The following is a 140513-nucleotide window of genomic DNA, read 5'->3' as shown; positions in this document are numbered from 1 at the left end:
CTACATTTCAAACTCAAGTCTAAAGCCAACAATAAACTTCGTTTAAATAAAACACCCACTGTGATCTTGAGAAATACATGGTTCTATTTTCTGAAAATTGATCTAAATTTACCTAGCTGTTGAATGAACTTTTCTGGGGGAGACATGAACAAAGTGTACTCAGCCCAAATGGGGCGTCAGTGACAGGCCAAAGTAATGATTCCACCAAGAGAGTAACTTGGTGAGCCGATGAGTTTGCTGGGCTTACATGGGTGAGGTGTTACTTAGAGGAGCATGAATAACCCCAGAGCAGTGGCAACACCTGTAGGCAGGCGTTTCTTTTCTGCCCACCAGTTCCCAAATAACCAACACAGAGACTTAATATGAATCATGAATGCTTGGTCAATAACTCAGCCTTGTTAGTAGTTAACTCTTACATTTTAAATTAACCTATGTTCCTTATCTGTGCTTTGCCATGTGGCTTGGTCCCTTTTCTCAGCATGGCATACCTCTCTCTGCATCTGCTTGTGACTCTTCTGGCTCCCCCCTTCTTCTTCCCAGCATCCTCTGTATCTGCTCTCCCACTTATATCTCCTGCCTAGCTACCGGATAGACAGCTGTTTTATTAGAGCAATCATAGGGCACAGTTTCCTGTGGTAGCCGCCCCCCCCAGGAATGGACTTTTGAGGTGTGCTTGAGATGCAAGGACCCTGAGACAGCTGAGCCCTCATCACTTAGCCCTTCTGGGTGTTAAAGCTACAGAAACAATACTTCCAGCTCCCCAGTAAGTGAGAGAAGCTGATGGACAAACAAAATCAAGAGCCTTCTATGTGGCTGAAGATACCAGATCTGGTCTCACCATGTGCACAGCACCTGTAATGGCAGGTGCCTGGTGCCTGAGAGCGGGAAGGCAAGGAGCAGGGAGACAGCAGGGAGGAAGGGAGAGCAGGCTGAGGGAAGAAAAGGAACCTCGAGAATAAAGGATCCAAGTTGTGAGAAGAGAATTTGTTTTCTTTTCTTTTTTATTGGTGTGTGTGTGCGCGCGTGCGCGCGCATCTGTGTGTGTGTGTGCGCGCGCGCGCGTGCGTGCATAAGTGCCAAAATAAGCATACAAGGTGTGCCTGTGGCAATCAAGTGGGAGAACAGCTTCTGGGAGTTGGTTCTCTCCTTCTCTTGTGGGTCCTGGGAATCAAACTCAGGTTACCAGGCTTTCACAGCGACTCACCTATTTCCACTTACCATTTAAGACTCAAGGGAGAAAGGAACCCACTAATGCTAAAGCATCATGCATCAGCAAAAGAGATCAGGTTTGGGGTCTTCACCTGACAAAGATCATGTGCTTCAGTTGGTTCACGGGTGTAAGTAGATTGTTCTTCAGGACTGTCAGCTCCCCAGTAATGATTCGGGAACTTCTTATTAATTATGAATGGTTGTCCTATAGCTCAGGCTTGTTTCTAGCTAGCTCTTATAACTTAAATTAACCCATTTCTTTTCATCTGTGAGCTGCCACATGACTCGTGGCTTATTACCTCCTACATATCATGCTTGTTCTCCATCTCTTGGCATCTCCCTTCTTCCCAGTGTCCTCTCTGCTCCCCAAATCCTGCCTAGCTATTGGCCGTTCAGCTTTTAGTTAAACCAAGCCAAGTGACACATCTACGCATCTCCTCCCAACCCCTTCCTCCATATACACATCCAAGCATGGCATTTAATCACCCTGTTGCCCATAGCAGGGGCACAGTGCTCTGGCTAGGTGTGGCTCCACTCTGACTCCTCCTTGCCACAAGCTGCCTCAGAGACACCTCTAGATGTTGCTTTCTACTGAAACTGAGCAGGAAACAAAATCAGAGGTGGTGATGACGGGCCACCAGCAGCCAGAGGTATGGTGGAAGCCATGTTCTCACGATGATCTTTCTTCACCCTGGGGCCATGTGCCATAAAGCCTTCACACTGGAGACGCTTGCATCGGAGCTGAATTTTGCCTCCTTAAGAAGCCTCTGGAATGTGTTTGGGGCCATCGGGTGATTAGAGTGTGAAGAGGCCCTTCTCTTCCTGTTGACCAGCTGGCATCCCTGTTATTTAGGTTTCTGTTGCATGACTGGGCCTCCGAGGCAATGGGAGGAGGACCGCTCTCACAGATTTGCAGGGGCTCCGGAATGTCACCGTCCAGGTGCGCCTGGAAGATTAGCTGAAATGAGCGGTTGGCAAATTACAGCCTGCAGGCCGATGCAGCTCTCCACCTGTCTCTCTGTGTGCAGTAAACTGCCATTCGCCTTTGTACTTCTAGGGGATTGTGAGACAGACAAGCCTGCGCTAGGGAGAGATCCATGAGCACGCAGCCTAAAATATTTAGCCTCCAGCCTTTTCCACAGCACGTCTTTCAGTCTTTGGTAGATAGTCTCTGTGGATCAGAGACTGTCCCAAGTTTGGCTATCGGAAAAAAATAAAGGATTAAAAACCCAGAATCTCTATTGAGAACAAAGGTCTGTCCCTGTTGAGGGGGAAACCCCCACACAGGCTCAGGGCTTGGCCCACAGCCCAACCCTGCCTGCTTACCAGAGGGTATGTTAAGGTCTTGGGGATGGAAGCTTCCATTGATGGAGGTAACCTGAAGGTTGTACACAGTCACTGTCACGTCTGCTTGGCTGATTCTCGTATCCAGGTCCCCTGTCAAATACACTTGTCTGTTGTCAGGTTGCCCTTTTGCTATGGTCTGAGTGTTTCCCCCAGGCCACTGTATCAACGTTTAATAATGCTGTAAGTTATTAATGAGATGGGACGTTACTCTGGGTACTGTGTTCAGACATGAGGCCTTTGCAGGAAGTAGGGTTAGAGGAGTTTCTGATGGTACAGTTTCTGGGATTGGTGGCTTTGTAAGAATAGGGAGAGCAACCAGACAGACAGACAGACAGACACCTGTGTTCTCCTTGACTCCTAATAGACAAACCCTTATTTTTAGGACCCTGCCTGCAAGGAGACCATCACCAGACAGGGCCTCTTTCTTTGCACCTTTAGAACTATGAATTAAATATTTTCTTTATAAGATTAGTCTACTTTGGGTATCTCATTATAGCCATATAAGATGGGCTAATATGCTTCCGTAATATGAGTGAGTCTCATCCAATAGGTGAAAGACCTCACTAGAACAAAGACTAAGCTACCCTGAGAAAGAGGGGACCTTGCCAGTTGGCTGCCTTAAAACTCTGTAGTCCAGCTTCTTCCGGGGGCCCATCTTATCGGCCTACTCTACAGACTTTAGACTTTCTAGCAGCTGCTATGATCTTCCGAACCAATTCCTTTATATAAATTCCTGGTCTTTCCAGTGTCCTATTGACTCTGTTTCTCTGGGGAGCCTTGATTATCACCAAGGGCTGGGACTATATGCAGATCTTTTGTTCTGTTTCCTTTTGTTTTGTTGTTTATCGAAACACCTGGCTGCCTTGGACCAGGCTGTAGACCAGGCTGGCCTCAAACCCAGAGGTCTGTCTGCCTCTGCCTCCCAGGTGCTGGCATTAAAGGCGTGCGCCACCTCTGCCTGACTGCAGATCTCCCCACTCTCTGTCTGGCTGGGAGACCAGGAGGGACTTGTCCCCGTGACTCTGTTTTGTCAGCTTTTCCTCAGGCTTCCCCTAGGTGTGGAGCGTCATACAGGAGAGCAACTCCCAGGCCCACAGTGCTTCTTCTCCACTGACTTACAAATCTCCACATTTCCAAAGCCCTTGTGGACTGCTTGGGCAAGGTCCTACCTGAGGCCCAGATGGACAGCAGGGTCTCCAGCTTTGGTCACTGTGGTGCTTCCCACACGGGGTGGGGGATGGGAAATCCCTGGAGGCAGAGGCCTTAGCCTGCCAGTATCCTACCTAGTTAGGGTCCCTGGGCAGCTGATATAGTGTAGAGGAGAAATAGAAGTTGCTCATGACAGGAGAGTCGCTGCACAGTGTTCTTGTTCCACCCCTGGGTAGGTCAGGGAAGCGAGTAGAGCAGGGTGGAGAAATGACAGTGACCACGGCCCTGGCCATACCATCAGTATGGTCTGAGACCCTGGCGGAGTGGGCTAGGACTCAACCCTTCTCTTTTTGCCTATGTGCTTACCCTAGCTGGCCTTGACTTGCTTGTCTGTGAAATGGAGACACACTGACCAGTATGAACTTGGATTTGGACTGTAGCAATGCTGAGAAGAGGTTGTGCACTAGAAACAATAGCAGCCAAGGGTCTGTTTTCTGGGCCCTGATCCAACAGCTACAGCTGTGTAGCACACTGTCATCCTGTGTCTCTCGGCCTTGGCCTGTGCCTCCCCGACAGAGACAAGGTCATACTTGGGAATCTCCAGGGCATCTGTCTGTGCATGCACCCCCAGATGAGACTCTGAAATACCACAGCAGGGGTGGAGGGCAAATTTGAGTTTTTAAAAGAGTTTCCTATACAGGCCTGTCATGTACATTTCCCTCAAGGCTCAGTTCTCCCTTTCCCCCAAAGGAAGGCAAAGAGATTCAAAAGTCTAGAAGTTTCTATCAGCTTTAACCAGAGCTTTGACTGTACCCAGAGAGCGTGCATTACGCGGTCCTGAGCAGTAAATGTCATGCCAAGCACAGGCCTTCCTCCCTAAGTGACATCACGTCCATTTCTCACACACAGACTCCTGATAAAAGGCTGAATGCCCATCTGGAGCCGGCCACTGCTGGAGAGTCCTGTGGTGCGGCAAATGGCTTCTAAAGGTCCCTTCCAGACCCGAGAGTTAACGAAGTGCATCTTTCCCGAAGCTGTTCTGCAAAGTGAGAGCAACTTCCAGTAGGAGGTAAAAAAACTCCCTGGAAGACATTAACCTTTCTAGATTGTGTGGGGTGCGGAGGAAGCAGCTTGGAAAGAGGCCAAAGTCAAATTGGGAGCCCAGTGAGCTTTGGAGTAAGCTGGGAGCTCACATTCCAAGACAGACACCTTAGCTGGGCTGTATTTTTTCTCCTTGTCACTTTTCTCCTTGTAACAAAATATCTAGCAAAAGTCAGTTAAGGAAGGGTGTAAATTGAGACTGCTCTTTCACTTCCCGGCTGCCCAGACTCAAATAATCACACAGAAACTATAGAATTGCAATACTGCTTGATCAATAGCTTGGGTGTATTCCTAGCTAGTTCTTATAACTTAAATTAACCCATTTATAGCCATCAGAGAAATACAAATCAAAACAACTCTGAGATTTCATCTTACACCTGTCAGAATGACCAAGATCAAAAACACTGATGATAACTTATGCTGGAGAGGTTGTGGGGTAAAAGGAACACTCCTGCATTGATGGTGGGAGTGCAAGCTGGTACAACCCCTCTGGATGTCAGTGTGGCGATTTCTCAGAAAATTAGGAAACAACCTACCTCAAGACCCAGCAATACCACTTTTGGGTATATACCCAAAGGATGCTCAATCTTTGTTCATAGCAGCATTGTTTGTCATAGCCAGAGCCTGGAAACAACATAAATGCCCCTCAACCGAAGAATGGATAAGGAAAATGTGGTACATGTACCACAACAACACTTGTAAAGGAAAAGGTTTAGCTGGGGCTGGCTTACAGGTCAAAGGATTAGTCTATTATCATCATGGCAGGTGGCATGTAAGTCAGCACAGTGCTGGAGAAGGAGTTGAGAGTTCTACATCTTGACCTGCAGACAGCAGAAGGGATCTTTGTCCTGCACTGGGCATAGCTTGAACATAAGAGACCTCAAAGCCTGCCCCCCACAGTGACACACTTCCTCCATCAGGCCACATCTACTCCAACAAGGCCACACTTCCAAATTGTGCCACTTCCTACGAGGGATTTTTCTCTTTCAAATTACCATATTCCACTCCCTGACCCCCATAGACTTGTTGTACCATAATGCAAAATACATTCAGTCCAACTTCAAAAGTCCCCGTAGTCTATAACAGTCTTAAACTTATTTAAAAGTCTGAAGTTCAATGTCTCTTCTGAGATTCAAGCAATCTGTCAACTGTAATTCCCTATGAAATCGAAATCAAAAAATAGATCACATACTTCCAATATATCAATGGCACAGGATATACATTACCATTCCAAAATGGAGGAAAGGGAGGAAATGCTGGACCAAAACAAGACAGAAAACCAACCATCTGGGCAAACGCCAAACTCTGCATCTCCATGTCTGATGTCAAAATGCTCCTCAGATTTCCAACTCTGTTCAGCCATGTTGACTGCAAAACGTTTCTTTCTCTTGGGCTGGTTCTATCCCTGTTATCAGCTCTCCTTGGCAGGTATCCCATGGCTCTGGCATCTTCAACATCTTGAGTTCTCCAAAGCAACCCAGGCTTCGCCTTCACAGCTTCACACAATGTCCCCTCTAGGCCTCCATGCAAGAACAACACCTGACACATGTGTGACCTGAGTAGCTTAGTCATAGAGGAAGACTCCACAATGCTTTCCTTCTATCCTCGACTCTAAAGCCAGAACCACACGACCAAAGCTGCCAAATTCTGCTGCTTGCTGGGGCTGGAACATGGCCCCTCCTTCAATTACATCTTCACCAGTTTTCTGTTTTCCATGATTTCTTTCCCTGCCTAAACTTGGCTGTCCTGGAACTTACTCTGTAGCCTGGACTGGCCTCAAACTCAGAGATCCACCTGCCTCTGCCTCTGAAGTGCTAGGATTAAAGATGTGCACCAATACACCAGGTTCTGAGTTTTTCTTTAATCTCGTTTCACAAGTTGGAAGCTTAGCTGGGTGGGATCTTGCCCTGAGGTCACCATTGCCTTTATTCCATTTCTTAATCCATTTATCTCCTTGAACACAGGACTTAGCTCCATTCCACTTCCTGGTGCCACCTTTCTCCTCAAATATTTTTCCTTCCTCAGTTTGCTCCTTTTCTTTATAAATCTTTATTAGAGTTAACACTAGCAACCACATGGCAGAGTCTATACTAGGCTGTTTTGAGATCTCCTCTGCCAATAGAATTAATCCAAGTCTCTTTATTTTAGCCTCAGGCAAACTTTTCAAACAAGGGCAAAATGCAGCCACATTCTTCACCAAAATATTATAATAACAGTCTCTAGGCCACATACTAACATTCTTCTGCCCTGACCGCCCCTGAGCCAGGCCCCCACAGTTCAAATCACTCTCAGTCTTCCATGCTCCTGTTAGACTTTTCACATCGATTGTTCTAACCTAGAAACTCCTTTATTGATGTGCCCAGACTGTTGTCTCCATCACATTGACTGTCAATCTTTGCTATCACAGACACCATCTCTGGTACCCACTCTGGGCAGAAAGCCTGAAGCACAGAAGGGAGGAAGAGAAAGAAGAGTGGCTGACAGGCGTGTCTCATCTACCCCAGCACCACGTCAGGAAGCAGTCTCCCACTGTACAGCAGAGGAGGCTGAAGATTGGGGCCGTCAGGTTGTTAAAGCTGACGCCCAGCAAGTGTCAGGACTCATCCCTGGCTACCAAGTTTGTGTCACACTCCGAGAAAATACTGACGGGGAACGTGGAAGTGTGGTAGTTGTGATTCCAGGGATAAAACTATAGTCACACAAGTCGAGTAACTCACAGAGATCTTCTGTGCCAGATAGTATCCCACCTTGGCAGTAAGCTGCATGTGCTTGATGTATTGAGAAGGCCAATCTGTAGATGGAGTTTTTCATCATGACCATGTACTCCTCAATAATGACACAGAGACTTATTATTTATTATAAAACTTGGCCAATAGCTTAGGCTTTTCACCAGCTAGCTCTTACAACTTAAATTTTATCAATCTACCTTTTGTCTCATGGCTTTATTGTCTTTACCCTCTACTGCCCATGCTGCTTCCTCTCTGGCTAGCTGGCCACTCCCCACTTCTTCCCAGCATCCTGTGTGCCTGAAATTCCTGCCTAAGTATTGGCCATTCAGCTTCTTATTAAACCAATCAGAATGGCACATCTTCATAGTGTATAAAAAGATTATTCCACAACCCCAACTGCTATGGTTTAAAAAAACGGCGGGTGTCTTAAGCAGGACAGCGGTGGGTAGGAGACCACGGTGGGCCACTGCAGGTGTCCCGAGCAGGGAACATGATAGCAGCAGGTGACCAATGCCAAGGCTGAGCCCCTGTGGCCTCAGCGAAGGCCCTTAGAAGTTAGGAGACAGATACACCATGCAGAGAGAGTTTGAGTATAGAGTTTATTTAGTGGGTTACGAAAGGGAAGAAGAAGGGCGGGGGGGGGGGGAGAGGCAGCAGCTACCTCTTCTGAAGAGGGAGAGAGAGAGAGAGAGAGAGAGAGAGAGAGAGAGAGCCCCCCCACAGGCTGGAGAAAGATTTACTTGCCCCTGGAGAAGGGGTGAGTGGGTGGGACTTGTCTCTTAAAGGGACAGGATACCCAGGTAACAGGACAGACCATCACACCAATCTCATGATCTCATGTTCTTAATACACATAGAAAGGAGGCTAAAGGAATGTTTGTAGGATATATATATATATATATATATTATATTGCATTATATATATTACATACATATTTCTCAATTGTGAATCATTAAATCATTAAATTGCACACACACGTTGTATGCTGTCGTTTTCATATCAATTATAACTCCATATGGAACAATCAGAGTCCAGCCACCAAGCTGTGAGAAACTCGTGTCACACGGAGAGAGCTGAGTTGATGGTGCCAGTCTCCCAGACACCAGGAAGCCATGTGGGTAAACCCCTGGGAGGTCCCACCTAGAAAAAGCTTGAGTCACTAAATATGCAGCTGACATCCAGCATACTCTAAGGAGGGCCCTCTGCAGAAAACAGCCAAGTGCAGTCAGTTCCAGAGCCAGGAGAATAAGCAAACTCTGTCGGAAACTGGTGATGCTGGAGACGGAAGTTGGTACAAAGCAATGCTTGGCCAGGAGTGACATTGCTGCTGAGTCACTGGGCCTTAGAGTGGCTTTGTTGTCAGAAACAGATAACCAGAGCCCTGGTCTATTACACAGTAAACATCTGTGCGTTTCACTGTTTGCACGCTTTACCTTAACACAAGATTCTTTTTTTTTTGGTTTTTCGAGACAGGCTTTCTCTGTAGCTTTGGAGCCTGTCCTTGAACTCCCTTTGTAGACCAGGCTGGCCTCTAACTCACAGAGATCCGCCTGCCTGCTGGGATTAAAGGCGTGCACCACCACCGCCCAGCATAACACAGGATTCTAAGGCACTACTTTGCCTTGGGCTTAAGGGCTTATAACAGAATTTAAAATGGTTTGGAGAGAGCACCTCCACAGGGCCCGGGACAGCTGAATGGCCTAGCAGACAGATGCTAGAACGGGCCTTTCTTTGAGCCTTGGCACCAGACGTGGCTTCATGATTGGTACACAGAAGGAGGGGCACATCTTCCGGGTAGGCAAATCTTTGCATCAGACCAGACTTTCATTGAGTGGTAAAATCTCCTCCTCTTTGGTATAACTCATGCCCACTTTTGTCCTCAGGGGAGCAGCCTGGGCTACTGTTTCTGACAGCAGAGTTGTCTGTCCTGTCTTGCTGAGAATTCAGGAGTTGAACGTTTTCATGTGAGCAGGAAGCAGCTTGGCTATCTGTGCTGTTCAGGCGTCTTCTGCAGGCCTGGTCTCTGAGCTGAGGCCTGCTGTGTGATGGTGGGTGCATAGCCTAGCCCTGCCATTCCTCCACTTACTGGCCTGTTTGGGATAAGCAGTGTTTTCTCAACCACTTATGGTCCATAATAGCTGCCTTTCCTGAGTGTTTACTCTTGTTGTTTGAAGGCCTTAGCGGTTCTTGTAGCTCACAGGAAGAAGCTCTGCAGATCTATGCAAACAGATACTTCCCAAAGGCAGCGGAAGGTACAACCCAAGGGAACATAAAGGCAAGACGTCTGCAAAGCCAGAGCCTTGGTTGAGCCCGGGACAGTTCTCCACACGCCAGAAGCCACTGATTCCTGAGCTGACAAGCTATGATGGTCCACAAAGGCTATGGAGGGTACTAGAGGAAGACAGTGTCACCTCCCTTCCGTAAAGACCTGAGATCGGTCTGCAGCAGCAGCACAGATCAAATTGTGCATGGTTCAGGGAGGCTTTAGCAGCCCAGAAGGTTCTTGGAGAGAACGGAGGACAGAGCTAATGGGGAGGACAGATCTGATGGCTTAGAAATTGCTATGGGGCTGGTTAGCTGGCTGGCCCCTCCTATGACTCCTCTTTCGGGAAGTAACTCCCTCTGTAGTCTGTGCTTTTCAGACACTCACACAGGTTTCCTTTGAGGGGCACACTCCTCTGGCAGAAAGAAGGCGGGTGGTGGCATCTTGAAGGTGAGCAAAGAGAAGGGCTGTAAACTTGGTGGCTCACCTAAAAACAGTTACTTGAGTACAGAGAGCTGTTGAGAGTGGAAGACAGACCTGTCTGTGCACACATGGTCTACTAAAGCGCTGCACAGCCCCCAGACCTGTTTGTGCACACATGGTCTTCCAAAGCACTGCACAGCCCCAGAATCCAGAACCAAGCTTCTCTCTATAAAGGGCCCCATTCTCCAGTTTCCATGAGCCCGGAGGCCTGTAGGATACTGGTCCTACCTCGTCATCTTGTCACTGTTACCACTAATTAAATCTCACATGACCCAAAAGAGGTACCTAGTGAGTCAGTTCTCATATATTTGGAGATTTGAATATGCAGTATAGAAAGGTGGAGGCAGGCAGACAGAAGAACGCACACATGGCCAAAAGTAAGAACTTGTGGCCTTCAGCTACGTCTGGCAGAGCTTTGTGGAGGTGAGTACTCCTTGACGAGGAATGAAGGGAGCAAAAGCCTCACATCTAAGCAAGACAGCTCTTATGTCAATCACCCTGCTTCCCGGGGGGGGGGGGGGGCAGGAGGGAAGGATTAAGAGGAAAGAAAGCCCTGCTCAGCCTCCTGCCCTGCCCTTCCCCACTTCTCTCAGTGATGCTAAGGCTCCTGTTGCTTTCACTCAGTTAGCCCTTTGTAGAAAGATTGCTCTGGGTCTGCTTCCAGCAAACCTGAGACACTGTTGTGACTCAGAGGGGATTCAGCATGCAGAACAGTGCCTGGTATATGTTAGGTGTGTGGTTCGAGCAAGCCTGTGTGATCACCATTCCTGCAAGAGCCAGTGCCTTGCTGAATCTGCTGTGGATGGACGTGTAAAATGCTCACACATTTACCCACTATGCCTGGCCCTGAGTAGTTCTCTCAAGCAGGTAAGCCCCATCCATGGTAGCTCTGCTGTGAGGCCACTGCCCTGATGGCCGTGAGGAACCTGTCTTTATGGTCAATGCTGGGCCTGAAACCATGTGTCTGCAAACAAAATTGATCACAAGAGTAAGCAATCAAACATGACTGAGGGATTCCCAAACTGCCAACTCTCCCAACCTCTCACTGCCCCTGTCCCTTACCTCACAAAGCTGCTGAGATGGCCCCATTTAAGTTTCATTCCTCAGCCCCTGATGGAGGAGTTAATTTTATTTAATAAAGAAACTGTCTTGGCCCATTTATAGGCCAGCCCTTAGGTGGGTGGAGTAAACAGACAAAATGCTGGGAGAGAGAAGCTGAGTCAGGAGTCGCCATGATTCTCCCACTCCAGACAGACACAGGTTAAGATCTTTCCTGGTAAGCCAGCTCGTGGAACTACACAGAATATTAGAAATGGGTTAGATCAATATGTAAGAGCTAGCCAATAAGAGGCTGGAACTAATGGGCCAGACAGTGTTTAAAAGAATACAGTTTCCATGTAATTATTTCAGGGCATAAGCTAGCCATGCGGGCAGCTGGGTGCCGGGGACGCAGCCCCGCCCCTCCTATTACAACAAGCCCCTAGAGCGCAGACTGAGAGTCTGGTGGGCTTGAATTCAGCTTTTGGTTCTACCATCCCCGACAGCAGAAACATCCACGGCAGATCTGTTGCACCAGTGGGAGCCTGGGGTTGTCCTACTTTCTGTCGCTGTGGCAAAACACTTCTAGCAACTCGGAGAGGAGGAGAGCGTTTGTTTTGTTTACAGGTTTTGGTCCCTAATCAGGGGAAGCCAGGGCGGAAACCTGGAGGTAGGAACTGAAGCAGAAGCTGTGGTGTAGCTCTGTTTCCTGGGTGGCTCACCATGGCTTACTCAGCCTGCTTCCCTTATACAACCCAGGACCACCACAGTAGGCATTATTCATTATTCATTATTTGAGAAAATGCTCCCCCAGGCCTACCCACAGGCCAATCTAAAGGAGGCATTTTCTCAAGTGAGGTTCTGTTTTCCCAGCTGACACCAGTTTGGATCAAGTTTCAAAAAAAAAAAAAAAAGTAGCCAGCAAGGGGTGGTACAAGGGTTCTCTGTGTACCCTGAGCTTGGCTCGTTCTGTGTCTAAGTGCTTTTGTGCCATTGATATAGTTGGCTATACACTGGGCTGAGCTCCTGGAGTTTAGCTGAAGAGAGAGTGGAGAAATCATATGGACAAGAGGGTTGAGAGCTTGACCAGGAAAACCACAGAGACAGCTGACCCGAGCTAGTGGGAGTTCACAGACTATGGGCTGACCGCTGGGGAACCTGCATGGGACTGAACTGGACCCTCTAAATGTGGGTGACAGTTATGTGGCTTGATCTATTGGGGGTGGGGGTCCCTGGAAGTGGCACCAGAACCTATCCCAGGTGCATGAAATAGTTTTTGGAGTTCATTCCCTATGGTAGGATACCTCACCCAGACTTGATGGCAGGAGGGCCTTGGTTCTGCCTCAAGTTGGTATGCCAGACCTTGTTGACTCCCCAAGGAAGGCCTTACCCCCTCTGGGGAGTGAATGTGGGATGGGAAGAAGTGAGGTGGGGACGGGAGAAGGGGAGGGAATGGGAACTGGGGTTGATATGTAAAATGAAAAGTAAATTTTTTAATAAAAAATAAAACAAAATGAACAACCAAAAAAAAAAAAAAGAAATAACTGGCTATACAGAACGCAGGGTACTGGTGGTTGGGGTGGAGAATGATGGAGGAAGGTCATTTGTCAATAAACAAACTGCCTTGGCCCATTTGATAGGCTACCCCTTAGGTGGGTGGAGTAAAAAGAATAGAATGCTGGGAGGAAGAGGAAGTGAGCTCAGACTCGACAGCTGTGCTCTCAGGAGCAGACGCCATGCTCCCCTCTCCCCGGCAGATGCGATAAAGCTCCGACCCAGGATGGACGTAGGCTAGAATCTTCCCGGTAAGCGCTCCTTGGGGTGCTACATACATGAACAGAAATGGGCCAAGCAGTGTTTAAAAGAATACAATGCTTGTGTTGTTATTTTGGGTATAAAGCTAACCATGCGGGAGCCGGGCTGTGGGAAGAGGCCCGCGGCCCCCACTACAGATGGCGCCCAGACATGGGGCACTGAATCTACAGAAAGCTTGAGAAAGCTTGGGAAAGAATAAAGCATGTTTTCTTGGTAGCAGCAATTTCTCGGGTCTGCTCTGCTTACTAGAGGCAAGCAAGCGCTCTCATCTAAGAGAGGCTTCCTGACTCAGCTTTAGCTGCAAAATCCTGCAGCTCATTAAGAGTTCCTGCCATGAAACACTTAAATGGTATTGATAAAAGCTGACTGCATGCTTGTTTGTTTTCAGCTGTAGCAGGAAAAAGGTTGTGCTGTTTTAAAATGTGGCTTTGTGGGCCATCCTGCCAGGGCAAACTCTGATTCTGAGGCAGGAGATCAGCTACAGAGAGAGCATTTGAGTGTTGTAGCTTGTTTGCTGGCAAGGACCTTGAAACGCCACAGAGTTGTGGTGATAAACATGGCTACAGCTGGTACCTCAGCCATGAGGCTGGAAAGCTAAGGAATGTGCTGGATCCAGCCGTCAAAGCCACGGCTTTCGTCCTACTGATATTGCTTGGTAAATTAAAGACTCATGTGGTCAGAAAAAGAGAGATATACAGTAAAGAGAGATTCAAAGACAAAGAAAATTTCTAAATTGTGTGTTAAAAGTATATGCAGGCTAAAAGTTCTTAAAAAAAATAAGGAAGAAAGCAGTTGGGTGTGGTAGTACACACCTTTAATCCCAACACTTAGGAGACAGAGGGAGATTGACCTCTGTGACTTCAAGGTGTGGTAGCACACGCCTTTAATCCCAATGCCTGGGAGGCAGAGACAGACAGATCTCTGAGAGTTCAAGGACAGCCTGGTCTAAAGAGTTATTCCAGGACAAAGATATACAGAAAATATAAAACAAAAGTAAAAATAAACAAAATAGAGTTAAAATAAAGCCGCACAAAGATGGAAAGTACACAGAAAATCTTGATACTGTATGTTATTATGCTCTCTTTGAATTGTTTGAATGCTGAGGAAAGAGCAACATCTGCTAAAAGATATTTGTTTATAAATGTTGCTGAACTAATCCAAGATAGATATTTTCAAAATACCTTGACTTCAGAATTTGGATCTAAGGATATGATACTTTGGAAAAGAGTTTCTTCTTTTGTTTTCACAGAGGATGAGACTCTTTGGATTGCTTCTTCGATCCCAATATGGTATGATAGACCACGTCCTCCTGAAGGGTTGCTGTGAACACCTTCAAAAAATTACTTTGCTCAACTGCCGACTGAGAGGAACCTAGCACACAGGTTATACCATGAAAGACTTGATTAACAGCGCCCCCATTCAGCAGGAAGCAGTTTGGAGAGAAAAAACTGCGCCCATGTTCCCATATATTGTTTATAAATGTTCTTTTACATTTAAAGGGGGAGATAATATAGATGTGAATAATTTGCATTGATATGAATCTTGGTTTACTGATATTAATTTAAGGTCAATTTTATTATATGTATATGTATTTCTGATATTGATTAAGGTATTGTGATTGTGTAGTTCACTTAAAAATGTAATGTCTATAGGTTGTTAATGGATAATTATCAATAATAGTCAAGTTTGTAGTCATGTTAGTTAGATTTTCTAGATGTGCATGCATATATTTCAGATAGGCATTCATCATATCTTTCAAAGGCTAGAGAATATGGTATTTTAAATGTTTTAATAACTTAGGGTTTTTCATGACAATGAGACACTCTGCTCCTGGCAGCACCAATCTACTTCAAGAAGAAGATGGGCATCGAAGAGGATCCTTATGGAGTTTGATAGCCATTTGGGCAAGAAACTGCTCTTGCCTGGACTATTTTATAAACTGGACACAAAGAACCCGCAGAGAGAGGACTGCTGAACTTGCCTAAAGGTGAGATGATCTTTCGGGGTTCCTGATTTATGAAAGAGTCTGCGAGACATTCTGCAGGACACAGCAGATAGTGACTGAACTGACTTTGAAATTTCCTGCTTCATGGAAACGTCTCTGGATACTATGGACCTTTAGGCCAAAGATGGATGCCCCAACGGTACAGAGGAACTTTGGGTGACTGTCCAGGCAGTGAGATGTCTCTGTCATTTCTAGAGTTTAGAAGTTGCTTACTTTTTGTTTGCTTAGGTAATATTGTATTCTTCTCGAGTCTTTGATGGAGTTGAATAATAGATAGATAGTTATAGTTATAGTTTTCCTTAGTTATGATAAAGATAAAATAGATGTAAATATTGTAATTTTTACTTGATAACTGTTTTGTTATATGTAATTTTGCTATGTTAAAGTTAAAGCCTTCCTTTTTTTTTGTTTAAACAGAAAAAAGGGAAATGATGGAGGAAGGTCATTTGTCAATAAACAAACTGCCTTGGCCCATTTGATAGGCTACCCCTTAGGTGGGTGGAGTAAAAAGAATAGAATGCTGGGAGGAAGAGGAAGTGAGCTCAGACTCAACAGCTGTGCTCTCAGGAGCAGACGCCATGCTCCCCTCTCCCCGGCAGATGCGATAAAGCTCCGACCCAGGATGGACGTAGGCTAGAATCTTCCCGGTAAGCGCTCCTTGGGGTGCTACATACATGAACAGAAATGGGCCAAGCAGTGTTTAAAAGAATACAATGCTTGTGTTGTTATTTTGGGTATAAAGCTAACCATGCGGGAGCCGGGCTGTGGGAAGAGGCCCGCGGCCCCCACTACAACAGACTATGGGCTGACCGCTGGGGAACCTGCATGGGACTGAACTGGACCCTCTAAATGTGGGTGACAGTTATGTGGCTTGATCTATTGGGGGTGGGGGTCCCTGGAAGTGGCACCAGAACCTATCCCAGGTGCATGAAATAGTTTTTGGAGTTCATTCCCTATGGTAGGATACCTCACCCAGACTTGATGGCAGGAGGGCCTTGGTTCTGCCTCAAGTTGGTATGCCAGACCTTGTTGACTCCCCAAGGAAGGCCTTACCCCCTCTGGGGAGTGAATGTGGGATGGGAAGAAGTGAGGTGGGGACGGGAGAAGGGGAGGGAATGGGAACTGGGGTTGATATGTAAAATGAAAAGTAAATTTTTTAATAAAAAATAAAACAAAATGAACAACCAAAAAAAAAAAAAAAAAGAAATAACTGGCTATACAGAACGCAGGGTACTGGTGGTTGGGGTGGAGAATTAGTGTGTCATGGGATAAGATGTGAGAAGGTGCTGGACAAATATGGTGATATGGGGTGGGCAGTGAGGACAGCACATTAATGTCACAGAACTTGACACTCTCAAATGGATAATAGACAATAAGAAGGGAAAGAAAAACAGTAATAAGACAATGACAGGGTTACTTTGACATCACAGGCCTGGTCAAAAGATTCCCAGCATCCTACCCCAGTGCCCAAAAGGCAGCATCAGAAACAGGTACCAATATCTGGTCTGCTCACTTCCATAGCAGGGAGGGGAGACACAGTGAGTGGGAAGGACCAGCCTTTAGTATCGGGGGATTCTACCACTCCCTTCCCACACCCCACATTCCAGAGGAAATGAAACTTCCCATAGGAAGCTCTGGGGGGAGGGTGGAAAGGGAAAAATCTAGGGCTCTGTTTCCTGCTTTTCTCAAGGGCTATTGAATACGCATGCCTGCGGGCTTGGCCTGGATCTGCCTGGCTTCTGCAGTCCCCAAGCAGGATCACACATTCCCAACAGATGCTGGAGGTACAAAGACGACACACTAGGGAGGTATTATGGGCAGGCTGACAGAGTTTCCAGGGAAAGCTGCGTGGAGGGGGCAACCTCCTCTCAGTGTCCAGGTGGGAGGTAAAATTCTTGGTGAGCAGACTGAAGAGCAGTGGGTACTTGGTCAGCAGAAGGCTACAAAGACCTCTCCCAGTCTGTCAATAAAGTCCCTTTCCCTCTCTTTTTGGGAGTCCGGCTGACAGCTGGACATATGGCAAGAAAAGACCCCTCCCACAAGACCTACCCACTTAAGAAATCACCAAAGATGTGGTCATAAGACCTGTAACATAAGGGCCTGCTTGTTGGGGTTTCTGTTCTGCCTAGTTTCCACAGCCAGTTAGCCCCCCCAAAAAATCACACAGAGGTCTCCATAAGTTATAAACTGATTGGCCCATTAGCTCAGGCTTCATATTATATTAGCCCATTATTCTTATATATGTTAGCCACATGGCTCAGTACCTTTTTCAGTGGGGCAGGCCACATCCCGCTTCTTCAGTGTCTGGACAGGACTGCGGGAAGAGCTTCCTTCTTTCCAGAATACTCCTGTTCTCATTACCCTGCCTCTACTTCCTGTCTGGTTGTCCTGCCCATACTTCCTGCCTGGCTACTGGCCAATCAACATTTATTTAAAACATAATTGACAGAATATAGACAATTGTCCTGCACCAAAGACCAATTGAGAGAAAATGAGCTGTCTCCTGGGGAAAAGCCAAGCCATTTGTGCAGTGGAGATTGTGCCCTTCACCTCCTCTGTGAGCAGAGCCACTGATGCAGAAACGCACAAGAACACACAGTGGCCATGACCAACCATGGGCACCTTTGTTACTCAGACAAGTAGGTTCTAGAGAGACCAGGACATGCTGCCTTCAGTAAACAGTAACCCTCAACCCCATGATGTCACCACTGTTACTCCCTCAAGTGATGCAGGTAGTACTGTTGCCAAGTCATCCAGGGTATATGGCCAGAGGGAGGGCCGTGTTCCACGTTAGAAGCTGGCTTCTTGATGGATGAATTTGGGCAAGGAAGCCCAGCGTGTCTCCTCCCATTCCCCGCTCCCATTCATTGGCATTGATTTAGTTTCTCCAGGAGTAGGTTTTATAGTCAGAAGCTAACCAGTTCAAAAGCAACCACTCAGAGGGCACAGTCCAAAACCCAAACAAGAGAATCCAAAATCAGACTGGGGGATGCAGGGAGGGCAAACAGACAGATGCTCGGGGGCAGGGAGAGGGGGAACAGAGAAAAGGCTAGGTGATACCAGATAGACCTCCTCTTGGCAGCAATTAATAGGGAAATTCATATGTTCCCCCCACCACACTTTTTTTTTTCTAGTTTTTCAAGAAAAGGTTTCTCTGTGTAGCTTTGGAACCTGTTCTGGAACTCACTCTGTAGACCAAGCTGTCCTTGAACTCACAGAGATCCACCTGTCTCTACCTCCTGAGTGTTGGTATGAAAACCGTGCACAATCACCGCCCCATCATGTCCCTTCTCTTTTGCAAAGAAAATCTACTATGGTTTCTTTTTTGGTGGAAAGCAAGTTCCCCTCTTCTCAGGACCTCAGAGTGTTTGAAAGCATCAAACCTGACAAGGAACTGATGAATAAATAAGTGAACAAGACTTAGACTCCTCTCCTCCCCTTTTCCCAGAAGAGGTGGCTGTCATGTCTGGCCTCATAGCATCAGGGCTGGGTAAGGCAGGTGTCTGACGTTTTTTTATAGTGAGCAACAGGGCAATGGTCATAGTTACCCTTGACTGGAGACTAAAGGAAATGAAATGGCTCTGCCCTGGGCTGTGGCTTCCTTGTTGACAGTGTGGTAGTGGTGATGTCTTCTGGTAAAAGTCAAGTTGACAATGGATGAGAGAAAGACCTGCAAATTGAAGGGCACACCTCGCATTGGGAGGACAATTAATCATGATCTTGACTGGTACAGGACCCTGTCGGCTTTTTTTTAGGATTTAAAAGAGAATTCTACAGATGCATCATCATTTGTCCTTTGCTTTAGGATGCAATGCATGCCTCAGCCTAGCTCCAGCCAGCCCAGATCGCTAAGGGCAGACTCCGAGCCTTTCATCTGGGTCCCTAGGGTTCTGCACACACATTAAACAGTCCTCACTGCTAGGCAAATGCTCCATTCACCTTAGGTGTCTCATTTAGATTGTCCTCAAGCACCTGTGTGCTCATCCACAGCTGATAGCTGAGGAAGAACAGGTTCAGTGGGATTGACAGCAGCACCGATGTCAACCATGGCTGGGCCAGGTGCTACCTAAATAGTATAAACACTTCCCTCTTAACCCCTGGCTAACTGGGAGGTAGTGCTGGTAGGATTCCCATTTAAAGACGAACAGACTGAGAAATAGGTAAGCCATGCGCCAAGTCCACCCAGTAGAAGAGGATGAATGGACATAACAAAAGGACATGGAAGTGGCTGAGCACAGGGGTGGAGTTCTGCCCCACCTCCCAGAAGGAATCTTGATTGTGTACCGTGCCACATCCCCTGCTGTGAGCACACCCACCCTCCCACGGAGAACTGCAGCTCTCTAGACAATGAAGGGCTCCAGGAAGGGGAGGAGAATTAATTAGTTCCCAGCAAATAGAACAGGGGCCTGATTCCTCCCACTGCAGGGAGCTGGTGGCTTGTGGTAGAGACTAAGCTGGCCCCAGAAAGTTACATCCTCCATATCTCTACAGACAGGGATTGGAAGGGGTCCCCAAGGTGCTCCTAGCCAATCCTATCCTCCTAGTAGCTGAATTACAAGGTGACCCATAGGCGTTCATGAAGGTCCAGGCTTCACTGTCGCTAGCGTGGAGAGGACAGAGGCTGGGCTATCAGTCAAAGCACTGAACTTCTGAGACCTGTGCCACTGACCACACCCAGAGGACTCAGCTGACATTTCTTGGGTCTCGGGGCTGCCATCCTTAGAAACTGGGAAGAAATGCCAAGTCCAGCAGACACCAGTTCAGATTTAGTCTTTCTCTTTTTATTCACTAGCTGTGTGTGACCTTGGCTGCACTTCCTAACCTCTCTTAGCACCTGTTTTCTTTACGTTATATTTATTTATTTTCATGTATGTGTGTATCTGTATATATGTGAGAAGGCACCTATGTACCATGGCGTGTGTGTGGTTGTCATAGGACAACTTATGAGAGTTGTTTCTCTCTTTCTATCCTGTGAATCCCAGAATTGAACCCAAGGCAGCTTCCAGATGCCATGGTGGTAACACGAGCTGTGATCACTCAGCCCTACAACAGATCCCTGGGTATGAGGACAGGGCCACGCTTGGAGTTATTGACAAGGTAGGGGATGGGAAGGAGGTCAGTCTCCAAGCACAGGAGAAGCCAGGGCAGACGGCTGCCAATGCAGCTCTCACAGCGCCTCTCACACAGCCTGCACTATGACCTTGGGCAAAGGCATTCACCCGTCTCTCCCTCTGCCACATCCTCATTAGAAAGCCTGAGAAAAATAGTAATTATCTGCTTCAGTCTCAGAAAGTCTTTAAATAATTAACATTTATAGGACAGCTTTGAATTTCTCAGATATGAACTGTGGTGAAAATATTATTATTGTTTTAAAAAATAATATGTCTCCGATCCCAGGCTACTGTGGAAGGGCCTGTTATCTTCTCCCTGGGGGAGCTGTTTGCAAGCCGATTAATTAAAACTCACTTTTTCTGACTTTTTAATTTAGATGTTAATAAATTCAATAATTTGATCCATTTGTTGTTCTAGATAAGGTCCTTTGGGAATAACTTCTCATTTATGATAGTGACCCAATGAGGAGTCTCTTAACTGTATTACAGATGTTTTAGATATGAAATAGCAAAGACGGCAGTCTGAAGTTGGCAGACTCAGGCCCCCAAGCATCCAGACTCTACCCAGCCCAAACATTACCGACGAGATTCCCATAAGAGACGTTATGCGTGTTTCGTCTGATTTTTCTGTTCAGCTTCTCAACCTGGCCATTCATATTCATTAACGTAGGCTTAATCTTTCTTATCCAAAGGAGAGAAGATGAAGAAAGAAGCAGCTTCTATTCTGTCGCTTCCCCTTTCTCTGGTCTCTCTCATCTGCCAGGAGCAAAAGGCAGCTGCCGGAAAGAAGAGCCAGCACGAGCCAGTCGAGGCCTGGACACCTGCACGGGTGACAGGGAAAAGTCACTGTTGCGTGGTGATGATGTCTGGGTGCCAGGAGAGGCTGGAGACTCGACACAGGGGTGGGCTTCTGCTGTTTCCAGGAAACCTAGCATCTGTAGCCTCCAGCGCAGCAGCCAACTGAAGACTAGCTCAGTCTTGAGACCTGGCAGTCACTCAGATCCACACAGGACATTTTATTATGGCACATAAATTTTCTCAAAGATCTCAATTGCTAAGACCTTCAGAAAAGACTCGACAGAGAAGACTCGACTCTCCTCTAGCTGTGCCTGTTGTTATAGGTTTTAATCTTAGTTTTTCCCCAAAAGTCCATGTATTAAAGCTTGGTCCCCCACTGGTGTTGACCAAAGGCTGTTGAGGCAGGTCTCATTGGGAGGTTTTTTCAGTCATTAATGTGTACTTGAAGGGGAGTGGAGGACTCTGGTCTCTTGTTCTTCCTCTGCTCTCAACAGTGAGGTTACCGGCTTGGTTCCCACTGTAGCATAACATACTACTACTCCACAGGTCCAAAGCAGTTAATGTTGCACCAAAGCCTCCAAAACTCAAGGGCCAAAATAAACTGTTCTCTGCTTCAAAATCATGTCAGAAGTTGAGAGAGCTAGCTTCTTCTCCAGAGGACCCAGGTTCGATTCACATAACCCACATGGCAGCTCACTACTGTCTATTACTCCAGTCTCAAGGGATTTGGTGACCTCTTTTAGCCCTTGAGGGCACCAGGCGTGAATGTGGTGTGTAGACACGGGAGCAGGAAAAACACCCATACGCAAACAAATAAACAAAACCTTCCATAAGAAACCTTAGTCTAGACCTCATCCCCTTGCTTCAGCCTTTCTTTCTCCACAACAGCCTGCCTTTCCCTTCTTGGAGGCTGGATGTGGGTTCCTTTTCCTTAGCTCTCACTGACCTGCCGGCTCTCCTCAGTCAGGCTAACTTCACGTTTCCATGGTTGCATAACTGGTTGTATGGATTTGGCTCTAGCTCTCCTCTACCTGCATAGAGATGCCAATGGCATTACAAAGTTGTTAGAAGCAATTGTTAGTTGAATGCCAATTATGAATGCCAAGAGACTACCTCAGAAGCTTTTGGGGAAATCTCAAAATCTCCACACACTGTTTCTATGACTGTCTTCCTTTTGTACAATAAGACTGAGTTGTAAATTTTGGGTAAGGCATGGCTGTTGAATTCTCTCCAGGGGCCTGACAGGAGCATCTCCTGTCTTCATTGGATGCTGAATTCCATGGAAGATTCTGTTTCCTACGTGTATTGCTTTTCTCTGAGTATGGACTATCCTGACTGAATAGTCTTGAACAGTAGAGATATTGATCATCTGTTCCATCGAGAAGTCTGCAGACAGGAAATGCTCAGTGCTCAGCTTGCTGAACACCACGTGATGAAGTCACCAAGGCCTGGTTGCTTTCTTCTCTTCTCTGCTCTCTGCAGTGTGAGCGTGGATCCTGCGAAGCGGAAGATGACTGCGAACCCCCAGATGACTGCGAACCCCCAGGCCCATCATGATTGCATCAGAAGGATAGACAACGTCTTTGCACCCCTCTTTTCATCAGGAAATTTTTCCCTGAAGGTCCACAGAAGGTTCTCCTTGCCAGTTCTTTAATCAAGACTGGATCACATGCTCACTCAGCTGCAGGGAAGTCCGCTAGCATGTCAGGCTATCACGTGCACACATTCAACCAGAGTTGAGGGAGCCTGGGACAGACTCCAGGCTCAACTGTATGTCTCCTACCACAGTTGTCTGTCTTCACACAGCATGATCAGTGGTCTGCACACAGTGGGGACGCAGCAAATGACAAGCTAAGAAATAAGGCACCTGAGCGCCAGCAGAGGCCAGTGCTGACTCAGCCCCATGCATCTTGGTTTCCTGGGGAAGGGGTCTGACTTTGTCATAGAAGCTTCCTCAGACGGAGAACCAGGCCTTATTTTCCTACCTCTCACCCAGAAAGTAACTGGGGATGATGAACCAGAAGTATTTCTGCATCTGCCATATAAAGGAAGGCAGCCCCCTAGGAGCTGGCACAGGACACACCAGATACCAAATTCTCACTACAAAAGGGGTTTATTACCCCGGAGGGGCAGCAAGAGCAGCAGGGGTGGGAGGGAGGCGGGAGAACAGGACTCCAAAATCAGACAGCAAACAGCAAGAACACAAGCAAGAAATCAAGTAAACAGCAGCAGATGTGTTTTTGTTATTGTTTTTGTTTGTTTGTTTTGCTGAAGTGGGTTTTAAGGAGATAAGGAGCAGTTTGTGCTAGGGTGAGTTGGAAGTAAGTCCCAATTGGATATATTAGCCAAATAATAAATTTTGGTTGTTGGACCTTGCTGTTTTGTCTCAGAAATGAGTCAGTGGCCAAATGAGGAAATAGACTTTGGGGGTCTGTCTAGCCTTAGTAATGCAGTCTACTGGTTTTTAGGAAGGCAGAGAGAAAGGAAGGAAAGGGCAAAACCTGTTGGTGCCACATTAGCCATGCTCCCGCCATATTCTTGTTCTCAAGCCATTCGAGAGACTGACTAGCTCAGACTGGAGAAGCCCAGAGATCCCTGCAGACGAGCTACCGACACAACCAAAGCTGACCCCTCAGAGTTAGGAGCCTTGACCTCAGATCTGGAAATAGAAGGACTTTGTTGGCATTGCCGGGACATGAGGAACGCTCTGAAGTTAAAACAGGTGCTTCACACAGGCCCCTTTGGAGGAGCTAAATTGAAATGGCTTTCAAGAGGAGAGAACAGTAGTTCAGAGGCAAAGGAAGGCAAACTATCAGAGAGCCCCATGCCCCTGCAGAGACACAAAGAGGGAACACTCCCTGGGACCTGGAGATGTGAGTGGGAGCTCATTAAAACAGCTCAGCCTCTCCAACTTGCAGTGGTCAAGAATTTCATTTAACTGAGGAGCCCTGTGGCCTTTGACAAGCATACTTCCTGAGGACTTCCAACCTCTTCCAAGATGCCAGGAAGAAGCTGGGGCTTCATAGAGGGACCTCATCAAAGAAGCAGATCAGAAAGGAATTTTTGCCCTCTTGCCCTGGGGTAAATGCCCAGGGAGGAGCACCCCTAGAGGGCAGCAGGCCATTTGAACTGATTAAAATGATAGTTGCTTTAAGCCTAGGAAAACAAAGCCTCAGAGAGACGCACACAGGTTCTGCGGCTCGTTGGATAGGCGAATGAGCCCGCTTTCCACTCCTAACTAGTTACATAATCTTGAGCAGGTTGATAAGCACTTGGAACACCAGCATCTCTGCATGTAAAAACGGAATTCAAAGTGTTGAAGTGTTAGACAAGAAGAGATGTGTTGGGGGTGGGGGTTGCTACTTTCTGCAACAGGAAATCTCTGAAGCTGCTCCACTCCCATCCCTCCCCACTCTGCCTTAAGGGTCCCTGAGGCTGCAGGGAGCTGGACATATTCATTCCGTGAGCTCTGTTTTCTTTCTCTAACACAACTCAGGGAAAAGAGCTAGGCAGGGGATCCCACTTTCTGACCTTCAGAAAGTGATAGCAGTTAGGGTCTGTACAGTGTGGGGTATAGGTTTGTGTTGAGCCCTCTGAGGACCCACAACTGTACTGTTCCACCCTGTACCCCTACTTTCTTGGAGCTCTCCATTCCTTGTCCCCACGGAGAGGTCAAGCCTCGGGGAAGATGGCAGTACCGGTGCCAAGTCTAGCATTCATTTTCCATCTTCTTTCCAACCACACGCTGGGCCTGCGCTCAAGAGGTGGTGTGACTGCTGACAGATTCAGTCACTATCTGATCCATTCTGGCCCTGAAGGGCAATGACTATCATACCTACCCCCTCCCACCTATCCTGAGAAATATCTGAATATGCCACACTGTGGTTCCAAAGACACGGCTCGATTTCTCTTTGTTTCTAAATAGAACAATGGGTCTCTGTGGTAGAGCCCATTCCCAGCATGCATGAGACCCTAGCTTAAACCAAAGCATGTCCAAAAGTAAATGAATAAATAAGTAAAGCAATAGCTCACACAGAGCCTTCTGGAAGAAGCCATCATCCACAGAAAGGAATCTTTGTCCCGCACCTCGCGGGCTCCCTTCCACTTACTACTACCTGTCCTTTGGGCAAATGTCCCGGACATTTTGACCATTTGGCAAATTTTCTTTTTGGATTGGAAGTGTGTCCTGCAGAGGAAGCTTCAAGCATGAGTAGAGATATCCAGAGCCTGTGGGAATCCCTGAGTTGGCAGCTTGGAGCCCTGCTTGTCCCGTGGGATCTCAGCAAGCAACATTTTGCCTCGGTATCCTCGAGAACCTATAACGTGAAGATGCACCCACCTCACGGGGGGCTTGTGAGGAATAACTAGAGAGCAATTGTATTCCTAGAGTACTTTGTAAAGTGCCACACATAAGTGACTGCCATAGCTATAAAACACTGTGGATGGTAGGGAACAAAGTCCATAGCGACAAGCACAGAGGCATGACTCCAAAGTCCATCATGACAAGCAGAGACTCACGTCTTCATGTCAGGAAGGAAGGGCCCTAGGAGTGAGATACTGAGAATTAAATGTCAGCCAAGACTTTCTCCTGCTCCGCCTTTCCCATCATCACAACACACAGACAGCAAGAGATGCATCGATGAGCTCTGAAAGCCACCAGCAGTAAAATCCACTTAAAAATATTAAAATAGCCCTTGTGTGGGGTTTATGGGAATTTTGATTCCATTGACATCTGCCTTCAATAACCTAAAAAGTGAAGAGGATAAGACATGAACATGAACATTAGTTCAGTCTTATCTTTGGTTGTTAAGCCCTCATGCATTGATTGCCTGGAGAGATTTACGAAGGAGTCTGCCTTCACCTTATATTACAGTGTTTAGGTTAGCTAGATGTCATTTGCAGCCAGGCAGATGATACATATTTATGCTTCCAGCCCTTGAGAGACCAAGGCAGGAGGATCTCTAGTTCAATACCAGTGTGGTCATATAGTCAGAATCTTCAAACAAACATATATACACACACACAAACAACCAAACAAACAAAAAACCACAAAGCAAAAAGAGGTCATTTATAAAGATAGTCTGAAGCCAGCCCCCTACTCCTAACACACACACACACACACACACACACACACACACACACACCTCCATTTCATAGACTGATGTTGAGACAGCATTATTCTGGGGGGGGGGGGGGTAAACAGTAGGGTATGAGTGTGTGAAGCCACACTGTCTTTCAGTGTGACAACTTAAATGTTCTGTCTCTGAGCAGAAAGCAGAGTCAACACAAAGTGCCATTCTGGTGACCAGCCAAGCTCTTTCCAACTTGGGACATACAGACAGGCCGAACCTTTGAAACCACAGCGCAATTTGGCAAAAGAAAAACACAAAAAAAATAAAATGGAAACAAAACCCAATAAAACGTTAAATAAGCATCACAAGAAACTATATGGGCAATCTTGTACCATAAAATTTAAAACTTAGATAAATTAAATAATTTCCTAACTGATTTAATTCACTCTCAGAAACAAAAAAAAAAAAAAAAAGCAAACTTCTGGGTTAAGGCAGTAAGTGAAACAGCCATGTCTACTGTTCTGTCTTCCATAAGCCTCATTAAAACTATCATCAAAGACAATTTTAAGTTTTTTTTTAAAAAAAAAAGGATACAGAAGCTGGAAATCAGATAGACGCATGATGACCAAGTCAAAGGTCCTGGGAGAGTGGAATCTGGTGGTCCCTGGGCACAGCATCACAACCACCCAGACACAGTTCTTTCCCGTCCTGCTGTCCGCTGTGAGAGAGCTGGATGTCCACCCCGCCCTCTCTGCTGGTGATCTCCACACCTAGAGCACCAGCAGAGCAAAAGTGACAGGGTGGCTTTGTCCATTCTTACCAAGGCCCCAGCCAGGAGGCCTTCTGCTTCTTCTCTCCCATTCCCTGTGATGCTGACATACTGTCCCCTTTCCAGGCAGAATGGGGTCAGAGAGGGTGTCACAGAGTCTCGTACCACCGTACCTCCATTAGAGCAATGTCAAGCCCATTGCCCCCTGTTCCTTTCATCCCTGGCTAGCCTTGGAGGAAATCTCAGGTCGACTGATGCTTAAAGCATCTGCACATATCTGGACCCTCTTAAATGCACACACCTACACACACACACACACACACACACACACACAAACACTGGCTTAAACCTTCTACTCCGTCGCTCCAGGTCCCACTATGGGTCCCTGCTACTCCAGCAAGTCCCGACTTTTAAATCTCCTGTGGAAAATAGACAACATCTAATTTTGTTTGCACTTAATGGTGATCACGCTTGATAGCTTTGACATAACTGCCTCCTTCCTCACACAACATTGCAAAGTGTAATCGAACCTACTCCAAAACATTTCAAATTCTCATTTCAATCAGAGCGATCAGCCACTGAATCCTTCAGCAACTTAGCACCCTTTTCCCACCGGGTTGTGAGAAACTGAGTGAAAGTCCAGGCAGAAATCATCTCCATTTACCACGACAAAGAAAATTGTCATAGAGTGTTCTGGAATAAGTGCCTTCTGATGTCAAGAAGGCAGAGGGAGAACATGGGGTTTACAGAGTGAACACATTGCCTGGCTTTCTGTGTGTGTGTGTGTGTGTGTGTGTGTGTGTGTGCTAACTTGTAATACTGAGATGAGCGAAAGCTTACAGAGTGTGTTCTCTGAGTCCCAAGTCCTGGACTGAACGTTTACACACTCTTCCATCCAGTTCACAGCAACCCAGGCCAGACACCCTGGGACCCATTTGCAGGTGATGAAAATTCTTTCTGCTACCAGTAATATTTCATTTTCATCAAGCTTGACAGAGCCAGACTTCTGTTTAGTCTGAAAAGGAGTTTTCTAGACCTTTCCTACACCTCTGCTCTTCATTCCTTGGGTCAGAGTGCAGACTTCCAGAAGGTAGATCCCCTGCCAGAGTAACCCGAATCCCAAAGACTCAAGGCTCATTGGCCAAGGGTATCAGGACAAAAGACCAAGAGTCACTCTGGCCATGTCACCCACACCTTCCTGACAAGCCTATACTAACATTTTTGGTTTAGATAACAACACTGAAAAGAGTTTTCTGACCTTGATTGGACTGGTCCCAGGACTCTGTCAAGAGAGAGACCATTGCTGACTTACAGGATACAGATTGCTCTTTTATGTTTAGATAGTAGCTCAACCAAGCAAGACAGCCTTTTCTGGTCCTTCTGAGGTACAGAGCAACCTCTTAGATGTCTGTGTGCCATAGCGACAAATGCAGTCACAGCTGACTCACTGACCTCTTTCGGGTACCCACATGCTCCATAAAAAGCCACCTCCGTCTTTAGTTCTATGGCTCAAGGTCTGCTGCAGGCTGTACCATTTACCCACCACCACCCACTTTGACTCCAGGGCTCTACTCTTTCTGTCTGACTCCATGGCGACCTACTTCTTGGACCGTCCAGTTCAGTCTTTGCCTCTGCTTCCTTTGTAGCCATTGGCTAACCTTCCCCCACTCCTCACAGTCTTCCCCTAACAATTCTCAGCCGTCCATGTGGACCTCCCAGACTGACAATGGGAAGGCGACATGGGTTTCTATGATCAAGAAAGAGAAGGAGCTTCCGTAAGGGGCAGGAAATTTGGCAACTGTCAATCTTTATAGTGTATGACTTATTAATCCCACATTTTATCCCAGAAATAGCTTAAAGAACCCCATGAGATTGCATAAAAGACCAACTTATTGTGGGTGAGGAGTAGGAGCTAGAAAAGAAAAAGAAGTAATAAGATATAGAAACTAAAATACAAGTACAACGTATGCTATAAAAATTCTTCATTAGATATAAGCCACGATGGTGTCTCTAACATCCTTGGCACATGGCAGGAAAAGAGAGCCTTAGAGCTTACAGGAGGTTAGCCTTGCCATTTTCAGCCGGGGTAATAAATGACCAGAAGTTGACCAGTTCATCCAAAGCACTGCTAAGAAGTGGCAAGAAAGATTTGAAATTTGATGCCTAATATTTACACTCTGAACTCATTTCAGTGTCAACTAGGACCACAGCCTCTTCTGAATTCCTGGTCCATCAGCATCCCTCAGTTGTCATGGTGACTGTGGTCAAATGGAAAGGACAGAGCTCTTTATTAAAATATAGATTTGGTGTTTAGGGTCAAAGTGGGTGCTTGTGGGTAAATGGATACAGTGGCAGCAGATCTTGGGCTGAGGATCTGGGGACAATGTTGGCTTTTTATGGGGTATGTTGGTGCCTTGATGAGGAGCTAACATACCCCCCCAAAAAGCAAGAAGAGAACAGTGGCTGGTGTGCCCCTGTGTCCCCTGAGGTGAGGGAAGCAGGCTCTGGCTGTCATTCTATCCTAGTAAAGAGGCAAAAGCCAATCCACCAGTGTCCCACTCAAGGCAGAACCAAAGGGTTGATGGGGGCAGAGAAAGCCCTCCAAGGTGCCTCTGACTCCTGTATAACTGCCCTGTTCCCTGCTTCACCTCAAAGGCAGTGTATGCAGCTAATAGGCTCATCATCTGGGGAGCTAACATTAGCCTCATCATTACATCTAACTAAATAAGTCATTTAAAATTAATTACCATGCACTCCAGAAAGAATTAGCTATGGTTGACTCTTCGTTCCTGCTGATTATCAAGTTGGCAGAATTCATTATTCCTGTAGACAAACCAGTGGGTTTCTAAACACTGAGTAGAGATGAGCTCAGTCTCCCTCTCTGGTGGATGCTACTGGAAACTTAAGTACACTGGCGCAAGCACATCTGAAGGAAGCTCTAGCCTGCAGTGAGCAACACAGCTGGGGGAACAAGGCTGACTGATGTGGGAAGTCCTTCTATATATGTGTTGCTTTTATTGGTTAATGAATAAAGAAGCTGCTTTGGCCTGCAATAGGGCAGAATAGAGCAAAGCAGAAAAACTAAACTGAATGCTGGGAGAGTCAGAGAGAAGCCATGTAGTTGCCACAAGAGACAGATGCCAGACACTGGATGGAACCTTATCAGAAGGCCACAACAACATGGTGATACACAGATTAATAGGAATAGAAATTGGTTAAGATATAAGAGCTAGGGATGGAGAGATGGCTCAGTGGTTAAGAGCACTGCCTGCTCTTCCAAAGGTTCTGAGTTCAATTCCCAGCAACCACATGGTGGCTCACAACCATCTGTAGTAAGATCTGGTGCTCCCTTTTGGCCTGAAGAACAATGTATATCTAATGAATAAATAAATCTTTTTTTAAAAAGATATAAGAGCTATCTAGAAATATGCATAAATAGGCCAAGCAGTGTTTTAATTAATACAGTTTCTGTGTGATTATTTTGGGTCTGGGTGGCTGGGAACAATGCAGCTGCTGGAGAAGACTTGGACAGACCCAGTACAGTGAGGTAGGTAAAGGGGATCAACCAGGAACCCAGGAAAGCACAGAATCCTCTCATTCCCATGTAGCTGTGGTGCTTGTGTCTATCCCCAGGCTTCTGGAATAAAGAAGTACCATCATATCTACTCATGTAGCCAGTAAGACAGATCAATATCTTTCCCAGAGGTGGGTGTACATCAAAGAAAAAGGTGTGGTTGATATAGTAACTTCTCAATTTTCCAAAGTGAGTCTCCACCAACAGATTGGCATGCCAATGTGTGCCAGCTAAATACACATAAAACCTGAGAAAACTTGGAAAGGAATTCTAGACACAAAAGAGTTAAACACAGCTTCTTGATAACTGGCAATTTTTTTCTGGATGGGCTCTGTTTACTGGTGGTGAGCAGGAGTTCCCAGCTCCTTTAAGACTAGCAGAAAAAAAAATAGTTAAGAAATGGCAGCTTCCTGGTTTGTGATGCCAACATGAACTCTGACTCTTTCAGGAGGCCGAGCACTTAAATGGAGTTTGTGATCAGCATGCAGTAGTTGCTTAATATTGACATAGACCCACTGCAACCCTGGAGCTAGGACAGTGTGCATGGCTCCCAGAGACAGCAAATATGCCTCTGCTGTGTTGGACTGGGCAGAGCCAACAGGCAAGACTGCAGAGTTGGTCCTAGCCATGCCCACTTAGCAGGTTAAAAAAAAGTGCTTCTGGTCAGAAAATAAAGACAGATTCAGATTTTTTTTTTTTTTAAAAAGGTCTCTAACTGGATCACTGTGTTGGATAAATGCACACAAGCTTGGGAAAGAGAAGAAAAAGAGTATAGAGAGTTATAAAAAGAAGTAAATAATTTTTTTAAGTGAAGTCTTTAAAGAGACAGCACAGTCATAAATTAATAGAGTAAGAAAAATAAGCCACATAAAGATGGAATATACACAGTCTAGATTATGTATATTACTGTGTTTTCTTTGAATTTTTTGACTATGAATAAGCTAATTACAGCAGAGAGACATTTCATTGTACAGGTTACTAAGCTAAACCAACATATATATCTTTAAAGATGTTTTGATTTCAAAGTTTGGGTCCAAGGATATGTTGCTTTGGGAAAGAGGGTCTGCTTTTGTTTCCACAGAGGATGAGAATCTGTGGGTTCCTTCCAGACTAATGTGGTTTGATGAACCAAGAACCCCTGAAAGGTCTTCATAAACTCCTAAAATTACTTTGCCCAACAAATAGCAGGAAGCAGTTTGGAGAGAACTATGCCCAAATTCCCAGATATTGTTCATAAATATTTGTTTATATTTAAAGGGGGATATGCTATAGAGATGAAATCTTTGTATTTTATGGATCTTGGTTTATTGATAGAAATTTAAGGCCAATTTTGTTTTATATATATATTTTTATATATGTATATATATTTCTGCTCTTGATTAAGGTATTGTGTTTGTGAAGCTCATTTAAAAATGTAACATATACAAATTAATAGTCATTTATAATAGTTAAGCTTGTAGTCATGTTTGTTAGGCTTTCTAGATGTACAGATACAAGAAAGGGGTTATGGAATCTTCCTTCATGACTAAGGAAAGAGGCCAGGCATGTGTCAGGGGCATTCTTGCATGGAGGCCCAGAGAGGCCATCCTGTGAAACTGTGCAGGAGAAGCCTGGGTTACCCTAGAGACCTTAAGACATTGAAGATGCCAGAGCCATGGGATACCTGCCTAGGAGAGATGCTAACAGGGAGTAGAACCAGTCCAAGAGAAGGAATTATGTTCTAGTCAACAAAGTTAAAAGGAGTTGGAGATAGATAGTTTGGAGTTTGCAGCAGTTGGTTTTTGGTCTTGCTTTGGTTCAGTATTTCCTCATCATGCTCCCTTTCCTCCATTGGAATGGTAATACGTATCCTGTGTTATTGTATTTGAAAGTATGTAATCTATTTTTGGCTTTCATTTTACAGGGCATTGCAGGTAAGAGATTGCCACGAGTTTCAGGAGAGACTTTGAACTTTGGACTTTTAAACAATGTTGAGACTGTTACAGACTATGGGGACTTTTGAAGTTGAACTGAAGGCATTTTCTATTATGATATGGCTACAAGCCTTTGGGGGACAGGGAGTGGAATGTGGAGGTGTGAGTGAAAATGGCTCCCATAGGCTCAGAGGGAACGGCATTATTAGGACATGTGGCTCTTCACAGTGACAGAATACTGACTAAGACAGAAAGGCCACATAGCTGGTAAGTGTCAAGACGGGCTGTGCAGCTGAATGGTTATCTCAGCAACCTTCGCCCTTCACTTGTGCCTCATGGGTTAGCTGGGAAGACTGGGAAGATACCTAAACCTTTCCGTAGAAACTCTACCCTGAGAAAAATCTCAGCCACTGTTGTTCGTGTTCTGGTTAATGATGCAGGTTGCCTGGATAGAAAGGCCAACTGAAAACAAAGCTTTTGTCAAATGGGGTCCTGCTAGCCATGCTCCCCACTTTCTGTGCTTCCTGCCCTGTAGCTTGTTTTATTACTGCTTATTCTTTGGGGAGCTTGCCATCCTGTCTCCAAATCATGACACAGATGTTGCAGGAGCGCCGGCCCTTTGTTTGTGTCAGCTGCAGGCTAGCTTACACCTGAAATAACCACACAGAAACGGTATTAATTTAAACACTGCCTGGCCCATTAGCTCTAACTTCTTATTGGCTAATTCTTACATCTTAATTTAACCCATTTCTATTAGTCTGTGTATCGCCACATGATTGTGGCTTACCGGAGATTCTAACTGGCATCTGTCTCAGGCAGAAGATCCATGGTGTCTCTCACTCTGCCCTTCTTCCCAGCATTCAGTTCTGTCTTCTCCGCCTACCAAAGTTCTGCCCTATCAGGCCCAAAGCAGTTTCTTTATTCATTAACCATGAATAGAAGAACCTCCTATATCACACAGAGGCTTATTATCTTTCATAAATGCCCAGCCTTAGCGTGACTTGTTTCTTGCCAGCTTTTCTTAAATTATCCCATCTACCTTCTGTCTCTATGCTTTTTCTTTTAATCTTACTTTCACTTCTTCTTCGTGGCTGGGTGGCTGGCTCCTAGTGTCCTCCTCTCCTGTTCTATCTTGCTCCTCCTCCTTTCTCTCTTTTCCCCTATTTATCCTCTCTGCCTGCCAGCCCCACCTATCTTAACTCCTGCTTTGCTATTGGCTGTTCAACTTTTTATTAGACCAACCAAGTGTTTTAGACAGGCAAAGTAGCACAGCTTCACAGAGTTAAACAAATGCAACATAAAAGATGCAACACATCTTTGCATCATTAAAACAAATGTTCCATGGTATAAACAAATGTAACACATCTTGAAATAATATTCTACAACACTGCTCACCACCTCCCTGCCAAAAGTGGTCATCAGCATGGGCACCACTTCAGAAGTTGTACCTTCTGTAGTCAGTAATGATTTCCTCAAACACAGAGTGTTTGGGAGTGCTGGAAGAGAAGCCGGGTCCTTATTGCAGTCTAAGGCCTTCACATTACAAATGAGGAAAATGAGGCCTGCAAAAGTCATGATTCAACGAGAACAGAGCCTGGCAGAAAGGGTGACTCCCCTGATACCTCATGAATTTCCCTTCTGAGCAAACCCAATGTCCCATATTCTTGTTTGCAATGCTGGGAATCAAACCCAAGGCCTTTGTGTGCTGGACAAGGCTCCAGCCCCATACTCTCTGCATGTTGCATTTGCATGTTGGTCTCTAATGATTCTGCAGGCAAAACAAAAGAATTTGTGGATTCCAAATTCAAACTGAATAACCAACACCCTTGATGTGCATAAGCAAGTCCCAGGCTGCATGAAGGGTGCCAGGAGCCTGCGGAAGAAAGGCGTGAGTTCAGAATGAGCTGGGGCTCTCCTGCAAAGAACCAGAGACCATGAGTCACAGGTCCCAAGGGCTGAGATCATTGGATCTCTGTAAACAAATTTTGGGAAGTCCACGGGGCACATCCCTGGGGCAGGTAATCCTAGTCTGACTGGGCTGGTGACACAGCTGGAGATAAAGCAGGGAAAACAGAAAGTGGATGAATATCCTGAGCTTGCCAAAAGGAGTGATACCAGGCTGGGGACCCAGAAAGACCCCATTCTGTCCCTCAAAGCCCAAACAGGATCAGGGACAAGAGAAAAATGATCAAGGAAGCTGGACTTGACCCCACTGGTGAAAAGACTGGCAAATGTTATTAGTCAGATGCAGTTAAAGGGAGGGTGGCCAGGAGATGCCAGGGCACACAGAATTCAGTGGAAAGAATTCAGTGGCTGAGATAAGACAGACAAGGAGCTACTCCTTCAGCCTGCAGAGAGTTGGCTTCCAGAAACCTTCATTCTAGTTCATTAGAGAACTAATCTGAAGAATGCAGACATGATAATCTGAGGTATATAAATTATGTTTTAATAACTCAGAATTTTTTTTGTTTTTGTTTTTTTTTTTGTTTGTTTTTTGAGACAGGGTTTCTCTGTAGCTTTGGAGCCTGTCCTGGAACCTAGCTCGTGTAGACCAGGCTGGCCTCAAACTCACAGAGATCCACCTGCCGCTGCCTCCTCAGACAAAATTCTCAGTTACTAACAGGTCATCCCTTCAGCTGCTCCAGTTGAAGGCATTGCTGCCCTATTATCCCTTTATATTCTTATGGCAGGAGGCTTGACCTCCTTCTGTAAGCATGTCTAGAGTTTGACCCTGCCTCCACAGGGGTAATCTGACCCACACCACTGCCCTCTGTCACCTGGGTTGTGACCACAGCCTCCTGGCAGTGCCCCTGCTGCTCAACTCACTTTTCAAGTCACCAGCCAGCCAACACCGATAGGGTGCAAGTGGAACACCCTTTTTACTCTGGCTTGAACCTTGCAAAGGCATCTGCCCTTGTCTGTTTATGCAGTAGCAAAGCAAGTGAAACAAAGCAATTTATCATAGGAACCTATCGTGGAGGCCAATAAATCCAAGATCCTAGCATCAGGCAAGCTCCGTGTGTGGTGAGGGCTCTCTTGCAGCGTCCTCTCATGGTGGGAGGCAAGAAGGCAAAAAAAAAAGACCCTAAGTGGATTTCCCCCAATCTTTTTATAAGGCACAAACCCATTCACGAGGGCAGGGCCCGATGACCTCATCACTCTCCCGAAGGTCCTCATCTTCATCAGTGCCACCATGGGGATTAGGTTTGCCTGTGAATTCTGGCAGGACACTGTCATTCAAACTAGACCAACTTCCTATTTCCATCCAAAGTTCTGGTATGATCCTGCCCCACCCCCACCCCGCTCCTTGCTGTTCTTCAGATTTGCTGCATCCGTGTTTCTTGTGTTGACTCAGCCTGAAGCATTCATCTGAACAACCACACAGTAGGTTCATTGTGTTTCCCATGTCTTTGTTCAAATGCCATAGCCTCAGAGTGGCCTTCCCAGGACATTCTATGTGAAGTACACATTTACACACCCACAAATACACTCCTATCTCCTCCCTGCTCGTGTTTTATTTCTCTTCTTATAATATGTAATACGTGTACATGTCGGGGAGTGTATTACTCTTTTGACTTTTTGGACTCTTTGTGGAGCCCGCCACCCAGCTCCCAAATAAATCACACATGGAGGCTTATTCTTAGTTATTAACACCCAGTCTTATCTTGGCTTGTTTCTTGCCAGCTTTTCTTAAATTATCCCATCTGTCTTTGGCCTCGGGGCTTTTATCTTTCTGGATTCCTGTATACCTCTTCTTTCCTTCTTACTCTGTGTAGCTGGGTGGCTAGCCGGCTGGCCCCTGAAGTCCTCCTCCTCCTCCCTCTATCGTTCCCAAATCTCTCTGTCTCTCAGATTTCTCATCATAGTTATTCCCTGCCTGCCAGCCCCACCTATTTCTCTCTCCTGCCTTGCTATTGGCCATTCAGCTCTTTCTTAGACCATCAGGTGTTTTAGACAGGCGCAGTAACACAGCTTCACAGAGTTAAACAAGCTCAATATTAACAAAAGTAACACACCTTAAATTTATGTTACCAAATTGGGGGTGGGGGAAGGAGATGGGATTTACATTTACTCATTTGTTGTCTGGTCCCCCAACTTGACTGTGACTCTCCAGAGACAGAGATTTTTTTTTTTTTTTTTTAATGGTTTGTTCTTTGCTGTGCCTCTGGGGCCAGAAAGTACCTAAATACCCTGAGGGCGCTCAAAAAAGAAAACCCAAACAAACAAAAACAACAACAACAAACTGGCCAACAGATTGGATTTGAAGCTCTTGAGAGGCACTGGCTCCTACAGTCACTGCTGCGGCGGAGCTCCACACGACGCTTGGCTGCACATGAGACTACACGGGAGGCAAGCAGCAGCCAGTCCACTGCAACTTCCCCAATGGTTTGCTGCAGCTTCAGCCTCCTTCAGCTGCACAGCTATGCCCTCCTCAAGACCCCGGCTCCGTAGTAGTCTGAGGTTCAACTTACTGGGATCTTTAGCATAACATCTAATTGGTATTAATAATAAAAGCCCGGTCGGGCGATGGTGGCGCACGCCTTTAATCCCAGCACTCGGGAGGCAGAGGCAGGCGGATCTCTGTGAGTTCGAGACCAGCCTAGTCTACAGAGCTAGTTCCAGGACAGGCTCCAAAGCCACAGAGAAACCCTGTCTCGAAAAACCAAAAATAATAATAATAATAATAATAAAAGCCCAGAGTTAGATACAGAGACAAAATGTTGAAGATCAGAGAAGCAAAGCAGCCAACCACTAGAGAGTTCTTACCTCTACCAATGCTCAGACTGAAGGGGCGATCCTGTCCTCATATTGCGTCTTCAGACTGCATCTCTCACCACCAAACCTCAGACTGCTTTGAGCTTCTGTGTCTTCCTGCTTTATATTCCTCTCTCCACCCGGTCATATCACTCCTGTCTTCGCCTCCCTAGTGCTGGGATTAAAGGCCTGTGACTCCCAAATACTGGAATTAAAGGTGTGTGCCAACACTGCCTGGCATCTAGTGGCTTCACTCTGCCCTCTGATCTTCGGGTAAGCTTTATTTGTTAAAATACAAATAAAATCTCACTCCAGGGACCTTTATAGGGAGGTCCTAAGTTTTAATAACTCCCGTGATGGCTGGGCAGTGGTGTGGCCTGTGCTTCCAGCTACTCAGGAGCAGCACTCCAGTCTAGACCCTGGAGCAAGACTCAGTCAATAATATTCCCAACCTCATGCTTGTTCATTGAACTCCCTGCAATGGCTACCTCCGCGGAACCCTAAAGCTCTCGTTTTACCCATTCAGTTTCTACTTAGAACTTTCTAGCCTATTTCAATGTATTCCGTCATATTTCTTCTGTTCAAATAATAGGTGTGGTTTCTGTTTCCCAAAGGTCAGGGTGAAGACAGCGCACACTCAGGGTGACACCCACAGCCTCCCTGCCTAAGCTTCTGCACAGCCTGAGCTCAGCAGAGCAGCCATGGCTCCCCTGGCCTCACAGCCTAAGGAGGTAACCCTTGCTTCAGAATCTTCACTGTCCCACGGAGCCCTGCCTCAACCCAATGACAGAACACAGGCCCCCTACACCCTCGTGGCTCAACCCTGAGACAGAGCTGGGCCCCCTATGCCCTTGTGGCTAAGCCCTGAGACAGAGCATGGACCCCCTATGCCCTCGTGGCACAACCCTGAGACAGAGCGTGGGCCCCCCATGCCCTCACAGCTTCTTGCCCACATCTACCTACCTCCTTCTTCATTCCTGTCATCTCCATTCGCTTTGATATCTGCCACCCTTTGTGACACATACCAAATCAAGCTCCCATCTTAATTCTGATCATAACCTTGCTGCTTGGAATACTTCCTAGTACATCATGGGCTTGCAGTCATGTTCACTGGGTCTAATAAACATTTGATAGCCCAGATATTCCCATATGTGTTACAAAACCCCTCATTGTTATGCACTGTTCAAACTGGTGTAAATTTAAAAAATAAAGGAAAAAGAAAATAAATTCTAGGTGGCGATGAACAGAGAAAACAGAAAGACTAGGAGCCCCTGCTTTAATCACCACCATGCAAATTGGGACTTTCAGATGCAAAGACATGCAGGTCCCCAGCGAGTCTCCCTCCTCCTAACACTGGGCTATAATTATGTTTGCATTGAGCCTGCATGTTATTATTTACATTTCTGTGCTGGTGTTTGCACAGCTGGCACAGTTCCCAAGGAAGCCCTTCCTTTCTGAGCCCAGAGGTTGATGCGCAACTCCCAGAAGGACTGCTGTGGTCCTCAGAGAAATGCCTTGCTCTAGGTTTAGAAGGGTTGCGTGGGTCAGGGATCTTCTTCCCCAGCTCCATCTGTTTGTCTCCTCTCCCCTCCTCTTCTTGCCTTTCTTCTACCCTCCCCTCTCTTATCCTGGTCGCATCTATTAGAATCACTTGGGCAATAGATAAGGCCCCCGTTTTAGCTGCTCATGCTCCCGGTGTGTAATTAGGAAGTGCATTGTTGTGTACTTCAGAAATTAATTAGCAGTAAATGTTTCAGGGATGCAGGTGGAAGTGGGAACCCACTGTGCTCCGTCAGTCTTGCAGCTGGGTTGCTTTCTAGCTCCCGGGGACCCTTTCTAGTACATTCTCTCTAGAAGAACACCACCCACGCCACTGAGATGCTGGGGGCCCTCTCTTTCTCACCCTCGGTGGGTGGGAAGGACATAACTATAAACACCACAAGCTGGCCACACATCAAGGGGCCTTCACCATTGCTGGACAGCAACTATAAAAGGTGTTCTCTGCTACTCTGACAGCTCTTGGGGTTCCAGCCCAGACAATGGGGGAAACAGACATCATCAAGCAATCTGAGCTTAGAGAGACCTAAAGTAACCTGCAGTAGCTTTCCACAGATGGAGCGGGGAAAACACCGTGTGACTTAGCATAGGTTCATTCATGAACAAAGAATACTAAGCGTGGGGACAGTTGCTTTCTGGCCCAGGCAGGACTATCGTGACAAGCTTGGAGACTCCTAGACATTGTGAACCCTCCAGAAACACAGAGATCCCCAAGCAGATGTGTCTTCCCAGCCCCTTACCTTCCCTGTGGGGTTCTCTCCTTATGGAATATCGTCTCCTTTCCCCAGTGTCTCAAACATACCTACAGATGTGTGGTACATGAGGTTATTGAACAAATGAAGCTCCATCATTCACATCCTACACAAAGCCCTGTTTTCTGAGGCACCATCACCCTCCCTGTCTGCTTGGCTGGCCTTTTCTTTTCAATTGTTTTTACCGAGCTATATATTTTTCTCCTCCTTCCCCTCTTTTCCTCTCTCTCACTTCCTACCCTCTCTCATGGTCCCCATCTCCCAACTTCCTCAGGAGATCTTGTCTTTTTCTACTTCCCTGTAGGTTGTATCCATGTGTGTCTCTCTGGGGACCCCTGGGACTGTAAGTTGTGGACTCCTTTTTTTTTTTTTTTTTTTTTTTTTTTTATGCCTGAAAGCCACGTCTGAGTGAGTCTTTCCGGGTCTGGGTTACCTCACTCAATATGACGTTTTCTAGATCCGTCCATCTTTGGTTGGCCTTTTCTATACGTCCTTACCATGCTTAGGTCATTGTTGGCTTTAATGACTGCTACTCTGAGTCGGTGTCTCTGCCATCGGACGCCGGGATGCTTGTCCTGCGCACTCCACCTGCAGCTCCCTGGGCAAAGGTGGAGCCTGACTTGTGGCCTCCGCTTAAGAAACATTTGTTGATTGAATGATTGAGATGGTGATTCGCTTTTACTCCAGGTGGTCAGAAGGATATGGGAACTGGGAATGGGGGGTGGGATCTGAGGAGCAGGTCCACAAGGTAGCATCCATGATATATTGGATTCCCCAACATTCCTCTCCAGAGCCTTGAGAGTTCTTTAGACTACAGTATAGTTTGGGCTGGAACTTCAACAGCAGGTTCAAGACTCATCTCACTCCATTCGACAAGCCTGAGATGAAGGCCTCCGACCTGCAGTGCCATGGGAAGACCCTGGATGAAGGCCTCTAGCCTGCGGTACCGTGGGAAGACCCTGGATGAAGGGCTCTGGCCTGCAGTGCCTGCTATATGAAGACCCCGAGATGAAGGCCTCCGACCTGCAGTGCCATGGGAAGACCCCGAGATGAAGGCCTCTGGCCTGCGGTACCGTGGGAAGACCCCGAGATGAAGGCCTCCGACCTGCAGCGCCGTGGGAAGACCCTGGAGTGCTCCCATCTGACAGACAAAGAGGCACAAAACTGGTGGCAAGATGGAGACATCTGTTTGGCTGTTTGAGTACATGAAGAAATTGGTGATAGGAAAGTCCAGCCAGGGAGACCCTTCTGGACTTCTTTGCTTTAATATGCAGAATAATCCACAAGACCTCACGTCTATCTAGCAAGTTGCTTTCCGTGATGTCCCTTCCCATGTGCCCTCTGGCCTCGGGGGTGACTTGGCATACAGGCCGTGCCAGAAGCATGGCTCCAGGACTTTCCTTCATGTGTGTGCTGCTGGAGAGGCCACCCTGACCCCAAGCAGACCAGACAAACCCTCGGCCCTGAACTCTACCCAGCTCAGGCCTTTTCTTGTCTGGAAGCCATAATCTAGAAGGGAGGGGGTTGAGAGTGAGGTGGCAAGGAAATAGAACTTCTTGGAAACCAGGAAGGACATACTCCCAGCAGGACCTGCTTCTCATCCCAAGAGGGGCTCAGGGAAAGTAAAAGACTGAGAAAGACTGGGTGTGGGCACTGGGCAGGAGCTTTTAGCTCAGACAGTCCCCAGTCATCAGGTCTAGGAGACAGAAGCCACCTCTAAGGACAGACAGGCTTGGACAGCATCCTTGTCAGAACAAAAATGAGACATCTTTTCCCACTATGCTGTGCTCTGTGAAGCACACTGTGTGGTCTTCTGGGGGCAGATAGAATGGGAACCCTGCATGAGATTTAATTAGACTGCGAGACGAACGTGGAGAAGCAATTCCCATCGCCAGCATTCTCTTTTCTAACTCCAATTATTTCTCATTCACTCAGTGGCGTGCAAAGAGAAACACTGATGCAGATCACACAGTGCACGACGCTGCTGCAGGTCACACAGCACACGACGCTGCTGCAGGTCACACAGCACACAATGCTGCTGCAGGTCACACAGTGCACGACGCTGCTGCAGGTCACACAGCGCACGACGCTGCTGCAGGTCACACAGCACACGATGCTGCTGCAGGTCACACAGTACACGACGCTGCTGCAGGTCACACAGTGCACAACACCGCTGCAGGTTACACAGCACACAACTCACAGTGCACGACGCTGCTGCAGGTCACACAGTGCACGATGCTGCTGCAGGTCACACAGTGCACAACACCGCTGCAAGTTACACAGCACACAACTCACAGTGCAAAATGCTGGTGCAGGTTACACAGCACACGACTCACAGTGCACGATGCTGGTGCAGGTTACACAGTGGACGACACTGCCGCGGGTTACACAGCACATGACTCACAGTGCATGACACTGCCGCAGGTTACACAGCGCACGATGCTGCTGCGGGTCACACCATGCACAGCGCTGCTGCAGATTACACAGTGCATGACACTGATACAGATTACACGGTGCACGACTCTGCTGCAGGTTACACAGTGCGCGACAAGGGAGCGTTTGAATCTCCATCCAAATAACCCAGCTATAGAAAAGAAATAGATGTTGGCACCAATCAATGAAATCTGAATGGAAATTGGTTCGCAAACGTGATTAAAGAATTGTTAATTTTGTTGCATTGGGTCAGGAGCTGTGACTGTATAATGTCTTTTCACAGGGAAGCATACAATAAAGTAAAATGTCAGATTCCATGGTATGATAGCTGACATTTTGCTTTAGCAAAAATGTCTTCAGCGTGTGTGCATGCATGTGCCCACGATTGTTGCAAAAGAAATGGCTATGGATGCAAACAAGTAGAACCCCTGTCTAGCATGAGGGGCCGCCCCCAAAGACCATAAAAAAAGAGAAAGAGAGGGGAGAAGGAAGGAAAAGGAAACAGTGAAGGAGGAAGAGGAAGGGAGAAAGAGGAGAGAGGGAGGGAGGGAAGGAAGACGGATTGGTGGCACAGCAGAGTAGGAGACTGCGTGCTTATCAGGACTGCGGCTCTGAGTCTGAGTCCTGGCATTGAACTTGCAAAGAGTAAGCTTACAGGTAAAGGAACATATATAAGCAGAACACACGGCATCCAGTAACGCAAAAGCCTTGTGCCTCCTAGTACACCACAGCCGAACTGGGTCCCAACACTTGCTTTACGTTTTATTTTAATTGCCCAGGCAGGCCTTGAACTTGTGATCCTCCTGCCTCATTCTTCCAAGTAGCTGGAATTACAGGCCTGCACCAGCAGCCTTGGCAGAATATAATTTTTGTAAGTATCAGTCGATGACAGTTAATTACAGGTTCTTCCTGTGTGCTTGTGGTCCCCAGCTCTGCATTAGGAGTATCAGGAAAAGGAGACACAGAAACAACTCTAAGTAGCTCTGTGGAGGGGACAGCACCCTGCCTCTCTCCACTCCCCAATAAGCCCCTCCCCCAGGATGCAAAGTCTTCATTATCACCTCTCCCCCCCACCCCGTACCCCACTGAGGGACCCTCCCTCTCCAGGCAGTGCCACCAGCCCATGGCTAATGTGTTCTTTCCTAAGATCAAAGGTGCCAGCAGGAAGCTCAGGCTGGCCCACCAGACAGACACTTCCCCATACCCTTGCTCTGTGATCAAAGGTGCCAGCAGGAAGCTCAGGCTGGCCCACCAGACAGACACTTCCCCATACCCTTGCTCTGTTAGTCTGCCCACGCGCAATGCTATAGAGCGCACAGCTCGGCACCAGAAGACATTTGTCCTTCATGGTTTTGGAGTCTGGGACGACCATGGTGATGGTGCTGGCAAATTTGGTGTCCGGTAAGAACGGGGTCCTTGACTCCTAGAGGTCTGGCTTTCTGCTCTCCTCACTTGGTGGGTGGAATCAAGGAGCTCTCTGGGGTCCCTTTATAAAAACACTCACCCCATTTGTGTGGGTTCTATGGCCGTGTTAAAATTAGTCCTCATAACACTACATCTAACAAACGAATTTGGGGGACGAGACGTAAACTCTCATCTATAGCACCTGCTATGCTGATGACGGGTCTATAGTCACATGGGACTAAAGAATGGACGAACAACGACAAGTAACACCCTCAAAGGAGTCCTGCCGATGCTATCGTTCCTGAAATCAAAGAGGTCACGGAGAAGCAGAAGACTTGGTCACTCCCTTCCTGTTTCACAGGTCACAGGGCCCCCTCACCGCTGACTCAGTCACAGGATTAGGGAAGTGGAGGGAGACAGACACTCACCTAAGACTCGGGGCTCTTGTGGAAGAATTAGAGGCAGTGGAATAGGACAGTCGTGTCCTGGGGGCAGGCCTGCAGGTGGATGGGACTCACAGAATTGCAATGTGTAAACGTGAAAAGATGGTGGGCACCTGAGGACCCAGACGGGTCGAGCTGGACAGAAGAAAGTCTAACAATTAATCCTGGCCTGCCGGGCGATGGTGGCACACGCCTTTAATCCCAGCACTCAGGAGGCAGAGGCAGGCAGATCTCTATGAGTTCGAGACCAGCCTGGTCTACAGAGCTAGTTCCAGGACAGGCTCCAAAGCCACAGAGAAACCCTGTCTCAAAAAAAAAAAATAAATAAAAAAAATTAAGCCTGGCCAAGCAGAGAATACACAGCTGACTAAAGGAAGAAGGTTTTGTCCCAGGGACACACTGAAGAGCAACCGGCATTGGAGGGGACCCAGAAAGAGTCCACCCTAAGTGAGGTGGAGTTGCTCTCGGCCACATGTGTTGGATGTAGGAGCAACTCTGTCCTGACAGCCCGGAAGAGCCTCACACGGCCTGTGGATGGACTGTGTGTCCGAGTCTCCCGAGCCCAGCTCCAAGCTGCTTCTGCGATTATGTATAATTACAATAAGCCCTGCCTGGGCAGGGGATGTGAGGAGAAAGCTAATTCACAACTCTCTCACTGTAATGTTCTTGCTGCTATGGAGTTCACAGAATTACGGGTACCCTCGGAATCCCTCCCACCTAAATGCCAGCTCCCAGTTCTGGGGGCTCCAGCGAGTCTGGGGTTTGTGTGAGGCTTTTGTTTCTTCCTGTCGACTAATGAATAATAAACGGTACCTTTAAGAAGTGACGTGGATGGCTGTGTGGCAAAGGAGGCTTAGGTACAATAACTGTTGAGCAATGCCGCATCTCCATACCCCCCCATGCCCTTCCAAACTGAGCTAAGCACCTTACTAAACTGCTTTATTCTCCTCATGGGAGATGGAAGAATCCAGGAGCTCTCAGGAAATCTGTGCATAAATCAAAGACCTGTTGGTTTGAGGATCAACCCACAGAACTACAACTTCCTCTGTTGCTGGCATTGGGAGTGGGGGTGTCGAGGGACTCGCTCAGCGGGGACCTTTCAGGTGTCACATGTTTCCAAAAGAAGCTCAACCTTCACGCTGAACAGGGTCCTGGCTTTAGAGCATCCGTGTGTCAGCTGCATCCAGGCTGGGCTCCTGCTGCTGGAAACTCCTGTGTTGTCTGTATGGGACCAGGGAAAACCCATCCTCTCTACCCAGAAACTTCAGTGCCTGATGGTCAGAGCCTCTTCACTGGTAAGGATGCCATCTTGCTGATTGCCTGCTTTATGCTAGGCACTGCGGCAGGCTTGGGGAGTGGACCAGGAAAACACCAGTCCTGTGCCCGTAGACTATCCAGAGGGAACAGGGAAGGCCAGCAAGTCAACAGATTGATTCAGTAAAGTGTGGCATGGGTTCTGATGAGGTACTGTGGGATGCTGTGGAGGCGCTATGTCTCCTGAGATGCAGCCACATCTAAGGGAGGCTTCTATGTGGATTCCTCAAAGGCCCACATTTTGAGACCTGTTTCCTGAGAGCTGGCAGGATCTGTAGGAGGTAGAGTCTTAGGAGAGACCCTTAAGCTTGTGTCTTCCAAGGGGATTTGGGACCCTGGCGATGCTCTCACTCTTGGCTTCCTGGCACATGGTGTAACTTGTTCACCCCGCTGCTTGCTCCCGCCACAACATGTTGCTGTCCCCAGGGACCTGAAGGTATGAGACTGCCTAATCTTGGAAAAGAACCTTCAGAACAACAAAGAAAATAAACTTTTCCTCTTTGTGTATGAATATATTGTCTCAGTATTTCATTATAGTGACAGAAAGAGAACTCAAGCCAGGAGCAAGGAAGAGGCCATGTCTGAAAGCAATGCTTCCAATACCTTCATCCGGGAGGAGAGCAGAAAAAGGAAGCCTAAAGCAAACTCTCAAGAGTTATAGCACTGGGATCCTCAGCCTGCTTTGTGGGGGAATGTAAGACATCAAAGCAAATGCCACTTTTGTAATGAGATGGTTTTATTACCAAACCATTCCCCAAAGTAAGTGAAGCCTGAAGGCTTAAAACAAAATACTTGCAAGTTGATTATAATGCAGCCATGTAAAACTACATTTTCTGAACACTTTACACACTCAGTAGGTTCTATACATTGAACCCAGAATTTTGATCTATTTGTAAGCGAGAGATAAGTGGTGTGGCATTCTCTCACAGTGCTGGGCAATGACAGCAAGCCACAGCTCTGGCTTTGGGGACCTGAATACAAGGACATGAGAAGACACCGCACTGTACTGTTGCCAGGGCTTCTGGACACAGGCATTCAGTAAATATAAAACAGTAGTCAACATTGTTGTCTTGATTAGCTTTCTATGACTGTGGTAAACACCAGGACCAAAAGCAACTTGGGAAGGAAAAGTTTATCTCACTGTACAACACACAGTCCATCATGAAGGGAAGTCAGAGCAGGAACTCACAGCAGACACTGAGGAGAAGCTTTGGGGGAACAACTCTGACTGGCCTGCTCTCTAAGACTCACTCAGCTGCTTTCATGGAGAGCCTGGGATCACCTGCCCAGGGTGGCACTGTCCACAATAGACTGAAGCCTGTCATGTAAAACAGTAATGAAGAAATGCTTGTAGACATGTCCACAAGCCAGTCTGAGGAGGTGAACTCCTCTGCTGAGGTTTTCTCTTCCCTAGTGACTCTATTTTATGTGTAATTGACACTAATCAGGACAACTGAACCCCTAGCCAACTTGACAAACAAACATATCACTATTAAACCATAACCTTTTCTTACTTGTTTACCCCCAATATCAAAATATAAAAGACAATCCAACTTTAAAAGTCCCATAGTCTTTTAGAAGTTCAAATACTTTAAAAGTTCAGTCTCTTTAAAACATCCAGAATCGTTAAATTGTGGGCCTCCTCACAATCAAAAATAAGTTACATACTTTCTTATTCCAAGGAAAGGAGAACCAGGGCACTGTTATACTCAGATCAAAGCAAAACCACACAGTCCAAGCAAGAACAGTTTCTTGCCTGAATGACAAACCAACTCTAAATGGAACCTCTTTGGTGCCCATCATCTGCTTGAAGTAGACTGGTGCTGCCAGGAGCAGATGTGTCTCATTGTCATGAGAAGTCCTAAGTTCTTAAACATTTAAAATGCCATATTCTGTTAGTCTTTGAAAGATCTAAAGAATATCTATCCATCTGAACTATGTCTCGTACATCTAAAAAATAGAAACCTAACTAACATGACTACAAGTTTGACTATTATAGATGACTCTCAATTAACCTGTATTTCTTAATTATACATTACATTTTTAAATGAGCTGCACAAACACAATACCATAATCAAGTGCATAAATATACATATAACAAAATTGACTTCAAAATTGTATCAACAGACAAAGATGCAAAGCATTCATATCTATAGCTTATCCGCCTTTAAATGTAAGTAAATGTTTATAAACAATATTTGGGAATTTGGTTGTAGTTCTCTCCAAACTGCTTCCTGCTTTTTGTTGGGTGAAATAATTTTGGGAGGTATTCACAATGACCTTTCAGGGGCTCTTGGTCCATCAAACCACATTAGTCTTGAAGAAATCCATAGGTCCTCATCTTCTGTGGAAAAAAAAAAAAAGAACCTCTTTTCCAAAGCAACATATCCTTAGACCCAAATTTTGAAGTCAAGATACCTTTAAAGTGTATCAAAAGTCATATATTCATTTATCTAGTAAAGGAAATTTCGAGGCAGCAGAGCACACAGGCTGTGGCATAGTTCTTTCTGGCTGTTTTAAGCCAGATTTACAGAGAGAACCACTGAGGATAAAGAGTAGCTGTCTTAATTGGTTTTTTTTTTTTTTAATTGCTGTAAAGAGACACACCATGACCACAACTCTTACAAAGAAACATTTAATGGAGTGTGGGGGATTTGTTTACAGTTTCAGAAGTTCAGTCCATTATCATCATGGAAGAGAAGACAGAGGCATGCAGGCAGATCTTGACTCAGGGCAACAGGAATTTGACTGTCATGCCAAGTGAAGCCTGAGAAGAGACCTCAAAGCCTGCTCCCACAGAGACACACTTCCTCCATCAAGGCCACACCTCTTAATAGCGCCACTCCCTTTGGGGGCCATTTTCTTTCAGACCACCACAGTAGAGCAGAAGGATTTGTCAAACCTTCATCAAAGGAGTCTGAATATAGGTAAAACAGTGAACCAGGTAAATGCTGCAAGCAAAGGCATGGCTGCTGGTAAAGGCAAATTGAGCTCTTTGCCCTGGCGCAAGAGCAAACCTCAAGGTGAAGATGCCACACATTGAAGACAACAGGGTATAGAAATACATTTAAAATGAGAGTGTTTATAAAGAATGCCCGAGGGCCACTCAGGAACTGTTTCCCAAGGCTTTGGGGTTTACAGAACCCACTGCTACCATCATCTTGGGAATCTTGGCTATATCCTGCGTGGGTGACAAAGATTAGTGTTGTCGTGCTGAGTTTCCGAGCACAGAGAATGCAGATGCTGTAGAGCTTGACTATGAGAATCTGGAAAAAAGTCAAAGGCCAGGAAATGTGTAGAAGAGATGGGGGTCCCTACATGGACCCCTGAGTAGGCTGCAAAGATGACGCCCAAGTTTCAGTGGAGACACCAGGACACTGGAAACACCAAGAGCAGGTGACATATGATGATAAAACCTATAGGCAGTAATTGGAGGCTCTCCAAAAGGAGCCCATGTGTACTGCAGGCTGCTAGTGAGGGGCTACCCCAGTCCCTTGAAGCACAAATGATGTCATCATTTGCCCTGTATGCCAGACACAGAGCTATATAATTTAGTGCTTTCCCTGTTTGGCTTTGGTCTAATCTCTCCTTACCAGCCTTCCAGTCCTCCCTCTGTGCCACAGTGTATTGAAAGTATATAACCTGCTCATGTTTGTAGAGGGTCACAGTTAAAGAGTCCGCCTCAAGTCTCAGAAGACAGCTTAAATTTTTTAACAGTGTTGGGGTTACCGTGACTATGGAGATGTTTGAAATTGGACTGAATATTGAGACCACAGTCAACATGTCTCAGCACGTAGACAGTTGTACTAGTCACTTTTCTACTGCTGTGACAAAACACCATGGAGTGAAGGCACCGTTGGCAGGAGCAGGAAGTCGAGGGCTTCCTTGAACCACAAGCCCAGTTTAAGCTCTCAAAGCCCACCCCCAGTGAGATACTTTCTCTAGAAATGCCTGTGGCCTTACTTGCAGAGCTAAAACTCTACCTCTTTCCCCAAAGACCCGCAGAAGCAGCATCGCTTCCAGCAGAACTCTCCTCCAGGAAAGCATCCACTTTTTTCAGCCTTCTGGTAGCTTAGAGTCGTATCTTTTCCCATCGCATGAAAAGCCCAGCTTGTCCTGCACCATCGCCCATCTGTAGAGGGAGGCAGAAACCATTCTGGCCCATGACTTTAACTGGCTGATTTCCTTCCACTGGGCCTTGGGATCAACTCAAATAGTTCATAGCTCTGTGCTGCTGAGAGATCTGGGGCTCCCCAGCATGCTCTGTTGGGACAGACCAGTGTCTCAGAAACAGTGATTAGCTGGGACAATACAACAATCAGAAAATGTCACTTGAGGGTACGTGTTCATAAGATTGCAAAAAGACAAGCGGAAGGCAGGGAAGCTGTTGATGTCCAAAACACCAGGTCAGACCAGCACACAGCACAGCCACTGCAAAAGAAAAGACAAAATCAGTGCATAGCCTCCAGGGATTATGTGGGCCTGGCCACAGAAGTCCTCCTGCATGTCACCACCTGTCACAGCTCCATCCTCCCAGTGCCACCCTCACTCCCAGGAAGCCCTTAACACAGTCACTAGCTCCCAACTCAGACGCTCCGGAAAGCATTACTTGGAAAAAGCTCTACACCCAAGAGGGGCTTCCAAAAGTAGGTGTATTGGTGAATACAATGGGTCTTGTTGCAGTAATAACTGCAGGTTTCATGCCCGTGGTTAAAGCTCATCAGAAAAAGAATTGCATCTGTGTTGAATAGAACCAAATTTCTTTCCTTGTCACAGACTCCCTAACCAGTGCAGTGTACAGCTCTTTGGCCAGCACTGGCATTCTGTTAGCTATCATCAACACAGTATAGAGAGAATTTAGAGTGTACAAGAGGATGCACATGGGTCCTATGCAAACACTATGCCATTTTATACAAAGGTCTGATGCATCAAGGTATCTTAGGAGGGTTCTGGAACCAAAGAGTCATAAAGACAATTATGTTCATATACATATTTCTTTAAAAACATATATATATATATCCTTATATATTTCTTATTCTTATGTCTCTATATGTTGCATATATGTATATACTCCTATATTTATATTTCATATATTTTTGTATGCATTATTATATGTATGTGTAGATTTCTGTATTTATATCTGTACTTTATATACGTGTGTGCATATATTTTCTTAAATGTGCCTGTGTATAATTCTACAGGAACACTTTTTACATACTACACTAGTCTCCACCTATCTACAGGAATCCACAGATATGTTACAAAGAAAGCTTTTCCTCAATCATAGGAAATATTCATTATCATTTCCATTCACAAGAAAAACAAAAAGTGACTGGACTCAGATGGTATAAACCAGCCCTCTAACATGTCAGGGAGGGTAATAACCCAGTCCTCTAACATGGCAGAGAGGGTAATAACCCAGTCCTCCAACATGGCAGAGAGGGTAATAACCCAGTCCTCCAACATGGCAGAGAGGGTAATAACCCAGTCCTCCAACATGGAAGAGAGGGTAACAACCTGATTCTCTAACATGGCGGGGGGGAAGAGTAATAACCCATCCTCTAACATGGCAGGGGATGGGGGTAATAGCCCGGTCCTCTAACATGGCAAAGAAAGTATTTTAGCTCCACCGTCCCAGGAGCAGGTCAGAAGCCTCATGACTTGGACCCCTGGGCCATGTCCACACTGCCTCCCCCTGGCCCTCGCAGCAGCCAGCGAGAGCCTCCATTATGCACAGTGTGCCCCTTCCAGTGACGGGTGCTTTCTGCACAGAGCCTGTGTGGCTTGTGCACAGCAGGAACACTCGTTGGTTGGCTCTACAGCCCACCTTTCTGCAGTTCCAGTGATGGCTTCCAGTGCCTCCTATATGTCAACTCAGAAGTCTCAGTCATCTTAAACTACGTCTGCTCCCCCACCAGACACACACGCATATAAAAGTGTGTCCACGTTAGCAACAGTCTGCCTCTCTGAAATGGCTTTCCATACAGCCGGCTACTACTTTATCGTTAAGATAAAGAAAGAGATGAAATAGGCAAGAGGAAGGCACTTGATTAAATTATATTAATTAATGAGAATGCTTAACAGATTTAAGAGACTGTCCCATTGCTTCTCCTCACGCCCACCACAGACCATGCCGGGGTTTCCATGGAAATAAGCTGAATGGTTGGAATAAACACAGCCTGGCACCTATTCTGTCCAGGGATTTCAAAGTTTTGTCTACCAGGAGTTCCTCAAGCCTTGAGTCACTTACCTCAGCCAGGGAGAGCTGGACAATACCATTCTGGTCCTTGTCCAAAAGCCTGAACAGCTCTGAAACACCAGACAAGGAAGAAAGTCAGTCAGGTCTGTTTCTGGGTTTTGGACCATCAGAGAGCTGTCTCTGACCAGTCCACGCCAAACCACAGCTTTCTTTCCCCCTACCCCTGCCCGCCAGATCTCATCAACCCCAGGGACCAGCAGTCAGGATGACATCATGATGGCAGGAGTCTCCCAGACTGAATAGATGGACCAAGTTGTCAGGGGAGACGGTTCCTCTGGGTCTTCACTTTCCGAAGCTCAGCCAAGAAGCTGGCATTTCTTTGGTGAGTGGGTTGTGGAAAGTCCACTTCCTCAGCTCTGTCTCTGGGCAGCTGATTTTGCTCCTAAGGTTTCTCACCTTGTACTCTCCCAATGGAAGGAAGGCCCCCTCCCTTAAAATGATAACTTAGCGATTAAAAGATAACAGCATCCCAAGACCCAAAGGAAGAATACAGCTACTGCCTTCTAAGGAAGCCCACCCTCTTCTTGGAAGGTGGCACGGTCTCTCAAATGACCCTCATGGTGACATACAGGTGAATAAACACTAAAGCTCCTAACACAGGACCCTTAAGAGACTCAGTGCCTTGGCCTAGAGACTTTGTATAGCTCAATGATCAGGACAGCATTCTTCAGATCTCCAAGGAAAAGCAACCTTGACCCTTAGGTATGACCAGACCAGACATCTGCAGCCCTAAAGTGTTTATTTCCCCTTCCTCCTGAGTATCACAGGAGGATAAAAAATCCCATCTATACTTCCTTAGTCCCCGGCTCCAAAGGCACTGTCAGGTCTCTCGTCTCCTAGGTTGGCCCTCGCAACGCTGTGTCTCCGAGGAAAAGAAGCAAGGCTAAAGAAAACCGAGGCTTACTGAACAGGATCTCCAGGCGGATCATGCAAGCCACGAAGTCGTCAAAGTCCACACCAAGCTTGCTGCACGCATACCTCATGGCAATAGTCTGCTGGACCTGGTTGTTGAGAGTGAAACCTGACGGCCAAGAGGGACTGTGTCATGGGTGACGCAAAGGTCTTAGCATTTTCCTCATAAGCTTCAAGGTGCTGGCGTCACAGGGGCCCTCCAGGATTCTGTGTAAATCTGTAAATCAGGACTACTCTGCCTCCCCCGGAGAGGCCTGGGAGATGCCCTGCCAACAAGTCTCTCCACTCTTAGGGATGTCCCACCAGCTCCCTCCCTGGTTCAACAGCAGCTCAGCCTGGGACACTCATGGCTATATAACCACAGGAAGGGACAGGTAGAGAGGGTAAGGGGCGTTGTGTCTATGGACCCCTGCAGAGCCCCACACCTTGTCACCACTGTCACTGCCTGACTCAGTAACAGGAAGATGCAGAGCACCATGGTCTCCTCCTTCCTGGACAGGATGGATCCCAGCAAGGCTTTGCTGTCACACTGGCATCCAGTGTAAGAAAGCTCTCAGGAATGACCCTTAGCCATTGTCATGAGAACAGCTATCTACACTGGGCACACCTGGGTCAGAAGGCCTCTTCTACAGAATGGATCCTCACCTGCTTTCTTGAGGGCTGTCCTCATCTCATGGGCACTAATGGTTCCTACATGGTCGTGGTCCATTTCCTGGTAGATCTCCTGAAGCCAGAGAGAAACCACGCATGGGGAATAGCACAGCTCTGGACAACACTTTCATCCCACCCGGCTCCTCTCTTGGGAAGCTAAGGATGTGCTCTAAAGAGATTGCACTGACATCTTCGGAGAAGTTCCCGAGCAGGAGAAACAGGGCTAAAGGTCAGTGTAGCACTTTGTCCTCTGAAGGGGGGCTATCGTTAGAGAGGCGGATGTCAGTATCTCCCACTGCCATTGCCTCCTGGCTCCCTTCTGAACAATGTGCCCAGGTTCAGGTGGTTTTGACCAGAGTCTTAACAGACTAGGATTTAGAGCGTTCCAGGAACAACCGTTATAGAGGGTCAGAAGGGGGAAAGGGGTCATGGCCCAGAAAGATGTCCTTCTCTCAAGAGAGGAAGAGAAAAGTGCTAGTTACCAGATACTTGTGAATCTTCAGCCAGAGTGTCTTGAGCTCCTTGGGTCCCAGGGTTCCAGTTCCGTCACTCTAAGCTTGTTAAAGGCCAACATGAACAAACCCTGACTCATCAGTGCATTTCTTCCTCTTATGAGCTAAGCCAGTGCCTTGAAGTCTTAGCTGACTTTCTCCCATGTCTGAAGCAAGCCACACAATGGGGTGATGGTGGGAATTAAAATTAGAAGGTTGATTACTCACTCCAGAGGCCAGGCACAGAGGTGGGAGTGAAGAACAAAGCAGCAGCCTGAAACCTCCCAATGACAACCCTGGCTAACACCACACCCTTATTATCCCGGGGTCAGCCGGTAGAGCTACGTGGTTTATACACTCACTTCCAGACTAAAATATCTGTGATTAGCGCAACTTCTCACTTAAATCACGTTAATATTGTCAGAATGTCAAAAAAAATGTACGAGGTGTTGCAACTATGGGGGGGTCTTCTCAGATGCCATACAAAACCAAAAGAGGTACGCATGCTCGGGAGGCCATTGGAATTTTCCATATCCAACTTATCTTTCTTCCAAGAATACTTACTGACTGCTGTACTAGACATGGGGGTTTGGGTTTTTTTTTATTTGTTTGTTTGTTTTTTTGTTTTGTTTTTTTGTTTTTTCGAGACAGGGTTTCTCTGTAGCTTTGGTGGCCATCCTGGAACTAGCTCTTGTAGACCAGGCTGGCCTCGAACTCCCAGAGATCCGCCTGCCTCTGCCTCCCGAGTGCTGGGATTAAAGGCCTGCACCACCAACGCCCGGCTGGGGGTTTGGTTTTAAATTGTCCTTACCCTCATAAATTTCAGTCTCTTTTCTCACCAATCACACCAATCAATAAACAGCACTGTCTTACAGAACAGGCCATCAATCCTCCCCATGTATGTTAGACAGCCAAATGAGAGTCCAGTTTGCACCCAATTGTGCAAAGTTCTCTGCTCCAGTCTGGATCTGGAATGACCGCCAAAGGTCTGCCTGATGAAGGCTCAGTGCCCAGCATGGCACTCTTGGAGTGGGTTGGGGGAACTTTGAGGAGTTGGGTCTACTGGAACAACACAGCCATTGAAGACATGCCCCTGCTGGGGATGTTGGGTCCTCTCTCTCTTTTACTTCCTGGATGCCATGAGGTACTCAGTTCTTCTCTTCTCCACTGTTCTCTGATGCCTCATCATAGGTCAAAACAGCCCAAATTGTGGACTCAAAGAAGCCTTTGCTGTTACAAGCCCATCCTCTCAGGTAGCCCATTAAAGCTGTGGAAGGCTGACTCACATCCCCATCCTGTCAGAGCATCCAGTCTGGACTGTATCTCTGATTAGTGCTGGATTTTGGCTGGACCACAGCTCACAGCCTTCCTACAACACAAACAACCAGTCTCCACAGAGCACTGAATATTGGCTGGACCACAGCTCACACCCTCACTTCAACATAAACAATCAATCTCCACAGAGCACTGGATGTTGACTGGATCACAGCTCACATCCTCCCTACAACACAACCATTCTGGGCAGGGTACTGGGCTCAGGGAAACAGCACCCCAAGTCTTGGCACTTTCTATGCTTGCATCTCCTATCACCCCCACAATGGCTGCATAAACTAGACATTCTTATTCTATTCTTCTCCAGAAAAAGATCCTAACAGCCCAAGCATTTAGTAACTTCTCTAAATGTATATACCTGATAAGTAATGAAGACAGAACTTGAACCTTTGTTTGTTCCAATGTCTAAATAGACCTATTGAGTCAGGGTCTCCAAGACTGAGAGTCAAGCAGTAACATTTTCAAGTTTCCATGGGTGAGGGAATGCTGATATGTATTCTAGTGATGGGGTATGTTCTTCTGTATATATGTTGCTCTTATTGGTCAATGAATAAAACTGCTTTGGCCTATAGTATGGCAGCATATAGCCACACTGGAAGAGATATATAGAGAGAGAGTAGGCAGAGTCAAGGAGATGCCATGTAGCTGCAGAAGGAGAAAGATGCCCACTGGAACCTTACCTGGCACTATACAGAATAATAGAAATGGGTTAATTTAATATATAAGAGCTACCTATAAATATGCATGAACCAATGGCCAAACAATGTTGTAATTATTATAGTTTCTGTGCAATTGTTCGGGTCTGGACAGTCAGGAAACGAACAAGCAGTCTCCGATTACATTCTAGTACTTGAAATACCATGCTAATGGGAGCACCATCTGTTGTAGGATTCCATGGAGACAAATGTCCACAATGTGCAGATTCACAGAGGTAGACAATGTAGTAGTAGCTGTGATGGAATGAGAGTTGGGAGAACAAAGAATGACTGCTAATGGTAGTGCAGGATTTATGGGGATGTGGGAAAGCATTCTAAACCAGGTGGTGATGGTTGCACAACTCCTAATCTTACAAAAGGCACGGAATGACGTGTCCATCCCAACTAAGCATATTCTTACATATGAACTACATCTTAATAGGCTTGACATCTTTCTAAATCTGCACAGGCATTTTCACTGCACATGGAGATTTAAACACCACCCCATACTGAAGCAAAGACTCCAAAAGAAGACAGAATCACCAAGTCAGCAGCCCTGAGAGATACGGTGCTACTGGGAATGATGGGTACATAACTACAACCAAATCTGAATCTGAATTGAAATCACCAGAAAGCTTTGATGAGAATGACTCTGAAACCAAGACCCTAACCATGGCAAAGTCAATCAGACTTGAACTATTAATCACAGGTTGAACTATTAATCAAACTTGAACTATTAATCACAGGTTGAACTATCAATCCCACTTCCACGGGACCAAGGGCAGAAGGGCTCCAGCACTATTGGGTTAGTGGCCACTTGGAGCTCCAAGGCCACTAGATAGCGCCACCTATCTATCAATAATGGCATGAACAGAGATTGGCACACACTCCACTACTACAACTTTACACAAACACTGCCATATGTAAAGTCATTCTTCCTGCCTTTTCTGGAGCTGGTGAAAGGCTCCTGGAGTAAGTTAGCAGATTTCATCATGAATGAGGCCCTAAGAACTGAGGCGGGCCTCCTTAGGCTAAAGGATTCATCTGCACCACCAGTAAGTGGAGAATGGCCACCTGGACCTGTATCAGGCAAATCTTAAGGAAATGCTGTTGAGCCATTAGTGCCCTGTACCTTCCTATAGAATTTCCTTGACACGTATAATGTTTTCTCTATTAATCATGAAAACTCCTACCCATTTATAATAGATTGAGTGTTTAGGTCCCCCCAATCCATGTACTGAAATCTAATCCTAGTATGAAGGGATCAAGAAATGGGGCCTCTGGAAAGTAATTGGGTCACTAAGGGGCACCCTTCATGAATGCAATTGTGCTGTTATAAAGGTAATTCCAGAGAAATCCCCTTCCGCCTTGTGAAGCTACAGCCAGGAACCAGGAGACAAGCCCTCACCAGACGCCCGCCATGTCTCGATCCCAGGTCTCCCAGCCCCTCACACTGTAAGATATGTCATGTCTATTATTTCTCAGCCACACAGTTTAAGGTCTTGTGTAATAGTTTTCTGGCAAACACTGAAAAGACCGTTCTTCAATAGGAGATGAGATCAGAGAGAACAAATAGGTTTTATCTTGTATCATAATCCCAAACTATTGGTAGTGGATACCCAAGAGCCATGTTGAGAGTCTGAAGCAAAGCTCATACAATGATGAGGGGAGCCAGGGAGGGGTCCTGGTGAGGGGTGGAGAGCTGGACAAATTCCAGCAGGTGGGGGCACTGTGCTCAACACAGTGTGGAAGAAGGAGGAGGGCGAAAACCACTTGCTGTCTCTAAGTTCCTCATGAACTTGAGGTACTCAACTATGGAATATCTTGTTTTTTTTATGAATAATTGGGAGATAGTCTCAAGTACAGTCATCAAGACAATTTACAAAACAACTCATTTTTCTTTAAAACTCAGACACCATTCCTGACATATGATCAGTAAGTACGCTTCTTTTCGCAGTTTCTCCTCCCCTCCCTCCTTACTGGAAAAAGGCAGAGGAGCCTTTGAAACAGAAAAAAAAAAAAAAAAAAAGATGTGACATTTAACGGATACATCCAGCAGGCTGATCATTTCTCTGCAAGTGTTGATGTTGAATCCATCAAATTTCATGTCTGGTCCTAAATATTTAAAAAGAAAAGAAGGTGGGAGTCAGGGTTGTTTGAAGACAAGGGAGACAAATGATCTAGGCAGTAGGAGACTATCAAAGAGAATACAGTTCCAATGGAGATGTTTAGAACATCGTGGGAGGCTCAGGACAGATACCTCCAGCCTCCTGGTAGCCAGGGATATAGTGTTGAGCAGCACTGGCTTTGTGTTTCAACCTCTAAACTTCAGCCTTGCTGCCCACAGATTTATGTTTGTAAGTTTAGTTTTGCCTGCCATCAAATGGAAACGCAATTGGTGATATTGATGCTACTTGCAACCAAGAATTGGTTGAGCATCGTGGTACAGGAAACAAAACATGTTGAGTTCTTACTAAAACAGCTCTGCTCTGTTACCAGGATATTGGTGTAAGCCCACCTGCTTTCCATCCCCACTCCAGCCCTTCCTTGGCTCTCCCTGTCACTATCTGATCTACTCTTGAGAACAAGCCTGCTTGGCAGATGTTATCATCATCCTCGTTTTATAAACAAGGACCCTGAAACCCAGGAGCTTCTACAGTTTGCTCAAAGTCATTGACCTGTGTAGGGAACAAAGCTGGGTTTTAAACATAGGCCACCTGGCTCTGTAGTCACAACACACAGTGGCTCAATGAAGCTGTTGCTGTTAAACCACAGGAGTCTCTCTGGACCTCCAGATATCCCTGCCCTCTGCCTTCACCTGGGTGCTAAAGACCCTGGAGCCCCTCCTCCTCTCTGCTCTAAGCCATAGAAGGAGCAAGAGCAGAGCAGAGAACTGAAGGGCTATCCTAAGATAGGGCAGAGCTCTGAGCCCCAGGACACTGCTCAGGTCCCTGTCTGTCCCTGAGCTAGAGTGAGAGCCCATCACCCAAGCAGATGAAGACTTAACCCTGACCATGCCCAGACCAGAGCAGAAAGTGCCTAGCTCCATGCTGGCTTCAGTGACACTGAGGTTTGAAACAGGATGCACTGCCCTCCTTGGGGAGCAGGTGGCCACTTGAGCAGTCCCCAAGCCTAGCAGAAGTCTGAAGCTTTAGGCAACTGAGTATGGACAAGAACGGTCAGAATCACTCCTCCCAGCTACTTCCCCAAAGAAGCACCATGAAGGGTCTTCAGGCAGCATTACATTTGTAGAAGAGTGTCACATAAATCAAGCCCAGCCCGGCTTCCTTGCTCTCAGGACTTACAAATAATTGCATTTGATGTCAAGATTCTTGGTCCTGCCGGGTCTGGGTACTTAAAAGTGTGAGTCTCAGCTCTTCCAATGCCACCTTCTCCCCAGCCTCACCAGACAGAGTCGTGATCTCTAAGGTCAGAGGCAGCCTGGACCCCTCCCCTACCTGGGGTACTTCTGGCCAATCCCTGCCTGCCCCTTCTCTTAACCCCACCTGGCACTTCTCTTGGATGCCCACGGACCTTCTGGCCGGGGAGTACTCACGTGTAGAAAACACTCCATTCAGGACCCTCTTGAGCTGATTAGCGCTGATCTCAGAATCCTAGAAAAAGCCCAAATGTGAATTATGTCAGACCCAACAAGCTATTTCATGGTATCCAATTAATGTCAAGGGCTCCACCCACAGGCAGACGCTATGTCCACCCGCCCTTTGATTTTCCAAAGCATGTGTTATTTAGAAACTCAACCTCCCCATCCCCTCTGGTGTCCAACAGCCCGGAAGAGCACAGAAGGGTTAGTGGGGAAAACAGAGAGATGTCCATGGTACAAGCTTGGCACTCGACTCCACAGAAGGCTGCCAACCCAGCCTCTCATTGTGTTTCATGGAACTTGCTTGGTCAGAGGGCAGAGTTGACAAGTAGTGACAGTGGGAACTAGCGCAGGTGTGCCTCACACCCGATGTGTGGCTTCATTAAACCTTTAATAAAACCGTATCCACACTACAGTTAAAGAGTCGTGACTAAGCCGGGAGGTGGTGGCGCACGCCTTTAATCCCAGCACTCGGGAGGCAGAGGCAGGCGGATCTCTGTGAGTTCGAGGCCAGCCTGGTCTAGAAGAGCTAGTTCCAGAACAGGAACCAAAAAGCTACAGAGAAACCCTGTCTCGAAAATCCAAAAAAAAAAAAAAAAAAAAAAAGAGTCGTGAGTGGTGGCTATAGAAACGGCTAATCACTGCACACACACGCCCCTCCGCATGCGCGCGCACACACATGTACATGTACAATGGCTTGTATCCGTGTACCGTAACAACTTGGGGCTCACAAGCACCAAGTGCCAGATTTCCCGCACGTGTGGGGCTGCTATTCTGTAGAGGAGCACATTTCAGGCTGGAATTTGGATTCAGGGAATGAAGCAGCCCGTGTGTATTTGGTGTGAACACTGAGCCAGAGAGAAGATACATGTCTCAACACCCAGATAGACCTCAGGCAGGACGAGGGACAAGGGGCGCAGCAGAAGCAGTGGACTGTGCGCTGGGTTCCAATCTAGACAATCGCTCTGGTCATCCTGTACTCCCCAACCAGGTCCTGACATTGGAGAGCTGATACCAAAAGTGCACAAAGGTCTCCCTGGGGTGTAGGGTGCTCAGTTCTAGACTGACACCCGGGACCCCTCTGAAAAACCTCTCAGTAGGTAAGTTCATTCCTTGACCAGGAATGAAATGGGGCTCTCAGAGACCACTCTGGACCTTGGCTGTGACCTCCATGAGACCTAGTGACCTTGGACTACCTTAACCCTCTGTCATTTTACTAACAGAGGGGGGCATGGTGGCCTGTGTCTCCTCTCCATCGCCCCTCAACGAGAGAGAGAGAGAGAGAGAGAGAAACAGAGAGAAACAGAGAGAGAAACAGAGAGACAGAGAGACAGAGAGAGAGAGAGAGAGAGAGAGAGAGAGAGGAAAAATTTGGAGAGAAATCTACAAACAACAGTGCTTTTCCTCTGGTGTTTTGGGTGTGCTAAATAAAACAGGGGCCCTTGGCAGCTGAGGGAACAAGCCTGTTCTGAGAAAAATGCTGGCCTGAGCATCAACTTAAAGCCAAGCGATGTATTCCGTGGGAGTGTGCGTCAGTGGCCACACAGAGCGGCTGCTTGCAGGGTTGCTTTGCTTTGTTGCAAGGGTGTGTGGTATGTCTTGTGTTTTCCCATTCCTCCCTCATCCGCCCCCACTCCCAACAGAGGATTCACCCAGGCTGTCCCCAAACTCCTAGCTCCAGCGGGCTTCCAGCCTCAGACTCCCACACTCTGGAATGACAGACCACTGCACCAGGCTTCCATTCCATTTAAGTCTGGAAAGTCTCTTGGAGCCTCAATGGCAAAAATGAGGTAGGAAGTATGGCTTTTCCCTTCTTGGGGTCTCTTTAGCACCTTATGACCTTATGACCCATCCAGGATCCCCAACTTCTATGAGGCCAGTGGGGATACACTTGGTCTTGGGTGAGCTCACACTTATGATTGCTAAATGACTGGAACCAAAAATGGACCCTGGGCAGCAGGACAGGGGGAGAAGGAACAGGGGAGAGGGGACAGCTGTGCATACCCTAACCACAATCATATTCATATACACACCAGAGACAGGCTTAGATCCCACAGCAGCGCTGGTCTCCAGTGGGCAGGGCTGTGTCTCCACTCCCAGAGCAGGATAACTAAGTAGCCTCCTGCTGAGGCTGGGCAATTCCACCTCCGAAGGCTATCGATTTAAAGAGGTCATGCTGCCCTGGCTTTCTATGTCAGAGGCCCAATCTGACAGGACCAATTTACAAACTGAAAGGCTTTTGGCGAGACCCGGAGATTGGGCTTTTCTATTTTCTCAAGTCAGTCAACGCAGGAAGAAAAGTGGCCTCTGGACAACAGTTACCCTGTCTCTCCCAAAAACACAGGAAAAGCCCGCCAGCTTGAGACAGGGTGAGGTGACACATGATTGGCACAGGCTGGAAACCCAGAGTCTGCAGCTCCGCCCTCTGGGCTCGGGGAGTGGGGGAGGGGAGTGCAGACAAGCTTGACTGGAGCCTGCTCCTGCCCAGCGCACAAGGCACCTGCCCTCCACGCACCTTGCCTGCGAACTCCTCAAACAGGCTCCGGAAGTGTTCATCTTCTCGATCCATGTCCCATGAATGTGGCTGGAAAGGACGACAGTGATGAATTTAAAACAGGAGCTGTGGGGTGAAACACGGAGAATCCCAGGCCACCATTAGCCATTTAGCATCTACTGTGAGACTGCGCCGGGCCAGGCTTCCCGCTAAGTGGGGACCATGCGGTGTTGTGATAAACGTCGCCCACAGTCTCAGGCATTTGCACCCTGTTTCCTAGTTGGTGCTTAGGAGGTGTGGCCTTGCTGGAGGTGGGCTTTGGGATTAAAAGCCTCCTTCTGCTTGCTGTTTGCCCTCTCTGATTTGACTTGCATTTGGGGAGGTGAGCTCTCAGCTTCCTATTCCTGCTGGCATGGCTTCTGTTTGCTGCTATGCCTGCCTGCTGTGATGGACACTTATTCCTCTGGAACAATAAGCCCAAATAAACTCTTGCAAAAGTTGCCTTGGGTGCAGTGTCCTCTGATAGCCACAGATAAGTAATGAATACAGGTGGGTGATAAGGAAGGGAACCACCCAGAGAGTTAGTTGGCAGGCCAACAGGTTGCCATGCCTGAGCCAGAGCTGCTCTCTGAGTCCACAACCCCTGAATCTCTTCTTTTAAGACTTATTTTATTTTAATGCTAACTCTCTATATGTGTGGGGAGGGGCATGTGTCTGTGAGTGAGTGTGGGTGCCCAGAGACACCAGAGGCATTAGAGTTCCAGAAGCTGGAGTTACAGGTAGTTGTGTGCTACTCTGCCCGGGCGCTGGGAACCACACTTATGTCCTCTGCAAGAGGAGTATACACTCTTAACTGTTGAACCATCTCTCCAAACCCCTAAGCCTTGAATTTCGGGTTTCAACCCTGAATCACTTTCAGAGAACAACAAAAACAGACACAAGAAAATCTCATGCTGGGTCTGGAGAATATCTGAGGATTTTGCCAACAACCTCATAGGAATCTAAACTCCAGAAATCATATGAAAAGTGTGAAGCTGTTTATATGTGTTCTTTGTAGAGTCATAAAAAAAAAAAGAAGAAGAAGTCTAAAATGGAGTTAAGACCACAACCTAGTAGATACAACAGAACCAGAAGCCAGAATATTAGGGTCGAAATACAGACAGGCTGCTTGCTGGAACCTATCTCTGCAGACGAGCGCTCACTTCCCAATGCTAATATCAAACTACCCAGGACTGATACAAAGTGTCACCTACGTAGGACTGTTACATAGTGTCATCTTGAAAATGATAACGTGTGTCAGTCCTTTGAAAAATCACCAGCCATTCTATGGTGCCTTTGACAGAATGCTTTCCAAAGTATCCCTGACTGTCATCACCAAACAGAACGGAAAAGCCGAAGCTTCCCAGACAGCCTGAAGAGTCTCCAGAAACCATGTTGATTTCTTCCAAAGCCACGAGAGTAAGTACACAAGGCCCAAGACAGCCTGATGATGCTATAGTCATAAGTTACAGTGGCGGGAATGATGTCGTCCTTACCTACAGCCTGCAACTTAGTGTGGCCACGCTGTGAGGTCATCTCATTACTATACACTTTTCACAGATGGGGAAATGGAGGTTTAGAAAGCCAAGGAACATCACAGAAAGATAGTAAGAGCCAGAGGTTGGGGAATATGGCTACAAAGTGGTGTCTTCTAAACATGAGAAGGCTGATAGACTCATGAACTCACGGTAGCTGTGATCTCCCTACACAGCCTTGCACAACATGCCAGTGTGAATAGGCAAGGTGTGTGAGACTCTACCCCTAACTGAGAAGGTTTTGGCAGGTGATGGATGCTGATGGAGGGAAGGTCAGTTTTCTTCAGCCGTGGGGCCATGGTAGATTGCCCATGTGCCAACGAGTGGCCTGGCTCTCATTTACGGTCCACACCGATCGTGTTCAGTGGATTATGAAGCAGGGGAAGGAGAAGAAAGAAATAAAGATGAAGTTGGGGGGAGTTGGAGAGGAGAATTAACAAACCAACACTTGGAGATTTGTACAGTAAGAAAACACCCATTCTGGTAGGCCATGAGATTTCCTGTCTCCCAAATCTTATTCCCTCAGCCTCTGTGGCTCTACCATGAGGCCGTGGATGCTAGCATTATGCACAACATCCTAATCTCTCAGCCTCCATGGTTCTAATATGAGGCTACTGATGCTACCATCACCCACAATAACCTGTTCTCTCAGCCTCCGTGGCTCTCACATGAGGTTACTGATGCCAACATCACCCACAAGATGCACAAACCGAAAGCCACATGCACAGGTTCTTTAGAAGGAAAAGGTGACAGTTTCACACATATGATTTAAAGTGGTTTTACAGTAGAGAAAGTCGTTATATTGTTCATGTACTTTAAAGTCTAGTGGCAAGCCCATAAATTCTAGATGGAGCATAATATTCTATTATTCTGGGGAGAAAAGGTATGAAATTGCATTTTAAAGGGCAGAGCCAAGTGAGGCAGTGAGCCCTCGAATCCCAGTCTCTGAGAGACAAAGAAAAGAGGAACAGGAGCTCAAGGCCAGACTGTGCTCCATAGCAAGACCACTCCTCAGGCACATGCATGACAATCCAGCATATTCATATGGACAGATGGTGTCTGTATCAGACAGTTTGCCAATGAGGGGACCCATACACTGGATATGGGACTGTTGGAACACACGGAATGGGAGGATGTGTTTATATAATAACAAAGTGCCTCAGAATTGTTCATCCATGGGGCAAGCTGGAGGCTGCCCTGGGTCTGGGAGCAAATACAGTGAGCGTTGAACAAGATTTCGTAGTGTCTTAAACAATGTGTTGCCCGAGGAGTGTCTACTCTCCTGGCAGAACGTGTGTAGAAACATTTGGCAACAATGGGGCAGTCCAACAAAGACAAGGAAGGAGTCCCGTGACTAATCTGGGTGCTGATATCGTCTTAGTAGGCCTGCTCAATGGCATACATCTGAAGATTGAGAGTGGCTGGTTCACAAGGCAGCCAAGCCCTTTGCTTGTCTATCTAACTGTCCATGACTTGGAGGTGAGGACACAAGAATTCCAGAAGGCCACGACTATTCCTATCTCCTGTAAAGTCCTGAGTCTAACGAAGACATTACCACTGCTGTGTGTACACATGTGGGTATGGTGTGTGCATATTCTGTGTATGTGCGTGGCATAAGTCTGGTTATTGTCCCACAGTGAGCATGGTAAAACCCTGGGAGTGATGAAGCCGAGCTTCAATTGCAGAGACCCAAGCCCAGGATGGGCCTAGTGGTTCAGGGAGAAGGTTAACAAGTGAGCTGCCAACCTAAAGAACAGTCACACTGGATAAACTAACTGTAGGAAGATTAGGCAGGTGACATGGCATTTCCTGCCAGATAAACTCATCCCCAAGCCCCAGGCAGGTGGATCCTCAGGTGGGATGCTCCCACTCATCTGTAGAAACGCCAGCTTACACGGTTGATTAGTCCCAATAATAGAACACGTCTATCCCACTGCCGTCTGCTCCAGGACAGCAGGCTCAGCCACTAGAGGGCACTTTGAGTAGCAGCTGCAAACAGCTGTTCATTTGGGTGAACAGCAGAGGGGTGGAGCTGGACCTGTGTCAGGTAAAGACATTCCCTCACCCCTGGGTCCTTCCCATGACACAGAAAGATATTACACACACTCACACACCCTCCACATACATACACACATGTCCGTGTGTGTGTGTGTGTGTGTGTGTGTGTGTGTGTGTGTGTGTAGACTAGTGAACAGATGCTGGTGTCATTTCTTAGACACTATAGTACTATGTCCCAGAGAAACAAAGTGTTACTAATCTCAATATATAAAGAACTCCATGAAATTAATAAGAAACTTGAATATCTGTTACACAGTAGTGTGAGAACTTGGCATAACTGGATTGCACACTGCTGTGGGATAATCTTTTGTACACTATAAAGACAGGTCTTTGGCAAGGAGCCATCTGATTGGTTTAATAAAGAGCTGAATGGCCAATAGCTAGGCAGGAAAAGTTTAGCTAGAACTTCTCAGAGAGAGAGGAACTCGGGGACTGAATCTAGGCACACGTGAGAGACACCAGCAAGACATGGAGAGAGTCAGACATACAGAATGAAGGAGAGATAAAAAGCTACATGGCAGAACGTAGATTAGTAGATTAATAGGTTTGTTTAAGTTATAAGAGTTAGTGGGCCAAGCCTAAGCTAAGGCCAAGCCTTCATAATTAATACTAAGTCTCCGCATCATTCTTTGGGGCTGGTGGTCCCTATGAGAAAGTACTGTGACAACATACCTCATGTGGGTTTCCAGCCACAGCATCCCCAATTTCTCTGAAATTCAGACAGAAGCGAATTAAACATGAAAAGGCAAGTTTAGCCAATGGCTGGGTTCTTTCAGAGGGAATTTTCTCTAATGGGAAGTTGCTTTCACACCCAGGATTTTCAGTTCCTGCTTTAAAAAAACAACTGTATAGCTGAACCCCTAAAAGGAATCCTCCCCCTTTACTGCCCTAACCACGACCCGCCCTGAAGTTTCCACCAGAGATGAGGATCTCTGCTCCCTGGTGAATTCTAGAATGCTGAGCGTGGTGAGTCCTGAGACACTCCCCATCTCACCCCAGGGGCTCCACTCTCTCTTCTGAAACCTCACGGCCACCATGTCCTCTGCTGGCCTCACGAAAAATGTGAAGTATGGGGGTGGGTACATGACAGGGGGGTAGGCAGTATGTATGTGGTGTGCGTTAGGATTTGCTGTGTGGTATGTTTGGTGTACGTGGTATGTGGTACATGGGATATGTATATAATTTCGGGATGTCTATGAGAATATTCTATGTGTGATGTATGTGTAATGAGTGTGTGTGTTGTGTGTGAGAGTAATGTATTAGTGGTATACATACATACTGCATGGTATTGAAGTATATGGTATGCATTATGTATGTAGTGTGTGTTAGGTGTGCATGTCACATGTTGTGGTGTGCGTATATGATATGGTATGAATAATATACGTATGTTTTGTATGTTATGTTTCTGATGTATGTGTTGTTTGTATACGTGATATACACAGTGTGCATGCTATACATGAGTATATGTTTCCCTATAGCGTGTATATGGTGTAGTATACATATATAAGAAGGGGAGGCATAGATGGTACATATGTTGTATATATGTCTAGTATATATATAGTATATGTGATGCATGTAATGTATCTGGTGTGTATGTATATGGTGTGTATACTGAGTATGTGTTACTGTGTGCACATTCCTGGCCCAGATTTCATCAGCCTCCGCCAGGCGGTAGGACAGCTGGTCGATAGGCTGTTGATGGTGCCCTGTCTCCCCAGCCCTGACTTTTCTCAATGAAGAAATTCCTAGTACTATAGAGTGAAGTGGAGGTAGCAGGAGCCACACCCTGGGTAGGCCACTGGGTGTCCTTCTTTCCAAACATCCTCTAGATACAGGGGCAGGTTCCTCAGCAATGGGTGCCCCCCAAGGCTGCACTCCCACCTGTGCCTCATTTAGAAAACATCCCCCACAAAGTAGACCCACAGAGCCTGGGCCTTCTTCTCTGAGAACACCCTCAAGCAGAAGTCACCATCCTTGAAGGGCTCGAAGGTAGATGGCACCACCAGGTACTGTCCTGGGGGCAGCCGGACCCGGCTGGACACTTCACGCAGGTTCATGTAGGTGCTGGAGCGGGCAGAAGGCTGGTGGCTCTGGAAGAAGTCCCAGCCCAGGTGAGCATCCGTGTGGCTCTCCAGCTACACAGAGCAATGGACAGAGTCAGTTTCTCCTTGGAGTTCAGCCTATCGTGTTGAATTAAGGATTTCCCCCTGCACCTAGTGTGTAAGAATCGGAAGGCTCAGTCCAGTCACAAGCTAGCTCACTGTATCTCAACCATCAAGTGGATTGGAGTTCCTCCTGGGTGCCAAGCCTTAACCGTGACCTTGACCAGCCCCTCTGCCCTTCAGTTCTCCCCAGTTAAATGAAGGGTAAATCTTGGGGTGTCTAGTGTGGCCTTTACATATCTTCCTTCATGATTCCAGCAACCAGACTCTGCAACTGTCTCCGTGAGAACAGCATTGACCCTGAGAGTCCAGACCAGGGATGAAGAAGGAACCTTCAACCCTGGTCCCCAAGCAAAGTGCCCTGGACGGCAACTAAAGTGACCAGGCTCTGAAGAAGACAGACAGAGGAGGCAACTATCCAAGCCTAGTTCTGGGTCCCTCCTGGCCTCCTGAGGATCAGGACTCTTCCTCAGAGAGAGCAAGATACTCCCATAAATCTGTGGCGAAGAAGAGTGGGAGGACGCTGCCAGTGTGTGACACGGGCTAATTACTGACTGCAGACTGCTCCGAAAACACAGGTGCCAACATTGTTAGTGCTGTGATTAAGCCTCCCTGGTGCCCCGTGTCTCTACCATCAATCTTTACACGATGGCCAGGACAGAGGCAGGTGCATGCAAGCTGCAGGAGCCGAAACACCCACCCTGGAGTGGCCAGTGTCCATGCATGGCCACAAGTTCTGAATCTCAGTTCTGCTGATCAGGGGAGAAAAGTAGGACCCCTTGTTGTGCCCCCCGCCCCTCATTGTCCTGGCTGGGACAACTCAGGGATCCTTCCAGGTGGCAGCTAGGACAGCCGTAATGCTTGGAATTCTCTCTGAAAATGTGTACACCCTGGGCATAAATAAGCATGCTGGGGCATCAGCCGGGCCACAGCCAACATCTAAGGGTAACAAGTTGAATGTCGTTCTTGGTATCCCTGATGGAAAGAAATGAAGGCGGAAAGAGTCCCATGGGAGAAGGTACTGTCAGTGAAGACAGGCAGCCAACTGACATCTGGGCTTGGCTGGGGAAGTGCAAACAGAGTTTCTGGAAGAATCCAGAATCCAAAGAATCCCTGGAAGCTTTAGTCGAGTGGGACCTGGAGTCACTGAGGTAAGAACTGGGTTTCTTCTGTGCTATCAGAGACCCCATCCAATTAGGTGTCCAGGGGTCTCCGACTTTCACATCTTCCCATGACATAACTCAGTGACTATGATAGTATTGGAATCAAGCGGGCTCAACCGAGGCTCATTCTCAAAGTGTGAGGCTAAGGTCAGCAGGTGAACCCTGCAGGATGGGGTGTGTGTAAATTGTTAGGCCTACCCCAGACCCATAGAGCCGGATGCTAAAGGTATGAGGCCCATTGGTCAATGATGTAACAGTTCCTCCAGAGATTCCGAGGCAAGTTCAAGTTTGACCAGAAACTCTGACACTCGCAAATCACAGGATCTGTATCAAGGGCACAGTGGGTGCTCCTGGGGAAAGTTCTCGCACTCATGCATAGGACCCCACACTCATATCAATGGATCATCTCTGCTGAGACATGCCATGAACCACACTTAACTCAGGTTTGGTTTCGATTATTTTCCAGTGTGAGAATAGTGCACCGAACCACACACCCTGCCTGTCCCCTCCACGATAAATAGCTTGCATTTGTGACCCAAGGGCACGAAAGACCAGTAGTCTGCAATCTGGGAACACAGCCTGGACCTCGCTACCTACATCCTGGTCAAGCTGAGAGTCCGCAAGAGGGAAGGAGGCAGCAGCCTGTCACAGGCTACTGCGTGATCAGTGCATTTGACTCCAGGTCAAAACCCAGTCATGGCTCCGCACTGGAGCCCGAGGGGCTGTTTATAACCTCTGATGCCTGTATTCTCCTGACCCCAGGATGCTGCTATAACCTGCTGGGATGTAGCCTGTACACTGAGATTTTTTAGACTTTTGAGGCTGCAGCTGAGATGACCCTGGGCCAGCACACTCTGGGTCCTTGCTTTGTGCTGACTGTGCTCTCTTGTGGGGCCATGCAGGTATGTTTCCAATATGCTCTGGGTGTTTCCAGAGTGCTCAGGGTGCTTCTGGGCTCCTACCTTCAGCCCGCTGAGGTGGGTGGTACCAGTGAACAAGGCTCAGGAGGTCAGAGGGAACCTCAGACCATAAGGATACCACTAATAGGATCCTCTAAGCGGGTTGTGAGTTACTGAAGAGCATAAGACAAGCCAGAGCAGAGGGTGAAGTTGGCACTTCCCTTTCTAATCAGACACCAGAGCACTTGTTCCTGTGGCCAGACAAGAAAGACCCTACAGTATGCCATAATCACCTTATTCAGACCAAGCTACCATTCTATGGGGCAAGGCTCACTCCTGTTCCCTTCCCAAAGGGTCTGACAGGTGGGGCTTGTGCTTGTTTTCACTGGCTCTCAGGACTACCAGCTCACCGGATCAAAAGAGTAGCCACAGGAGAGCCTGTCTCCATTGCAGGATGGAGCCAGATATGGGCATGCCCTTGCTTACCCAATGGAGACCACCTCTGTCCAGGCCATACTCACGTACCTCCTTGGGAATCTGCAGGACAAAAGACAAGGGCAGGTCACCTGGAAGCTCTCCAGACTCCTTGCGGACAGACAGACAGACAGACAACAGCACATAGAAAGGAAGGTGGAGTGAAAATGGAAGTGCGGTGTGCATTTCTGAACTGGAAAGTGATCGGTGGGTTCAAGGCCTTGTGCAGACGGCTGAGTCCTAGAAATCTGGGGGGTGGGGGGAAGCCCCTACCTTTTACTTTGTGTAATCTACCCAGATCTCCCAAATACTTCAACAGTAATAATGTTTGAGCTTAAATTGGATCCAAGTTCTTCCCACCCTGGGCCTGGCAGATCACGGATTTGGCCGGAAGAAAATTCCACTCAACCTAAGAGTTACGATTGATGCTGCCTTCAGCGATAGTGACCCACACTGGGCCTATAGGAGATTCTGCCACCATTTTTAAATTGGAAGGAAAGGGGCTCCTTCCTTTACGCTGGCAATGTCAGGCAGTGTAGAAGCTAGACAGGAGGATGTCACTGACATTGGAGAAAGGGATGTGGTAGCATGACTCCCTCACCCTCAGCAACCTTCCTCCCCGCCCCTTGCTTTGATTACAGGAAATAGTGAGTTCTTTGTTGCTGGCTGGGCTGCATCTCTCTCCTCAGGCACAACTGTGGAGAAGAGCAGTCAGACCCAGAAGGGGAGCCCTGCTATGCCCAGTGCTCCTGTGTCAGGCTAGAAAAGAGAATGCCAGCCCTCCTGTGTCCTCCCTCCCCTGCCCTACCACACAGGCTGTTTGAACCAGAAGAGCGTCCTGGCAGCTTAGGCCCATTGTGCAACTGCCTTCCACACTGAGGGGAAGTGAGGTCTGCTGGCACTCTCTCAGCAGAGCTAGGGCAGTCAAGGGGCATGAGCTCTCCCCTCTTTGGAGTTTGAAACACAATCAGCCCCGCAGAGGCCTCCCCGCCCATCAGGAGCTTCCATAATTACTTTGACCAGCTTCCCCTCAACGACCTGGACACATCTGACAATATGTTCTGAGTCCACCTGGCTCTGAGTCTCCTGGGCCAGACAGGAAGAGCCACTGCCCACAGAGACTGGAAGGGCAGCCATCTGTGAAATGCAAGATTCTGCGTGGGTGGCAGAAAGTGGGCTCTTTAGCCTTCAGGGGTGCCTGGCAGCTTCTCAACTGGTAAGTTTTCAAACTCAGGTTAGCGTCCAGTTTTAGACGGCTACAGCCAGAGAAGGGAGACACAAGCAGGGATGAAAATATGATATCCCTGCAGCCCAGCTATTCCCCACAGCCCAGATACTCCCCTCACCCAGGCTGCTCCTCTTACTCCAGCTGTTCCATCCATCTCCATCCATCTCCTCAATTTGACTTTAAAATTGTGTGGTCAGTCTGTTCACAGAGTGCAAGCTCTAAATTGTATGCCTCCCATGACAAGAAGAGGGACCACAGATCACACACCCTGGAGTAGTTTATAAACAGCTATAATTCGATACATGAAACCGACATGCTGTGTGTGTTATTTATTGGTACAAACAGCATACCAGACACAGTTATTGAGAAAGGATGTTTTGTTGATCTGGCACAATGAAGGAGGCCTGACGGATGAAGCACTGGCCACTGTCCCTGAGTGGCTCACCCTGTAGCCACCCCTGCCAACTGACGGTTCTCTGAAACACTCGCTAGGTTTTAAGCCGTCAGAGAGCACATGGCTAGACTGTTCTCGCTTCTCTACCTTTGAAATCTAGGTTATCTTTGCAGACCTGATTAAAGTCTCGGCCAGCATGAAGCTGAGGAGCCCAGGCTGCTGGGGTCGCACCACCATCACACATCCCTCCTGCCCTGTCATTGGCTTCCCAGTCCTGACTGGGAGCACCCAGAGGACAGACAGGAACGGTGCTCTAGTACTCAGCATCCGCCGCTTCTAGCTTTGCACATGGCGCACAGTAGATGGTCAGGCAGGTTTGCTGTGTTGGGATGCACACAGGGCTATTATGTCTAGAAGCAGTGAGGGCGGGCTTGCAGTATTTATGCCTAGACAGGGCTGGAAGAGCTAAGTTGGAGTAAAACGGAGCTTAGTTACTTTCAGTTCTTTTCTCTCCCCGTTAAGTAGCAATTCTTTTCCAACCGCCATTCTTCCAATTACACACACACACACACATACACACACACACGTGCACATACACATGCATACATGCACATTTACACATACTTTATTAGTGCTAATTGCCAACTTGATAGAATCTAGAATCACCTGGAAGATAAACCTACCAGCTTGTGTAAGATTGTTAATTGTCTACTGTGGGTGGCACCATTCCCTATCCTAGGGTCTTGGCGTAGGTAAGTGTGGAAAGGGAACTAAAAAGTGTGAGGTCACTGCTCTTCTATGTTTGCAGACACAAAACGGCCGGTTGCTTCAAGTTCCTGCTCCCCTGACTTCCTGCCATGGTGAACTGTGCATTGATCTGTAAGCTAAAATAAACCCTTCCCTAGGTTGTTTTTGTCAAGATATATTTACACACACATACACACAATCACACACACACACACACACACACCTGAACCCCTAAGTTTAAGAATATGATAAGGGGAGCTGGAGGAAGAATGTATGGGCTTGGCAACTGTATTCCTTGTTACAAAATTTATTACAATACTCCTTATTATAATGCTTATTTTATGTGCATTAATTTACAATGAGATGTTGGGCCTCCCAACAGCTCTGGGTCTTCCTGATTAGGATTGTATTTTTAACCAAGAAATTCACTTGTAATAAAAACCATACCGAAAAGCTAAAATCTGACTCCCTGTGGGATACATTGTATGGAGTCTCTGCCTGGGTAAAAGAAGTAGCATGGTCCTAGCTAGACTGTCAAGTTATGAAGACTCGATTTACTGTATTGGGGAGACAATGTCCACAGAAGGGTAGTCACTGGAGAAGGCTGGCGTCATGAACCAGGGACTGAAGTCTGAGACAAAAACTATCTGTGTTCCTCAATCCAGAGACTATGGAACCCAAAATGACTGTGTCATTCTTCTTACCCAGGCCGGTGCCTTATGTGTTCCAAATGATGCCCTATGGTAGGAAGAAGGGACTGTGTACATTTGACTTTTGTACCCAGCCACATTCTCCCACTCTGAAATGCATTTTATTGCGCAAATGTTTTTCATCCTCACATTCTGGGCTCCTGTCCCCTGAGACACCTCTTCTTGGAAAAGAGTCTAATTTGCATGGAGTTCTCACTGACAGGCAAAGTGTAATGAATTGCGCGTCTGAGTGTTAGCAGCAGAAATTCCAGCCATAGGGATGATTCCCTAACTGTTGAATCCAAACATCAGTAAGAGTTCTAGGGAAGTAAGGGAGCAAGGACGATGTCTTATATAAGGATATCCGGGCAATAGGAAAGATGAGCGCCAATCACTGACTGAAACATCCCTATCGAAGATACCAGTATACCCCAACAAAGGAGTCTGATTCAGCTGTACCTGGTAGACAGCGTAGCCTATGCTGAGCATGCCCTGGCCAATCCTTTTCTGTCGTCTGCAATTCTTCTGCATCAGACCCAGCAGCACTGTACAGCAGGGGTCACTGGTGCCCTCCTCCTGGTCCTCATCCACCTCATCCAAATGGATTTTGAACTGGGGGTTGGTCCAGTAAGTGCCTGGCAGTCATCAGTGGCAGTGATCCAACAGAGATGAGGGGATGAAGAAGGGAAATTTTAAAAAAGGAAAGAGCCTCTATCATCCCCATGAAAGGCTAACACCAGTCAGACTGCCTGGCGTAGAAGAACTGGACAGCCGTCCTCCCACCTCCCTGCCCTGCCCCATAGGTAGATACTTAGAATGTCTGTCTTGTCTGCTTGATCATCCAGTAGCCTAGAGCTGTGGTGAAATATGAGATCCTGTCATCCCAGGCTGCTCTGGACTGCACCAGGAAGTAATATCTTGCCTCCCTGGAAGCTTTTCATTTCTTCCTACTTTTACCTGAAGACTCCACCTGGAGAAGCTCCTTAGGGAAAAGCATATCTCTGAGATGGATGACAGCAGAGTCCCAGAAGGAACCAAGGAGCCCTCTGCCTGATACCTAGAAAGCCACTTGACCGTCATGTGCTCCTCCAAGCCCAGAAGTCCTAGCTTTGGGTTTTAACCCCATGAGGCCCTGAGACACAACCTCTATCCCTCAGCCCAAGGGCCCATCTATGATGTCAAATGTTACAGCCTACTGATGAGACACATCATTCAATAGTGTAAGAGAAATCACAATGCCATTAAGTATTCCTGCCACACCACCTAAGAATACTTAAACAGATGCCTTTTGAGTTGGGGAGATGACTCAGTGGATAAGGGGGCTTGCTGCACAAGCAAGAGAACATGAGTTCAGATCCTAGCACCATGTCAAAGTGTTAGTCATGGCTGTGCATGTGTGTTGGGGGATATTTGATCACACTGTGAACACCAAGTTTGCAAATTTATGCTGATTAAATAAAATTAACCTTGGGTCAGAGGGCTGAGTTAGCAGCTGGTTGACAGAAAGTAATCATAGAACATCAAAGACCAACTGGGAGAGACAGAGAGTCACAGAAAGTAGTAGGGTGGGACTTGGAGTGGCACAGCCTTTTTAGGTTTGGTGAAATGGAAGCATGGGTCTTTCATGGACACCAGCAAGGAGAAAGTTGTTACTTAGTCTCTCTGAGCTAGCAGGTTTTCACCCCAGCCTTTGAATCTTGAGTATTATTCATAATTAGAATAATAGAGATTTAGTCAAAGCTACCTTCAGTGGCAAAGACAGGACCAGTGCCTGTGGGAGCAGAATTCTTGCCAGTCTGTGGCCTGAGCTGCCTGGCTGCTGCTAGAGAAACAGTTTGATAACTGCGGCATTGCAGTTGCTGACTGAGACTGCAGTAGATTAAGGTACAGTCACTGTGCTGAAGTTAAAACAACATTTGGTGCTATCTAGAGTCTGAGAAAACTGGAAAAAAAAGACACGACTTCCTAGTAGCCTTGTAGCATACAGAGGCACAGCTTTGCTGTACAGAGAGCACTTGAGCAACCAGCACATCAAGTAGACACAATAAGCTAAGGAAAACACTTGACACAGTGCAGGCACCAAGATCTGGGGCATGTAAATGCAGCTTCTAGTTAAATGCAGCTCTTGGCCATGCCCACAGGGCATAAAGCCCACACAACTATTAACCTCAAATAATTTACATTGGTATAGATTTTGGTGTATTGGTACAAATTTAAAGTTATTCTTATTATACCATATGTATGTTTCTACTCTTGTTTACGGTACTGTACCTATGCAGCTCATTTTAAAATGTAATGTATAATTAAGAAATACAGGTTAGCCGGGCGGTGGTGGCGCACGCCTTTAATCCCAGCACTTGGGAGGCAGAGGCAGGCGGATCTCTGTGAGTTCGAGACCAGCCTGGTCTACAGAGCTAGTTCCAGGACAGGCTCCAAAACCACAGAGAAACCCTGTCTCGAAAAAAAAAAAAAAAAAAAAGAAATACAGGTTAGTAATCATAAAAATCAAACTTGTAGTCATGCTAGGTATGTTTTAAAAGTTAAACAGATATATTTAGATAGATAGGTAATCTTCAAATACTTCAGAGACCTACAGAATATTGCATTTATTTTAATATGTTTAATATTGTATTATGTTTAATAACCTAAGACTTTTCATGACAGCAGGACACATCTGCTCCTAGCAGCACAAATCTACTTCAAAAAAGCATGATGAATATTGAAGAATCTCCATATAGAGTTTGTTTCCATTGTGACAAAGCTAGCCATTTGGGCAAGAAACTGTCCTTGTCTCAACTGCTGACAGTATACTTTCCAAACCGGACATGTAGGACACAAAAGAAAGCAACTGTTGAACTTTGCCAAAACAAGGTGAAACAGTCCTTCAAAATTCCTTCTTCATAGAAAAGTTTGACAGATATTCTGCAGGACATAGGGGAAGTGACTGCCAAACGTGTAAGACCAAGTGGGACAGTCCTTCAAAAATCCCGCCTCATAGATAGGTCTGCCGGACACTCCTGGCCCGGAGGCTGAAGGTGGATGCCCAATGCTGCAGAGAAACCTTGGGTGGCTGTCCAGACAGTCAGATATCTCTGTCATTTTTATAGTTTTGGAAGTGGCTTGTACTGCACTTCCTGTATTACTTAGGTAATATTGTATCATGGGGTCTTTGATGGAGTTGAAAAACTAGATAGTTACAGTTTTGCTTAGTTATGATAGAAAGTAAATAAGTACTAAACTTTGAATTTATCAAGATGAGATAAATAATAGAGTATGTTCTCTAAATTTATCAAATATAAATAGACTAGATACTGTAACTGTAATTCTTACTGGATAATGTTCTTGTTATATGTAGTTTACTATATTAAAGTGAAAAACTTTTTATTTAGACAAAAGGGGCAAATGTTGTAGAATGGAATATTTGTTTAACTATGTAAAGAGATGTTGTATTTGTTTACGCTGCATTTGTTTAACTATTAAAGATGTGTTGCTTTTTTTATGTTCCATTTGTTTAGCTATGTAAAAATATGTTGCTATTTCAACTTGCCTGCCTAAGGCACCTGATTGGCCTAATAAAAAGCTGAATGGCCAATAGGTAGGCAAAGGAGAGATAGGCAGGACTGGTGGGCAGAGTGTAACGGGGAACCAGCCAGCCAGCTGGGGGTCAGCCAACCAGACATGGAGGAAACAGAAAAGCAGCACAGACAGTCCATGGATGAAGTAAAGAACCTCAGAGCATGTCTAAAGCTAGCTAGAAACAAGCCTAAACTAAGGCTGAGCATTCATAATTAATAAGAAGTCTCTGTGTCATGATTTGGGGGCTTGTGGTCCAAAAATCCTGCAACACACGTGCCTGTAAATGCAATGCTGTTGGGTGTACAAATGGAGGCAGGGGTTGCTGGCAGAGCCCCAGGTTCAGTAAGAGACTCTGTCTCAAAGGTTTAAGAGACAGAGAGTGAAAGAGCATGAATAAGAAGAGGCAGATAAGGCACAGAGTGGATACCTAACATCTTCTACAAGTGTGCATGCACGCACACACAAGCACAAAGCAACACTCCACACACATGCAAGACACTTTTATTCAAAGGCAACTTTTGAAAAGGTGCTCTCAACTTAGTAACTACCCAAGCTAGGCACAGAGGAGCCTGAGGGATCCGCCACAGACACACAACAGTTCTCTGATGGAATCGAGCTAAGAGTATAATTGAAGAAGCTTGGTCTGACAGACTCCACCGTGCTAGGTGTTCAATTGCAACAAAGACTTGGGGAGGAGTGGATTAGGGTGAGCAGGACTTGGCGGGTATTTTTACAGTCTCTGCCTGGCAGTGCAAACTCTATGAAGGTACATATCATCTCCTATGTCCAAGGCTCATTCATTATTTTTTCTTTAACAGTGAGACTACTTATTCAATTCCTCCTTCCCAGAACCTGCATTTCTAGGTTTTATTTTTCTACTTAAGGCACAGGTGTACATAGATTTTTAAGATCAGGTGTCTGTGAATTCCGGGGAAGAAAGAAATTTCGGTAATCTTCTGTGCTTACTTCATTACCACGAGGCAAGAACAATCCATTTCTTCCTGACAGCTAGCTGGCAGCCCAGATGGGATTATGATTTGGTGCATGCAGACACCTTGGGCACCCCCTATGGTTCTGGGCTTCTAGAATGATCCATGCGAATTTCCTGCGTCTTTTCTAAGAGCTTGTTAATGGTGAGCATATTTTAATTTCTCCCAAATGTAGCATTACTGCAATCCCTACATTTTTTGTTTACTCCTTAACAGTACTAGAGGAAGAGAATGGGTCATAAAAATAATCCATCCCATTTGTCTAACACTGCACAGTTTACAAAGCGCTTCCCCGTGTGCTCCACGCGACAGTGCTCCTGTGGGCCCCAGCGAGCTGGAAGGTAGGAATTATGAACCCTTGCAAGGACCGAAAAGCTGAAGCTCCAGGAAAGGAATGCCCCGGGGCCTCACAACCGGTAAGCTGACTGATGGGGGCAGGCCACCAGCTCCTGCTTCAGGCCTATCAACGGCTGGTTGTAGCCAGATGGAAATGGATGAGGAAGAAGGTAAGACCTTGTGCTCCCCTTCTGTACACACATGGGGTTTTATAGTGCTGCCATTTCTACAGCATGCAGTGCTCTGGCTGGGAAGAGAGCGGCTACCCCTCACCCCTGCATGGAGATACTGAGTCAATCAACACAAATCAACAAAGCAACAGCAAGCCAGGGAAGCATGGAGGTGGGGAACTAGCAAGAGGGGAGCGTGGTTTTCTTTCCTTTGTTTCTCCAGAGAGCTGGGGTCATGTCTCAGTGGTTTCTTCAGCAGCTGTCCCAGTGGACGCGACCTAGGAGGAGTCTACACAAGTACATGTTAGTCATCTGTCAAGAACCAGGGAGGTCGCTCTCTAAGGAGCCAGAGTTAAGGCAGAGGCAGTGGTTTGCACAAGGACATCCCCACCAGGGAGAGATTCCTGATGACCTCCTGTCCCCACTGATGGAACATGACCCACACATAGCCTGTGTCCGTCCATTCCTGACCCCACAGCCTCACCCCTTCAGCCATAACTTGGGCAACACCAAGCGGAATGGCTGCTCTTCTGAGTGCAAGCCACTGAAAATGCTCGATTGTCTACTGACGTCATTAACTGCTCTACCCCCAAGCTCAATGTGGTAGTGTCCGCCCCTGAACCAGGGAGGGCAGTCAAGGCTTTAGTGATGGTCCAAGAAGAGGTGGTGAGAGGTGGAATGCCGAAAGGACAGGGGTGGCTGAAGCATGGAGGATTTAAACACAGGAGCCAAGGCAAGGCCTCGGGTAGACAGCTGCAAAACCGCTGTCCACCCTGGCTGGCCTGGCCTCCAAGCCAGAGTAGAAACAGCACCTCAGACCCAAGGGCATTAATTATCCAAAGATCCATCCTAAAAATCCATGCAGCCCAGGGAGGAAGAGCCAGGTGGCCTTTGCCCCACCTGGGTAGTTCTGGCAGCCCCCGGCTGTGGAGCCTCGTGTCCAGCGGCCATTGAAGAGCACCAGGTTCCATTTGTGGGCCTCCTCACTGCTCAGGGAGTCTGGGGACAGGTTGCATATTTCCAGTCGAGAGAACTGCTTCAAGAAATCTGAAAAGGACATCCTGAAGAACGAAGGGACCAGAAGGAAGTGTGGGTGAGGTGGGCTGGACCGGAAGAGAGATCGAAGGCCCAAGAAAGAGCTCTGATCATCCAGCAGCTGTAGACTGCCTGGATTCAGTTCTACAGTCCAGGGACCCAAATAAGCAGAGCTACCGTCTAAATTTGTCACTGTGGTCAGCATCTCTGTTTCTGAAGAATCTCCCTCCTGTGTCTGCCAGCCACACAGAGTTGGGACCAGGAACCAAACGGACCCCACCCCCAGGAGGGGATGCCAGTGCGGCCCTTGGCTCTAGGCTGAGTCACAGCTAATCTTACCAGAGGCTCATTCCTGAAGAATTCTCCATGACATCCGGTGTGGAGATGTCCTCTAAGAGGTCCCATCTTCGGCAGACACCCCCCCACCTCAACCCAGACAAAGAAAAGAATCCTGTTTTGACTGTAACTAGGCCTTAGAGTTGGATGGTAGTTGGAGAGTATTGTTTCGGGCTCACAGCGGGCTGTCAAGCTGCTGGCCAGGCCGTGCTGTGGACAATGGCTTGGACATGAGAAGAGAGGTAGAATTATACTGGGGCGCAGGAGCAAAGAAAAAGAAAAGTCCCTGTGCTAGGAACATCGTCACCTTCCTGGAAATCCTGGAGGCTGGTCCTCCTGAGTACCTTGGAACAGCCTGACCCCTAGGAGACAGCCCTTCTGCACAGCCTCTCACCAGAACTCTCCGTCTTCTGCTCTCTTGTCCAGCTCTTCCTTCTTCCTGGGATCTATGCAATTCCACTCAGGTGCTCTGCGGAAGGGGGGAATAATGAGCCAGAGGCGGCCATTGCCGAGATGTGCAAGCTGTTTGCTGCAGCTAAATGTCCCCAAAGGACCACAGAAGGGATGACCCCCCCCATCAAGGAAAGAAGACAGGTATGAAGCAGAGTACCACTGAGGGCAAGGGATGAAGCCAAGGGCATGGGTTCCTGCAGGGGTCGTTGGGCATGCAGCGGAAACATAACGGTTCCATTCTAATCTCCACTCTCTGGGTAAGTTTTACATTCCTATTAAGACTCACAGACCTCTGACCATAAGAACAAGGCGGTCCTGTCGCCAGAAAGGCAGGTACTCCTGATCCATTAGGGACTTATCACTCTGATCTTCTATCAGACTGGGGCGAATTATTTATAAGAGGGCCCAGCCAGCTCCAGGGACACAGGCTCTATCTGCTTCCTAAGAATATGGCTTTGATCATCGGGTCCAGTTTTATGGAAATTTGCTTGAGGTAATGTCACCCGGTGTCCTGCTGGTGGCCTTTCTGTGACAATGTACTTTGTTCAAATGCCATCTACAGCTGCCTGACCTTTACGGCTTTGGGCTTTCCTGAAAAGTGTGTGCATTGTCTAGATGCATGAACAGGGTTAGTATCAATCCTAAAAACAAACAAAAGCTCTTCCCTGACCACACTCAACAAAAGCCCAGGTCCTCCCTCAGCAGCCAAGAAGACAGCCAGGCCCAGTCTCTCCCTCCAGCGACTTCTAAGCACTTGGAGACGAGCAGAAGCATCCTGGGGCTTCTTAAAGTCATCAAGTGCAATTGTGTGTTTGAAATTATTAGCACCGTGCTTAACCCAGTAGTAACCAATCAATAAATGTCAACTTCCATGCTATTGACGTTGGTTAGAGGGCACTGGACACAGTGTGCTTGGTGCACGCAAAAGTTATGGGATCTGGTTGAGAATTCCAGATCTAATCTAATCTCCCAGTGGGTTTAATTTTTGTTGTTGTTATTGTTGATGTTTCAAACTTAAACAACAGCAAAGCTCAGCTGGATGCTGAGTTCACACATGTCACCTCGAGCTTCTATGTCCTCCTTCTCCAACCGCCAGTAGGTAAATAGCCCAGACCGTGGCTCTGGCTGGTAGAGGACACTGGGGACATAGATGCTAGATAGTCCAGGCCCTCATCTCCCTGGACTGACTCCCCTCACCAGGAGACAGGCAGCCCAGAGGTTGGCCTTCCACCCAATAATCAACACCTAGTCAGGAATTCGTGGGTAAGTGGCACGCTCATTCATCACTGCCTGGGTGGGCCATGGCTCCCAGGATCAAGGTTCTCCCAACATCTTTGTTTTTTTCTTGCTATTGAGGGAAACAGTATTTGTGGCAGGGAAATATGATTGCGAGTGATTGATTTTACCTTGTAGTACCCAGTTTGTAGTACCAAGTTTGTTGTACCCAGTTTGGTAGGTAGAAAATAGGTAGGCACAATTCCACAGAGCTGCCAAATTTCCAAGTGCCAAAGCAGAAATTCATAATCAAAAACTGCAGCAAAATAGTTTTTATCCTGTTTTTCCCACCCTGGAATCATGGGATAATATTCCAAAGCATGTTGTGTCATCTACAAACAGTAAGTGCTGCAGAACCCTCTAAACGACAGCTCTCATTGCTCATGGTGTGTGTTTCATGACACCTTTATGCAGGGAGAGGGACCTACGCATCACTCCAGGCTCCAGACCACTCCACTTCACCCCATGGGTTCCTCAGTCTGATCAGCTTCTCCGGGCAGCCACGGAAATCCACCTGCAAGAGCCACGCAAGGACAAATCTCCACATTGCTGTAGCCTGGAGCGCATGTCTGCACCCAGGGTGTTCAGTGTTTCAAATGTCTCCAAGAGACCACACTTTCCTCTCCTCGCCATGCTTGCTTTTAAGCTTTGGTCAAATGTTTGCTTTCACAGCTATTAGAACAAATGAAGAGCAAATCTACCACAAACCAACTATCTATCTACTTAAACGTAGGTTTAGAGTTTACAACTGATTAAGCTGGACCTTGTTCTGAATATCAGAGACAGCATCCTAATAAATGCCCCCCAAACAATGCCAATAGCATAGGAATTAACATTTATTGATTACTTACTAGTGGGTTAAATATAGTGCTAAGCATTATTTAAACTTCACAGTTCGACCTCAACAATATGAGACTCAGAGAGGCCCAGTTATTCAAGATTACCTAGTCAGGTCTCTAGCTATCCCCTCTTCGAGCAAACTCATTAGACTTGGGAAGGAAAGAAAACTTGGTGGCCCAGGAAATTCCTGAAAGCTAAAAGATTTACAAAGCCCCTCTCCAAGGCTATAAAAGCAGTGAACAGTTGCAGGGCAAGCAGAGAGTCTCCATTGGGTGCTGCCTGCAAATCATGCAGGGAGCTCCAGGGATGCAGTTTTCATGTGTCCCCACCCATGCTGGCTTTCTGGTGATGCAGCTGCATTAGAGTCATCCGTGCTCCTGCAAGCATGTGAGCCACATAACCACTGGTTCACGGAGGTGGGACTGGGTGGAACTGCTTCTTTGCTCTGTCATCACTGTTGCCTTATCTGGTGAGTAGATGCTTGCTCACATCTCTCCAGGAAAAGGAAGGTGTCCAGCAGAGCGTCTCAAGTACTTGTATTATAAACGCCCTCAAGTACTTGTGGTAAAATTTGGTCACTGCAGTTGTGGGACTTGCAAGGGGAGCTTTCAAGGGACTAAAACAGGAGATGAGGTTACTGTCTTTGCTATCTGAGTTCACTCTTCTTGTGTGAGTGCTCATTCTCTCAGGACTTGATTAGTTGTTAAAGGTATTATGCAGCAAATGCCCTCTTGTTTGTCTCTCTTCTAAGTGTGCCCACTTACCCTTCTGATTAATGCTGTTATGAAGCTGCATGAAGCTACCCTGTTATACTTCCCAGACTCCAGATGTATGAGATAAAAAAAAAAAAAACAACTTTCTTTTATAAATCCAGATTCAGGCATTGTGTTATAGTAACAACAGAAAAGGACTCAACCACTACTTCATGAGCACTTACGTATGATCCTCAAGCACTCCTGCACACATGCTAACACATGTGCACTTAAACAGGTCAGTCTAGCAGGACTTTATCATCATCATTCCCGTCACACCTTAGCCCAAAGTTTCCTCACACTCTCAATTCATGTTTACGGAGTGGGCTTGATTTAACAAGACCACGTCCAGTCAGAAGGCGTGTAGTGAGTGATGTCACTTGCAATAAATGGCAAGAGCTGGAGTCCTTGGTGTGTGGCTTTTTCTGCACGACCACCCGGAACCCCAAAGAAAATTCATTCCTCAGCACTGTCTAGGTTGATGTATTTTACCTTTATCTTTTTGTCTTCTTATATTTATACTTCTTACTATAAACCAAATTATTCAACTCCTGTCTGGATATAGATGGACCATATAAAATAAAAATCGCAAATAGTACAGGTCATGTTGGGGCCAGAGAATGAAGAATAGCTACGTGACTTCTCACTATTAAATATCAGCCTAAACACTGGAGTAGAAATCATTTCTTCTTTTAGGGAACTCCTATAGGTTTATACTGCTTTGCCTACATGAGCATTTGTCTGGGCTGTGTGTAGACTCTAACTGATAGCCCCTATGACTTTTCTGACTCTGTCTCAGAAAAGAGTCAAACTTAGCTGAAACCAGAGAGATAGAGCTTGGACAGTCCTCTGAGAAGCCAAGAGTCGCACATCTGTCTGTGATGAACGCGAATCAACAGCTCATCTGTCTGGGGCTCTGCATCCTGAGAGAAGCTTGCCCTGAGTAAGCAAAGAAAGCTCCAAGGCAACTCAGAACTTCTCAGTGTGACCTCCTACTCTTGCTTGGGACTTCCCAGATTTCACATTAACCCCTTCCTACCTCTTCGACTCCGGTAACAGAGTATGCATGACCCTTCACCAGCTTTTGCCTGGTGGTGGCTTCTGCTTCGGCTGCACTTGAGACCTGGTCAAGGAGAGAAGTCTGATCAGGGGGGCTCACCCTGACCTCTTTGGAGCCAGCATTATACTGCTTTCTAAAAGCACAACACACAACCAGGATTTTCCTGGGTGGGACGAATGCAGGAGCAGCAACAACCCACAAACAGAGAGACCCATCTCTAGACGACCCCCGTTAATAAGCCAAGCAGGTAGCAAGTGGCTGCCAAGCCTAGAGTGTGGCAGAGAGCATAGTCACACTGCCTCAAAACAAAGCAAACAAGCAAAACTACCCATTAAGACATCCAGACAGAAAAGAGAGCATCTGGGGAGATAGGTAACAACTGGCCCTCAGGCTGGTGGCTTCCAGGTCTGATCTCTAAGGCCACATTGGCTTTCCATACTCCCAATCTTCCTGTCAGGGCTGGGCCCTTTCTTCTTGAGGGATCTCCAAGTCCATCAAATATTGTCAGCTGCCAATTTGCTTTCTCAAAGACTAAGATGATTTAGCAAAAAAAGATGATAAGTAAATAGGAACTAGGATCCAGGGGACGAGGCTGTGCTATCTTGAGGAGTCTAGCCATACTATTTAGAGGCTCCAACAGTTAACAGCAAAATATAATCTTAAAATGTGACTAACTCTAGTTCCCACCCACTCATTAGGTCTTCACCATTCCTGAACACTATAAACCATCATGCTAGCAGATAAAAGAGACAAAGAAAAGAGTTGAGGCTCACATCAATGGAGCACCCCAACAGAGATCCCGCACGGAGGGCCTTCCGGATGATGTGGTATAGATTTCCCGGGGGCTTCTTCAGGTCATAAAACTCAGAGATGCCACCTGTGAAATCTTCAAACCCCTCAACTGTGGAGCCTCCAGCAAGCGCCTCATAGGAACCATTGAGCCTGTTGAAAAAAGAAAGAAAACAAGCACCATCCACAGCCATGAGCAACCTGATAAGGGAATCACAGGACATGGACAGGGATGATGCCAGGACGTAGGCTAGAGGGCCAGGGAAAGACCTTGGCCAGCTTTGACAAGGAGCCTAGAACAAGCACAGACCACTGTTTTAGACAGATGCCCCAGGATTTCACTAGGAAGAGATCCTCAGGCAGCCCCTTTCCAGGTCTCCCACTCCCTTTCAAAACCAAAGCCCCTTCAGAATTGGCCCTGACTGCCTGAGTTTCTGGGGTGCCCAGGCACAGATAGGAACGGGGAGCCTTCCCTTGAGGCTAAGGATTGCCCTAATAGAACGAGAAATTTACTGGAGTGACAGCAAATGAGACTAATTCGAAGAGGCCTTTCAGCTTGGAATGTCAGTCAGGAAAACGGCATTCAAGGAATGATCAGAAACTTTGCTGAGTTTGGTGTAGTGGCATTTCAATTGTATTTTAGTCAATAAAGCTTGCCTGGGGATCAGAGGAGTAAAACAGCCAAACTGGCCAGCCTTACAGACCAGACAATGGAAACACACACCTTTGATCCCAGTAGCTTCACTAGTTTGCCATAGAAACCAGGCAGTGCATGCCTTTAACCCCAGTGGTGCACACCTTTAATTCCAGAACTAGAGAGGATTATAAGGTGGGAGGAGACAGCTCACACACAGTCTCGTTCTGAGATTCCTGAGGCAGAATAGCCATTTCGGACTTAGGTTGAGGTAAGAGCCAATGCTGACTGTTTTGCTTTTCAGATCTTCAGGTTGAACACCAATTTCTGTCTCTGACTTTTTATTGATAGTGCTTCAGTTTGGTACTGAAAACATTTCTTTTCTGCTATGGAACAATGCACTTGAACACTGTAAAGATTTGTCATTCATGTTGGTTCAGTAAAACACTGATTGGCCAGTAGCCAGGCAGGAAGTATTAGGTGGGGCAACCAGAGTAGGAAAATTCTGGGAAGAGGAAAGTCTCAGTCTGTAGTTGCCACCCAGATGCAGAGGAAGCAAGATGAAAATGCTGCACTGAGAAAAGATACCAAGCCATGTGGCGAAACATAGATAAGAATTATGGGTTAATTTAAGTTGTAAGAGCTAGTTAATAATAAGCCTGAGCTAATAGGCCAAACATTTTTAATTAATGTAAGCCTCTGTGCGTTTCTTTGGAACTGAACAGCTGCAGGACTGGGCAAAACAGAAACTTCCTTCTATAATTTTCCTCTTCTTCATCATCATCATTATTTTGAACATTCATTCATTTTGCCCCAAGAATGAATATATATAATATGGTATATTGAGGATTGAACCAGGGCCTTATGCATGCTACCCAAGACTCTATCATTGAGCTATCTCTCCAGCCCCAAAGATGAGATTTTAAATTCCCAGCCCAAATATCCTCTTCTCTTGAGAGGGATGCTTTCTTTCTGGCCTATGGCTGTCTGGGTGTTGGGAAAACTTGGCCATCGCATCCTGAGTAGGAAGGCAGACAAGCGCCTTCAGGGAGGCCCCAGGGTCTTCCAGTTCCTCGCCATCTCACTTACTTGGCATAGGCTTTCTCCAGGAGAGCACTCCAGAATTCATTGCCTTCTTCTGAGTGTAGAAAGAGCAGCTGTCCATTCTTGGTGGGCAGTCTATCATCAATGACAACATCTACCCACTCTCCGTACTGCCAGAACTAGGGATGGGAAAACAACCTGTATCACACGCAGAAGCAGAGAGAGGTCCTTCAGCAGACTCCTTGTCTGGGATCCCCGCTGCCAGTGAGCTAGTCTCTGGGCTTTATGAAGCTTAAACTCCCTGAGAGGGTCTACACCTCATCCACAGGCACCAAGAAACATTTAGTCTTTCTTTGAGTCTATGGAGAAGAAAGCTTGCTCAGTATCACCCAGGCAGCCAAAGCGAGTGACTCAGTCTGGTATCTCCTGGTCCTTAGTCCAGAGTGAGTCCCTCATGGCCCATGGCCTGGAGGAAGAAGGAAAGAGAATGAGTTTGGTAGAACAGATGTACAAAGGAATGGCTCTCAAACTGGAGCGTGTGCACAAATCACCCAGAGGAATGACCTGACGTCAGTATTGGCCTCACTTCCAGAGTTTCTGATCACACAGATTTGGATAAGATACAAAAGTGATGGCAAAGGTACCAAACAAGGCCTAATACCTGGAAATGAAAAATGCCCGCATAGTTCTTCTGGAAGCTCTGGTCCTTGGGGACCACTCGGTAAAGCAGTTTTTCATTCAAGGTGAGGGAGGCAATGGCTGCCAGAAGCCAACAGTCACCTGCAATGAACCAGAGGAGACAACAGCCAGTCAGGCCAGGCCCTCACTGTCCCCATTACTCCAGAGTTCATGTCTACTGTAGACTTACTTTGGCTGTAATACAATTACCGAGCATGGGTTATGTAGAAACAACAGAAAAGTATTTATCGGAGTTCAAGAGGCCGACAGAATTGGTATTGGTGAGAGGCCCTCTATGTTTCTGCTTCTCTGCTTGGTGCTGTGTCTATGCATGCCAGAAAAGCGAACAGGCCGGTGGACCTGGCTAATTCTCCCACCTCATCAGAGGAGCACGGATGCCTAAGGGTCACTTATTAGTATCGTCACACTGGGTTTGGGGCCTGGCACGGAGTGTTGGAAGGACACAGTCAAGCAAAGAGCTCAACGCCACTCTCATGACCGAAGTGCACACACATTCCCCTCCTGAGGTCTCACAGGGAGGGCTTTACTCAGACTTGGAAATGCTCTGTTCATCCGATTGCTGTGCCTTGCGTGCCGACCACTCACAGTTCCTGGGCTTCCAATCAGTAGAATGGAAATTGAGAGAAAGGAACTGTCCTCTTGTTCCTTTCGTTGTCAGCCTTTGAGTGGGTGAAACACTGAAGCTATGCAGGAGCACATAGGTGTGTGAGCGAGTGAGCGAGCGAGGGAGTGAGTGAGCGAGCGAGCAAGGGAGTGAGTGATCGATCCTGTCCCAGAATGGCCTTGGGTAATGATAGCTGATTCTCCATGATCTGTGTGGAGTATAATGATCCTTGTATATTTCAGAGTTCACCATGAGAGCCTTGGTTATAATACCCTTGAGATATTGATTAGCATGAAATCATCATAATTCTGAAGCAAAAGAAACGGAAGTCAAGAGAGGTTAAACAACCCAGGGCTTGCTTTGGTCACTTTGAACGTCTGAGTAAATTTAGAAGCAGATAGAAAACTCCCTTCTGTGTGAGACAGACCTCTCAGGCCCCTGAAAGTCACCTCCCGAGACAGCATCGCTGACTCCCAGTGACAACATCAAATGATGACTCACAGGCCCAGACACTACATGCTCACCTTAACCTGCTGAGTGGGAGGGGCAAATGTCCCAGAAGCTATATAAGTTTGCTCACACCTATGTATGTGTTCATGGGACTGCAGAGTCTGAGGGCAAAATGTCCTTAGTGTCCCTCACACTGTATAACACAATACTCCCTCAAACTGCCCAATCCTACCTCTTTCCAGCTGCACTGTAGACCCCAGGCCCTAGGAGTCTGGGGCTTAGTGAAGCAGTCCTTGTCTCTCTTACTCATCTGGACCTTCTGCTCTAACACCTCCTTGAGTGTTCCAGGCATCACTGTCCCCACGTGAAGCATTAGGCCCTCTCAACCTTAGCCAGAGATGCCCCTTTCTGCAGTAGGCACCAGCGCAGACTCAGCTGGTCAAAGTGCTGAGACTACAAGATCAGTGAGTCCTCAGTCCTAAGTGGGATGCATATATCACTCCTTCCCCCAGCAAGGTTCAGAAAGCGCTGTGAAGGGTGGGGCAGAAAGAATATACAAGCCGGAAGGTGGAGGACAGTGCTGTGGAATGCTGGCTCCTAGACACAGCGTAGCCTTGCCCTTCATGAAGTCCCAACACTCTGGTTCCTGCACAAGGCCTGGACAAAGTCAAGCCGACAAGGTCACTCAACCATCAGCACGCAGGACTAGTTAGACTCCGTGGGTTATATTTGTTAAAGAAAGGGAGGAAGGAAGGAAAGAGGGAAAGAGAGAGGGAAAAAAGGAGGGAGGGAGGGAAGGAGGGAGGGAAAGAGAAGGCTGGAGAGATGGCTCAGCAGTTAAGAGCAGTAGTTTCCTGCTCTTACAAAGGATCCAGACTCAGTTCACAGCACCCACATGGTAGCTTACAACGCTCCTTAACTCTAGTTTCAGGGATTCTATACCTTCTTCTGACCTCCAAAGGCATTACACACACACACACATACACGCACATGCACACACGCACACACACACAACACAGGGCACACATGCAAACTCCCATATATATAAAATAAATCTAAAAAAGGAAAGGGCAGGACATGAAGATGAGAGGGATGTGTTGGGGAGTGTCTGGGAAGAGTGAAAGGAGTTAAGATGGATATGACCAAGAGACATTATGTACATATATGAAATTGTCAAATAATAGAGAAAAGATATTCTAATAAATAAATAAATATGCTTAACCTTCCCTATGTACTTTCAGATTAAAAAGCCTGGCAACATTTAAAGGTTATCCAGGTCCTTTTCTAACTTTATATTTCGTTTTAACTGTGGGACTAAATAAAGTTGCTTCCACAGCCCAGCAATGAACCCACTTGGTGTTTCACAGTCAGACTGCTTGAGCAGTTAGTCAAACTAAGACCCAAGGCCCACCTCTGAGGGTCTGTCACCACCAGCAGGAGCTCCATCCCACTGTCAGCCCAACCTTCCTCAAAAACAGAGGCTCAAGACTACATCCCAAACTAATTTCTCCTTCAATCTCCCCCTACCCTCCCTGTCTCTCTCTCACACACACACACACTCACACACACACTTTTTGAAGGATTTTTCTGATCTTTGAAGTGACCTGATTTTTTACCAGCAAGCACTATATCCCTCAGATTGGTTATCTGGATTCAAGGTGAAGTTCAGGGTGAGCGTGAAGACAGCACTTGTGTGAACTCATTGGGTCACACTGCTCCTTGCTGCAGAAAACTTCAGCAGGGGTAAAACAAGCAACTTCCCAAGATGGAGACAGATTGCCTCCTCCCTACCTGGTTCTCCTCAGCTCAGTTTCTTCCTGTGAACTCTGTATAGTAATGCCATTTCTCGGCCTCTCTTTGCTTAGAAACAAAATACAAACCTTTCCCGGAGTGACTCTGCCCTACCTGCCTGGTCTCCCCACCGTGAGTTTAGCTTTCAGGCAAACTTGGAAAGCACAGAGTGAACCCTGCTCATTTTCCTGTCTCCCTTTCCTTATTTGTTCCTTCTGTCTGTGCAATGCTTCCTGTAACCTGGCCAGTTCGGTCTTCACCATCTCCACGAAACCTGCCTTGAGTTCTGCTCAGAAGATGCCACATTTGTTCTTTGTGTTCTGGAGACCTCATTTATTCCTCTCAACTGACCACAGTCAGTGCACAAACCGGACTCCTGAATCCATTCACACAGAGGTTCCACGATTAACCCCAAACCCTGAACTCCCAAGCCCTCCCTCCCACAGGGCTCCTAGCTCCTGCCAAGGCCACCTGATACACTTATCTCTCATTCCTGTTCCTCTCTGATCTCTTCCTGACAAGCAGGGACACAGGAGTCTCTCCTGGTAGCATCCCCAGCCATAGCTGACAAACAGAGGAGACCCAGTAAATTTTTGACAAATAAAAACAAGCCAGCAAATCACCAAAGGAATTCATGAATCATGTGCTGTCCTTTTGGAGTCAACAATGACACCCACACATGTTTGTACCTGGAGATCCCAGGCCTGGGATGAAATAAACAGGGCCAGGCATTGAGCCTCACAGATGTCACAGTAAACACCTGCACCACACCAAGATTCTTGGCTACTCAAAACTCTGCGGCAGAAGATAGCAGGCGAGACAGGCACAGTCTCTGGGGAAGAGACAGATTGAAGGCTCTGGGGTGTCTCTGAAGCAGGTGGCTGCTCAAGGAAACTGGCCAGGCTCCCTTCTGTTGTGAAGATTCCCAATCCCAATCTAAGCTGCTGCAAACCCCATTTCAGGCGCTTCCTAGACACTCCAGTAAAGCATGCCAGAAAACATCCCTCGGCGGCCAACATCTAACAGGTCTGCCCAGCCAAGAAAGAGTTTAATATTTTCTTTCTCTTCCTCACACCTGACATTTCTGGGGTCCACCCGGCTGCTGCAGTAAGCACAAAAGAATGTCATAGGTGTAGAGTTTGGACCCAGGCCCATTACGGCATAAAGTGCGAGTGGATCCTCTTCATAGGAAGCTTTTTCTAAAGTGCCCGAATGTGCTTCCTCTCAAAGGCACTCTTGTAACGACAGACATTTACTCCCCTGTGCAAAACACCTCAGACACTTGTTTGAGGGGCCTGCCTTGATCTTTGAGCAGAGTTTTGATTTACAAAAACAGTCTTGAAGCTGTGGGATCTATGTTTGTTGGCAGATGCGGTAGACAAGAAAGCCTGGAAATGTCTCCACAGACAAACCGTCTTCTCTCCAGCCACCTCCCAGCTAGTGGTCACCACAGGTCAGCATTCCCAAGAACGTAAGTGGGAATTTGGTAAAAGCACCTACTTTCCTGCTGGAGTGTGGCAGATTTGCTTACTGGAATCTTTCTGCCCGCCACTCTTCCCTTATCTTATCTAGGAAGTCCGTCTTACGCCTGGAGATCCAGAGACTTCTCAGAAGCCCAGGGCTACAGCGTGGGATGAAAGTCAACACACTTGAGAGAACACAGGGGAAGCCCCGAGTGTCTGGGTTTCTAAGAACTAGCCCAGGGCTCCCCACCTCCAGACTCCTGTCACAAAAGGGATATCAGCCTCCCATCCCCACTTGTTTAAGCCACTACGGTGAGGTTCAACAAAGCTTGCAGCCAACATCTTCCCGATATAATAACAAGGTGATTAGTATGCCTTGTAAGTGGGTTCTGAAAGAACTCCTCCACTGAAGGAGTTCTTTAAACTATCAGGACGAGGGGCAGTTGAAACAAGCACATTATTCTATACACTGGTTGCCCTGGCAATGCTCTGGAAAATCTGGCTGGGATGTCCGGCTGATCTGTACAAGGGATCATGGAGTATGGAATTACAGAATAACATTTGCATATGGACTTCAATCACAGAAAAAGGGAGGGGGAGCATGCTGAGGAAGCCCAGGCACTCCCTCTACCCCAACAAGCATAGATAGGTTTCGGGGAACAGAAAGAATACATTTGGGGGACTGGGATGGTTAGTTTTAATTGTCAATGTGACAGTCTAGAATCACCTAGTAAGAGTCAGTGAGGGACTGTCTAGACTGGGTTGTCTGTGAGCATGCCTCTGTGTATGTGGGGGGGGTCTTGATTATAATACCGATGTGGGATGACCCAACCTAAGAGTGGACGACATCACTCTCAAAGTAGGCTTTGAGCCCTAGACCGCATGGGAGTGGAGAACACAGAACACAGCAATCATATGTCCTTTCTCAGCTCTTGATGGCGGATGTGACCAGCTGTTTCAGGTTTCTGTCCTGTCTTCCCCACAATGAAGGACTGGAACCTGGAATTATAGCCAAATAGACCTTTCCTTCCTTAAAGATGGTCTTGGGAGTGTATTTTATCACTGCAGAGGGACATGAGGCTAAGACAGCAACACAGGCATCTCTGCTTATTTTTTTTCCTTACTGAAGAGAAGACCTGAGCCTCGGTGATTTCTAATGAAAAGGGCTCCAGTTAGTTCACGGTTCTGGGAGTCTGGGAAACCTAAAAGCATGACACCAGCAAATGGCTCATGCTGTTTAACTCGTGGCAGCAAGCAGTCAGGCAGGGTAGTGCCTGCAGAGGAGAGGAAGAAGGCCACTGCCCTGTGATGGCAAACTAACTCATTCTCTGGGGAAAAAAAAAAGGCTCCAATCCCCCTAAATGGTCTCATCTCTTGAGGGGCCTTTCCTCCCCAAAACCAGCACACCCCAGAGTCTCAGTGGAGACTGACTAGCCTAACTACAGAAATTGGAAAGAATTGTTCTGAATCCAGATGGCGTGGGGAGGGAAAGAGACAGAAACACAATAGAGGTACACATACAGAGAGACAGAGACACAATAGAGGTACATACAGAGAGACAGAGAAATGTAAACAGGACACCATACATATTGCCAAGGAGAGGGGGAAACTCCCTTTTGAAGAATCAGGAGTCTGGGATTCCCCTGGCCTGGCTAAGCAGGACTAACAGACAGGACTGAACTGAAGAGAGCTAGAGGGCCTCTCTATCCATGGACAGAATGAGCTAGAAGGTCTTTTGTGAATGACAGACAGGACATTAACAGACCCACTAGAGGGCACACTGGAGACAGCCTTCCCTACTAGGTCTCTGGCAGCAAAGGCTCTGGTAAGACTGTGGGTGTCTGAAAAAGCTTGGGAAGGAGCAGCCTCACCAGAACGCAGAGAGGCAGGTCTGTGAAAACACCAGAACAAGCACGAGTGGAACACGAGGGTCCTAAGAGCCTTGTTCCCATCGCTCTAGAAAGAGCTCTGTCTGTAAGAGAAAGTTCTCTGGACTAGAGTGATGGCTGGGTGGTTTGGAACACTCACTGCTCTTCCAGAAGGCCGGGGTTCAGTTCCTAGCACCTACCTACTGCCTCAGAACCACCCACAACCCAGTACCAGTGTGCCCAATGCCCATGTTTGGCCTCAGTGGGCTTCTACACGGCACGATGCACAGAAATTCATGCAGGCTCATACACATCACAATAAGTTTTTTTTTTTTTTTTTTTTTTTTGGTTTTTCGAGACAGGGTTTCCCTGTGGTATTTTGGAGCCTGTCCTGGAACAAGCTCTTGTAGACCAGGCTGGTCTCGAACTCACAGAGATCCGCCTGCCTCTGCCTCCCAAGTGCTGGGATTAAAGGTGTGCGCCACCACCGCCCGGCCACAATAAGTTTTTAAAGATAAAGTCTTCACATTCAAAACAGCCTGGCCACCCAGTGAACCACTTTTCAAAGGAGACTTAGTGAAGACCAAGAGTCAACAGAGAGGGATTCTGGTTGGTGACCCCTTTGGGTGTCATGAAGAATGTGACTTGGGAAGGAAATGCCACTCAAGGTTGAAGGTGCTTCTTTGAAAGAGCCAGGAGAAAGAGATTCCTAGAGCCTTTTTGGGGGTGGTTTTAGCGAAGGAATACGATTCTTGTCATGAATACAACTGTGACTTTAGTATAGCTCCTGTCTCTGCCTTTTACTAGCTGTGTGAGCCCAAAAAGACACAACACCTCCCTGAGCCCCCGGTCACCATCTACACACTAGGAGGGTTACCAATCCTCATTGGGAGGAGCACTAAGTGATAAAATGGGATGTGTAACAGCCAGAACACAGTATGTGGCCACAAAATTATAGCTCATTAAATTACAGTTCCTCACAGGAAAGAGAGGGCTCAGAAGTAGCTGCTAGGGTAAGGGCAAGAGTCATCTGGGCAACTAAAGGCATAGGGCGTGAAGTAGACAGGTTCACAGTGGGGCAGATGTTACACACGAATTTGAGATGCTAAAGACTGAAAATTGACCATTGCATTTAGCAACACGGAGATCATAGGGGACAGTAGCTGAGAGATTTGCTGTTCTATACACATTTTATATATCCAGGTGCTCAGGAAGGTGGGAGAAGGATTGCTGGAGACAAGCTTGGACAACAGAGCAAGAGCCTGCCTCAAAGCACAAGCAAAACCAAATGATAAATGAACAGATAACAAATAAAGTCTGTATATGTTAAAAACCATCATTATTATAAGATATAGGAAGCAAGAACTCAAGCTTAAGGGAATTTCTCAAACACTAGGTAGAGTAGAGATGCTTCTAGACTGCAGGTGGATGAGGAGGAAGAAGAGGGGAGGTAAACATTAGAATCCAATAGGAGGGACCCTCCTTACCTTGGGAAGCACAACGCCTTGCAGAGAAATGATACCGAGACCCCAGACAATTTGAAGAGGAAGCTCACACAGAGAGTCCCTATGTTCCACTGCCAATTGAGAGATCTAGAGGCAGGGGACAAATGGTGACATGAGTGCTGAGGCACAGAGAGTGGAAGATGCTATCACGATGCCTGAGCCAACAGAAAAAGAAGGGCGGACCCTTCCCCCTGCAGAGGCTGTGGGGTGGCCTCAGGGGTCAGGCACCAGCTGAAGAACTGATGTTTCCTGTGGGCAGAGTTCATGGGCACTCAGATAGAGCTGAGTCAAGTCTGTTGGGCCCTGGTGAACCAGGAAAGGAGACCATACAATATGACATCACCTCTTCAAGAGGTCAGCAAGAACCCAGAAGAGAACAGTGGGCTGTACAAAAGCCACCTGGTCCATCTTCATTGCCAGATCACTTTGGCCTGCGCTGTATCCAGCTACCAAGCAACAAGAATTTTAGAAGTGAGGGGCCACTTATATAAATACTATCTACCAAGTGGTTCTCGACCTTCCTAATGCTGCAGTCCTTTAACACAGTTCCTCGTGATGTGGTGATCCCCATAAAATTATTTCCATTGCTACTTTATACCTGTAATTTTGCTACCATTGTGAATCATAATGAAGGATAGGTGATATTCAACCCCTATGAAAGGGTCATTTGCCCTCCCCCCAGGGTCACAACCACAGGTTGAGACCCATTGTGCTAAGTGGTTTATGAATGGGACTGGTCTATTTCTCCCAGTCTATAACCTGGAAGGCAGACTTGGTATCTCCTCCTGGTTCATAAATGAGGGATTCCTTACCACATCCCAAAATGATGGAAGGGAGAAGAGGGTGCACCAGAGGCTCTTACAAGGGCACTAATCCCACCCACAGGGGCTTCACCTTCAGGATTTAGTCAACTCCTTTCATCCTCAGCTTCTAATACTACCACACTGGATGTTGAAATGTAGCCAGAATTTTAAAGAGACAAAGAAACCATCCAACTCATTATGAGCGCTCACATAGAGTAACTGAAGGAGGAGTATGTACTCCAAAGAGATAAGAACCTAAAACAGGAAGAGTCATGATACCCTTGCCTAGCTTCTCCCTCCCTCCCTCCCTCCCTCCCTCCCTCCCTCCCTCCCTCCCTCCCTCTCACTGGGACAGGCTTAGAAAGCTGAAAATAGCTGAGAAAAAGTCTCTCTGATTACACATTCAAGTAAAATGCAAAGATTTTTGACCCCACTTACAAATGCCTGTTGTTTTTTTTTTAATTCATCTTCAATATTTTATCACAGCTGAGGCACCCTTTGCCTGTTCTGCTCTTCCTCCAAGAGGCTGCTTGAAACGTTTTTTCACACAGGGCACTAATTTAGCTCTGCATGCCACTGTTCAGCCGTCACAGGAGCGCCCCTCCTCCCTCCTGTTGGTGAGCGTGCCTTCTCAGACCCGTAGCATTTCATTCATGCCATTTTGACTACATTAAGACACTTGTTTGCTTTTGGCCTCCCTGGCATCTGTTGACAAGTTCTGTCTCTCTGCCTAGACCGGAAGCTGGCAGGAGGTGGATGGTGGGCTTCATGCTCCTTCCAGACCCCAGCGTACGATTCAGCCCATCACTTCTGGATGAATCCGACAGCAGTGATTGAATTGCATGCTCTGACCATCTAGGATGTCCTGAAGTCTAGGTCATTTGTGAACTCTTTCTCCAACAGAGAAGCACAAAGTGGCATGTGTCAATGCTGTATGAGGCAAGAACCAGGCCTCTGTCAGAGCTGCTCTCTTGGTGAGCAAAGTTCTTCTAAGAGAAGTGTAATGAGCTGGAGTAGGGGTTCCCAACCGCAGTGTGGTTAACATTATGGATTGAATGTTTTTTATGGTGGAAGCCATCTGGAGCGTTGAACAGTGGACTTACTTGTAGAAGATGGATGCCAATTGCAGGGACATCCCCCACTCCCCCCGCCTCCATGTGACAACCAAAAATTAATATAGCTATTTCCAAATGTCCTCTGGGTGAAAAGCAGGGGAATCAAACACACACACACACACACAGGGAGAGAGAGAGAGAGAGAGAGAGAGAGAGAGAGAGAGAGAGAGAGAGAGGAAAACCTCCCCACCCTGAAGGAGGAGAGACAGAATGACCTCTCCTCAGTCCTGTGTCACTGTGACAAAATCTCATGATATATCTTTGCCTAACACCATGAGACTTTTCTGAGACCCACTTTCTTCTTTCCCTCACTTTTCCTCATATCTGCCTTCTGTGGCTAAAGACATTTCTATCAGTTAAAGAAAGTCCCTGCCCTGTTCCTCCCTCCTGCACCCACCGGCAGTGTCTTGTGTCTCTCCCAGCTTCCAAGCTCCGTTTCTCTGAAAACTCTTAGTACATGGTGTGGCTCAGGTCCACCTGGTTTGGGTGGCTGGCCTCTTGACCTCCAGTAGACTCTTCAAGCTGTGCAAGCATGTCACCCTTTGCTCTCTTCAAACAACAGAGACACCATCTTTCACTCCTGTGAACGGAGACAAGCCTGACACTTCTGAACCCACCCAGCCTGTAGGCCTGGACTGTCCTCTGAGGCCACCCTTCACCTTTGCTCTCTCCCTGGGTCAGCCTGGTACCCCTGGCTCCAACTCAGCTCTGGCCTTTGGCAGCTGTATGACACCTGTTAACTCTGAGATTATAGTCGCTTGCTCCCTAAAACCTAGGAGCCATCTTTGTGCAGATTGGCCAGAAGCAGATCCTGACCCCCTGTGAGCCTCAGAGTTGTCCTCTAGTGAGTCTGTGATCTACAGCTTATCATACAGAGTCAAATGATACTGAGATAGAATGTGTGTATGTAAATATATTATAAAATGTACTCAATGGCATGGTCTTTTTCAGGTATAAAGTATGTATGCTTTTATTTCTGCAAATATACAATTTATGAAATTTACATTAAAATTACATATTATATATAATGCTATACATATGGTCTCACAAAATTATAATGGTATTGAAAACTTCCTGTCACCTAGTAACACTGAAGCCATTGGAGTCTAGTACAGCCCACTACGCCTGCTGGTAGAGGCCAGCCAGTCCTATAAAAGGCTAGCAGATGGAGTTATACACAGAACATCCTACTTGATAATAATAAATGACTGTGTTACGGTTTGTATTTACTACACTATAATTTTTAATCATTAGTGTGAACTCCTACTTGTAGAATTTATTGTAAGCTTTATCCCAGCAGCGACTTCACACATGTGTGTTGACCACATCTCCTACGGCCATCAAGGGATTACCTGGACCATTTGGTGTGTAAGCACACAAGGCTGCATATCAGCAGGAGTCTCAGAATCTGCCTCCCTCATTAGGTGGTCTATAACTCGTTATCTCTGGTTGGACAGAGAGGGCATCTATGTAGATGACATAGAACATGGACGGGAGTCGCATGAACCAGGAAGCGTGATATTTGTAGAGCCCAGGTAAATACCTTGATTAGCCTTCTCCTATGTGTGAGAGAGCATCTTTCTCCCTGATCCCACCCACCAATACAACTCCAGAGAAGCAAGAAGAATGAGGGAGAGTAGTGAGGTGTGGTATTCAAATTTCTAGAGGAGGGACAAGGCGGCTGGGTACGCTGAAGTATGCAGGGGACCAAGGGCCCTTTTGTTTCCATTCCAGTTGGCTCATAGAGAAAGCCAACATGGAGAACGTGAGTCCTGCATGGACCCGAGCAACTCTCTGGGTTAGAAAAGGAATGAGCCACAATTAGATAGAGGTTCCTAGCTGGCTCTCCAGGAGCCCTGTGACTTCCCTGTACCCTCAAAAGAAGAGACAGGAGACAGATGCCAGCAAGGAGCGCAGCAGAAGGTCCCTGAGGGCACCCAGGTTATCCACACATCAGCGGTCTGCTCCCCACACACTCAGCAGCATCTCGAGAGAGAAGGGCAGAGGAGCACTCACACACACACACACACACACACACACACACACACACACACACTGTTGTAATATGAGCGGCGGGGCTGCGTCCCCGGCACCCAGCCGCCCGCATGGCTAGCTTATGCCCCAAAATAATTACACGGAAACTGTATTCTTTTAATCACTGCCTGGCCCATTAGTTCCAGCCTCTTATTGGCTAGCTTTTACATATTGATCTAACCCATTTTTAATATTCTGTGTAGCACCATGAGCTGGCTTACCAGGAAAGATCTTAACCTGCGTCTGTCTGGAGTGGGAGAATCATGGCGACTCCCTGACTCGGCTTCTTTCTCCCAGCATTCTGTCTGTTTACTCCACCCACCTAAGGGCTGGCCTATAAATGGGCCAAGGCAGTTTCTTTATTAAATGAAAGTAATTCCTCCATCACACACGCACCCGTTATACTGAAACTACAGTTTCAGTTACCAAATCAGACAGAATTATAAACCAGATTGGGATTCATTTAGTTTCCCACTTCCCTGGTCAGGGCTCTTGAGGAAGATCAAATTATCAAAGTGGTTTGAGATATCAGACATGTCCTCACAACCAATCCAGAGTCTAGCAAGGTTCACTGGAGAGGTAGCTGGAAATGCACTTAGGTAAAACTTCAAGTCTCCCCAAGTCAGCAACAACTTCTCTGCTCAAACTGGAAAAATCTTTGGCCTCACTGTATCCAGGACAAACGGTTGTCTTCCACACCTCCTGGACTCATGATCGTGTGGGCAAAGGTGTCTGCCAGCATCTAAGAGTCTCTTTGCCTTCCCTAAAGGGACAATATGTAGACAAAGATGCCCTCCTGTGAGCCCCTCCCTGGGGCTCTGCTCTAAGTGTGTCCCTACCTGCTGAGTCAGTTTCAAAATGCCCTTTCCTTGCACATCCTGTCAGCCTGCAAAACATCCTTCAGCTTCACGGGCCTCGCACATCTGGAAGTCTCCCACATGCCGCAAACCCTGCTGAAGTATATTTTGAGTAGGGGACCCTAACAGTTCCTTCCATGAGTTCTTTTCAAATAAAGATGAGGAAAACTCATCTTGGGCTCAGCCCTTCACCTCTAGCAATTTCCTCATTCCTGGATGCCGTTCCCTCATTGCTAGAGAGCGCAAGGTTGGAAGAGCACTCTCCTGTACTTGGCTCTCTGTACTGATGTGAGATTTCCGTCTGTATGTTGTGATTACCATTAATGAATAAAGAACGGCTTTGGACCTATAGCAGGGCAGAACTTAGCTAGCGGGGAGGGGGAACTAAACAGAATGCTGGGAAAGAGAAGAGAGGAGTCAGAGAGAAGCCATGGAGCCTCTGCCGGAAACAGACTCTGGGAACTTTACCTGGTAAGCCACTGCCATGTGGCGATACACAGATTAATAGAGATGGGTTAAATTAATATGTAAGAGTTAGCCAATAAGCTAGAGCTAATGGGCCAAGCAGTGATTTAATGAATACAGTTTCTGTGTGATTATTTAGGGGCTAAGCAGCTGGGAACCAACAAGTGGCCCCTCCCCCAACACTGCACGCTTTGAACAGGTAGATTACAGATTTGATGCCCACTTACAGATGAGTAAAGTTGAGGCCCTGACTGGCCAAGCCATCTCCACAGGAGCCAGCCAAGTGATTTCCCACGCTCAGACACTCAGCGTCCAGCCAGGCGATGAGCTTGCTGCCTCTCCCATACCCTGTGGGGCCAGTAGCTGAAGGCAGAATCATTATCTCATTTGAAATAGATGCCTCCACCTCTGCACAAAGGGAGACCGGCCCCTCCTCTCCACCTCCGACAGACAGCTTCTCAGCCTCTCCTCAGCTCCACTTTCCTCTTGCTTCCAGACCCCGCCCTCTCCCCACCCTTATTAACACTGAGCTCACCCTGCCACCTACCTCGTATAATAGCATCCACTTACTCGGCAGAGACATGAAGAGTCACCACCTCTCAGAGCTATTAGGAAGATAAGAATGAGGTAAGACGTGGACAGCATCTAGTGTATGCTTGACACATGGAAAACCCTCAATAAGCCTCCCCATTATTCCCTATTATCACCCAACAATTAACCCAAACATGGAGCATCCCAAAGAGAACTGAATCAGCAGACATTTATACTGTGTCTCTTACCTAGAAGTCAACAGATAATGGCAGCAGGGAGGTGCTGGGGTCTCCCTGAGTCACCCAAGTTTGACACAGGAAGCAAAGCTGTAGGCTGACTCCCATCCACCTGGGCTTGCCCCCACTCGGTCTCCTCCCTCTAACAAACACGGCCACTAACAATGTCACCTCCTTCAGCCTGGGAGCCATGATAATTACTTCCCTCACCTTTCCCACATCCCGCTATTTCCCAAATGCTTTAGGTTTTGTCCTAAATGCCTCCAGAATCCCTTCTCCCCAACCATCTCCTCTCATACTGCTCTAGGAGCTATAATTAGGAAATTACAGAGATTATCAGAACACAAAAGCGTAGTCAAACACCCACTTCTACTTAACACTAGCACCAACCGAGCCAGCACACCTGCAGACACAAGAGCAATGGGTAGCAAAGTGACTGGTATGGTTTGAACACCAGTGTCGCCTTCAAAACTCACATAGACCTTACCCCCCATTGACACTTATTAAAAGGAAACCAAATCTTAAGAGGTCAACCCTCACAAACGGGGTTAGCTACCCAAAGGTTGACAGGGTTGCCACCTTTTCTCCCTTCTGCTTGTTGTCATGTCAGGGCATGATGTGCACCCCTACCAAGAGTGCACGGCCACTAAATGCCATCTCAGAGACCTTGGAGACACCAAACCTGCAGCATTTTGTGTGGACTTTTCAGCCAAGCTTGTGTCTGTGGCTCATGGATCACCCAGGCTGTGGTATTTGGTTGCAGTAGCACAGCTAGGTTAAGACAACGGCACTGAGGGACTTGCTGCATTTTCAGAACTGAACGAAGCAGATGAAGTGACCGTGTCATTGGCCATGGAACTGAGGAAGAAATCTCAGCAGCTGCGGGCAGGATGGGTACCTGGAGGGTAGTAGTCGGAGTGCTAAGGAGTGGAGGGAGATCTCGGAAGAACTCAGAGAGTCTCGAGTGCTTTCAAGATCTTGCTTTGACAGTCCAAATGAGATGCAGAGGATGCTGCACCCTTGTCTTGTGCGGCAATTATTTCCTAAGTATGGTGAGCTATGAGAAAAATGTTTCAGAATCTCTTGTATCATTTATCAAAATGAGGGCTAATCACATCTTTTTAAAGAAATGGTTTGCTAAGAAATGAGAGCTTCTGGGTTACTCTCCAGTACTGTCCATGTCTGCAGTAGCAAGGCTTTCTCGTGTTGCAGCTGTGCCCTGCCTAGGGTTCCCAGTCTCCACTCTCCACATCTGGTCACACACTTCTGCTTAAAACCCTTGTGGTTCCCCACTATCCTTAGGAATAACGTCCAGAATCCTTCAAATTCCCCATACAGCGTGGCCACTGTGCAGCCTCTGCGGGCCTTACTCTGTTCGTGCTACCCCACCTCTTCCCTGAAGATTCCCCAACCACATGCTCTTCTGGGTGAAGGACTTTGTTCAGATTTCTGCTGCCAAGAACCCTCTCACCATACCCAGCCAGGCAAGAAGAGGAGAGTCAGGGCCTGTCTCATTGCCCGTTTCCTAGCATGAAAAAGAAGCTTACTAGCCACTCGAATGAATGAAAGAGCCATGAGTGTTCTTCCTGATGCTGACAATTATGTCAGGTAAATCACGTAGTCCTTCCCCCTTCTACGCAGCTCACACTAACTTGGACCTGACACCACAACCAACCCCTGCAGCTGCAGCTGCAAGCGAAGTCTAGCAAGGCTTTTCTGGAGTGCCATCTGGACCCCATGGCCACATTGCAGCGAGATATCATTGACCTAGAAGTGAGCCAAGAGTCAATCCTGTGTTTTGTACATGTCCATAAATCCTCAACAACCCAGCGCCAGGTTCTCCATGGGAAATGGGGCACTGTGGTCACCCTGGGAGGGAACTACTTTCAGAAATCAACCTTGACTCCTCTTGGTGTTCATTTCTTTCTGAGTGGTAGCAACAAACTCCCTTATAGCAACTATAATTTTTAGGTCCTCAAAAGAACTCTTTCCAGATGTACTGCATATACTAATAACACACACTAAATAATCCACTTCTGCTGCCCCACAGATCACCTCTCGCCTCCACTCCTGGTTCCCATGGTGACTCACGAAAGGCTCCTCAAACCTGGCAGGAGATCCATGGAAGTGTGGAGCAGCTCAGCATGGAGGACAGCTGTAACAACGCAAAGTGGACAAAGAGGCGTTTGTCCAAGGACAGGTTTGAGCCCGAGAGGCTCTGCTTCCAGGAGCTGTAGAGCACCCCAGACTTGATGTAGTCACAAAATAGGAAAAAACAGAAACGGGTAACAGGTCATGTGTGAATGCGAGGCCGGCATGCTTTAGCTTCTAACTTGTCAGTGTGGGAGGAGAGAGAGAGAGAGAGAGAGAGACAGAGAGAGAGAGAGAGAGAGAGAGAGAGAGACTACTTCACAGCCAAGGAAACTTCCTAGAATGACTTCAGAGCACGTTGGAGCTGCATAGGAAGCCCTGTAGACCAGCCCTCGTCTAATCTGAGCTATTGTTGAAGGAATTAGACTCTCTGGCATGAAACTGTTCAGGGAGTCCCTATCCCCCCTCCACTTAATCAGACCTTTAATGCTATAGAGAGTGAAAGAATTTCTTAGTAGATTATAAAAATGGAACTAATTCACCAGGGCAGGGCCATTAGTAGATAAATACATTCGGGGTTTATGTAAATATATCATGAAGAACCTAGCTTGCTTACTGTGCTTAACTGTAATGCCCTTTGAAATAAAAAATACAGCAAAACGCCATAAGACAGGTGTAGCAGGGAAATACTAAATGCTAAGAGAGGGGTGCTAAGGTTCATGGAGTACCACCAGCCACAGTTAAGGCTGGGGCAGCTTTGGTTAAAGCCCCCTCCAAAGCTGGCTGGAAAGTGGATGGTTCTGGGCAGTCAGTGGGAGGGCCGTAAAGCTCCCAAGGGTGGTGCATGGGTTCTTAAAGTATATGACATATTAAACACAGGGTAGCTGGGGATCTCCCCGGAAAGTGACTGTGGCTTTCCAACTGCAAGCAGCTCTGAGGTCAAAGTGGAAGTCAGTGTGACAGATCCTGACAGACCAAAGCAAGGCATGTTTAGGCTGGGTAAGTATCCTGAGTTCAGTTCCCAAGAGCAGACAGAGTGCAAGGAGAGAGGGAGACAACTGAACCCTGCGCAGGGAGGCAGGGGACCCTGCCGAGGAAGCGTTGTCACCCAAAAGCCACTAAAGACTCCCTCTACAAACTCATTCCCCATGTATTCACTGAGCAGCTACTCTGGACCAAGCATGACTCCTGGCGCTAAGAACGCATGTCAAAGAAAATCTCTGACATCATGCCTGGTATGTTTTAATGAGAAAAACAAGCAATGAATAATAGCCTGGTGGTGACAAATGTCGTAAAGAAAGTAAAGCAGGGTGGTGGGAAGGAGACAGCTGGAGGCAGGGGTGGGGGTAATGCATATAGGGTGAAGGGAAGCCCAGCTCCCTTCACGGTAACTTCAGTTCAGACTGGAAGATGGCTTCACCTGTGTACAATTTCTCCTGTTTGCTGCAGTACCAAGTTCTCCAGTTACCTACTCCTGGCCTACTCATTTAGGAGTATCCCTTGAAGCCACAGCCTCTGGAGTTGGTTCTCCTCTAAATGCCCCGTTATACACACACACACACACACACACACACACACACACACACCTAACTTTGGCTCCCACGACTCAGGGAATAAGGAGATACTGACCCCAAGCTGATGAGAATAGGTTAACAAGCAAATGAGACAAGAGAGACAAGAGAAAGAAAGACCAAGAGCTCCATGTTCATTGTGATGGGGTGGCTATGCTCGCCCTGGCCTGGGGAGTACTGGAGAAACAGTTCACGGGACATAGACAAGGGCACAGAAGAATCTAAGACTGGCCTTGGGGGGTGAAGAATTCCTGAAAGTCTATCTTACTAAGGGGAAGCCTCCCTGGAGGTGCAGCTGTTGCAGGCTCAGGGGCCAAGGCTGGGATGATGATACAGGAGAGTACCTAGGTCACAGAACCCGAGAGCAAATGCAATCCTCTTGAAGGATTTAAGAGAGGGGAAACTAAAATGTAGTCCAGGGATTGTTTCCCTCCAATCGCTAATATTTTAAGGGAAAGAAAAGTGCCCCCCACATTGCCCCAAGACAACAGGAACACTACAGTGACTATAAACTAAATGTGGGAATAGAAGGAGTTTGTGGGAAGCATATGCTGCCTCTTGACAGGAAGGCCCCGGCCAGTTTCTGGGAACTGATAAGGATAGCATAGCCAAAAGAACATCAGAGATGGCAATCAACAGGTGACAGGGAGGGACAGGGCAAGAGGAGGCATCCCCAAAAGACTGATGCCTTGATGGCTGATGGAACAGTGTCTGCTTCTCTGTCACATTGGCCGCCTTGTAGAAGAATGCAGCTGCGTGATCCTCTGCGAACACGTGGCATGAGTTCACTGCAGCAGGACCAGGCTCTTGTGGTCCCTGCAGAGTGGGAGTTGGCTTCTCAGGGAGTGCAGCACACATCTCTGAGCTATAACCCCAGATGCAATTGCTGAAACCTCCAGTAAAGCCCCAGAGCTCCCTACATGTGAAGGACCTGAACATAGCCTGGGGCCTCATCCTTGCCGCCCTGTCCCCAGCCCGCATCCCCCTCTTCCTGCCCAGTGGCATCCCGGGAGCCTACACACACAGGCCTCCCTAGTTTCTGAGGTCTGGGACGTTGAATTGCTAGTACTCCGCACTCCATCATCTTCTCTGTCTTCAGGTGGTCCAGAATCTCCTGTAACTATGTCCTTTAACCAGCCGTGTGTCTTGGCCTGGTGTCTGAGGTGGGGTTTCTGAAGCACCAGGCAGAACACGGAAGCCCAACCATCATGGTTTATTAATGATGAAAAATTCCTCTCTGGGTCTTCAAGTGACTCCCTCAAAATGCCAGCCACGGGTAGGGAGCAGGCAGGCATGCTGCCAGTAGGGCGCAAACAGTAGAATCTATGGAATATATTAAAGCAGCGCAGATGGATTTCGGATGGAGGCCCTGCATAGGAATCCCGCACTGTGGGATGCGGCTTAGACCTCCAAACTCAGGCTGCTCAGCCAAGACAGAACCTAGAAGCCTGTTACCTAGACCAAACCACCACCTTCTCCTGAGAAGAGACTATCTCCCTGGAGGCTCAGAAACTCGCCTGCACCTTTTACAGTGGAGAACTACTCTACATGAGCACATAAAAACCAGAATACAAAAAAAAGAAATCCCTCCTGAAAGATTTCTGCCTGGGGACATGGACTGTATGTTTGTTGTAAGTGATCGTAGCCCTGCCTGTGACATGATCCCAACGGCAGCTCAGTGAAGCCACAAGCTTGATCTCAGAATAGTGCTTCTAAAGGCATAGAGCAAAACGTGTAGGGCGCAAGCTCAATTCTACTGAAAATTACCCCAAAAATGAAATGACAAGGGTTGTGCCTCACTCATGTCGTAAAAGATACAGGGAAGTGAGTAAGAGACAGGGAGAAAATAATTGGGCGGAAGCGATACTTCATACTTTATATAGTTGTGACAATTGTCCTATGATATGGAAATAATAAGGGGCTGGGGTCACCAGCCCTGCTATCCAGCACCCTTGGTCCTACCGGGAGGAAATAGTAAGAGAGGGTGGGTGGGACTAAGCGGCTAACATAGAATTCTCCCATGCGCTTGAGGAATGGCCAATATGAATACCATGTCACAGCCACATCAACTAATGCTTGTCCCCAGCACCTTTGTTCAAAATAGAAAGGTGAGGGGTCACAGTGCAACAGAACACGAGTGCACGGGAGACTAAGAACAGAGAGAGACCAGCGAAAGGAAGGAGATCAGTGAAAGGAAGAAAAGACCCCGTCAGAATCAAACGTACCAATATCCCGCTTCACCCCATGGGGCCGCACGGAACTGGCCTCTGCAGTTTTTCCTGCCTCCCGGAGGTCTGAGCCTTTGCTCTCCAGAATCAATGAGCCCACTTGGTCCTTTGTGTGAGCAGAAGCTCCCAAGTTGCTCATTAAAAGTAAGCATCTGGACCTAGTGAATTGATTTACTTCGCCCCAGTCCGAGAAGGACATTTCAGATCAGAAGATGTCTGAAGGTTGCTGACTCTGCTCTCAATTACTGTCGAGTGCTTATGCTCATCTCGGCTCCAGGAGTCCAGGCCCTGCTCCGTGGGGGAGTGCCGGTTCACAAAAGAAAATCAACGCAAGGTCTGCACCCGAGAGGGTGATGAGTTTAGGGTCATTGCTACCGGGCTTTCGTTTATCTTTAGAGACGTGAAATTTTCCACTCATTCCCTTTTTGAAGCATGAATAACAAATATAACACTCTATTCAATAAATGCAACAAAGATGAATAAGAGATCAGTTACAGAGAGTTGAAGAGCAAACACAAGTCAGTAGAGAACGGGGATGAAGGGCAGTTAACACACAGGCACGAGCACACTGGTTCAGGACAGTGAGAAATATAAGGAGAGCCGATATTCCACAAATGGTGGAACATTTGTGTGCTGCGCAGGGACGGGGGGGGAGGGGGGCTCTACCCTAACACACAAGAAAAGACGAGGAGGAAAGAGGGAAAGGGGGGAAGAAAGGAAGAGGGGGAGAGAGGTAGGCATGGTGGAAAGAAGGGGGGAGAGAGAGAGAAGCAGTAAGAAGGAGGGAAGAAAACCATCCCAAAAAACTAAAATTTTGAATAGACATTATAATATGTTATTCAGAAAGCCCACTGGTTTCTCTACATTCTGGAAGTCTCTGGTCCACATTTGTTAAGGAAAAAAAAAAAAACTTCTTATGAAGAGCTTTCAGAATTTCATTTTCCAGGGTCCAGGGTCTCTGCCTTTGTGGGTGCATCCTTCCTGTAGCATTTGGGCCCACACGTTACTAAAGCCATTTGAGTTCTTTGTCTTTCCATAGTCATGGGCACCAAGGACAGCACTTGCTAATGTTCTATGCTTGTGTGAGCACAGGCAAGGACTGGCTGGAGCCGAGGAAAGAAGAGTTAGCCTTTGTCAGAGAGTTCACTGGAGACCAGCCACCTCAGAGAATCCCAACAGGGGTGCGGCAGCAATGAGTGCAGGCATCGCTGCGAACCTTTACCCACAGCTACCATCAAGGATCCATTTATGAACTGTTTCTAGAACATTCTTCATTGTTGAGGATCAAGCCCTTTTAGACACCTTTACATTTCTTAATGTTCCCACCCAGTCATGTCAGAAAGGTGGGGACAGACAAGCAGATAGCCTGGTTTCCATAGACGTTTAATTTTTTTGTTTGTTTGTTTTTGTTTGTTTGTTTGTTTTTCGAGACAGGGTTTCTCTGTAGTTTTGGTGCCTGTCCTGGAACTCACTCTGTAGACCACGCTGGTCTCCAACTCACAGAGATCCACCTGCCTCTGCCTCCCGAGTGCTGGGCTTAAAGGTGTGTGTCACCACCGCCCAGCTGAACTTTGAAACTCTTTGAAAATCAAGAGGCATAGACAACTTCGGGATACGATTTTTGTTCTATGCCTGATCCAACCTGATTGTTGGCAATCCTGGGAAGCCAGGGAGAAAAGCACATGACGACTCGAGCTTTGGCTATATCCGTTTTCAAGTACTTTAATAATGACTCAGTGACAGAGGTTTAGGTCACCAGATCAAAGTGCTACAAACACTCTCTGAATGCTGTTTGTCACCATGTCTGCGGGCACACATAGTCATGATGCCCAGGACTATTATTAACCATTTCTATCCATGGTAGGGACCACTTCCGGGTTGATAAGGAACCAAGTGTTAGTTCCCCGGCCACATTTACCCAGCTGTTTTATTTATAACTGCAGAAATGGTGGTCAGGACAGTCCATAGCTGAGTGAGAAGGCCCAGGTCTACAGAGATAAGATCAAAGAGTTTTGGCTACTGACAGATCCAGAGAGAGAATGGGAGCCCCAAGGAAATGAATGTAGTTGAGCATGACAGGGTGATGGGTTTGAGGGAGGAAAGAAGCCAGGTCCCTGGGCTCAGAGGACAGACATAACCTGGTCGTGGGAAAGCCCAGACTGGCTGAGACCCTGTCCCCACCCCAGACACATACATTTATATGTTACCGTCTGTCAAAAGCCACTCCCCGTTTCTTTTGGAAAGTCCTCCCCGTGACTGAGAGAGTTCTCACAACCCTAACAGTGAGCCAGGCTCCAGATTGGGCTGGCCATGAGGGCCCTTACCCTTCTTTCTGCAGCAACTGGCCCAAAAAGTGGGCGACGATCCAAACCATCACATCAGAGGCCTCCTTTGATAGCTATAAAACCAAAACTACTGGGGAGAATGTGAAGCCACCATCCACAGCATCTCTTCCATGAAAGAGATGACAGCCAACTCATTCAGACTACAGAGACGGAAGATGATCAGGTTTGTCAGCAACACTGAGACCCATGGATAGCAGCTCCCCCAACCCAGCAATCTCCTATCCAGGAGCCAGAATGTTTCCCGTTCTTCCTTAGAACAGGTAGGTAGCACATCTAAAGTCAGGCACCAAATGAGTTCTAATACACAAATGTGGCTTGCTGTGTGAAAGCCACTAAACTCAGTGCCAAGAAGATATCCAAAGGTTCTGGGACATATACTGTCCAAAATACAAGGACAGAGGAGGAGACACCACGGTAGGACACTAGAATACTGGACAGGGTAAAGGAACATTGAGGTACGACAGTGGACTACTGTAATGGTACAAATGGATGCTATCACAGAACCACGGAGCACTGTGGTGGGGCAGTGGAGCACTCTGATGGGGCAGTGGAGCACTCTGATGGGACAGTGGAGGACCCTGATGGGACAGTGAAGCACTGTGATGGGACAGTGGAGCACTGTGATGAGACAGTGGAGCATTGTGATGGGGCAGTGGAGGACTCTGATAGGACAGTGGAGGACTATGATGGGACAGTGGAGGACTATGATGGGACAGTGGAGCACTGTGATGGGACAGTGGAGCACTGTGATGGGACACTGGAGCACTGTGATGGGACACTGGAGCACTGTGATGGGACACTGGAGCACTGTGATGGGACACTGGAGCACTGTGATGGGACACTGGAGCACTGTGATGGGACATACGCACATTGGGATAGGATGATGGAGTATTGAGATAGCACCACTGTGATGAAATCGTGAAGTATTATGATGGAACAGTGGAGCACTCAGGTGGGACAGTGGGGAATTATATGAACAGAACATTGAGATGAGACAGGTGCACATTGTGATAAAATAATGGAGCATTGTGATGAATCAGGAGAGTAAAGCGTTATGATAGGACAATGCAGCATTGTCATGAGACAGTGGCACACTGTGATGAACAATGGAGCACCATGATGACAGTGAATCATTGTGAAGAGATAAGAGAGCATGGTGACTTGACAGTGGGAAATTAGGATTGGAGAGCTGAATATTTTATAAGCCAGGAAAGCATTGTGATGGGACCTTGGAGCACTGATATAGAACAATGGAGCACTATGATGGGATGGTGGAGCACTGAGCACTAGGGTGGGATAATGCAGCATTGTGGTAAGAAAGTAAAGGATTAGTGGAACAATGGAGCATGGTGATGGAACAGTGGGCAATTGTGATGGGATGGTGGAGCACTGTCATGGGATGGTGGAGCACAATAGTGATGGGATGGTGGAGCACTGTCATGGGATGGTGGAGCACTGTCATGAGGCAGTGAAACACTTTGATGGAATGGTGGGACATTCTAATGGGACATGGAGCACTCTGATTGGGTCAATGGAGCAATGTGACAGGGTGGTGGACCACTGTGAAGAGATAGTGAGGCACTTGATAGAAGCATGGGACACTAATGGGGTGGTCAGTGGAGAACTGTGTTACAACCCTTAAGTATTGTTTCGAGATACTGCAACTTTGCGATGTTTTGACGTTTAAATGTGTTTACTGAAAAACTTTAAGAATTCTACCAAAAAGATACCATTTTCACCTGAGTGTTTTGGTCCACACCTATAATCCCAGCACTCAGAAGAGTCTGGGACAGAAGGATGATGAGTACATGGCCCACCTGGCTTGCAGAGTGAGTTTGAGGCCTATTTGTACAACTTAGCAATATTCTATCTTAAAATGAGTTTTTTAAAGGAGGGAGGGCTGGGGCATAGCTCAGTGGTACCATTCCTGCCTGGCATGCCCAAATCCCTGGGTTCAACCCCCAGTACAACAAAAATAAATAAGTAAATGACCTCTTTTTATCTCATAAGTCAAATATTTTTAAATTTTTAATTAAGGAAAAAATAGAGACATCCCAGTGCCAAGGGTGGATTCTAGAATACCAACAAAACATTAAGCCAACGTTACTCCCTGCCATCGTCAAACCAACAAGTGCTGTGTTGAGCTCCCTGGGCCCTCAGGAGGGAGAGCTATGTGCAGGGAGAAACCCTTCCTCATAGTCCGGGCTGACCCTGGCTCAGACCTCACAGGCCATGCGTGCTGCTGTCGCTCAGCCACTAGTCGCAGCCTTGGCTATGAAGCACCTGTTTTTCTGCTTACTAAATGCAGTCTTGATCAACAGGGACCCAGACCCTTTCCCAGGCCCCTGTCCCTTCCGTTCAGGTGCTCCCTTTCTAGCTCTGTCGTTAAACTCCGCCACCACGGTGACAGCTCCACGTGTTCTGATGTGAGCGGGAATCAGAGAACGGTTAGGTTTGTTTTCTGGGCTTCTAGCCTGGGTCTCCATCCACCGCACACATTCTCCATGGTAACGCTCCAGTCCCTTCTGGAAGCCCTGAAATATCCTTGCTTAACAGTAATCAAAGGACAGTCCCACCAAGTCAATCAATGGAAAAGCACTCATTAACAGCCTTTCTCCACGTTAAAAGGTCTCTAACAAGGAGCCATTAAAGGCAGACATTCAGAGTTGTGTTTCCCCGGGCTGTGGGCTAAATTAGAGTAGCTGTTTAGCTTGAAGGAAAAGGGCAACGTGTCCTCACCCAGAGCAGGCAAAAGGTCAGCACATTCACCCCCGTGGGAGCCTCACACAGAGTTAGCGGGATGCAGGGCGTGAGTGTCTGGGAGTGGGGCACCCCAGTTGTGCTTCCTGCTTTGTAGTCATGCTGCCTGAGTTCGAACTAAGCTATTTGCTGTGCTCGTTAAAAGACAGAACATTGGAGCATTTAAAATCAAATGCCCTGTAATTTTCCAAGTCCTGATGGTTTCCCACAGGCTGAGGAGAAAGAGGTTTTCCAGGCTGCTACAAGGAGAGTAGAGAGGAAGGGTAGAAAACTGTGCTGAGAAACAAAAGGTCAAGGGGTGGCCGTAACAGGGAGGAGGTGTTTATTTTCATCAAGTGAAGCCTTTCCCTCCCTCCCTTCCTCCCTCCTTTTCTCCTCCCCACCCTCCCTCCCTCCGTTCCACCTTCGCACCCTCCCTCTCGCCCTCCCTTCCTCCCTCCCAGTCTCCCCTTCCTTTCTTTCTCTTTTCTTTTCATCTCTAATTTGTGTTTTGGAACTATTCACGAAGTAGGTGACGAGACATGTGAAAACCTAGCGAGTTCAACTGAGGGTCCCACTGGGCCACAAAACCTATTAAATTTTGTTCAGTTCTCTGTAGAAACTCCCGTCAGGGAGGCTCTGGGGTTAGAGGGCTGGAGGGCAACAGAGTTCACCTGTTACCGAGGATAGCATCTTTTACGAGATACATGCATCTTAAATATTTGAAATATTTGTGTAATGGAGCTGTGGAGCCATGCAGTGTGAAGAGTGGTGTGTGTTTGTTTTCTGGTGGCAATTGGGATTAAACCTAGGGCCTCCTGCACGCGCCCAGGCCCAGCCTCAGCCTCAGCCTCAGCCTCAGCCCCAGCCCCAGCCCCAGCCCCAGCCTCAGCCCCAGCCCAGCCCCAGCCTCAGCCCCAGCCCCAGCCTCAGCCCCAGCCTCAGCCCCAGCCCCAGCCCAGCCCCAGCCTCAGCCCCAGCCTCAGCCCCAGCCTCAGCCCCAGCCCCAGCCCCAGCCTCAGCCCCAGCCCCAGCCCCGAGAATAGTATTTCTGAATGTTCCCTCCGATTAAGAAGGTGTAGTCACACAAGCTCCCAGTCACACTGTTCCTACAAGCCAAGCTTTATTTTTCTTTAAAAGAAACAAGACAGTAACAGTTGCAGCTAGTTTGTGTTTAAACAGTTAAGAACTGTTTAAAACTTGATACATTTTCAGGTAAGTTTTGCTCCCTAACAATATTCTGATTAAAATTAAAAAAAGAAAAAAGTCCTGTTAGGGTTGTTCCTCGGTGGATAGAGAGAACTGGCCTAGTACACCAAAGGTTATGGGTTCAATTCCCCGCACCACCTATAACAGGGCACAGCACACAGGCCTGTAATCCTAGTCCTTCCAGAGATGGAGAACAGGGGTGGTTCCAAGGTCATCCTCTGCCTGAGTCAGTCTGAGCCCCACTCAGAACAAATTTCACCCACATCAAAAAAAAAAAAAAAAAAAACTCCTAGGTACGTCTCTGCATATTATCAGCATATTTAAACTGTGATGAGAAGATATTAAAAATGAGTGGCTAGAAACTGCCTTGAGTGTTTTGTTTGAAAATGAGATACAAGCTTTGTAATTGCCAAAGTGAATTCTTGCTGTGTTTGGTCAACTGCCTCATCAGTGAACTTGGTTTGCTTCCTTATGATTTTTGGTGCTGGGGATTGGACCAGCCCCTCCTGTATTCTAGCGTGACCTCTGCAATGGAGCAGAGAGCCTAGAACATGCAAAACAAAGACAAGATTGTTTCCCAAAATAACTGCTGCTAGCTTAAAAGGCTTGTGAGACTTGAGGAAATGGTGGGTTGCTTTTTTAGTTTTTTTTTTTTTTTTTTTTTTTTTTTTGGAGTGTGTGTGGGGGTGTTTGTTGCTTGTTCATCTGTTTTGAAGACTGAACCCAGGACCTCACTCTTACTTGATAGCCATTCCTCCATGACTCCTCACCTCCCCCCACCCCAAAAGGAGGTTCTTGATTCAGGATTTCAGACTCGTAAAAGAAGGTTTGGCTGGCTAGATAAGATCATGTTTGCTTACTAATGGTGGAGGTGTCTCTTCTGTGTAATTACACAGACAGGGTCATCCCACAGGATGCTCTGCCTGCTTAAGGACAGCTATGGAAAACATCACAGGTTTTCTACCCTAGGTCTGTATTCCGGGCTCTTCACTCTATCATGAAGGGAGTTCAATGAGCTGATAGAAAACCACCTGCTGAGGGAAGCCAACCTCGAGACCCACCGTGAAGCCTGCAGCAGCAGAAAGAGAAGCCTATATGTGCGGAATTCAGTTAGCCGTGTCTAACAGCTTAATCTGGTGTTGCTCATTTCTTACACTCACCTGCCCTCGCCCTAAGTAAATAAGACTCAACCCAGTTACTCACCTAGACCCCCTTGGCGGATGTCTGTCCGTGTGGCTCCGCCAACAATAAACTGAGGGTTGGGACATAGTTCCTGAAAGTAGTTTAGGAGAAACGCAAGTCAGAGGCACTGTTTAATGGTGGTGGCAGCGTAAATAAAGGCATCCTGCTGAGCTGGCAGGCTAGTCCTAGCATCTTGTCTGCTACCACACATACAGGCTTTGTCTCCTTGGTGGGTCTTCGAGACCAGGAAGGGAGGACACCAGAGTCAGCTACCGATCCACAGGACAAAAGCTGGAGCCCAGAGCCCCTATCATGCCCAGGATCTTGACTACTGTGCACACTGAGTGTATGGGTGTGTGGATATGTGGGTGTGAAAAGGCTTCGGGGTGTGGTTTGTAGGAGAAAGGCAAAGGCTGAGGCGCTAACACAATGAGCTATGGACCCGCCCATTTGGACAACACCCCTCTTTACACAGAGAGCCAAGTAGAGGTATGTTTGACAAAAGGCAATGCCCGCTGTGGGCATCCCTTAAACACGTGACTAAGTAGCAAGGATTTTATAGCTGATCCAATCCTGAGGGTATCAGGGAGGAAGCCAGGTATCAAGGATGAGGTATCAGGGAGTACCCATTTCCAGGTAGAACTCAGGTCTGATGAGGTCATATTCCTGCTTCTATCTCTGCCATTACCAGCTTCCACTTGGCATCTGCTCACATGTGATATTACCTAGACTAGACTAGAAGGAGGCAAGCGGTCAACCCTTTTCTTTTGTTTACGCAGGAAGGCCCTACTGAGCGCCATTCTGGGTCTGGTACCACAGCAGGCAGGGGAGATGGAAGGGTGGGGAAGTGAAGAAACCAACAGGTAAAATCCTGGCTTCTCAGGGCGTTTGGTTTGCATAAGCAAATCAAGCTGACATTATTGGGAAACAGCTGAACAAACAAGCAAAATGAGCTCATATTAAAAGTCCAGGGGGCATTCTGGCTGACCAGCTGACCACGTGAAGACGACAGCTGCCTGCTAGAAAGGGGGGCTCTGGTGCAGTCTGCAGGGGAGTGTCCAAGCAGACGTCAGCCTGGACACAAGGCAAATTGTTAGGGGGAAGGTGGGACCTCGAGGGACCAAGGGAACTTGGACTGCACTTGCGAACCGATGGTTTCACTCCTGCAAGGGCTGGCCAGCTACGCAGTGAGAACCATTGCTTACGTAGAGACGTGAAGAGATGATAGATCCACTATGATGAGGAAACAGAGAGAGCTGAACAAAAGGGGTAAAGCCCACGTGGAGCTGTACCCAGGGGTTCTGAGGTCCTACTGTAGGAGATGGAACCTTCTGGAAGACAGCCCTACCTATATGAAGCGGTCAGTTCCTAGCCCTTCCCCCCTAACACTCCACTCTCCTACCCCAAATATTATTTTTTAATTCACAGTTTTGTCAAGAAAGTAATTCTTACTGATAGACAAAATTCTAACAGGAAACAATAAAATAAAAACCCTTCCATTTTTGCTCTTTATTAACATTTCTAACACATTCTCCCCAAAACCACCTTTAATATGATAGCACGCTGTCATGCAAGTGCATATATCTTAGCCAACTTTCTATTACTATAACAATATACCTGGGACAATCAACTTACAAAGAAGAAAAGGTGTCAGGTCTGGTGGCTCATACCCATTATCCCAGCACTTGGAAAAATAAAACAAGATCATTATTTTGAGGATATTTTAAAGACTCTATTAGAGAGGGGCTAGGAAGAAGAAAGAGGGGGAGAAGGAAGAGGAGGAAGGAAAATCTCATTTGGGCCCACATCTTTGGAGGTTCGGTCCATGAATAGTCCCACTATTTGGGGGGGGGGTCTCTGTGAGGCAGACAGCATGGTAAGAATGTGTAAGAGGCCTGATTACTTCATGCCAGCTAGGAAGAGGAGAGGGGGAGAGAAGAGCCCAGGGTTCTAATTCCCTAATACTCTCAGTGACCGCTTCCTCTGCTAGACACAACTTCTAACTGACCACCACATGTGCCAGTGTGCTAAGGGTGGGCATTCTGGGAAAGACAGGATGCGAACTATAGCTCTCTCTCTGTCTCTGTCTGTGTGTGTGTGTGATCACATGTACTTTAATTTGCATTGAAAGTACCACAAATCATTCAGCCAGTCTTCCAGTGAGGGAGCTTTGATTTTTGCTGTTTTGTTTTAATATTTTGCAGTCTCTGATGGCAAGTGAAAAGTGGACATGGTGGGCCAGAGGGATGACTCTGCGGGTAAAGGCACCTGCCACCAAGTCTGACAACCTGAGTTTGATTCCTGAGAACCAGTATGGGGGAAAGAGTTTTAAAAAAACTTGTTTAAGGAAAGAGAGTTTTTCAACCTATTCAATGCTTCCTTCATTCACATGTGATGAGACACTTATACACACACCCATACACACCACACACTCTATACACACTATACACACATACCACACACCCATACACACCATACACACTATACACACATACCACACACCACACACACTATACACACATACCACACACCCTTACACACCACACACACTATACACACATACCACACACCCTTACACACCACACATACTATACACACATGCTACACACCCATACACACCACACACACTACACACACATGCTACACACCCATACACACCACACACACTATACACACATGCTACACACCCATACACACCACACACACTACACACACATACCACACACCCATACACACCACACACACTATACACACATGCTACACCCTTACACACCACACACACTATACACACATACCACACACCCATACATACCACACACACTATACACACATGCTACACACCCATATACACACCACACATACTATACACACATGCTACACACCCATATACACACACATCACACACTATACACACATACCACACATATATATCACACACACTCATATACACACATGCCACACATATACACACCACACACACTATACACACACTGTCACATACACACTACAAACATACATATACACATATACACCACAAACACACCACACATATACACACCACACACACCACACACACTGTGCACACACACTGTCACATACGCACTACAAACATACACATATACACCAAACACACCACACATATACACACTACACACACTTTACACACACACACCACAAACATACACACACACTATAGTAAATATAAAAGCGGTACCTCTAATCTGCTCTCAGGTGCTGAAGAGCTCCCATGCTCTAGACCATTATTTCCTGACAACTAAAAGGTGGAGGAATTTGAAAAACTAATTAAAAAATGACAGATTGGAAAATCTTTTCATTTAAATTTTGCCTTTAAAAGGCAGTAACTTCAAGACAGAAGGGAAGAAAGCATTGACTGGGGTTTGAAAGACTCTCTTTCCTTAAATAATTTTTTGAACCTACCCATCCCTGCTACTATTCTTCTGTTAAATGGCCATAGTGCTGAGCTGCCCCGAAGCTGGCATTTCTGCCCCAGAGAGTCTTGCAGCAGGGTTGTGGGTCGTGCAGAAACTCCACTGGTCAACGTGCAGAGGCTCCATGACACTGCAGCGCTCGTCTCCCAACGGGACAGCTCTATCATTCAAACCCATTCCTTCAGCTGCTACCTACAGATAACACTGATGCTTCAAGGTGACCCCCCACCCCTGGCCCTTTCTGCTCAATTCCCTGTCACACTACCCATGTGACAGAAGCAAAAGACACTCATATCCAATAAGTGTGCGAAGCTTTGCTACAATTTTAGGTTTGGGTTCAGGAAGAGAGAATGTTGGCAGAGGCTACAGTTTAAAATGCTGCCTGTTGGTAAGGAGGTAGAATTTTCATTTTAATATTTGTTATTCACTAATTATAATGCAAAATGTCCCCCTCCCAAAATAGCCATGACTGATGTATTACATGGATCCTTCAAGGGTCACATAAAGTCCTCATTTTTTTTTATTTATTTATTTATTTTTTTTGGTTTTTCGAGACAGGGTTTCTCTGTAGCTTTGGAGCCTGTCCTGGAACTAGCTCTTGTAGACCAGGCTGGCCTCGAACTCACAGAGATCCGCCTGCCTCTGCCTCCCGAGTGCTGGGATTAAAGGCGTGCGCCACCACCGCCCGGCTAAAGTCCTCATTTTACAATTCACAGGGAGATAAGACCCCTGTAGGACACAAGAACTTACTGTGTGCCTTATCCCCCATTAAACCTCAAAGCAGAGATAGAAGAGACAGGCAGCTGGAGAGACTTAAAAGATGGAGACCCTGCAGAAGAAAGGCAGCCCCCGTCTGCCTACATCTATGGACTGCTATTTTTTTATTCTTTAGCACCAGCCACGTGTGTTCAGGATGATGCTTCCTGGCCACCAAGAGATGGCCCCAAGCACCCCTTAACACAAACTACCCAAGCCTTCCACCAGCCCTGGAAAAACGGAAAGACAGGAGACTGTAGTCCTTATTTCCTGTAAGGTTCTCAGGATCGGAAGTGCTGTAAAAGCCCACACTCTCTCAGAAGTGATGGCTACTCGGAAAGAGTCCTCTCCAGACAGTGTCACTGGAAGACTTGGCATTCGAAGGGCTCCGAATTGTCCTGTCAAGAATCCCCATAGTGCCCCCTCCCTCACTCCATCACCACATCCCACAGCTCAGCACTTCTGACCTTCCACCATCTGGTCCACGATGCTTCTGGCTTCGCCTGTTTCCCACCATGTTTTATCTGCTCTAACGACCATGGAGCACAGCCTTCTCTGGACACTCTTTCTTGCATGCTCTTCCACAGCCCAGTGCCTTGGCTCACATCCAAGCCTTCTCCTGGATCTCACCTATGTCCTCTCTCTCCACCAATCCCTGCTTAATCGTCTTTTATGATTTTCCTGTTTAATTCCACAGTCAAGCATCACTGTTTCCGCCCTAGTTCCCATCCATGTTGTTCATTGAATAGTTTTCTCTCCGGCCAGTCTGTCTTGTAATGCTATCTGGAGATAACTCACTTCCTAAGCATCTATGTGTTCTTTCATCCAGATTGTCTCGTAACCCCAGGAGGTGGGTAGTGCTATTGTTCTCACTTCATGCATAGGAAACGGGGTCTCAGAGAGGTTAGTGGCTTACCTGCAGTCACTTTGCTACTGAGTGATAGACAAGGGACCAGAACCTGACACCCAAGCCCATGTTCTTCTCTACTCCAGTGTCTCCCAGTTGTCTGCCTATTTTCTGCACCCCCCTTAACTAGTGAAAGCTCTTCGAGGTACCTCCCAGCCCAGGACAAGTGCACAGCAAACCATGACTGAACTGGAAAGTCCAAAGCCACAAACCTAAGAGGTAGCGGCTGGAGAAAGAACGGAAACTCCAAATAGAGCCTTCTACCATCCATTAACCTTTCAACAATCCAACCCCTCCATATGTCTCTCAACTGGGGGTTCTTATTATCAGCCTGGCATGGCTTCACTCCTGACTTTATATTTCTCCTTCAGATCAATAAACGGCTTAATTGCCAGGGGTGGGAGACACTCAAGACAGAAAAGAATCTTGAACAGGCTGCACTAAGTCTGTTCACACTGGGCACTATGCACTTCGCAGGGGCTTGGGATAGACACTGAGCCCAGATGGTGAGGCAAAGAGCTAAGAGTACCAGAGACCTGCATGACCAGCCACTGTCTCTGTGGGTGGGCCGCTGCTCTTACCCCACATAAACAGAAAAGCCCTAGGAGATTTCGCCCTTCCAACAGCAAGCTCTTCCTGAGAACCCAGGTCTGATCTTACAGCCTTCATCTAGACAAATGTGTCTTCCTTCCTTGGGACAAGAGCCTAGGTGGGTCTCCTACTTAGAAGCTTAAGAATAGGCAGAAACAAAACAACTATAGCCCTCCTGGTTGTATATCCAAAAGAACCAGAACTAAGATAGGGACACCTGAACATCCACATTTTTTGTAGCATTAATCCCAATTGCTATGATAGGGAATCAGCCAAGCTACTCATGCCCAGATGAATAAATAAAAAATATTGTATATTCATGCAGGGGAAGTATATGTGTGTACACAATGGAATATCATTCATAGAGAAGATGAAAATCGTAACATTTGTAGAAAAAAATGAACAGAAGCAAAAAAATCATCATTTTAAGTGAAATGAGCCCAACTCACAAAGAAATGTGACCTATTGATCCTGGTACGTGGGACCGGGGAAGTGGGGAAGTAAAAAGATGGCTGTCAGGATGTGGACGAGGAAATAAAACACCTTCATTTTTGTAGAATTGCTAGGTTTAAAAAAATTGGCAGTTTCCAAACTAAATAGAGTTATTCTCAAAAGTAGCAAGTCAAACAAACAAACAAAAAAAGCAAACAGAACCATTGAGAAATAGGCAAAGGGTTTGAACAGGCATCTCTCTAAAGCCTACACCAATGGTGGAAAAGGGCAAAGATGAAAAGGTACAGCCTTCATAATCATCAGGAGAATGCAAATGAAGACCACAGTGTGACTACACCCACTCCTCCTCTCCAATCTCCAGCCCTAATGGAACCTTCCATGACCCTCAGTAACCCTATGTCTCTCAGCAGTGATGCTATCACAGTTGCCCACAACTGACTGTATCTAACCTTGGCTTGTTCCCCTGTGTGCTGGCCTGGGGGCACTATGAAATCCTAAATACCATGTGTTCTGTGCCTCTTACACACAGGGCAATTACCCTCCAAGATTAACTTCTAGTTCTCAAAACAAGACGGACACACAATGGTTCCCACAGTGCCATTTTAAGGGCAGAAAAACTGAAGCTCGGAGAGATTAAACCGCCTGCCCAAGGCCACATCAGCAGAGCTACTGTTGAGATCTACCTTGTCCGGCTCCAAACCTGTGTGTTCTTCCTTAGAAATAATTTCAGAAATCAAGACGGAATCCGAACTATGGGATCTGAAAATGAAATCTACCACCGTCACTTACTTCAGCTCTTGGCCAGATGTGACAGCCCTCCACCCTGTGTGACAGTCAACTGTGCCTTACCGTGGGTCGCTTCCATACGATGCCTTGAGTTTGGGGGGAGCCAGGCCCGAGATCCCTGTAGCCCAAAGCTGATGCACATGCTGGAAACTCTGGATCTTTAAACAGCACCCCTGAGTTCAAGCATTGTTTTCTCAGAATCTCAAAGTCTTGGCCCAAATACTTCACGGCATTCTGGTTAGAGCCAAGCCCCTTAGCAGCTGCACGTTGCTTGGCTACTCCTGCTGCCAGGGCTGCCATGGCCTGGCTGTGAGCTCTGTGGGATGCACAGGAAAGCAGGGCTTCTGTGTCCTCTCAGACATCTGCCCTATGGGGCTGCTCCCTATAAGGTGGCAGGCAGGGAGGTGGCGCGTGTCAGCTTTTCACCTGAGGCCCTGCTCCAAAGACACATGAGTCATAAACAGGATCAAATATGTATTCAAGGTGCAGGTAAATCTGCCCCACCTTCTCCTGCTGTTCACAAATGATCCAGAAATCACTAGAAGCTGGATAGGGCAGGGTCTGGGTCCTTCCCCAGAGCCTCTGCGAGGACTGGCCCTGTCTGTACCTTAGTTTTATTCTAGTGGAAATAACTTAAGGCTGTGGGTCTTCAGAACATAAAGAGGATAATCCTCTGTTCTTTTTTATTTTTATTATGTATGGTGCTTTGTCTGCATGTACAGGTATGTGCAGTACAGGTATGCAGTATCCTTGGAGGCTAGAAGAGGGTGCCAGAGTCCTCTATAACTGGAGTTACAGACAACTGTTAGCTTCCATGTAGGTGCTAGGAATCAAACCCAAGCCCTTTGGCAAAATAGCCATTGCTCTTAACCTCTGAGCCATCTCTCCAGCCCCAACTTATGGTCTTTTCAGTTCCTACATGTAACTAATACAACGTGACAAGAATCCTCTGGACCACTTCTTATAGCACAGGCTCTCTGATTGCCACTATCTCTGAGGGAGTTCTGGGGGGGCTGTAAGATGTCTCAGTGGGTAGAGGACTTGCCATATAAGCAGAAGAATCTGCATTCAGAGGTAGAGACAGAAAGATAAGAAGTCCAAGTCCCTCTTAGATTATATAGTGGGTTAAAAGCCAGCCTACATTGCATGAGACCATGTCTCTAAAATGAAATAAAACACAATATAAAATAATCATGATTTGGTAGATCTGGGCTAAGACGCAAGAATCCAGTCTTTACACCATTGCCCCACAGATGATTCTAATACAGGGTTCACGCAGGACTCTGAACCAGGTGCTCTGTAACTCTTCGCCTTCATGCTGAAGGAAGCCATGTATTCAGCCCTGAGCTGGGTGCTTCCCAGCGAGCAGAAAGCACAGTCACCTCCCAAGGCATGGAAAAGAAAAGAACTTGGTTTCTAAGGATTCCTCAGAAATACAAGGTCGGAATGACCTTCAGAGGCTCAAGTCAGTTATCTGAAGAATCTGCTCCCCCTACGCCTTGGGAGTCTTTTTTTATCCCCTCAAAACTCCTTACCTTTGAATCAGCCCTCGTTCGCTGCTCAGCTCACTGAGCGTTCACAGCTAGATTTTCACCCATGCACAACGTCGACCCAGCCTTTCTTCAAACCAGAACCCCGGCTCCACCCCATCCAGTGAAGTTGCCTGGAACACTGACGATCCTAGAAGCCCAGCACCACTGAGTGTGTAGTCGGGGGAAGGGCTTATTCTTGTTTCTCACTCAGTCACCTAAGTGTCTGAAGTTCATCATGAGTCACAAGGAAGAGTGTGGTCTTTCCGAGCCCAGGTCTGACGTCACCAGCCAGCTTTGAAGGGAATAGGACTTCTGTGTGGCTAGTGGGAGCCTGTGTACACTGGCCTTGTTGACTTAGCCGCCTGGCTCCACGTCTCTCCTTCCTCCATGTTCTGCCCTAGAAGGCCTGCTTTCTGTTTATGGGACGCCATGCTTGTCCCTCCTCAGGGCTTTGCACGTGCTGTTGCTGCCAACTGAAATGTTCTGCGCTGCCCTCGGCTTGTCTTTCATACCTGTGCCCCAGGAAAGGTTTTCCTCAACCCCATCCCTCAGATATAGCCATGACCCTCTTTTATGCTATCAGATGAGTATGCAAGGCCCTGCCCAGCACAGACTCCTGCAACCAGGGAATTAAAGCCCCTCTGCCCTATTGGACTTGGCATCCCACAAGGACACGTATCGGGGCGGGTTTTATTTGTCATTCAATCCCTGGATCCGAGGACACTCCCAGAAACTTAGTTAAATGTTTGCTACACGAAGAAACAACCACATATCAAGATGTTCAGTATCTGAATAGCTCTAAGCCAGATACAACAGAACCAGCAACCCCATGCAGGGTCACTTGTTAATTAATAAAGACCTCAAGGAAGTGTTTTTCTGTCTGCTTCTCCCCTATGCTTCACCAAACCGTTCTTCCCAGACTGACAGAAATGAGCAAGCCCTTCCTCCTTCAAATACAGAAGCAGCACGGCTGGTAATTTTGCTTTCCCATGAGGGAGCTCCTTCAGGGTTTGCCATCTAGCCTTCCTTCCTAAACTGCCTCACTTCTGATCCAGATACTACACCAACAAGCCCTTTTTCATCATGTAGGCAGGTCTGAGCAGCTGCAAATAGAGCCCTCGCTTGCCCAGTCACGAAACGAGCAACGAGCGGAGGAGGGAGACCTTGTTCACCAGTCCCTCTTGATCAGACAGCCAATGTCTACCTGCGATCCAGCCAGGCACCAAGGAGGAAGCAGCCTGTCCCCACAGCCTCTGCCCATCTGGACAGATGTCTTTCCTACTTCATGCCCGAGACAGCTGCAAGAGCCAGAGCCAGTTCCCTGCCATGAAATCTCAGGATCTATTACAGAGGCAAAGAGTCTGCAGACACCTCCCTGGCAGCCCCTACTTAATAAGAACACCTCTTGGCAAACAGCCCAAGTGCATAGCAGCCAAGTCAGCCCCTGAACCCGACCCAAAGGCAAGCCCTTCATGACTACAGGGAGTCAGGCAGAAGTACCCCTTCAACGAGAAAGATGTATCACCCTGGTTACACCCAAGGGCCCAAGTATGCTTCTTGGGCAATTAAAGTTTGCAAAGCTTGTTGTCTTGCATAACTGTAGCGCTGGAAAAGGGATGGGTAAAAGCTGGCAGATTCGTCCCCTGAGCCTCCCGTGTTTAGAATGCTAAGGGAAGCAAGGGTTAGACTCCGCATCGAGAGCATTTTGGTGTTCTCATATGTGGCTGGCAGAAATGGAAACCGGTACAGATGTTTTGGGAAACAGTCTGGCAGTTTTGCAAAATGCCAGACGTGGAGTTGCATGGTAACTCCCAGCAGCACTTCACAGTTAGCAAGAACTGAAAGAGAATAGAAATTATATGTCTGCTCAAACCTTATCCACGGATGCTTGTACAACTAAGAGTTCTTCACAACAGCCAAAGGGTAGAAAGAAGCAGACACCAATCAATGGGTGAGCAGATAAACAAAGTGCAGTACATCCAGAGAACAGAATAATATTTAGTCATAAAAATGTGTGCAGTGCTCAGGTGTGGTATCACATAAACCTGGGGTCTCAGCACTTGGGAGGCAAAGGCAGAAGGTTCGCGAGCTCAAGGCTAGCTCAGATGACCCAACAAGACCCAATGGCTGTCAGGAGGCAAGGGGAGCTCACAGTGCAAGACCCATCAAGGCCCTGAATTCCATCCCCCCAAGAGTGAAATACTGCTGCATGCATAAAAACTTTATGCAAATTAAACAAAGCTAATCACCAAAGACATGTCACTCTCAGAGTCACTGTAATGAAACATCTAACAATCAAGTTTCAAAGTTTTCATTCCTTATGGCAGGGAGAGCTTGGCAGCAGAGCGGCTTCCATCATGACAGTCCCAGAGCAAGAATGGCTGCCCTCTAGAAGGCTCTTCCTTTTGTTCGTCCCATTTCCTGGGCTTCCAGCCTGCAGGATGGTGCCATCCATATTCAAGGCAGGCTTTTTTCCCCTTTAGTTAGCAGTCTCTAGGAATGCCTTCACACACCCTAAAATGCTTTATTCATCTCTTAGGCATTCCTCAATCCAGACAAGTTGACATTAAGATTAACCATCATGTCCAGTTAGGTGAGACTTCCAAGGCTGGCAAAGCTGTAGAGACAGAAAGTGACTGCCGGGAACCAGGAAGACAGGAGATTGGGACTGACTGCAACAAGGTCCACAGCTTCTTTTTGTGGCGATAGACTTAGCTAGAGGCGATGGTTGGACAACTAAAAGCTGTGCCTTAAATACATGCCTGAAAATGATGGTGCCTGTGTCATGTGGAGTATATCTCCATACAAAATCTAAATAATGCTGGGCATTGTGACTCACACTTGGAATGTCAGCACTCAGGAGAGACTAAAGCAGCCTGAGTTACAGAGTGAATTTGATACCAGACTGGATGACATAATACTGAGGTTAAGGGTTTGGGAAGGAAAGGACAAAGGCGGGAGAAGGGTATGAGGGAGGGAGGAAGAAAAATATTACATAACGGAAGGCTTGCGGTGATCTGAGATTTGATGATCTGGGCTGGCTTCTCCTCTGCCCAGGACATCAAATGGCCCATTATGCAGCAGACTTCTGGGGCTATGCGCAGAACCTTCTCTAGCCACACCAAAGAAAAGAGAAAGCTGACCAAGTGACAATATTGGGGCATATCCCTCACCAGGTCTGTCAGATCACTCATGGCACCTTGGGGCTATACTTCAGACCCTCATCCCTGGCAAAAGGGGAATCCAATCAAGCCCAGCTGGGAGACTAGCTAAGTGGCCAATGCAGGTACTGCTGAACCACTGCGGCTTAAGGGAGAGGTGGTACACCATTCATTAGAATAAACTAGATCTACACAGAGCTTTTATATTGATTGGCTGATTAGACTCACGGCAAGCCCACAACCAGACTCGCCCCAAATCACTCTGGTAGCCAATTTGAGGCCAAGCCTTCTGATTTGATATTTTGTTACCTTCTCACTACTAAGACCTACAATTTCCAAGGCATCTGAATAACAGGCAAAGATGGGATGCACCATCCACAAGATCACTAAGAGGGCAGAGGATACAGATGGGCAGGTTGGTGATATTTAGTTTGTGCTCCAACACATACAGTTTGCCTGAAGATCAGATGGTAGAGCTAGCCACTAGTTAACCATAGAGCCCAGGCAGTGGAGGCACACATCTTTAATCCCAGCACTTGGGAGGAAGAAGCAGGAAGCTCAGGAGTTCAAGGCCACAGTGAGCTATGTGAAATTTAACCAATCTAAAAGAGGAAGGGAGCTCACACCTTTGATCCCAGCAGTTGGGATCTCACGCCTTTAATCTCAGCACTAGACAGGAAGTGATATGGCTGGGTGGAGAGAGGAATATAAGGTGGGAGGAGATAGGGGCTCAGCCCCTTTTTCCATCTGAAGATTTTGTAGAGGTAAGAACCTACCTAGTGACTGGCTGCTCTGCTTCTCTGATCTTTCAGCTTTCACCCTCTAATATCTGGCTCTGGGTTTTTATTATTAAGACCAAATAGAATTCACGCTATAGGCAGAGGAATAAAGTATCCCTTATTTGTCATAAATGTAGCCTGTCCGTACCAAACTTCAGGGCCATGGCAAGATGGGGTAGCACTTAAGGACGGAGTGATGGATTTGAGGTTGATGAGTAATAAGGAGAAATTCAGAAAGAGGTGGCATTCCAGTTATTAAAGTGTTGAAGTGTAGGGATTTGGAAGAAACGCACTGAGAAGCAAGCAAGTGAGCTGGGTGGGTAGCAGGGGGAACGCTAGCAATGACAATGAAAAGGATCTGCACACAGCACAGCATGGCAGTGAAGGCCCCCCGCACACAGCACAGCACGGCAGTGAAGGCCCCCCGCACACGGCACAGCATGGCAGTGAAGGCCCCCGCACACAGCACAGCATGGCAGTGAAGGCCCCCGCACACGGCATGGCAGTGAAGGCCCCCGCACACGGCATGGCAGTGAAGGGCCCCCCGCACACAGCATGGCAGTGAAGGACCCCCGCACACGGCATGGCAGTGAAGGCCCCCGCACACGGCATGACAGTAAGAAAAACCCTGAATACAGCATGAACCCTGCATACAACATGAACATGAAAAAAACCCTGCACACAGCATTGCAGTGAGGAAAACCCTGCACACAGCATTGCAGTGAGGAAAACCCTGCACACAGCATTGCAGTGAGGAAAACCCTGCACACGGTATGGCAGTGAGGAAAACCCTGCACATGGCACCAGGAAAATACCATGATGCGCTGCAGAGCAACAGAGGAGACACAGATGAAGAGACACCGAGAGGCACTGTTCCATGGCAAGGACATTTCCTCCTAGTTAGAAGGAAGCTCTGGGAACCAGGCAAGAGCTGGAAGCAGCCTAAATGAGCAGTGGCAGCAGGATTGAAAAAGGGGGAGACTAGTTCCCAAGATGCCATCCTGCGAGGCCATGGGTGATGGGAGATAGATAAAGAGAAAGAGATGTAGCCTGGCTTCTTGCATGCTACTGTACAAATAAAATCTCTCTCTCTCTCTCTGTTTCTCTCTCTCCCCTTTCCGTCCCTCCCTCCTTTCCTTCTTTTCTTTCTTTTGACACACAGTTTCTAAAACCCCTGGAATTTCCCAAGCAATTAGGGACAGTAGGAGAATCTTTTATGCTGATAGCAAGTCTTTGATACAAGTTCCTAACACAGAGCTCCTAAATCCCTTGGAATTTCCTGGGGGGGGGTAACACATTTTTGCTTTTAATAAGTTGTCTCTGGGTGGGCTTCTAGATCAGGAGTAGTCACAAAAAGGAAAAGAAAAACACTAAAAAAAATTAAAACTAAACAAACAAATAAAAATCAAAGAGGCTGCCAGGAACCTGGAACTTGCATCAGGATCCTATCCCCTAGGAAGGAAAGTACTGGATTGAACTAATCTCCATCCTGATTACATTATAACTTCAATGATGTGGTTGGAAAGCCTCCAGGCCATGGACTGTGTGTCATGATAAGAAGGTGGTATATCTAGAGAGGGCTGGGGAGCCCCATCCCCTTCCCCACACACTCAGCCCCTGGCATGTGTTCCAAAATGTTACTTATGAGTTGTATTCTTCTCCACTAAGTGGGAAAGTAAGTAAAGCTAACCCGAGTCAAGTCAGATCATCTTTTCAAATCAATGAGGAGTTGAGTGTCGGAGTCTGCTCTGGCAGAAATCAGATGGGGGTTCCCTGGGAGGGGGCACTGAGGCTGAGGAAAAGTTAGATTAAGAGAAATGAAGACAGAAACATAGGAAAGATTGGGAGGACTGAAGGTCAATACCAAACAGCCCTGAGTTTATTTCTCAACCAGCTTATATGCTACAGGCAAAAGGCAGAAAAAGAGCAGAACAGTCAACCAACCACCTCCCTGCACTGTCCTTGAGAGGAAGCTCAAACAAGGGCATTGTCTCATTCAACTAGGAAGCTTCTCGTGACTAACGAGGAGTGCCTCTGGTCGGCATACACTAGCCCAAATCTTAATAGAAAAATGTGCTCTTTCATCTGGGCAAAAATGTTCTTTCTATGGACTAACACAGATGTTACTCATAGCCTTCAAGGTTACTGGAAAAAGCAGAGCAGGTAAACAAGGTTGGACTCAATGACTTCTTTAAGTCAGAAATGACTCCAGATGGAAACTGAGTCACACGTGGGCTCCCACAGTTGAGTGTCTTAGGAATCCTGACTTGTTACCAAGTTGTACAGGGAATGGTGGCACACTTCAAGTAATATGATTCCATTACTTGGGAGGCTGAGGCAAATGAGTTTGGCATTTGAGCCCAATCTGGGTTGTCTAGCAAGACAAGACCTTGTCTCTTAAGATAGTTTTCTTAAATTTGACCAAGTTGAACAGAAGTGGGCACAGCGGGAACCCAACACTAGCAATGAGATCTAAAGATGGAGCAGCCTTGTGGGTTTGAACCTTCACCTCAGAGGGCCTGAAGAATCTAACAAAATACAAGACACACAGCTGGCATTGGAGATCAGGCAATCTGAGGGGAACTCCAGATCTGGGGTCAGAAGCAAAGCAGGCTGTGAACAGAGGCAAGCAAGGATAGCTCCCTACATCTCTCAGCATGGTGATAACCCTGACCTCACTTCCCACACTCTGGGGCAGTTCAGAATTCGCAGTCTAGGGAAATAGGGAGATGCCGTCATTTCCTCCGGAAGGAAACCACTTGCTAGGAAAGACGAGGCACAAAGCTGGGAGTACTTATAGTTTAGAAAAGGTCACAGAAACAGGAGCCAGGGTGCCTCACAGTCCCAGGTCCTTTACAGATGCCACATGCAATCTCAGGCTGATCACAGGAGCCCGGAGTTTTTTCTTGCTGGGCCTTTCCCTGTCACACTTCTCTGCCTCTGGTCCCTGATGCCCAGTATTCACATCATTTCACCACTACCATCACTGCCACTCGATTTGGCTTTACTCTGTTGTCCAGGCTGATCTGGAACTCACTGTATGGCTCAGACTGGGCTTAAAATGTAGATAATCCTGCAGCCTCGGCATCCAAGCGATAGATGTGAGCCATCACATCTGGCCTCCACTTTTCCTTTCACAACAGAGTTTCATGAAAATGATGTATGTGTTCGTGCCTCTCCTTACTGTCGCTCCAGGCAGAGTTTCAGGGTAAAACCATGAGCCAGGATCCCTGGGGCCACTGATACCACTCATCCAATGCTAACTCCTAGTCCCCCTTGTATTTAAGCTGCAAGCAGCAAATTCAACACAGGATAGTAACCTTTCCTCCTGAAAACTTTGGTGGGAGGGTTGGATCCCAGGAAGGAGACGCTAGAAGAAGCAAGAAGGGGCTATACCCAGAGCATAGCGGGAGAGGCTGGCCTCTGCCAGGAGCATGGCAGGCTGCAGATATGAAGACAGATTCTGTGGGAAGGGAGGCATGAGAACAAAGCCTGGGAACTTCGATAGCTTTGGCTTTCTCTTGGAAACAGACATTCAGGCCACTAGGGAAGGGTGGGAAGAGGCAGTGGAGAGGTAGGAGGGATGGAGCAGGGAGAGAGACTAAAATTAAGAGAGGAAACAAGAGACCTAATTCCAGAAGGCAGCATCTGGGGGCCTTTGAGTTAGCAATCATAAATTTTCCATGAGACCAAGCCACATATGTATGATTTATCAAGTACACTAGCCAATTATCCCAAACCTAATGGTCTAGAACAGCAAACATTTATTATCTCATAGTTTCCAAGGGGAATGAATTTAGGGGTGACTCTGGCTGGCCTGGAGAGTCTTTCAAGGCACCGCAGCTTTGAGAAAATATTGGGGAGGAGAAAGGCTGAAGTCAGTGGATGGCGTGAGGAGAGTAGCAGTATGTAGAACCAAGATGTCTCACACACGTCATGAGTCAGACCCTTCAATTCCTCAGTGGGACTTTCTGTGGGCTGCTTATGTGTCCCGGTGACACAGGGACTGCCTTATTCCAGGCCATGGGGTCCCAAGAAAAAAGCAGAGCAAGAAGTGACACACAATTATGTATGATTTATTCTACTATTAAAGCAAATAGCTGTGTCAAGCCTGTTCCAGTCAAGGAGGTTTTAGCCCCTCCCTTTACAGAGAGGGCCTAAGGCTACATGTTTAAATTACTGCAGCTTGATGGTGTCCTCTAGGCTAGTCATGCCCTACTATGTAGGTCGTGCATGTGTGGGCAAAAAGCTGGGGTAAACAAAGGCAGGCCTGAGAATAGGAAGTCAGGGAGCAGAGACTTCAGGGTGCTGGGCCTCCAAAACTCAGAAGGTGGGTTATTCAGATGGTTAAGTACAGCTCCTGGGACCTAGCAGGACATGTGGGTCCTAATGCCACTGCTCCTCCATCAGCTACCCTTGGCATGGACCAACCATCTAGCCCAGTCCTGCTCTCAGCCAGCCCCTGAGGCACTCACGGCCTTTGCCCCAGCACAACTTGGACTCCCTATTGGTCCATCGCAGCCTCTCCAGTGCCAACTCTTTCCACTAAGTGGCAAGGGATTCCTTTGTTTCTCAGCCCAAATTCCCAAGAGGGCAGATCCTAATTGTCCCAGAGCTTTCCTTGAACCATGAGCCCAGGATTGGTTTCTGTGGTGTAGGACGGCAGCCTTCCAACTACCGCCTCCAGAGCCCTTCCACTCGCACGCTCCGGCAGTCAGCCTATGAGCACTCCCAGCAGCCAGCCTTGCCTTCCACTCTGGAAATTGGCACCATGAGAGCAGACAGTCAGGGCCACTTTGCCAAACATCATGGAAACCATTAGCTTTACCACTAGCAACATAAACCCCCCAGGGGACCTCTGGGTGATAAGTCGGAAACATAAGCATGGTGTGTTCCCTTTAACTGCCAGCTTTATTTGAAGATTTGTTTTTGTTGTTGTTTTGTTTTGATTTGATTTGATTGTAAGAGGAATGAAAGTGGCCAGCCATCATGGTGCATGGCCTCTTTAAACCCAGTACTCAGGAGGCAGAGGCAGGAGGCTCTTCATGAGTTTAAATCCAGCCTAGTCTACACATAGCAAATCCAGGCAAGCCAGTGGTATAGAGTGAGACCTTGTCTCAAGAAAACAAAACTGAGACTCTCCTTGGACCACCTTCTGTCGGTGCATCTGTCCTGTGCGATGCCCACCCCCAGCCATGTTCTGCAGATGGGGAAATGGGGCTTCGTCATGTTGGCATCCATAGTAGAATCAAACTTTGTCTCAAATGATATCAAGATATGAAGATACTGAAGCTGCAATCCTTTAATACAGTTCCTCGTGTTCTGGTGACTCCCCAACCATAAAATTATTTCATTATGCTACCTCATAACTGTAATTTTGTTACTGTTATGAATTGTAATGTAAATATCCGATATGCAACCCCTAAGGGGTCTAGGGGTCTCGGCCCACAGGTTGAGAACTGCTGGCTTAAAAGATCAGGAATCACTTTACCATGTGGTGAATGTTCCCAAAGACTTGGGCTAATTTATGCTGCCGTCTTGTCGCAGACCAGATTCCCCATAGGGCTACAGGGTTCCCATGGGAATCCCTGGGAGATTCCACCCCTTCCCACCACCTATACACACACAGAGACTCCTGTAGCAAGGACCCAGGGGTATTCTATAGAGGTCACAGGAATACAAAACGCTAGATCAGTGGAGATTCTAGTTAGCTCAAATCAGTGGTAAGGAATGTTGGAAGGTAAGAAAACCCAAGCGTCTCCCACTGCAGCAACTGGTGGTCTCTGCTGCCCCCTAGGACCAGTTCCCTCCCAACAAACTTGTGGGTTTGCTTAAAACTGGCTGGTTTAGCATGAGCTCTGGCTTCTTGTCTCACTGGGTAGTTGCTGCTGTTGCTTTGGAAAACACCTACAAAGTATATTTAAGGTACATTTTTAAATGACTGGGGATATTGAAAATTGATAAAAAGCAAAGAACCGTGCCTTTACCCTGGCTTTCCTGCCTGGACTGTGTTTCAGGGTAATTAAATAATTGATAAGGGCTGGAGAGATGGCTCACTGGTTAAGAGGGCTGTATCGCAGAGCACCTGAGTTCAATGCTCAGCACCCGCAGGCAGCTCACAACTGTCTAAAACTCCAGTTCCAGGGGATCTAGTACCCTCTCTGGTTTCTGTGAACACCAACACACACTTGGTACACAGACATACATGTAGGAAAAACACCAATTTATATATACGATTTTTTAAAATTGCCAGGCATGGCAATGCATGCCTTTAATCTCAGAACTCAGGAAGCAAAGGCAGGCGGATCTCTATGAATTCAAGTCCAGCCTGGTCTACATAGTTCCAGGCCAGCCAGGGCTACATAGTAATACTTTGTCTCAAATAAATGAATGTATTTTAAATTTAGAAATAATAATGGATAGCAAATGTTTCTTCTTAGGGAAGAACTACAGCTAGTCAGGAAACAGGTGGAAGAAGTCGACATTTTTCAGCCTTTAATGGCATAATGGACGTAGGCAGCTGTCACTGAGAATGCTGGCATGGTTAGATAATAAGAAGCTCTGGGACGGATGGAACAGGCTGAGACACCCACGCCTCGTTGTCATTCTGAGCATCTGTGCCTGGGACACTGTTGTCTTGTATCATGCTAAAACAGGATGACAACATGAGCCACCTGGGAGAAACTCTGTCTTCTTCCCCCAAACAAGCTGAGCCTAACCAAACCTGTGTTAACTGTCAGTGTAGAGGAGCTGGAGATTAAGTGGGGTTTCTCAACCCCTGACCCACTGATATTACGGTCTGATGACCACCAAAAAATAACAGAACAACGAACTAACCAAATGTCCTAAGGTTTCTATTGCCCTGAAGAGACACCATGGCCATGGCAACTCCTATAAAGGAAAACATTTAGTTCGGGCTGACTTGCAGTTCAGAGGTTTAGTCCACTATTATCACGGTGGGAAGCATGGCAGCATGCAGGCAGGCATGATGCTGGAGAGGGGGCTGAGAGTCCTACATCTTGATCCACAGGCAGCTTAAGTGAATGTCACACTAAACCTGGCTTGATCATGAGACCTCAAAGCCTCCCCCAAGTGATGCACTTCCCCCAACAAAACCACACCTACTCCAACAAGACCCAGCCTCCTGATAGTGACACTCCCTACGAGCCTATGGGCACCATGATTTTTCTTACTGAAATGTCCGCTTATCATATTCTTTTGTCGAATCTGCTGCTTAAGTGAACAGATACGTCTGGAGACTATACAGAATTTGCCCTAGCTTTCCTTGTTTATATTTCCTGTATTTTTTTAAATACATCCCCACAGCCGTTTCCCCTCCTCCTCTCTTCCCAATCTCCCCACCCCACCTCCAATCCACTTCTCCTCCATTTCTCTCCAGAAGAGAGCAAGCTTCCCAAGGATAGCGACCAAACATGGCATATCAAGCTGCATTAAGACTAGGCACCTTCCCTCATATTAAGGCTGGATGAAGCAACACAGTGTGAGGAAAAGCATCCCAAAAGCAAGCAAATGAGTCAGAGACAGCCCCTGCTCTTACTGTTAGGAGTCCCACAAGAAACCAAGCTACACGACTGTGACATATAAGCAGAGAACTTAGGTCAGTCTCACACAGGTTCTCTGGTTATTGGTTCAGCCTCTGTGGGACCCTCTGAGCCCAGGTGTGGTGGTTTGAAAGAAAATTGCCCCCAAGGGAGTGGCACTATTAGGAGGTGTGGCCTTGTTAGAGTAGGTGTGGTCTTGTTGAAGAAAGTATATCACTGTGGGGGCAGGCTCTGAGGTCTCATATGTGCTCAAAACATGCCCAGTGAGACAGATTCCTTCCCATTTCCTTCGAGCCAAGATGCAAGACTCTCAACTACTTCTCCAGCACCATGTCTGCCTGCATGCGCCATGTCCCACCATGATGATTATGGCCTAAACCTCTGAAACTGTAAACCAGTCCAATTAAATGTTTTCCTTTATCAGAGTTGTCGTGATCATGGTGTCTCTTCAAAGCAATAGAAACCCTAACTAAAGGCCCCAGATTAGTTGATTCTGTGGGCTTTCTTGAGACGTCCTCACCCCTCTGGCTCCTACAATCCTTCCTCCCCCTCTTTTGCAGGATTCCCCAAGCTCTGCCTAATGTTTGACTGTGAATCTCTGCATCTCTCTCCTTCAGTTGCCGAATGAAGGCCCTCTGATGACAATTGGGCTAGGCGTCAGTCTATGCGTATAGCAGAACATCATTAGGAATTATTTCCCTGACTTTTTCAGCTGTGTTTGGTTCTATGCTATGTCTCTGAGCCGCCTGGTCCCTGGGTCCTGACTCTCTAGCCAGTGTCAGCGGTGGGCTCTCTCTCATGGTGTGGGTCTCAAGCTGAACCAGTCACTGGTTGGCCACTCCCACAATTTCTGCACCACCTTTATCTCAGCATGACTTGTAGGTAGAACAAATTGTAGATTGAAGGTTTTGTGGCTGGGTTGGTGTCCCAGTCCCTCCACCGGAAGTCTTGCCTGGTTACAGAAGATGGCCAGCTCAGGCTCCATACCCTCCGTTACTGGGAGTCACCCTTGTAGATTCCTGGGACTTTTCATTGTACTAGGTTTCTAGCTTGCCCCCCAAATCCAGTTGCCTCTCCCAGTACTCTCTCCCTCCATTCCCCCTCAGCCTGAGCCCTCCTGTTCCCATCCCCCACACCCATTCACCCACAATGTCTATTTTATTTCCCCTTCCTGGGGAGATCCATATGTCCCCCACTTGAACCCTACTTGTTACTTAGTTTCTCTGGGTGTGTGGATTTTAGCATATAGCATTTTTATTCAAACCACCACACCAACCTATTGGTAATAGGTTACAATCTTATTTAATAATTTTAATCATAATATTTAATAATTTTAAAGAGTTGATCAAAAAGAAAAGTAACATTGACTCAATGAGACAAGTGAAAAAGAAGACAGTAAGTTTAAACACCAATAAATTGGTAGCTCTGTCAGGTCTAAATAACTACATTTTGAAAACAAAATATTTGGTGGGGTGTAGCTCAGTGTAGAGTATGTGTTCAAGGTCTGTTCAAGTTTTATTCAGTTGCTGTGATAAAACAGTCTACCCAAAAGAAACTTAGGGAGGAGAAGGTTTACAGGGTTCCTTCCTTTTACACTTCCAGGTCACAGTTCAGCTTTGGAGGAAATCAGGAAAGAACTCAAGACAGGAACCAGGAGACAGGAACCATAGAGGAACACTGCTTGCTGGCTTGTTCTCTGGCTTGCTCAGCTGGCTCTCTATGAGCCCCAAATCACCTGCCTAGGATGGCATAGCCCACAAGGGGTGGGACCCTCTGACATCAACCAAGGCAGACATTGCTTCAGGCCAATCTGATGGAGTCAGTTCTTCCTTTGAGCTTCCTTCTTCCCAGCTGACTCCAGTTTGTGTCAAATTGACAATAAACAAGCTAACAAATAGGGTTCTGGGTTCTAGGCCCAGAACTAAAAATTGAACTGTTAATTAATTCTTATACCAGCTAAAAACAACAGCAGAGTGCACATCTTAACGGTTAAAATGCAAGAGCAGGGGAAATGTGTCAGAGATAATAAGAGAATGAGAATAGTTGTGCTAGCCTCATAGAGACCAGCTTGACAGCAAGCAAGCACTGGAGACAAGGAGAGCTCTTCCAAGATGGTAACAGATGGGTTTATTGGGAAGATACGGCAACCAGTTTAATCCTGTACACCCAATACTGCCTCAGAATACATGAAGAGAAAGTTTGCAGGTCCAAAAGGCAGACTGGTGTGGGAGGTCCTTCTGTCTATGTGTTGCTTTTATTGGTTAATGAATAAAGAAACTGGCTTGGCCTATAGCATGGGAGAAGGAAGGTGGAGTCAGAGAGAAGCCATGGAGCAGCTGGAGACAGATGTGCTGAAACTTTGCTGGTAGGCCACGACCTCGTGGTGATGCACAGATTAATAGAAATGGGTTAAATTAATATGTAAGAGTTAGCCAATAAGAAGCTAGAGCTAATGGGCCAAGCAGTGATTTAATTAATACAGTTTCTGTGTGATTATTTCAGTTCTGGGCAGTGGGATCCAACAAGCAGCTCTCTTCTTACTACAGCAGACTCTAACATCTACATGTGAGATCTTAATGCAATACTTTTAGCAACCGGTGAAATAAACAGATAAAATACAGACAAGAACACAGATGACCTGAACAGTTAACAGAGTCACCCCAGGTCTGTAGTGAGAAACAAGACATGGAGAGGGAACCCTAATGCTGCGTGCCTCTGCCTTTGCTCTTCTGAGAAGTAAATTTATTGTGTCAACTGTTCTCCACACCATTACAGAATCTGTGCGCTGCATTTATTTTTTGAGTTTCCACATTCCTGGGAGATATACCACACACAATTTTCTATCTTATTCATCTAAGTGAACAGTTTGGTGGTGTTGGGGTTGTTTTGTCAATCTGACACAATCTAGAATCCCCACTGTCTAGATCTGATTTGCCTCTAGGCATGTCTGTTAGGGACTCTGAGTGGGAAACCCCACCCCACTGTGGGTAGTGGATCCTGGAGTGTATAAATGCAGAGAGAGAGAGACAGAGACAGAGAGACAGAGAGAGAGAGCTGAGCACTAACAAGCATATATGCATTCATTTTTCTCTGTTCTTTACCATGCTTCGTGTTTTTGCCTTGGCTTCCAGAATGATGGGCTGTAACCTGGAATTGCAAGCTAAATTAAACACTTTTTCATCCAGAGTTGTTTTTTGTCAGGCTACTAAAGCAATAGAAACAAAGTAGAATGGGTGGCCTCCGGTGCATTCACATTGGGCTTGTACAAATGTATAACAACAAGCACCCACAATACTGCATCCAGGGAGCAGTTTCACCGCCCTCGCCACCGATCCTCCCTCTCTCCCTCTCCACCAAAGCAACAGTCTTTACACTGGCTCCCCAGTTTTGTCTTTTGATAGCATTTGGCCTTGTCAATCACTTAATAACATACATTAAAGCTTCCACCATGTCTTTTTATAACTTTATGGCATCCTTATCTTTATCTTTTACTATACAGCAACACTCGAAAGAAAGAAACTATCTAAGCTGGTAGTGGGTGGGAGACGCTCCTCCCCACCTGTCTCCTTAATGTACCTTCCGATTGTCTCCCTGTCTCTTGAGATTTGAGCCTCTATCATCACACACGACTCATCTGACCCTCTAACAATGCCTTATTTTGTCTGATATTAACAGAGATATGCCAGCTTCCTTCCTGTTAGTGTCGACATGATGTATCTTTCTTATTATTTCAGTTTCACGCTTTCTGTATGTGTCCTTAGACACACTTCTATTAATATAGATCATCCAATCGATAATAGGGTCCTGGTTCCCTAATATTAAACCAATCCTCACTTCTGGAATATACCCAAACTCTTGTTTGGGATGCAGCATCATATGTACCTAGCTGTATTCTGTTTGCTAATGCTCTCTTCAGAAGACAGCAATCATGCTAGATGGATGAGGTGGATCTCAACAATGGGACAAATTCTAAACAGCCTAAGTGTAGCCCTCTACTAATCACCCCCTAACCACTGGAGTGGCTCTTATCCAATGCATAATAAAAAAGAAGTGGGGAAACTCAGACATTTAGCCTAATGAAGGATCTCTGGTAGACCATGTGTGGACCAGAGTGCCCCTTGGGAGTACACAGAGCTTTGCCACAACTATGTCCCATTTGACTTCTCCTTAAGATCCAAACTGTCCTTTCCCTTCCTACCTAAAGACATTGGACCTTAATAAAAACACTGCAAACCTAACTCCAGCTCAGCATTTACTTCTGGAGAACCAGCAGCAGAGCAGGGCATTTGCAACATGGGCCACAATAGTGCAGTCCCAGGGCCCAGAGGTGGCTTAGTGATCTGTTGCCTCCATGTTGAAAACCTAACATTTTATAGATTACTAAGCTAACATGCAGAAAAATAAGTCAGTTAAAATTCTTTGCTCAGGCATATCAATTAAACATTCATTTTGTTATATAAAATATTATTTAAAAGTTTAATTTTTAATTTATGCTATTACTCACATACCATTATTCTCCTTACTATATTTTATAAGTCAAAAGAAATGTGTGTGTATTGTATATATGTAGATGTGTGAATGTATTTGTGTGTCTCTGTGTGTATTTATGTGTGTGTGGTATATATAGGTGTGTGTTTGTGTGTCTGTAATGTGTATGTGTGGTGAATGTCTGTAGGTTTGTGTGTATGTGTGTATATGGTGTATGTAGGTATATGTTTGTGTGTCTGTGTATGTTTTGTGTATGTTTGTACGTATTTGTGTATCTGTATGTGTGTAGACAGAAGTTTCTGTCCCACCTGGTCCCACAGCTGTTCAGTCCCAAAGAAACACACAGAGGCTTATATTAATTATAAACTGTTTGGCGTATTAGCTCAGGCTTATTATTAATTAAGTCTTACAACTTAACCCAAAATTTTTATCTATGTTTAGCCACATGGCTTGGTGCCTTTTCTCAGTGCAGTAATTTCATCTTGCTTTCTCTGCATCTAGGTGGCAACAGCAGACTGAGCCTTTCTTCTTTCCAGGATTCTCCTAGTCTGGTCACCCCACTTTAACTTCCTACCTAACTACTGGCCAACCAGTGTTTTATTAAACCAATATGAATGACAAATCTTTACAGGGTAGAAGAGCACTATCCCACAGCCTTGTATTTGTGTGTCTGTGTGTGCATATGCATGGTGAATGTATACAGGTATGTGCATATGTGTAATGTGTTTTGTGTATCTGTGTATGTTTGTGTCTGTGTGTATCTGTGTATGTTTTTGCATGTACTTCTATGTATGTGTTTGTGTGTATGTGTGTGTGGTGTATGTAAATAGGGGTGTGTGTGTGTGTGTGTGTGGTGTGTGTGTGTGTGTGTGTGAATGTGAAGCCAGAAGTTGATGTTCAATAGCTTCCTCAATTACTGTGTATCTTGATTTTTAGAGACAGGGTCTCTCACTGAACCTGGACCTCACTGGTTCAGCTAGACTAGCTGTCCATCAAGCTTCAAGAATCCTGTCTCCACCTCCCCCGTGCTGAGACTATAGTTGCATACTGTCTAGATTTTGTATAGAAGCTCAGGATCCAAATTCAAGCATTTTACCAGCCGACTATCTCCCTAGCCTAGGGGGAAAAATGAAAGACTAGCTTCACCATTTAGTTTTGTGGTAGTCCCTTTTGTTTCTTTTGTTTTGCTTGTGACACGATCTAGTGTATTATGTCCCCCTTGCTTCGAACTCAAAATCCTCCCGCCTCAGCCTCCCAGATATGTGACCAACCACACTTGATTTACTGCCATGATATTAATAGCACTTTGGGGGGTTGAAGATGGCAATGTTTACATTTTGCACAAAATTGTGAAAATTACATTATTTATTAATTATAACTCTTGGGTACACATATGTTAATTTAGTTATTTCAAAAGTGCCCAGAAGAGAAGAGGAACACTTGCCCTATATGCTCTTGCATAAGCCTTAATATGAATAAATTTCGGGTACTTCTATAAAGGATTTTTAAATGTGTAAAACAATGTCCTAGGGAAGCGAGATAACATGAGTGGGTACCATTAAGAGGGGAAAGAGTGAAGAAATTGGGGAATAGTCCTAAAGACAAATGCCAGATTGCACACACTTAGACTCTGTTAAGTTCTATCCCTGGCACGGATGTAAATCACACAACCAGCTATTTAAAACTGAGAGCAAGGCACAGAGCCCAACTATGAAAAACTAAAACTTAAGATGTCATCGATAGGAGGCATTACCCCTCTCTTACATCAGAAGGATGCTTATGCCATACACAAATTTGCACACTTGGGGACATCATGTAAACTGTTGCTGAGAATTGACTCCGGATGGCTCAGCTCTAGGGAACTAAAATTGCTGTTTATTATCTGGGGGCCTCCAGAGAAGTGTCAATTTCTCGGAATCCTAAATAAAGGAAAATGATGTGGCATTAATTAAAGTGTGCCAATCCAGTCATTGCCCACAGGGTGTGAAACTAACAGGTCATTAGGAGAACAACAAAGACCGGGGACACTCGTAAGTTGTTAATAAATCCAAACCATTCTTCAGACGTGATGGGTACACAATTATTTTTAAAAAGGCATTCTGTAGCATGTATATTTA

The 140513-nt window shown here is 46.9% G+C and overlaps 1 protein-coding gene across 1 annotated transcript; it reads right to left on the bottom strand.

Annotated features, from left to right (window-relative positions):
* Nucleotides 1–47714: 47714 nt before the first annotated feature.
* On the bottom strand, nt 47715–121174 carry Capn8 (calpain 8). Its single transcript, XM_057769803.1, has 21 exons — nt 120938–121174; nt 113954–114023; nt 86808–86926; nt 86192–86325; nt 84453–84621; nt 83659–83742; nt 81456–81541; nt 79694–79768; nt 78829–78989; nt 73317–73492; nt 69851–69862; nt 67025–67236; nt 65774–65810; nt 61491–61559; nt 58931–58988; nt 57425–57489; nt 53339–53407; nt 52851–52929; nt 52198–52314; nt 51285–51343; nt 47715–49465 (listed from the first exon to the last, which is right to left on the bottom strand). The coding sequence occupies exons 1-21, from the start codon at nt 121172–121174 to the stop codon at nt 49442–49444; spliced, it is 2112 nt and encodes a 703-aa protein (XP_057625786.1). The 3' UTR covers nt 47715–49441.
* Between the last annotated feature and the right edge of the window lie 19339 nt (nt 121175–140513).

Source organism: Chionomys nivalis, chromosome 5 (assembly GCF_950005125.1).
Source record: "Chionomys nivalis chromosome 5, mChiNiv1.1, whole genome shotgun sequence".
Lineage (NCBI taxonomy): Eukaryota > Metazoa > Chordata > Mammalia > Rodentia > Cricetidae > Chionomys > Chionomys nivalis.
The sequence above is the reverse complement of the archived record's forward strand: the minus strand, read 5'-3'. Positions and strand labels throughout refer to the sequence as shown.

What these genes read in the sequence shown, in the direction of transcription:
- Capn8 (XM_057769803.1), bottom strand. Translation starts at nt 121,174, where the DNA reads ATGGCAGCCCTGGCAGCAGGAGTAGCCAAGCAACGTGCAGCTGCTAAG. An exon ending in CTGTTACCGGAGTCGAAGAG is followed by an intron (nt 81,542 to 83,658) that starts GTAGGAAGGGGT and finishes TGGCTCTTGCAG; the next exon opens with GTGGATTTCCGTGGCTGCCC. An exon ending in TTGAGGAGTTCGCAGGCAAG is followed by an intron (nt 58,989 to 61,490) that starts GTGCGTGGAGGG and finishes GGCTTTTTCTAG; the next exon opens with GATTCTGAGATCAGCGCTAA.